General features: G+C 42.4%; 1 protein-coding gene and 1 pseudogene across 1 annotated transcript; both read left to right on the top strand.

The window, feature by feature from the left end:
• Nucleotides 1-31445: 31445 nt before the first annotated feature.
• On the top strand, nt 31446-120883 carry LOC142185433 (kinesin-like protein KIF14). Its single transcript, XM_075260864.1, has 29 exons — nt 31446-32254; nt 34370-34624; nt 35064-35151; nt 35238-35333; nt 36853-36905; nt 48540-48570; nt 64462-64569; nt 64650-64766; nt 84396-84514; nt 85476-85648; nt 85728-85875; nt 92619-92682; nt 92814-92998; nt 93462-93564; nt 94719-94879; nt 96446-96593; nt 97974-98072; nt 98145-98265; nt 98713-98806; nt 100475-100610; nt 100681-100766; nt 108893-108942; nt 110374-110556; nt 113649-113836; nt 114288-114446; nt 115505-115639; nt 116713-116793; nt 118458-118605; nt 120480-120883. The coding sequence occupies exons 1-29, from the start codon at nt 31446-31448 to the stop codon at nt 120881-120883; spliced, it is 4542 nt and encodes a 1513-aa protein (XP_075116965.1).
• On the top strand, nt 50624-54792 carry LOC142184692 (integrase/recombinase xerD homolog; annotated as a pseudogene).
• Nucleotides 120884-144179: the final 23296 nt, after the last annotated feature.

Genomic DNA, 144179 nt, shown 5'->3' with positions numbered 1-144179 from the left:
TTAAGTTAGATGGTCGCCGAGCATGGACAGCCCGCTTCAAATCATCCCACAGATGTTCAATGATATTCAGGTCTGGGGACTGGGATGGCCATTCCAGAACATTGTAATTGTTCCTCTGCATGAATGCCTGAGGATCTGGAGCGGTGTTTTGGATCATTGTCTTGCTGAAATATCCATCCCCGGCGTAACTTCAACTTCGTCACTGATTCTTGAACATTATTCTCAAGAATCTGCTGATACTGAGTGGAATCCATGTGACCCTCAACTTTAACAAGATTCCCGGTGCCGGCATTGGCCACACAGCCCCAAAGCATGATGGAACCTCCACCAAATTTTACAGTGGGTAGCAAGTGTTTTTCTTGGAATGCTGTTTCTTTTTGGACGCCATGCATAACGCCTTTTTTTATAACCAAACAACTCAATCTTTGTTTCCAAAATGAAGTTGGCTTCTCCAAATGTGCTTTTTCATACCTCAGGCAACTCTATTTGTGGCGTACGTGCAGAAACGGCTTCTTTCTCATCACTCTCCCATACAGCTTCTATTTGTGCAAAGTGCGCTGTATTGTTACCGATGCACAGTGACACCATCTGCAGCAAGATGATGCTGCAGCTCTTTGGAGGTGGTCTGTGGATTGTCCTTGACTGTTCTCACCATTCTTCTTCTCTGCCTTTCTGATATTTTTCTTGGCCTGCCACTTCTGGGCTTAACAAGAACTGTCCCTGTGGTCTTCCATTTCCTTACTATGTTCCTCACAGTGGAAACTGACAGGTTAAATCTCTGAGACAACGTTTTGTATCCTTCCCCTGAACAACTATGTTGAACAATCTTTGTTTTCAGATCATTTGAGAGCGGGCTGTCCATGTTCGGCGACCATCAAACTTAACTGAACTTGAATTGTTTTGTAGAAAGAAATGGTCCAAAATACCTTCATCCAGGATCCAGGAACTGATTAACCCCATAGAGACACAGCTCAAAAGTGACTTGAGGACCAGGCCTCTTTTTTCAAAACTGACATGTGTCACTTTAAATGGCAATAACTTTGAGACGCTTTAACTTACACAAGTGATTCTGAGATTGTTTTTTCATAGCACATTGTACTTCATGTCAGTAGTAAATTTTAGTCGATATGTTTTGTCTTTAATTATGAAAAAATAGGAAATTTGGTGAAAATTTTGAAAAAAATGCCGTTTTCAAACTTTGAAATTGCAAGCCTTTTAAATAGAAATCCATACTACCCAAATTTTTTCATAAATATAATTAACCATATCTCTGATTTATGTAGCAATCAAATTTTAATCACCCTTTCATTTTTTTCAGATATTATAAGGCTTACAAGTCAAGCAGTAATTTTCCAAATTTTCAAGAAAATTTCCAAAGCACATTTTTCAAGGGACCAGTTCAGTTCTGAAGGGTACTTGAAAAGCCTCTCTAATAAAACCCCCCATAAGTCACCCCATTCTAAAAACTGCATTCCTGAAAGAATCCAAAACAGCAGTTAGAAAGTTTCTTAACCCTTTCAGCATTTCACAGCAATTACAACAAAATGGAGGTCAAATTTACATTTTTCAATTTCTGTCACTAATATATTTATTTAGCCCTAGAATTTACACATTTACTAAGGGTTAAAGGAGAAACTGCACCACACATTTTGTTACACAATTTCTCCCGAACATGATAATACCCCATATGTGCTGGTACCCTAATGTATGGGCACACGGTTGCTCTCAGAGCGGATGGAGCGCTAATTGGATTTTGTAGGCCAGATTTTGCTACAATACTTTTCAGGCACCATGTCCCGTTTGCAGAGCCCCCAATGTGCCAAAACAGTGGAAACCCCCAAAATGTGACCCCATTTTGGAAACTAGACCCCTCAAGGAATTTATCAAGGGGTATAGTGAGCCCTTGGACCCTACAGGTATTTCACAGATTTTTTTACCGTTGAGATGTGAAAATGAAAAATTACTTTTTTTATAATAAAATGTCACTGTAGCCCCAAATTTTTCATCTTCACAAGGGGTTAAAGGAAAAACTGCACCCCACATTTTGTTACACAATTTCTCCCGAATATGATAATACCCCATATGTGCTGGTACCCTAATGTACGGGCACACGGTTGCTCTCAGAGCGGATGGAGCGCTAATTGGATTTTGTAGGCCAGATTTTGCTACAATACTTTTCAGGCACCATGTCCCGTTTGCAGAGCCCCCAATGTGCCAAAACAGTGGAAACCCCCAAAATGTGACCCCATTTTGGAAACTAGACCCCTCAAGGAATTTATCAAGGGGTATAGTGAGCCCTTGGACCCTACAGGTGTTTCACAGATTTTTTTACCGTTGAGATGTGAAAATGAAAAATTACTTTTTTTATAATAAAATGTCACTGTAGCCCCAAATTTTTCATCTTCACAAGGGGTTAAAGGAAAAATTGCACCCCACATTTTGTTACAAAATTTCTCCCGAACACGACAATACCCAATATGTGCTGGTACCCTAATGTACGGGCACACGGTCGCTCTCAGAGCGGACGGAGCACTAATTGGATTTTGTAGGCCAGATTTTGCTAGAATACTTTTCAGGCACCATGTCCCGTTTGCAGAGCCCCCAAGGTGCCAAAACAGTGGAAACCCCCAAAATGTATACCCCTCAAGGAATTTACCAAGGGGTATAGTGAGCCCTTTGACCCTACAGGAGTGTAACAGAATTGGCCCGATAAATGGAAAAGTGACATTTTTTGTTATAAAATGTTGCTTTAACCCCAAATTTTGCATTTCCACAAGGGATAAAAGAGAAAATGTACTCCAAAAATTGTTACGCATTTTGTCCCAACTACAGAAATGCCCCATATGTGAATGTAAAGTGATGTATGGGCACGCTGTGAGGTCCAGAGCTGAAGGATCGCTATTGGGATTTTGGAGGGAAAATTTAGCTGAAATCTGTTTCAGGCACCATGTTGCATTTGGACAGCCCCTGAAGTGCTAGAACAGTGGAAACCCCCTCAAAATGACCCCATTTTGAAAACTAGACCCCTCAAAGAATTTATCAAGGGGTTTAGTGAGCACTTGGACCCTACAGGTGTTTCACAGATTTTTTTACCATTGAGATGTGAAAATGAAAAATTACTTTTTTTCCAATAAATTGTCCATTTAGCGCCATATTTTAAATTTTTGAAGTAGTTAGAGAATTAAAAGCCCCCCAGAGTTTGTTACACAATTTCTCCTGAACATGGTAATACCCCATATGTGGCCATAATCTGCTGTATGGGTACATGGCGGGACTCAGAATGGAAAGAGCGCTATTTGGCTTTTGAGGGCAGTTTTCTGGTGCCATGTCGCATTTGCTGAGCCCCTAAAGTACCAATACAATGGAAACCCCTCAAAAGTGACCCCATTTTAGAAACTACACCCATCAAGGAATGAATCAAGGGGTATTATCATTTTGAGCCTAAAAATGCTTCCCAAAAATTAATGTACAAAATGAAAATTTTAATTTTTCAAGAAATATGCCATTTTGGTGTCCACTACATTGCACCCACTTTGTGTTGTCAGAGACCTGCACTCCTAAAACTATTAAGTGGGCCATCCTGAGGGGCAAAAAATTATATATGTGGGTGTAAACTGCTGCTTGGGCACACAGCAGGGCTCAGAAGGGAAGGAGCACTACGCTTTTTGGGGTACAGATTTAGAGGGACTTTCTGGGCGCCATGTTTTTGCAGAGCCCTGGAGGTGCCAGTGAACTGGAATTCCCCAAGAAGTGACCCCATTTTGTAAGGGCAATTTTAGGCTCTCTGCAAAAGTGTCATGGCATCCAAAAAAAACAAACCGTCTAAGTCTGTGCTCCAAAAACCAAATAACCCTTCTTTCCTTCTGTATCCGGCTGTGCCCCAATATCAGTTTATACCCACATATCACATTACATATGTTATCCCGGGTACACCAGTGTCATATATGTGCCCTTATATCAGTTTATACCACATATGACATTACGTACATTATCCCGGTTACACCAGTGTCATACATGTGTCATACATGTGGCATAAACTGCAGTTTGGGCACACAGCAGGGCGCAGAAGGGAAGGAGCGCGATGAGGCTTTTGGAGTACAGATTCAGATGTTTGGTATCTGGACGCCATGTCATGTTTGTAGAGCCTGTAAGGTACCGGAAAAGTGGATTCCCCAAAGGAGTGACCCCAGTTTGAAAACTGCACCCCTCAAAAAATTTCTCAGGGGGTGTAGTGAGTATTAGTATCCTGGACGTGACTGCACAGCAGATGGCGAAGAGGGAATATATAAGCGGTGCGGAGGACATTGGGAACACCACATTCCCTACTATGTCCCAGTAGCTCCTATAATTGGGGGAGTCACTCTGGGGGTCACTTTGGGGGTCACTTCTGGTGTCTTTTCGCTCATAAGCTATAAACATGGGGTGTCCCCTGATATCCGCTCGCACCGCTTATATATTCCCTTCCTGCCGCAGCCAGTTGTGTTCTAATAATTTGGCGATTTTTACGGGCTTTTGTTCTTGCATTATTAGATGCTATATTTTCTTTATTTTTCTGGTGACGTGGACATATAAGGGCTTGTTGTTTGCGGGATGCGATGTATTTTGTAATGACACCATTTTTGGGTGCCTACAACTTACTGAATACATTTTATTAACTCTTTTTTTGCTGGATTAAAAAAAAAAATCAATTCTGGTATTGCGTTTTACCTTTTAAATTTTTCGCTATGCAGCGTACAGTATAAGTAACATATTATCTTTATTCTGTGGGTTGGTACGGTTACGGCGATACCTCATTTATATTATTTTTTTATGCAATACTAATTCTGCAGAATAAAAACACATTTGGGGACATAAATCAATGTTTTTTGCATCGCCATCTTCTGAGAGGCGTAACATTTTTATTTTTTGGTTGACAGTGTTGGTTGGGGGCTTATTTTTTGCGGGACAATGTGTGCTTTTTATTGGTACTGTTGTTAGGTGCATTTGACTTTTTGATCACTTTTTATAGCACATTCTGTAAGGTGAGATAGCAAAAAAATCACTACTTCCAAACTTCAAACTGAAATGGCTGTTGCAAACACCAAAATATTTAGAACTAAAAATGATTAAGATTAATAGGGGTGCCCAAACTTTTTCATAGGACTGTATATATATATATATATATATATATATATATATATATATATATTTATTATATATATATATATACTTTATTAGGTACACCATGCTAGTAACGGGTTGGACCCCCTTTTGCCTTCAGAACTGCCTCAATTCTTCGTGGCATAGATTCAACAAGGTGCTGGAAGCATTCCTCAGAGATTTTGGTCCATATTGACATGATGGCATCACACAGTTGCCGCAGATTTGTCGGCTGCACATCCATGATGCGAATCTCCGGTTCCACCACATCCCAAAGATGCTCTATTGGATTGAGATCTGGTGACTGTGGAGGCCATTGGAGTACAGTGAACTCATTGTCATGTTCAAGAAACCAGTCTGAGATGATTCCAGCTTTATGACATGGCGCATTATCCTGCTGAAAGTAGCCACCAGATGTTGGGTACATTGTGGTCATAAAGGGATGGACATGGTCAGCAACAATACTCAGGTAGGCTTTGGCGTTGCAACGATGCTCAATTGGTACCAAGGGGCCCAAAGAGTGCCAAGAAAATATTCCCCACACCATGACACCACCACCACCAGCCTGAACCGTTGATACAAGGCAGGATGGATCCATGCTTTCATGTTGTTGACGCCAAATTCTGACCCTACCATCCGAATGTCGCAGCAGAAATCGAGACTCATCAGACCAGGCAACGTTTTTCCAATCTTCAATTGTCCAATTTCGATGAACTTGTGCAAATTGTAGCCTCAGTTTCCTGTTCTTAGCTGAAAGGAGTGGCACCCGGTGTGGTCTTCTGCTGCTGTAGCCCATCTGCCTCAAAGTTCGACGTACTGTGCGTTCAGAGATGCTCTTCTGGCTACCTTGGTTGTAACGGGTGGCTATTTGAGTCACTGTTGCCTTTCTATCAGCTCGAACCAGTCTGGCCATTCTCCTCTGACCTCTGGCATCAACAACGCATTTCCGCCCACAAAACTGCCGCTCACTGGATGTTTTTTCTTTTTCGGACCATTCTCTGTAAACCCTAGAGATGGTTGTGCGTGAAAATCCCAGTAGATCAGCAGTTTCTGAAATACTCAGACCAGCCCTTCTGGCACCAACAACCATGCCACGTTCAAAGGCACTCAAATCACCTTTCTTCCCCATACTGATGCTCGGTTTGAACTGCAGGAGATTGTCTTGACCATGTCTACATGCCTAAATGCACTGAGTTGCCACCATGTGATTGGCTGATTAGAAATTAAGTGTTAACGAGCAGTTGGACAGGTGTACCTAATAAAGTGGCCGGTGAGTGTGCGTATATATATATATATATATATATATATATATATATATATATATATATATATATATACACACACACACACACACCTTTTTGTATATAAGACCATAAAAAGTATTTAAAACATACAAACTGATAGTTGTAACATAATAAGGGTGACCCACCTGCTAGTACACCCTGGAGGGAATTTATCAATCCCTCTACACATATAAAATTGTGGCACACATTTGGCGCAAGACCATTCTCCCACCAAACATACGCTACGACCCCCATTCTGCATCACATTACCCTTCCCCAGCCTGATATATTTTGTTTGTTTGTTTTTCATGATTCCATAATTTTTTCATCAGAATTGAGTAACTCCATAATTTATTCTCTGTGGTTGTTCTAAATATCTAACTGTTACTGGCTACAACAATTATTTTTCTTGATTTATTTTAGTGTTTCTTAAAGCCAGAAAGTTGCCATTTGAAATGGCTTTAGTTTTTTGTCATGTCTGTGATCTGCTTTTTTTCTACAAAAACTGAAGGAACATCCTCAGGGACTGGTGAATCCATAATTTTTGCCAGGGGTTGTAGTAAAGTTTTAGATTTTTTTTAAGGTGTTAAAGCATAATTTAACTATACAAATTATAGGTAGGTATCCTTGGAATCTTACTGACCCATTGATGACATGTCAGTTTGGCTGCACAATGGACGCCATAAAAACAAAGTCCATATAACAGTTGCACAAATGCAGTTTTTCTCCAATTCTGCCCCATCTGATTTTTTTCCAGCTTCCCAGTACATCATAGAGAATATTAAATGGTACCATTACAAAGTATAATTAGTATTGTAAACATTAAGCCATCATATGCCTCTGTGAGTGGAAAAATAACAAAATAATGGAGTTTAGAAGGCGGGTGTTTGGAGCAGGACCAGAGCCTTTGTGGTGTTGTGTGGAGGTTGCCGGCCCTTTCTTCATGTGGTTCTGGCCTGCAGCTTCTAGTTGCCTCCGGGGGAAGACTGGAAGAACCTCCACAGTAGCGTGTGGGGGTTGCCGGTCTCCTCCTGAACCGGACCGTGGAATTCCGGGACATGCGGTGGGCCGAAACCTATTTAAGTTAGGTTCTTGCTCCGGCTCGCCGCTGGCTATTCAGTCCTTTTGAGTCCAGCTCAGAAGGACTCTTTTGTTCTGCTGTTTGACTGTCTACTTTGTTTTCCTGACTCCAATTCTGCCTGCTGACTTTGTACCTCCATCTGCCTCCCGTTGTGAACTTGCTTGTCTACTAGACCACTTCTCCTTGACCTGCGTTTCTGTGCTGCGTGACCTCCAGATACTGACCGAGCTTGTCTGACTTTGCTTACATCTCATCCATTGGTGCTGCATGACCTCCTGGTACCGACACGGCCTGTACAACGATTCTGCTGTACTGCTGCCATCTTCTGTGGAATTCCTTCTACTGCATCCTTTTCTACTGTTTGATTCCACCTGCTTCCACACCTGCCCAGGTGAGTGGTGTTCGAATTTCTGGATCCTACTGTCACTTGTGGTGCGTTGTGCGTTTGATGCTCTTTGGGCAGCTGCGGTTCTGGCCTACAGAAGCATCCAAGTCCATCTCCACCATCAGCGGCTCTGGTAAACACCTCTGGGGCATGGTTCCACTTTGGCTTGGGGGGCATTGGATGCTCAGCATTGTTTTACCTCAGTGTGCAGGGGAGTCCAGTTTCCCAGGACTAACTATACATTTTGTACTGAATTTGGTTCATAAGACAGTGGGAGTCAAAAACAAAAATCTAAAAATGCCTGCGATGAGAAGGGGTTAAAGTATATATATATATACATTCTCTACTAAATGAGACTAAGTTGACTGAGGGCTAGTGACCATTTAAGTCATCTATCTACAGCTTCTCCATATGGCCTTGTTAAGAGGCCAAAAAAGATGGAGGTTTACATAAACAGTGTACACTAAATATAGAGAAGACCCAAGCAAGTTGGTTATGCAACAGCAAAGGGCATGGGATTATATTGGTTGTACTACAGGTTTAGAACCACCACCATGAAGAACATAGCAACTAAGGGGAACTATAAAAAGTGATTCCTACTTACTGCCAAGGAAAGAGTTAATTAAATCCCCGCTACATGCTCTGCATCTTACCCCTCCTGAGATCCCTGTAGCTTCTTATTTCCTGTATTCCTGTCTCCCTGATGGTAGAGATGCCATTTCCTCTCCTGCCTGAACTTTTTAACCCTTCGTTGCCAGTGGATTTTAAACATTTTGTACTTCTGATAACCAAAACAAAGATGCCAACTCAACTTTGATACACTTACTATAAAAAAGCTAAAAAAAATTTAAATTAATTCATAAAACTGTGACCAAATAAGAAAGACGTAAATTTTGAAAAATTAAAAACCTTTCCATCTTCATGTAACTTTGTGACAAACAGAAATTATTTTAGCCACTTTGAAGCTGAGGTTTACAAACAAAAATTATGTCAAATTAATCGATCAAACTGTGCAATAAACGACATTAACAAGAGTCTGGTCTATCAAAAATGGTGAATATTTGTCTATCATCATCAAATGTGCTAAAACAGCTACTATGATATTAAAATCTAGAGAAGGTAGGGTCGATTCCTTATGAGCCGGGTTTGACCCGAATATTCCAAACTGTTTGGTTTTTAACTAAAACAAAAACTTTGCAACTCGTCTCTTACTAACTAAAATGTACACCACGAGATACAGATATGTAGAAAATACATATGTGTCTGTGACATCCTGGCATCACCTACCATGACCTGACAACTTCTCAGCCAGACTCAGTGGTAGGTGGACGAGTTACAGTACTGATGTCACATACAGAATATAAGATGATGTGGGCAGAAACATGGGACATTTCAGTGATGGTGAAACTATGGGATGGATCACTGCATGATCCTAAACAATTACCGGAATTTAAGTTTCTTCTGCAATACACAGCACAGACTGCATCAAAACTTGCAATAGAGTTAGAGAATCTTAAGAGTAGGAAAATTAGAACAAAATAGAGTCAGAATTTATAAATTTCAGGCAGATAATGATAGAAATCACGGACAGGAGTGAGAGAAAGTATTTGTGCAGTGTAAGCCTGACTGCTGCAGTAATACAGATAATTGACAGTTAACCTTGCCAATAATCTAAGTTTGTTTTGCAAAGGAACAATTTGATCTGTGACTATATACATTGTTCTTACTGACAGTAGTCCAGTAAAGTCAAATATAAATATACGCAAATTACTATTCTAATGGAAAAAAACACTGACTCCACCTGTGCTAATCTGAAAAAAAAATAAAAATTGCTCACCATTTTTTAAAGGGTTATGATTATCCAATAAACAGTGTGACACAGCCTATTTGTTAAGGTTTTTTTTATTACTTGCTTACCCAATAAACAATGACCACTCTGCTAATCTGAATAATCTCTGTTATTTTAAGAGGTTTTTTTTCGACTCACTTGATAAACAGTGATGCAAGGGTAATTTTTGGAGGCTTTTTTTCTACACTCAGTTTCTTTATTATTTTTCAACTAGGAGACACATTGATGAATGTGCCACAACTTTTTCCTGAAATTCTGAAAATTGTTTCTCCATCAATGAGATGTTGCTGTACTCCTACAGAGGAATAACCCGAAGGAATCCTTTTCAATTTCAGAGTATAGTCTAGCTTTTTCAGCTGGAAGGTTGTGTAAGGTTTTTCTTCATATTCTGTAATTGTCACTCATTGGTGCTGTATCTTCTCCCATAAAGGGATAAATTTTGGCTGTTTTTTTATAATAACAAGAAAATAAAACAAAGAACCCTACCATTGCTTATTCCCATAAAGGGATAATTTTTTGGTGGCTTTATTCAAAACAAGAGAATGAAGAATTGGTCTAAGGCTCATAAAAGCAGTTTAGTAGACCCATTTGTCCTGGGTGACAAATACCTTACCACATAATGGAGGGTCCATTTTGGTTTTTGCTATGGGAACTCTCATTCCAATATATGCCATTGAACTATTAACTGAGGTCAAAGTGAATCTCGGATCAAAATAAAAAGAAAATTGCAGCTAATGTATGGATAAAATATCTGATGTCCTTCTGGGAACATGTCAGTATGTCTTTATGTTCTAATGATTTAGTGTGGTTTAATATACACATATGATACCTCTCCACCCTGGCCATGTTCACAATGAAGCTTGTATTGGTCCATCTTTAATGAGGAAATGAGAACATGCCAGGACAGAAGCACCAGCGTCCAATAAGAACATCAGACTCATCTTTAGGTAGGACGTTTTCTTTTTTACACATCCCCAGAATGGACAGGATTACTATAAGAATATTTGGCAAACTAAACCAACAGATCTATAAGGAGATGGTTGTGGATTCTGGTGCGGTTCCTCCAAGTCCCTGTACCTATTTAATTTTTGTAAAATGGCCCCTAGCATCTCAGACTACGCTATAGACACCGTACTTTGGGTAGACTTTCTTACTACCCTAGTATTGGATGAAGCAGTTGAGAGCATTGGGAGTTTCTCAGAGTACATAAGCACAAAGGGAGCATTTATTAAACTGAATATGGCAATTTTCAGTCTAGAATTGGTGCATTTGTTGGTGCATAGGTTATTGTGGCATATAATACGCCACTTTGTTGTTTTTACATCACATATCAAAAAGTGAATGAAGCGGTACGGGGATAATTTTTCATATAAAGGATGCCTCAGTCTGACTGATATACTGCAACTTTCACATGTTTAAAACTATGCTGGTCTTTATAATAGACTAATTCTGCCATGCGGGATCTCCCAAGATTCGACAGATTTATTAACCCCTTCCCGCCGATGGCATTTTTTGATTTTCGTTTTTCGTTTTTGACTCCCCTCCTTGAAAACCCCATAACTTTTTTATTTCTCCGCTCCCAGAGTCATATGAGGTCTTAATTTTTGCGGGACAAATTTTTCTTCATGATACTACCATTAATTATTCTATATAATGTACTGGGAAGCAGGAAAAAAATTCAGAATGGGGTGGATTTGAAGAAAAAATGCATTTCTGCGACTTTCTTACGGGCTTTGGTTTTACGGCGTTCACTGTGCAGCCAAAATTACATGTCCCCTATATTCTGTGTTTCGGTACAATTCCGGGGATACCAAATTTATATGGTTTTATTTACATTTTGACCCCTAAAAAAAATTCCAAAACGGTGTTAAAATTTTTTTTTTCTAAAAGTCGCCATATTCCGACGGCCGTAACTTTTTATACGTAAGTGTACGGGGATGCATAGGGCGTCTTTTTTTGCGGGGCTGGGTGTACTTTTTAGTTCTACCATTTTCAGGAAATGTTATTGCTTTGATCACTTTTTATTCAAATTTTTATCAGAATCAAAACAGTGAAAAAATGGCGGTTTGGCACTTTCGACTATTTTTCCCACTACGGTGTTTACCGAACAGGAAAAATATTTTTATAGATTAGTAGAGCGGGCGATTTCGGACGCGGGGATACCTAACATGTTTATGTTTCACAGTTTTTAACTACTTTTATATGCGTTCTAGGGAAAGGGGGGTGATTTGAACTTTTAATTCTTTTTAATAACTTTTTTTTTTTTTTTTTTTTTTTTTGCATTTATTAGACCCCCTAGGGGTGTTGAACCCCAGGGGGTCTGATCACTGCATAGACCAGCCTGCAAAAGAAAGGATTTGCAGACAAGCCTGGGAGCCTGTACAAGGCTCCCGGCTGTCATGGCAACGGGACGTCAGCCCAGGAGCCGGCGATCCCGGCCAAAATGGCGGCGCCCATGCGCCGCCGGGAAAATGGCGCCTCCGGCGCCTTTGATCGCGGCGCCGGAGGGGTTAATGCCTACTGCTTAAAGCAGTAGACACCCGGCGGCTATGGGTTAAGAGGCTGGAGACCCTTATAAGCCATGACTGTATTGAGAAATGGTCTGTAATTGTGAACCCTGAACACAATGGCTAATCTGCTCCTTATTTGTTTTCCAGTTTCTTTCTGTTAATGGCGCTGCAACCACCCCAAATTCTTCTTCTTTGATTTCCTCCCTATACTTTGCCTTCACTTGCACTCCTCTTTCCCTGAACTTCTATCCGTTTTCTATTACTGCCCCTAGCTCCTGCTGATGTCTATCCCTGCAGTATGAGCGATGTGAAATGACTAACTAAAATGGCTGCTGTTTTTTATAGGGCTGTGACATCACAGGGGCAGCTGGATGATGATTAGCTGCACGCTTGGCATTGTGGGTGATCCCATGTTCACAAAGTTCCCTGCCCTTTGTCCTAACTTGTGCAGCGGACATTTTATTAAAAAATGCAATTCGATGCATTGAAGCATGAATAAACCCGGATTCTTGGTGAATCAAAGATTTCCTGAAATTCAGATCGAATTCCACTTCTGTAGAATCGATTCACTCATCTCTACAAACAATAAGTACTAACTGTACAGGTGGCTTACTATCAGCCACACAAATCAACAAAAAGAGTACAGTATGGTCTCACCAGACCCAGGCGCCTCCTCTCGCTCCCAGGATCTGCCCTGAAGTGCAGGCTCTGCAGACTTTTATGGCTTGCTAACAAGCCTGGAACCTACACCTGGGCTGAGGCCTACACAAGAGGTGCACTAGACCACACGTATATCAGAAATCTGGGGGAGATATACCGGGACTCCAGCACTCTGCCTGTCTCCTTCTCACAGTACATGAAAGAATGCTGCCTGGTGACCGGCTCATACAGGGTTATTTATTTGTGCTATCTTATCTCATAGAAATAGCCGTACCACTGCATGAGCATTTTTACCTTTGTGTCATCCTTTTACCTTACAGATTGTAAACTCCTGTGACTAGGGCCCTATTGTGTGAACTGATTTATTACTCTGTTATGTCTCATTTGGTCTATATATGAGCCCTACGATTTGTAAAGTGCTGTGGAAAATGAATCTAAATAGTATAAAAATAAAATCAAAAATATTATTCTAAATGTATTTTTATTAGGGTGTCATATCTATGTAGTATGTGTTTATTGTGAAATTTTTATTGTGAACTGCAGTTTCACTTTAAGTGGTTATGTCGACGCTGCCCATATAACAAGTTCAATGCAAATCAGTCCATCATATGATAGGGTAGATATAGATTTCTTTGTATTTTTGGCTCCGAATTTTGCATTACCTACAGTAGTTGCAGGAGGTTTCACTCCCCATTAACCAGTACACAAAAAATGGATAGTAATTTCTATTCAGGAATCACGTAATTAACACATCGCATTCCCCTAATAATTCCAGCTCTTCTATCACACCCCTTCTGTCTGTAACAAGTTATCCACATTGCATTATCACCTTTGCATTACTCATAACCTAGAAGATACGAATGAGGAACCTGAATGTATCTTGTCTATTTTCAATGACATATCACTGAAACCTCACATTGATCAGACTGTAGAGACTGCAAATTGCATTTCAAGAATCTCGCTATTGTCAAGCCACTATTGTGTACTACATGTCATGGCCGTTATATGACAGTATAAAGGGAGGGAGACACATCAAAGACTTCTGGACTACTTTGTAACAGCTACTTGGCAGCTGGCAAATAGGTAGCCCTGATTTCTATAGTAGATATGGCCTAGTTTTTACACTTCTATAAAATCATCAGGGGCTTATTTTTCTTACGAGCTATTAAGTAGTTGTAATAGGTGTAATGGCGGTTATAATTCTACCTATATTATGTTATTTAAGCATGAAAGGCTGTTTTTAAATTTAGGTATGAGACCACCCAGTGGCGTAACTAGGAATGGCGGGGCCCCGTGGCGAACTTTTGACATGGCCCCCCCCCGACCGACACCGACACCGAAGACCTCAACCGACCCCCTCCTATGCATTTCTGCGCGTTCTATTATACCCCATAGTGGCCCCTGCACACAGTATTATCTCCCATAGTGGCCCCTCCATACAGTATTATGTCCCTTAGTGGCCCCTGCACATAGTATTATCCCCAATAGTGGCCCCTGCACACAGTATTATGTCCCACTGTGGACACCCATAAACAATTATTATACTGAAAAGACCCCAGAGTATAACAATCAGAGACCCGGGGGAATAAAAACATAAAAAACTACTGTTACTTACCTGTCCCCCGGCTCCTACACTGTCTTCTCCGCTGCCTTCTGCGCTGCTGTCCTTGTTCAATGACGTCAGACATCACATGACCCAGGACGCAGGCCGGGTTCATGTGACGTCAGGAAGGAGGCCTGGCAGGATCGTGGAGAGGTAAGTAACATGTTTTTTATGTTTCTTACCTCTCCCGGTCCACCAATCATTATATTCGGGGGTCCCCGAGTATAATGATAGCAGCAGTAGCGGCTGTCACCAGGCCCCTAATGTCCCGGGCCCTGTGGCAGCTGCCTCCGCTGCTATGGCGGTAGTTACGCCACTGAGACCACCTTTACCCACTGTGACATGTAATGGCAGGATGACGTCTCCTGATAGTGCTGTCCCTTTAAATAGTAACTAAACTTTTATTTTTTCTAAGTTCATAGTATAGGTGACTTTGTAATATACTTTATTAAAGCAAAAGGCCTGTTGCTACACTTATTTGTCTAGCTTCTTCTACTGACCAAATCATTCATGTAGAAGTCTATGGAGAAGGGAGGGTGAAGGACAAAGCACTACAGAAAAACAGTTGTATTTCACAAAACAACTTGGTTATCAGGGATTACTATTCAGCCTCGTGCATATAGAAATGAATCATTTAATGGTATAGACGGCCTCATATCTCTATCTCTTACCTTCCACTCCTCCTCTCTCCATAGACTTCATTGTAAGCGGACACTGCTTGTGTATGGAGTACAAAATGAAATCTGAGTTATAGTTCAAGACACAGGCACAACCATAATGCTACTGCCAAGTGCGAGGCTTTGATCCGAGCACGGGTCGTTTATTTCCATCCTAAATAATACCTACTTCTTTTACTGAGGATACAGCAGAAGCTGTACTGTATTCTCCTGGATATGCGTGACCAGCAGAGTCTCACTAGACTGACACCAGGGGGCGCTATTACAAGCTGATCAGTGCAATATTTTGGCCAGGAAACATTTTACTCTAAAATGTTTATTCAGTTTTCTTATTGTTATTTGTAATAATGTTATAAAACTTTTCAATAGTGGAAGACATTCAACTGTGGAGGAAACAAGGTGGGGAGGTTGCTATACAGGCATTCACTATGTGTTGCAAAGCATATCCCAAAAAACAAATGTTGTAATTTTATTAAACACCTGCATGACATAGCATATATACTGTATATACACATACAGAGCACAGTAAGGAAGTGTATGGTGTGCTGTATGGAAGAGCATCATATGCAGTATAAGGGTATATGGACTAATATACAATAGAATACATGGAGTCCAATGGAGCGTGCCAATTGTTGGAAAATTCAGAACAGAAGCAATAGCGCGCCTGTATAGGAATGCACAAGTGTGTAAAGCTCTATTAAATAGCGTTATCTTTGTAGTTTTGATCTAATCACCACAGACAGAATCCAGAGCCACAATATGCAAGTGTAAATTAGGACTTAAGGGTACTTGAACACCATGACAGCATGTGAAACTATGGAAAAATATGTGTAAATATGAAAAAAGTTTGTCACAGTTTTGCTGCCATCGCAAAACAAGTTCCTAGGGCTGTCTCTGTTGTAAATGTCATGGCACTTCTGGTGTAGGCCATGAAGAGGAGAGAAAGTGTACAAGATACAAGACAGATTTTCTTTTTTAGAATATATTTCTGGTTTTAGCTTTGAAAATTGTATCAAAAAACTTGAACAAAAACTGACCATGTGAATATACCCATAAAGATGCAACCGCTGTTTTTATATGTATTGTTAGGCAGCAAGCACACAATCATGTTTGAACGCAACTCATGATAGAGCGGGCGTCCTCCGACGCATGGATGAGTTCACTCGCGGAGGGCTGTATGGACCTTACTGAGCATGCGCAGTACACTCTGTCCGGCAAATACTTTGCGGAGCGTACTGCGCATGCGCGCAATTGCGGCCTCGCAAATATGGCCGTCGGCCGGTATGCGCAGTCAGCTCTAACAGGGTCTGGCTGCCAGAGCCGACTGCGCATGCGTCACCCATGACGACGAAAGAAGAGGACCCAGAAGGGGAGGAGGCAGATCAGGAAGAAGGCGTGGCTGGATTGCCCAGTTCCAGCAGCAATGGGGATGCCTCCATTGGCATATGAGCGCTGGGGCCCGCCCTCATTGCTGCCGGACACTCATTAGCATACTGGGAAAAACTGGTATTTCAGATGACCAGTGCGGCGGAGACCACATCAAAAGGTAGGAGACGAATAGCCTTTCTTAAGGCTATTCCGACGGGGTCATTAGAAAAAAACATGTTTTAATGGTAGAATCCCTTTAAGACCGCTGTTGCACCCGTTGTGATTTATTCCTTGACAGCCGTGAGATGCACTATAATTTGTAAGGGGCTCCGACCTCTGACCCCATGGGCCAGAACTATAATCCACATCAGCCTAAAGAAAATTTCAGCTACAACTTGCACTAGTTTTCTGCCACAGGTAATAGTAAATGAGTCAAATCAACATATCCTGGCCTTGGCCCAAGTTGATTTCTGCCCTGCTTGCAAATAATTTGCACAATTTTTGCACAAAAAAATTGTGAATTTTTGGTCTCTGTTCGCATGTAGCCACCAATGAATGCATGATTATGCAGTATTATCACACTCTCATTGGCAGTCGCATGCAAGCAATGTTTCAACTGCATACAACTACTGCTCTGTGAGCATATACTCTAGATGTGAGACCAGATGTATTGGCCGTTATGAGTCACGCATCTGTGCATGGTGCCTCAGTTTTCCAGTAGATTGGTAAAATTGAATTGTTTAAATTCAGGCTTTCAGTTGCAATTTTTGAAGCCAAAATTGGTGTGGGTCATAAAGGGAGTGAATGTTTAGAACGGTTTATCTGAATATGCCCTTAGTGCAGGAGCCGCCTCCTAGCCTAATTAAGGCAATAATGGGACACATATGGCTACTAAGTTCATTTGTAGTGGAGCTGCAGATCTGTCACTTGCTTTGATACTTTGGTCTTCGGAATGATATTTGTTTTATTCTGAGGGTTTTGTATGAATCGTAAGTTTTAAGGTAAGTTTCAGTGATTTTATCCGTTGTACATAAAAGGTTAATAATGTAAGAACATCAGTCCCCCAAAATAAACTGTATTGGCAAAAATAACAAAAAATTCAGGAACTAGATGTTTATCGTCTGGCTCTGTTACCATCCTGCTTCTTTTGTGATGTTGTAGTTCTTCACATTTGCGTTGTGTCTCTCTGTACGCCGCTGAATTGCCGCATTGGGCGAAGTATAGGTAATTCGTTGTGTTTGTACCTCAAGTATTGTAGGTCTAGTTTGTGTCTGTGTACAATGGTTGATATGGTTGGAGGTATACAGGGATTAAGGTCCTGGTTACTTATGATTATCTATTCTACTACATTTTCTTTGAGCAGGTTTACACACGGTAGTTTGATGTTTCATGCCATAAATAACTGTACTCTGTGAGTGTGGATTAGCGTGTATTCACATTATACAGTAATGTGCAGTTGGGGGCAACACAGTGGCTCGGTGGTTAGCATTGCAGCCTTGCAGCACTTGAGTTCTGGGTTCAAATCCCGCTAGGAGCAACATCTGCAAGGAGTTTGTATTTTCACCCCGTGTTTGTGTGAATTTCCTCCCATTCTACAAAGACCTACTTAAAAGGAAAAAAAAAGTCCATTGTGATCTATATATGGGGATCACAACATTTAAAACAAAAAACAAAACCCCCACAGTAATGTCCAGTTAAAACATCAATAAAATGCATTGGGAAAAAAAAATGAATTATCGCATCAAACAATAGAAGAGAGGACCCTGCGCTCAAGAGCTTAAAATCTATTTCATGCTTGCACGTCTTAAAATCACTGACACCCCCTTTGTGTATTTTAAGGCTGGGGCCAGGCACGGAGTAATCGTAGCTGGTGCTGCGGCAATACTTTGTGGCTTTGTGTGACTTTTGTCATGGCGACTTTCAAGAGAACACTCTGCTTATTTTCCTTGAATTCAGTAGCATGTCTTTTGTGGCCCCGGTTTAGGAGTGGTTTCATACACTTTTTTATTTTTTATTTTTTTTGAAAAAACAGTACTGCAGGTTTTTTTGTTTTTGTGTTTTTTTTTATTAGTCAAAACCAGACCTAGATCCAGCAGGAAGTAGTAGAAATCCTCTTGAATCCACTTCTGATTTTAACTAAAAAGTCCATATGGACATCTATGGTAACTAGGATGTGACTCTTGTTGAAATATCATTGCAGACTTTTCAGTTGTTGTGAAGAGTCTTTGAAGTTTTTTTTTCTTTAGTTTTGATCCTTTGTATAACCCACCACTATATAGTTTGTATGGGAAGTAAGCAGTCTGACCTCCAGCATGTACGTAATACCAGGAGCTGCACTGTCCTGGAGCAGCAGATCTGCAGGGGGCCTGGGCATTAGATCCAATATAGATGACCTATCTTTAGGATAGGCTATCAGTAGCAGAAACTAGATACATGCATTTTTACAGTGCAGTTATTTTTGATGCAGCTTTCAGTGGGGAGGACATTATTTTAAAAGTTAAAAAAACAGTTTTTGCATTGAAAACTGTCACAATAACCCATATGATTTGTTTTAGGTACTTCTAGCAACACGGTCTGAATACATCCTAATATTTATACAGTTTTCATGTATGTGCCCTTTCCAAAGAAAACAGTTCTATTGGGTTTTTTTTTTTTTTTTTGGGGGGGGGGTTGGAGGTGGCATGGACATCAATTAAAAAGTAATAACTTTTTCTTTTTCTTTTTCTTCTTTTTTTTTTTTTTTTATTAAACAAAATTGCTCCCTTTTGCAAAATCTATTGGCCTCTGAGAAACTACATCCATTCTGACTGTGTTCTTAATAGGTCCATAAAGTGACCGACTTTTTTTTTTTTTTAATTTTATAAAATTCTGCCAATGCCCATAAGGTATGAGCTGTTTGTGGTCAACATGAACAGCACACAACCATGTAAAACAGAACTGTGAATAAACTCTGTAGGTTTACATAAGTTCAGGTCAGGTTCACGCTTCCGCCTGCTCACCGTTCGGGGTTTCTGTTACAGAATCCGCTTGAAAAATCAGAGAGAAAAGGACTGTTCCCTCTGCATTTTTTGGGCATCTCTGTGTGCCTCGGATCTATTCCACACCACACATCTGCAAGAATAGTACAAGAGATCTGAAGAAGAGCTGAAAATCACATTCATACTGAAATATTCAACATATTTACTTTTTTTTAACTGTAGATTTTTTTTTTTTATTGAAAGTTTTCATTTTTAACATAACAGCAGGGAAAGGCCGAACTGCCAGTTCCCAAATAAAATACAACCAAAATATGCAATCAACATAACCTTTAGGGAAACACAAAACAGGCACTGATGCACTTTTTAGTGCTAAAAAGGAGGGGAAATAACAGACACACAGAAACAGGAGGGAGAGAGGGAAGGTGGGGTAGGAAGGTCTACGATCAGAGACCACATAACATACAGTGAGTGTTCCAAGCAGACCAAATAGAATGGAACGTATCTAGGATGTTATTGAGGCTGGCAATCAAGAATTTAAGGCTCCTCACATCCTTGATGCGAGCCAGGAGTTTACCACCTGAGGGAGGGTTCACGCTCCTCCAATGCTTAGCAATGAGGGTTTTTGCTGCCGTACAAAGATGGAGAAATACCCTTTAAGTCTTGTTACTTAGGTGTCTGGGAGGGAGGTTCAACAGGTACATGAGGGGATCCAAGGGGACCCCTTGTATAAAAAGGGCATCCGTCAAGGCTTTTACCTCCCTCCAGAAGCCCAGAACAAGAGGACAAGACCAGAAAATGATATAAAGTACCCTCTGCAGTGTTGCAACGCAAACACCCCAATGGGAGCACAGGGTTCAAGGAATGAAGAAGAACTAGAGTGTGATACCAGTGCATCAGTGCTTGTATTGTGTTTCCCTAAAGGTTATTCACTGAGAGGATTTCTGAACACGAGACCAGACAATCTGCCATCATCCCTGGGTAATGGGCGCATCCAACACCTCCTTCCATTTGGCCATATATCGATGCCGAATTGGATAACCAGTCGCCTGAGAGGCAAGATATTCAACATATTTTTATGGAACGTTATAAAATTGCATCGAAACCGCACTGAAAACCCACAACAAAAGTGTTGTGTGAACATGGCCTAACATCAGATCTAAGTAATTTTTTTTGTCTTGTCCTGAATTACTGAATGTGTAAGGAATATTTAGTCATTGAAAGAAGCGTGTAACCTCTCGTACATGTAGAACATTTCTGCAAAAATAATTATGTATGTCAGTAGGTTAAAATCTGTTCCTCTTTCAAGGGATTCACAAACATCTAAAGTCGACACAGAACGTTCTCCTGTAATTATATGTATTTTTTGTGGTGTGATGGGGTTTGTTTTAACACATTCTTTGCCTCAGGGCTATTGTTAAATATTATTCTGCAGCACAATACAGCTAACCCGGTGGGACTAGAAGAAGGTTAAAGGGACAGTGTATTTCTAACTCTGTATTCCAGCGAGGGTTCAGGTGCAATAGTTATTTCCCAGGATTCTCACCATCACAAAGGTTGGGGGAGTAGAAAGCCAATACACAGTAGTGATGTCAGCGCAGCAAGATAGACATGTCTGGTGTGTGGCCACAGAGAGATTTGCAAAGGAATTGCCCTGAGCTGGGATGTGGCAAGTAGCATGCTGGTCTATAATTAGAGGCGAGAGGCTTTCTTCATTGGACCTGAACAACTGAGGACCCTCCCTAGGCGATAACCCTCAGAGCACCTAGAACACTGCCTTCAGCGGATGAGAGATTCATCCCACATGTTGTCTGACAACACAAACAATCAATCTTCTCCCCAAGAAATCTATTAAAAGTGACAAACGGACAGGAGAGAAGTCAAAGAGGAAACAGAGCTTTTCCTGTAATGTATTTTGTATAAGAAATTGCTATATATATGGTCATGCGTTTGCTTTTTCTTGTGCGTTTGCTCACTGTGTAAGGCTCCCTTCCTCCACTGCAGAAATCTGGAACTTAGCTACTTTAAGAATAGCAAAATGTTGGAAATTGTGATAGTCAAGTGTGCAGAAGAGGCATATAAGGGTAGTGGAGCAATTCCAAGGAGACCGTACTGTTAGGAGTTAGGTATATTAATATAATGTGTGCGTGTATTACCAATCGAAAAATATATCGCCATTCAGCCAGAACGTAAAAGTCTAATACTCTGTAGGTCTCTTTTGCCACCAAAATGGCATGGACTCCACAAGATCTTCTTTGGTAAGGTCTTAGCAGCAGATCCTTTCAGTGCTGTAAGTTTCAAGATCAGATTCATTATGGACTGAACTTATTCCACAAATTCTCAGCTGTATTGAGTTCTTGGGAATTTTGAGCCAATATATGGTGGTATGTCTCAAAGAAACAGAAACCTGAATGCCAGGATGCAAGGTTTCCCAGTAGAGTATCACACTGTCTCCACCAGCTTGTCGTCTTCTTCTGGTGCTATCTTTTCCCACAGTAAGTGGCACAAGAAAAATGTGATTCATCAGGCCAGACCTTTATTCTGTTGCTCCATCATAAATCTGATGCTCACTAGAGATGAGCGAACACTAAAATGTTCGAGGTTCGAAATTCGATTCGAACAGCCGCTAAATGTTCGTGTGTTTGAACGGGTTTCGAACCCCATTATAGTCTATGGGGAACAGATACTCGTTAAGGGGGAAACCCAAATCCGTGTCTGGAGGGTCACCAAGTCCACTATGACAACCCAGGAAATGATGCCAACACCTCTGGAATGACACTGGGACAGCAGGGGAAGCATGTCTGGGGGCATCTAACACACCAAAGACCCTCTATTACCCCAACATCACTGCCTAACAACTACACACTTTCCACATTCAAAAAAACCTCTATCAAAGTGGGAAAATACCTGGAAACCTTCTTTACTCCCCAAATGGATGGACACAAACCCCAATTTAAGCTCAACAAACAGTAACAACCACCCCTTTAAATCACGTTCCCCATGACAACCACAAATGGAATAGGCAATGGGAATTCCAAAAGCCCTCACCCTTAACTGTCATTTTGAGTGTGTGTGTGTGTGTGTGATGTGGTAAGACCTTCCAAAATTCACTTTTCTAGCCCTTAACATGAGCCCTTCCAAACAAAGTTACAGGACCTTAAGCTGAGCTACCAGAAGAGATTGAGGCCCTTGGCATGAGTAGAGCCTTGCACCAGCAGTGTTTTTGGCACTTAGGGTGAGTTGAGCCTTGTACCAGCGTGTGTCCCTTAACATCAGGCGGGCCCTAAGTTCTGCGCTTTGCACAAAAGTTCCACATTAACTAGGCTGAATGGTACAAAGATTAGTAGGCCCGAGAACCAGGAACAGGTCTTGCAATGGCTGTCGGATAACGCTTAAAGCACATTGTCCACCAGCCAGGCAGCCTCTACCTCCTCTTACCCAACAGTCTTGTCCTCCTTCCACCCAAAATTCCCAATCTTCCCAGAACAATAACCCCAACTGTCCCTGCTCCCCAGAGCTGTTCTCCCTTCCTTTGACTGTACCGCAACCTGCCCCTCCATTTCGCGATTCCACGGACCTAACAGACGAGTATCTGTGTCCAGATGCTCAAACACTAGAGTCTCCTCCATTCCATCTCCGGTCGATTTGGTGGCGGATGACCAGCAACCCACCCTCATCGACGACGATGAGACGCAGTTGCTGTCAGGGCAGCCAGTTGACATGCGCATTGTGCAGGAGGAGGAGGCGAGACAGGAGTTGGAAGAGGAGGTGGTGGACGACGAGGACACCGACCCCACCTGGACAAGGCAGATGTCAAGCTGGGAAAGTAGTGTGGATGTTGAGGCAGGTGCAGCACCAAAAAGGGTAGCTAGAGGCAGAGACATGTCCAGAGGCAGAGGTCAGCTGCTTTGCCGAAGCCAGGCCAGACCCGGAATGTCCGAAGATGTTCCCTTTTGTACCCAGCCCAGAAAAACTCCCCCATCGAGGGCACGTTTCTTGAAGGTGTAGAGTTTTTTCAAGGAATGCGCCGAGGACAGATAGTGTCGTCTACACAATTTGCCTCTCGAAATCGAGTAGGGGCCCTGAGAAGAGCAACCTGTCCACCACTTCAATGCACCATCATTTGGAATCCAAGCAATGGAATCAGTGGCAGGCAGCAACGGCAGGACAAACGTCGCCCGCCGTTCATGCCACTGCCTCTGCTCACAGTGCTGGCGATGCACTCCAGAGGACGAGCCAGGACATCACTTCATCTGCCTCCGCCACTTTGTTGACTTCTCCCTCATCCTCCCCTGTTTCTGTCTTATCTCCTTCTCCTGCACCATCAAAGGCACCATCAGGCGCTTCTTTACAACAACCCACCATCTCTCAGACATTGGAGCGCCGGCAGAAATACACCGCTAACCACCCACCCACGCAAGCCTAGAACGCCAACATCGCTAAACTGCTGGCCCAGGAGAGGTTGGCGTTCCGGCTTGTTGAAACTCCCGCCTTCCCGGACCTGATGGCAACTGTGGCACCTCACTATGCCGTCCCTAGCCGTCTCAACTTCTCCCGGTGTGGCGTCCCCGCCTTGCACCAGCACGTGTCACTCAACATCAGGTGGGCCCTTAGTTCCGCGCTTTGCCGCAAGGTCCACTTGACCACCGACACATGGACAAGCGCCTGTGGTCAGGGATGCTGCAGTGCTTATCTTTAATGACAGGCAGGGTGAATGTGGTGGAGTCTGTTCCCCGGGTGCAAACTGGGGTGGCCTATCTCCTCTCCCTGGCCAAAATTCATGGCAGGAGTAGACTGAAACCCTACGAAGCTGCAACCTCCACCCCAGCTACTAGCGGAAAACACTGTAACACTGGCATGGGGAGATGTCAGCAGGCCGTGCTGAAACTGACCAGCTTGGGGGACAGACAGCACAGTGCCTCCGAGGTCAGGGATGCCATCCTGGCTGAGATGGCATTTTTTTTTCCCTGCTACACCTGGGGCCTGGCATTTTTACGCCTGTGATAATGGCTGGAACCTGGTAGCGGCTCTGGAGCTTGCCAGCCTCCAACACGTTCCATGTTTGGCCCACGTCTAACCTAGTGGTGCAAAGTTTTTTAAAAACATACCCAAATGTACCGAAGCTACTGTTGAAAATGCGGCGCTTGTGCGCCCACTTTTGCAAGTGCACAGGAGTCGCTGCTAGCCTAAAAACACTCTAGCAAGGCCTACATCTGTCCAAACACAGGCTGTTGTCCGTCATTCACACACGCTGAAACCCTACAATACCATATCTTGAGCAGGGTGTGTGAGCTGCACAGACCTTTGATGGAGTTCCATCTACAAAACCCAAGGGTTCCTCAAAGTCAGCAACCAAAGTTTCTGCACCATGAGTTTCCAGGGGTGGCAGAGTTATGGCTAGGGGCAGAGGCATGGATAGGGATGATGTCTAGGGGCAAAAGCAGTGTGGATGTGGAGGCAAGCTAAGCAGGAAAAACTGGGGGTACAAGCTAAGGCATGGACTGGGGTGATGTCTAGGGACAAAAGCAGTGTGGATGTGGAGGCAAGCTAAGCAGGAAAAACTGGGGGTACAAGCTAAGGCATGGACTGGGGTGATGTCTAGGGGCAAAAGCAGTGTGGATGTGGAGGCAAGCAAAGCAGGGAAAATGGTGGCTAGAGGCAAAGGGATGTCCATAGGCAGCAAGGGCAAAGATGCAAAACTCTCCCGTTTCAAGAATTTTCCTGACTTGTCTCCCCACAAAACATTCCTGGGAGGAGGGCTGAAACACCACCCTCCTCCGCTGTTAAATTGACCCCAGCTACGAGCTGGAAACGCTGCAACACTGGTGTGGGGAGACGTCAGCGGGCCGTGCTGAAGCTCATCAGTTTGGGGGCCAGACAGCACACTGCCTACAAAGTGAGTCATGCCATCCTCGATGAGACGGCAATGTGGTTTTTGCCACTGCACCTGGGCCCAGGCATGTTGTCATGTGTGATAATGGCCGTAACCTGGGATTGGCTCTGTAGCTTGGCAGCCTGCAACATATTCCATGCCTGGGCCACGTTTTTAACTCATTGCTGCTAATCTTTTGAAAAAGGTACCCCAATGTTCCTGAGCTACTGGTGAAAGTGTGGCGCTTGTGCGGATAGTTTTTAAAGTCTATAGTTGCCGCTGCTAGCCTCTATGCACTCCTACAACGCCTGTACCTGCTGGAACAACGGCTGTTGTGCGACGTCTCCACACTGCTGGCACTAAACATATCATGTGTTGAGCAGAGTGTGTGAGCAGCACAGACCTTTGATGTAGTTCCAACTCCAAAACCCTCGGGTTCGTCAAAGTCAACTCCCTCAGTTGCTCAACCATGAGTGGCCATGGGTGGCAGACTTATGTGAAATCCCATCCCATCCATTGCACTGGACACGAAACATTAGCATGCGCTCAGCACAACTTCGGATATGGCAGCTGCGTTAAGCAGGGTGCAGGGTACAACACAGACCAGGCCCGAGCACCAGGAACAGGTGTTAGAAATACTGCAGCATCTGCCATTTCCTTCCAATTTTGGGGTTTTGGACCCGCCACCGACTTGTCTGGACCTAAGTGGGGATCATGAGACACAGTTGCCATCAAGGCAAGCTGTGGTCATGTGCGGTTTGCAGTAAGGGGGCAGTGCGCAATTGGAAGAGGAGTTGGTGGATGACGAGGCCACCGACCCCACATGGACAGGGGTGATGTCTAGGGGCTAAAGCAGTGTAGATGTAGAGGGAAGCTAAATCAACAAAAATCCTGGGTAGAAGCAAAGGCATAAACTGGGGTGATGTTTAGGGGCTAAAGCAGTGTAGATGTGGAGGGAAGCTAATTCAACAGAAAAAAAAGGGTAGAAGCAAAGGCATAAACTGGGGTGATGTTTAGGGGCTAAAGCAGTGTAGATGTGAAGGGAAGCGAATTCAACAAAAAAAAAGGGTAGAAGCAAAGGCATAAACTGGGGTGATGTTTAGGGGTGAAAGCAGTGTAGATGTGGAGGGAAGCTAAGCAGCAAAAACAGTGGGTAGAAGCAAAGGCATGCAAAACTCTACCCTGTTGGAAGACTTATTCCTAGGTCTGGAACACGTTAATGGCCCCCCTGGACAAATTACTGCCACTCAGGGGCCTAGTGTCACCAGGAGGGACAAGTATAGGCGCATGTTGTGGGAATACCTGGCCGACACCAGCTCTGTCCTCTCTGATCCCTCTGTGCTCTACAGCCTACACTTATTTTCTCATCTTTTTTTCTGAACTGCACATCTCTTGCCTGCTTCCTTTGGGATCTTAGAAATGGTGGTCCACTTCCACAGATGGTAACTTCAATAGACAGTGTAACGGGAGTAGCTGAGGGATCGCTGTCTTAACCACTTTTTGGCACAAAATTAACTTCCAAAGCCAAATATGGTGCAAGTATATGATGCAAGGACACCTACACACCTATCTCTGACACATTGGGGAGTTCACCCTCATGCGCCCTTTTGGCCTGCACCATCATGCGCCTCTTCCCAGCCACTCCACATTTCCCAAGCTTTTCATTGCAGGCAGAAGTACAACACAACCCACCCCCATGCCCAAGCCTTTAACAGCCTCATCGATAAACTGCTGGCCCTGGAGATGTTGGTGTTTGTTTATGCTTCTGGAGACCCAGGCCTTCCGTCAGCAGATGGCAGCTGGGGCACCTCCCTATGCTGGGCCTAGCCGTTACTACTTCTCTTGGTGTGCTGTCTCTGCCTTGCGCCTGCATGTGTCCCATAACATCAGTCGGGCCCAGAGCTCTACGCTTTGCTGCAAGGTCCACTTGACCACCGACACATGGACAAGCGCCTGTGGTCAGGGATGCTGCAGTGCTTATCTTTAATGACAGGCAGGGTGAATGTGGTGGAGTCTGTTCCCCGGGTGCAAACTGGGGTGGCCTATCTCCTCTCCCTGGCCAAAATTCATGGCAGGAGTAGACTGAAACCCTACGAAGCTGCAACCTCCACCCCAGCTACTAGCGGAAAACACTGTAACACTGGCATGGGGAGATGTCAGCAGGCGGTGCTGAAACTGATCAGCTTGGGGGACAGACAGCACAGTGCCTCCGAGGTCAGGGATGCCATCCTGGCTGAGATGGCATTTTTTTTCCCTGCTACACCTGGGGCCTGGCATTTTTGCGCCTGTGATAATGGCTGGAACCTGGTAGCAGATCTGGAGCTTGCCAGACTCAAACACGGTCCACGCATGGCCCACGTTTTCCAACTTGTTGGTGCCATGTTTCTTTGAAACCTACACCATTGTGCCTGATATACAGGTCAAAGTGGGGCCATTTTCGTAAGTGAGAACTAGCCTCTGCTAGGCAGAAAACATTCAGAGCACACTCCTCTCATCTTCGCACCGTTGGCTGACGGAGGAAGACGAGGGGGTTGGAGTGGCATCTGATGTCCCTATCCCACACGAGGCTAGAGGGTGCACTTCAGTGCATCCCATTGCTTCACCACAAATGGTGTGAAGGGGAGTGGAAAATGGAGGAAATGGAGAGTGACCCTTACAGTTGGGGCCAGCAAAGGCATGCCAAGTAACACACTGGCACACATGGCTGACTTCATCTTGGGTTGCTTTTCAACACATATTTCACATCATGAAGAACAAATAATACTGGATTTTTACAAGCCTCGAACCCCGGTCTAGGTCTAATGTCTGTTCCTTTCTTATATTAGGGGAGAGGGAAAAAAAATTACTTCAGTGATACGTTTAGCGTACATAGACTGACTATTAATGTGTATCCCACTTAGTGTTGTTAGGGTTACACACCGTCACAACCTGGCTAAAGCTTCTATAGCTGTTAATAAAGTCAACATAACTTTACGGTATCCAAAAAGACAGCTGGTACCGACAGAGAGCAAGACAAATGTCACCCAAAGCTGTGAGCTCTGAACACCCACAGTGACTTTGGCGTCATCATCATTATTAGGGAGCGGGTGGTAATAAATAACTTGGCAGTGCCTAAAACCCAAAAAGCTTATACAACTATATTTACATTAAGATACACAAATGACACTTTTCAGTAGCATGTCATGAGACAAGCTGATAAGCTCTTCCTTTGTGCAGTGCTATTTGAAAGTTAAACGCTGCCTTTATTTTAATTCTGGAGAAGGTGCAGACATTAGATTTAGAACATGTTGTCTTCATTGTCCAAATCCTCTATATAGGTAACGTGTTTTTCGGGCCGAGCTGTCTGGGAACGAGCTGGTGCAGCACTGACAACCTGGGTGAATATGGCAAGAGCCTGAGATGTAGGGTGAATGAATCCCCAAATTATTTGTGGAATTCCCAGTGAGACAATGGCACTATCTACCAGTAGCAAAAATTGTGGGTGCACGTAACCCCAATATATTCTTTGAATTCCCAGTGAGACAATGGCACTGTATAGCAGTAGCAAAAATTGTGGGTGCACGTAACCCCCATATATTCTTTGAATTCCCAGTCAGACAATGGCACTATATACCAGTAGTAAAAATTGTGGGTGCACATAACCCCAATATATTCTTTGAATTCCCAGTCAGACAATGGCACTGTATAGCAGTAGCAAAAATTGTGGGTGCACGTAACCCCCATATATTCTTTGAATTCCCAGTCAGACAATGGCACTGTATACCAGTAGTAAAAATTGTGGGTGCACATAACCCCAATATATTCTTTGAATTCCCAGTCAGACAATGGCACTATATACCAGTAGCAAAAATTGTGGGTGCACATAACCCCAATATATTCTTTGAATTCCCAGTGAGACAATGGCACTGTATAGCAGTAGTAAAAATTGTGGGTGCACGTAACCCCCATATATTCTTTGAATTCCCAGTCAGACAATGGCACTATATACCAGTAGCAAAAATTGTGGGTGCACATAACCCCAATATATTCTTTGAATTACCAGTGAGACAATGGCACTGTATACCAGTAGTAAAAATTGTGGGTGCACATAACCCCAATATATTCTTTGAATTCCCAGTCAGACAATGGCACTATATACCAGTAGCAAAAATTGTGGGTGCACATAACCCCAATATATTCTTTGAATTACCAGTGAGACAATGGCACTGTATACCAGTAGTAAAAATTGTGGGTGCACCTAACCCCAATATATTCTTTGAATTCCCAGTCAGACAATGGCACTGTATACCAGTAGTAAAAATTGTGGGTGCACGTAACCCCAATATATTCTTTGAATTCCCAGTGAGACAATGGCACTGTATAGCAGTAGCAAAAATTGTGGGTGCACGTAACCCCCATATATTCTTTGAATTCCCAGTGAGACAATGGCACTGTATAGCAGTAGCAAAAATTGTGGGTGCACGTAACCCCAATATATTCTTTGAATTCCCAGTCAGACAATGGCACTATATACCAGTAGCAAAAATTGTGGGTGTATATAGCCCCAATTCTATTGCTAGGGGACTTGCAGGGTATTTCTGAGGTGAAGGTGGGGGGGCACACCGTTGGAACGGTGATTTGGGGTGTATATATGGGGTATACGGGAATATACTGTCAGTGTGTTCCATTCAGGATCCTGGGAAAGCTGGGTTGCGGCGATTGAGCCCGTCAGTGCCACGTTACACTGACAAGCTTCTCCCTGGAATTGAAGTTATATGTAAGCCCAATATATTCTTTGAATTCCCAGTGAGACAATGGCACTATATGGCAGTAGCAAAAATAGTGGGTGTATATAGCCCCAATTCTATTGCTAGGGGACTTGCAGGGTATTTCTGGGGTGAAGGTGGGGGGGCACACCGTTGGAACGGGTATCGGGGGTATATATCGGGTATACGGGAATACACTGACAGTGTATTCCATTCAGGATCCTGGGAAAGCTGGGTTGCGGCGATTGAGCCCGTCAGTGCCACGTTACACTGACAAGCTTCTCCCTGGAATTTAGCTCTTACAAGAGCTGTTGTGGTTGTCTTCTCCTTCCTATCCTAGCCTGTCCCTGCCTACCCAGAATCTAAGCCCTAGCTAGCTGGACGGAAACCTCCGTCCTCGGTGAATTGCAAGCTCAGAATGACGCGAACCTGGGCGGCGCTGTTCTTTTAAATTAGAGGTCACATGTTTTCGGCAGCCAATGGGTTTTGCCTACTTTTTTCAACGTCACCGGTGTCGTAGTTCCTGTCCCACCTACCCTGCGCTGTTATTGGAGCAAAAAAGGCGCCAGGGAAGGTGGGAGGGGAATCGAGTAATGGCGCACTTTACCACGCGGTGTTCGATTCGATTCGAACATGCCGAACAGCCTAATATCCGATCGAACATGAGTTCGATAGAACACTGTTCGCTCATCTCTAATGCTCACATGTCCATTGTAGACTTTCTGTAGAGGGCAAGGGCAATGAATGGGCATTCTCACTGGTCCCCAGCTGTGCAGCAAATTTTGATGGACTGCTCTGACACCTTCCCATCATAGCCAACATTAAATGGGTTTTGTGGAAGTTAAATTTGGATGATCTATTCATAGAATACCTGGGACCATCACAAATCTTGACTCTTCTGTGTCATAGGTCAGCAATGTCACATTCATGCGCCACATGGCCTGTTTCAAGCGCTGTTACATACAAGTGAATGAGTTTGAGCATAAACCATACAATGTACAACTCTGTGCTTGGTATTGAAGAGGATGCACTTCAATGTTGTGATTTCTTCAAACAGCTGATTTGTGGGGGTGTTGGATGTTCAACAATCTGATATTGATGAACTATCGATTACCAGTTGTCTTTCCTTGAGCCATTTTTGTAAGTTCTGGCCACTGCCTACTGGGAACGATTCACAAGACCAGCAGCTCTTGAGAGATGATTAGTGCCTGTTTACTTGCTGTCTAACATTTGCTCACATTTGGCTGTATTCTATAGGTCGTGTATTTTATTTATTTTATTTTATTCTTTTTAAGACCATGTGTGACCTTCCCTCTCCGATCTATGATGACACGGACCGCACCATACATTTCACTCCAAAACCAAGAAAGACCCCTTCGGTGTACTCCGTTTCACATTTAATGATTCCCCTGCATAACTCGACAACTTATGAAAAAGTCTTAGAACCAGCCAATGTTGCCTCAGAGGAATATACAACAAGTAAGTTTCAGGCACTCAGTACAATGGTTTCAAAGGCATTTTATCCTGGAAAATGGAAAGCAGCCGATACTAGTCAGGTGAATGAAAGTGATAAAGCTTCAAGTGTCCAGACAGGGAAACGTTTGGCTCAAAAAAGAAATCCGGGTTCTGATATTGATATGGCATGTCCTGTGTCCAGCAAACAAGAAAGGTCACATCAAAGACAGCTGTTCTACTCAACGGATGCGTCAAAGTCAGGAAAAAGCAAACTACCACTACTTATAAAACGTGCTGCCAATCCTAACACCCAAGAGGACAAGCATGGAGAAACCAGAAAAAGCCTTAAAGAGGCCAGCAGTGGTACATCTTCCATGGGTTGTGAACCTGGTACACAAGAAACCGGCGCAAAAGATTTTGAAAATGTTGGACAGCAAAAATCCCGAGCTAGTGAGATGTTGGACAAATTTACTGTTCCCCGATACAGCTCTGGGACAACCAATCGCATTTCTCCTAACTATTCCGAAATTGTGCCAGAAGCAAACCCATGTTCAGCGAAGAAAGTCCAAGTGATTGTTGGGCAGTCAGAAGAGTCTGTCCCGGAGAATGTAGCAGTTACAGTGGCTGTACGTGTCAGACCCATGAATGATCGGTAGGTGGGCTCTGCTTTTGCTTAAGTTTGAATTTGTCCGAAATATGAAAATTGTGCACCTCCATGTACAATGTACGTTACAAAAGGAGGTACGCCAAATTGGGGGGGGACAGATTGAGTCATAATGTACAAAACCAGTCTTAATAGATTCCTACAATGTATCTATTTAAAAAAAAAACAAAAAAAAAAAAAAAAACCCAATTTTCACTGAAGTCTATATGGCAAATAGATGGTTTCAAAAGAAACCTTGGATTATAATGGGGTCCTGCCAGGTGTTCATCGGGTTTCTGCTGGTTTTATACTGAGACCGGCAGATAGAAAAGTCCTCCATGCAGCTCACAGAGGCGTCATTTTTTTCGGGGACCACCAGCACCTGGAGTAAGCTGCCGAATTTTTGCAATGCATTAGTGTTAAATATCTCTGAAGTTGGGGGACAGACTTGTGCCACGTGTTGTAGGCCTTATCCACGATAGGAGGAGTCAGCTTGTTATAAATCAGTGTAGAGGTTTATTAATATCTTGAAGGAAAACACAGGAACAGGGAAAGTGTCCAAAAAACACAAATATCAATGTCAATAGCTTACATCTTCAGATAAGTTAAATCATCTGGATATCTTGTAGTTACAGCTTGGTTCATGCTTGATCATCTGGTCTGGTTATCTGGGATATTCAAGACATCTTGTCCAGGATGACAGAGAGGGATAGCCGACAGACCTGCCATAGATTCCCCATGGATCCCCCTCATGGATGACGACCTGCCAGGGTCACCCACCCTGGTCATCCCAACGACCGTCCTCCTGGTCTTCCCAAAGACAGACCCAGACATGTGTATTTCTTACTCATTTATATTCATGAGAGGGGGGTGTTACCTTCCATCTTGTTGCTATGTAAGGAGATTTCTACTAGGGTGTACTCTAACCGCACCCATGTTCCCAAAATATAGCAGATATGATGTCAGTAGGCTGTTAACCCCATGTCTGCTAGAGAATATTGTAAACATAATATTTAACAATTAGCTTTATGCATTATGATCAGACCCTCTCGGATTCAAGACCCCTAGGGAGTCTAATAATTGCAAAAAAGTAAGAAAATTAAATAAATAAATAGTATTAAAAGTTCAAATCGCCCCCCCTTTCCCTAGAAGACATATAAAAGTATTTAAATACTGTGAAACACCTACACATTAGGTATCCCTGTGTCTGAAAACACCCACTCTACAAATCTATATAAAAAAAATTCCTGTACAGTAAACGCAATAGCCGTAAAAAAGTCAAAAGTGCCAAACAGCTGTTTTTTCACTATATTGCCGCTGATAAAAATTTGAACAAAAAGTGATCAAAGCAAAAGTAATTCTCCAAAATGGTATAACGGGTGTCGTATATGGTGACCTTTAGGGGAAAAAAAAAGAATTTGGCACAGTTTTGGATTTTTAAGGGGTTAAACTGAAATATAAATACAATTCATATATATTTTGTATTCATGAAATCCCACTGAAACATAGGATACAGGTGACATGTCATCTTGAAAGCACAGTGACCGCTGTAAAAACGAAGCCAGTAAGAAAGGCACACAAATGCACTTTCTTTCAAATCCAAACCATTCTGATTTTATTTTTTATTCTCCCCCCCCCCAGGCAGTAGTATATTTAAGACCTAATGTGTATTGTACATATCCTTATGTAGGTTTAACTCAATATTTCATAGACAAGTGTTTAGCATTTTATCCTAGTCACCCAGAATTTTCTGAGATATCCAGATTCTGGAATCTTCTTCCCTACTCCTTCATTATTTTCTCAGTATAGTTTTAAGTGCAGTATTGAGAAGGTCTGCAGGTACAGTATCTCAACATATCTCAGACCATCAAAGGGATTTTTGGAGACTTCACTCTTTGTGAGCTTAACTCACAGAAGAGCTTTCATTGACCACATCCTGGGAAGACTGCAAATTTATTTCTGTCAAGGGGAACAAATAATTCTGAATCTTCATGTAAAAGTTGTTGTTTTTTTAATGTGAGGGATAGAACTGTACTATGCATTTTGGGTTTTTACTTGAATGTCTCAAATTTTTCATTAAAAAAACTTCTTTTCTTTTGTGTTTGTTTTTTCTTTTTTCCTCAGAGAAATATCAAGTGGAAGTAAAAGTGTGGTGTCTGTTACTGGACAAAATGTATTTGTTAACCATCCTCAGAGCAATCAAAAGATTTCCTTCCAGTATGACTTCTGCTTTTCCTTCCCACAACCTGGAGATGCCGTGCCCTGTACTCAGGAGGAGGTTTACAGACAAGTAGCCCAGCCTTTGTTGGGGAGGGTCTTCCAAGGGTATAACACATGCCTATTTGCATATGGTCAAACCGGATCTGGGAAGTCTTACACGTAAGAGAGGCTACTGTTCTGTACAAAAAAATAATTCATATGTTGTATTTAACCTTATATATTCCTAATAAATTAGTGTGGCTTACCTGATGAGGATGTAAAACACTGTAGTATAACATGCCGCTTGCATATAGGACTTGATAGGAACTCTGTTAGCAGCCTCCATAGCAGATTCTGGCAAAAAATACTACTCGGAATAGGGCAGAATACTATGTTATTTTGCTTATGATTTTATAGTGAACAGGTTGTCTGATGTAGAATCTGTACTGCACCAATAGGCTGTGTTCTTGTACATGTGTATGTATATAAATATATGTAGCATGTAGTTTGTATTTTTCTATGTGTATTACAGATGCCATATTCATATTGGCTGTCACTGATGCATTTACATACTAGCCAATACTTAAAATCATGGATCCTATTTGTGCCCTGTCTTTAGGATGATGGGGTATGATGCAGATATCGGTATAATTCCAAGATTCTGCCAGGAGCTTTTCCATAATATAAATGTCCCACATCAGGAGGAGGTGAGAACTCCAATACTCTACATAACTATTACAGGTAGAGTGACCTTCAATGCAGCGGACTACTTACAGGATGTTTTACTTTACAGGTGAACTATCATGTAGAAATGAGTTACTTTGAAATCTACAATGAGAAAATTCATGATCTGCTGACCTCTCCCAGAGACTCGGAACCTAAGAAAGCTGTAAGTGGAGTATTAAAGGGAATGGATCACCCATATAGATGGATATAGATTTTATTTTTTTTCACTTTTATTGCCTGCATATGTTTGACAACTAGGGAAACGCACAGATATTATAGGGCTCCATATTCTATTTTCAGATACTATTTTTCAATAAAATAAAAATTGTAAATCACCAAAGTGCTTTATTAATATGGCGGTCATTCCAAGCACCATGGCACTGATTTATTAAAACTGGAATATAGTACACTAGTCTTAAGGAACAGCTATGTTAGAGACTAGCACACCAGAGTTAAGTGGTTTCCATCTCTAATTTTGGTATATCTTGTGGTCCATGCAGTACATAGGGGTGTACCAGTTATTGAAGATTTTGAAAAAAATTCTTAAATGAAAATTTAAAACAATAGATCATGAAGGAATCCTTGATGCCAGGGTGAATAGTGCCTTATACTCTATATACAGTTATTACAAGAAATACAATGCAGACTCCAGGTTTTTTGTTTTTTTGTTTTTTTTTTGTAAGGCTGAATTGATACTTGAGTTGGAGTCTTTGCCACAGAATCTGCTTAAAGGGGCTCTAGCAGCAAAATCATGCTGATAGAGCCCCACATATGCGTGAATAGCCTTTAAAAAGGCTATTCAGACACCGCTAAATTTATATTAAACTACCCCCCAGTTTTAAAATAAAACCCTAAAACAGAATGTGATCAACTTGCCCATCGTGCATGGTGGGCGGGCATTCAGGGTCCGCAGTCTTCTTCAGCCACGCCTCCTCTTCCAGCGATGTCCTCAGGTCCCGTCTAACTCGCAAACTGACATTGATAAAAAATGGCGTGGGCGCAAGCGCAGTAGCCATAGTAAAAGCAGCATGCTACTGCGCATGCACCCACGCCATTTTTTAACAATGTCAGTTAGCTAGTTAGACGGGACCTGAGGACATCGCTGGAAGAGGAGGCATGGCTGAAGAAGACGGCCGACCCTGAATGCCCACCCACCATGCATGATGGGTAAGTTGATCACATTCTGTTTTAGGGTTTTATTTTAAAACTGGGGGGGTAGTTTAATATAACTTTAGCAGTGCCTGAATAGCCTTTTTAAAGGCTATTCACGCATATGTGGGGCTCCATAAGCATAATTTTGCTGATAGAGCCCCTTTAAAATCATCAGAAAGAAAAGTTCTGCAAGGAGGACTTTATTCTCTGCTGATTTCAGTATAAAACTGTCGGAAACCCAGAGGACCCCATTACAGTCTATGGGTTCAGTGGGTTTCCATATGTAAATGCTACTTAAGTGGACAGGATCATTGTCTTTCAGATCCCCATGTGGAGGACCCAAACGACGGAAACCGAAACACTAGTGTCAACTTGGCATTAGATACATTTCTTCATAAGATTTATTATGGGATGTCATGGCTGATAGATGACGGCTTTATCTATTGTCCCATAATTTTATACTGCTGGCAATATAAAAAACAAAAACCATGTACATTGTATAATTTAATGTAACTTTTGTTTTGTTGTAGCTGAAAGTACGTGAACACCAAACATATGGCCCATATGTAGATGGACTTTCTACGTAAGTCAACTTTTTATTGAATCTTTTTCCTTTATTTAGTTCAATATCTCACCTTTTCTAATGCTTGATATATTCTAAAGGACAGGATGACACGCAGAGGCGGTTTTAGACAAAATGGGGCACTGAACAAAGTTAAAAGTGGGGCCCCACTTGTATATACAACATAGTAGTACAACGTTCTGGTAATTCAATGTGCTGCAGGCCTATCACTGGTACTTACAGGGGGTTCCTAATGTCTTGTAAGTGGTTGTAAATTTGTATGTGTGTTTTTTTTTTTTTTTGCCTAGTGAAACTAGTTGCTTGTTGAGCCTCATCTTTAAAGATCAGGTGCAGAAGCAACAAGGCACATGCCTTTCCCTACACTAAAAAATATTTATATGTATACAGAATTATCAAATAGAACCATGATACCAAGACTGATAAAAACTGTCACAACACCCGCTGACAGCTATACACAGTATACAAATACTGCTATACACAGTATATAAATACTTTCACAAAACCCAATGACTGCTATACCAGGACTAAATACTGTCCTATCACCTACTGACCACTATACCAGAACTAAATATGATCCCGTCAGCCACTGACCGCTATACCAGGACTAAATACTGTCATGTCATCCACTTACTACCAGATTCCTCTCTGCCATCATAATAAATCCATAAATAGCTGTTTTTACTGTATAATGTTCTCAGCACCAAACACTTCATGACTTCATGACACCAAACACATCAGAGTTGCCTCCATTCCCCATATGAAGAACCTAACCAGATCCTTTTTATTTGCAGATGCCCCCTCATAATGTCAGCCAGCAATTAACCTCTTCCTGCCCTGTAATAGTACACTGCAGTAAGCAGGTTCTTCCTAGGAGCCATGTACTCCTCACTTGTGAATGCTGGTTGGACGATTGTCCTAGACAACCAGAGAACTGATGCAGATGCAGTTAGTTTTGGCACCGATATCTCTCTACTGTTGGAAAGGTGGGCCTTCTAGCCTAGCGGCATCACTGGGTGGTAGAAAACTCCCCTCTGACAGTACAAGGCTATGGAAGAGTACAGTCAGGAGGGCGTTCCTCACAGCCCTGTAATGATGCTGAGCTATAAGACCCGTTCTTCTGACAGTGGAGAGATATTGCTGCTGAAATTAATGGCACCGATAGCTCCAGCACAGGGGCATATATGCCATGAAAGCTGGCAGTGCAATGTATTCACTGCACTGCATCTCTCTATTGGTATATAATACCACCTATCTCTGAGGACATGAAAGGTCTAGGTATAGGACAGCTATAGGACCTGCTCCATAATTTGCAGCTCTTTAATTTAGCCTGGACACACGGCCGCAAAAACAACGGCCTTGTGTACGGGACCGTTGAATTAAAATAGTCCATACTTTTATCCACAATTGAGGATAAAAGGTCTGGTCATGTGCATTGTAATGTACATGAACAGACTTTTTAGTAACTCCATGTGCCTTATATTATTAGCAGTTAACGCCATCGTGTCCCTCACATTAACCCCTGCGTACTTCACATAAGAGTTACTGATATGTGAGGTAATAAGTATCTTCATTATTAGTATCACCATATATCTCACATAATGTGAGGGACATTATGGGGGTTAATAGCTATTAATGTGAGGCACATGGAGTTACTAAAACTAAATTAATCACCCCAAATGCCTGACATTAATAGGTATAGTAACTCCAGCAGGTACCTGTTATTTTTTTTTTTTTTACTTTCACTTTGCTGAGCTCTCCTCTGTTCCTTCTCTTCTGTGCAGGATGGCAGGAACTGAGCAGGGTCCTTGTGCTGTATAGAGATAAGCTCCGCCTCCTGAGCTCTCCTCATCCCTCTCATTGGTTAGCAGAGGGCACCCAAAGAAGGTGGCGGGGGAGTGTCCTGAGAGCACTGAATGGAGCTTCCTCTATCAATACCCGCAGCTCCTGCGCTGACTGCTGTGTATTAGCTGTTGCTGCAGCTACACATGGTGTCCTTTTGACATATACGTTCCCTATATTAATAGAGAAAGTATTCCACCACCAGGTGGCCCCTGCAAGTTCTGGGGCCCTGGGCAATTGCCCAGTTTGCCGCCGGCCCCAATGACACGAATAGTACTTGCGACAGGCTAACAAACTCATTGATCTACACTAGCAGCAAAATGGGTTAGATTTAACAGATTTTATCTATATCATACAACTAAAACCTTCAGTGCAAAGTGTTTTGTGGTACAGTCTATACTGATTCGCACATCATATTGCTGTGGGGTTTTTTTGCAGCTGTGGTTTGCACACTGCAACGTTACCTGGAAAATGTTGCAGCATATTAATGTCCATATCAGTGTTGGACTCGCTCACAAGAGAACCAGAAAATCCTTCGGTGGCCCCAACTGTAAAACCATAATGATTCGCCAGAAGACATCCAAATTTTAAGGAGCACTATGGTCTATTTCCTAGTGGTTGTTGGAGTGGGCCCCTGGATCATTTTAGCTCTGCATTGAAATTAACAGCAAGAAAGAGCAAGACGTGTGTGGTGTGCAGCGCCGCTACTATACAAGTTAGGCTCCATTCAGATCATGTTGTGAGTTTCTTGCTTTTTTACATTGTTTATGTAAATGGATGTTACCATTTATTTCTGGGTTTTGGGTTTTGTTTTTTTTTTATTTATTTTTTTTGCATCTATTAAATGGATGTACTAAATGGATCTAAAAAAGTGATCTAAATAGAGACTAACGAGTGGAGCAGCAGCCCCATCCACTGCATAGTGGTGGTATTGGGGAATTGCAGCTCTGCTGCTACTACTTCAATAGGAGTATTGATGTACGTGGTCTCTGTCCACAAGATGCTTCTAGTATAATCTGGATCAGTCAGCAGAGTATCCGACACACATCGGAACATAGAGCAGTCTTTTTTTGCTATGAAGTATTACACCTGCCTTTGTATTCAGTACTGAAAACAAAGTATGCAATGGCTACAGCACTGACATACACTTGGCATATACTCAAACATATATATGTTTGGCATATACTCTGTGCATACCTCATGAATACATTTGGCAAATGCGCAAACAACTTTCTCAGAATATATCCCACATGTGAACAGAGCCTTGCTGCTAGTTGTCAGTAGAAAAACTGTAGACTCTGTTGTCGCCTCTGTGCTGTCTATTTTCGGTTGAATCCTGTACTAATTTATCTCTATTGCGAGGTTTTGTTTTATACACAATGGATTCAGGGTGAATTCACACCTCACGGATTTGTCCACTTGCATTACACTATAGGCTAGGCTTACGTGACCTATTGTGGGACAAAATTTCAATGTCTTATTGTGACAAGTGACACTTGTATTTTGGTCACAAGTTGCACGCCTTGTTAAAAAAAAAAACTCCACAGCTTCCACACTGACAATGCATGTTTGCGTACACCGAGCCTTAGAGTGGTGTTTAATATGTTGGTCTTAGGTCAAACTGATCTCCACCGGAGAAAGATGCAACAAGTCCATTATTAAATTTATTGCATCTTTCCCTGTCCCTGCACCAAAAAAATCAAGTCTATGCCTGCTATGAGCTCTAGGACTGTGTAAGTAAAAGTGAATTTGTCAGTGTGCAGGAGGCCATGTGACACCAACCTAAAGTGATACAGACTTGATTTTTGCACACATGAGGCTTACAAAATTGTTTTATCTCATAAATATAAGGATACATTTCTCCACTGATCCTGGGGCAGTGAGACCCCCACTCTAATTGCGATGTGCAGCTCTTGTAGTCACAGAATATCAAGGCTGGTATTACACTGATAACCTCACTTATCGTAATATTGAAACCGTGCAGATCTAGATAATCTATATGATATCACCCTGGCCATAAGCTAGAACATATCTTCTATAAGGCTTGATATCACTTGATTTCATTATTTTGGTACTACATCTGTACTTTGACCTGTCTTCCGGGATCCGGCCAGTGTATATAGTTATAGGCTATGACTGTTCCTCACCTGAGATGTGCAGCAGCATCTCCTCATCAGTATGAGCCTCTTCAAATTTGTCAGTGTAACTTCATCTGATAATGGGTGAGATCACAGAGCCGAAGGTGTGATAATTGTACGGGTGGAAGACTCCATCAATCTCCTATCACAACCCCTCCCTCCTGTCTTGCCAGGCCCTAGGCAGTGACTCGCAAAGTTGGTTTCCTTTCTTCTTGTCTTTCTGCTTGGGAGCAGCACAGTGTGAATGACCAAACAAATCTTAGGACATGGCTTCCTTGGGCTTTGCTTATATCTATATCCAAGGCTCTGTTATAGATTTGATCATGCAGCAGAAAGACTGACATCTTGGCAAAAGTTGTGCAACTGATCTGACCAAACAGTATGGAACAAAGCCTTATCTTGTTTTAGACCCTTGGCTTCTATCAGCAAGCACAACTAAAAACTTAAGGAGTTTAACGCAACCTCAAATTATAATTGTCAATTTAAATAAATAATTTGCTGTGTGGTGATCAAGTCTGATGATCTCTTAAAGTGTTTTTGACTAGCACTGTTTGGTGCAAGAACAGTACATGGTCCCTTTACTCCCCAGTACGTCATTCCAAATGATCCCTTCCACCATCTTTCTGCAGATCTATTTTGTAAGCTCTGTCCCTGATCTGACAGGCAGATTGGGTTCTGTTACCTTTTGATCCTCTGCTGGTTCACAGGTCACACATATGGCATGTCCACAACCATGCAAGCTACCTCTGATTTGTTGTCAGGAGCCTTGTAAGGCTAAGGCTGCACCTTGCGAAAATACAGTCTTTTGTTGCAAACTTTGTTGTGTTTTTTGAGCCAAAGCCAGGAGTGGCTTGAGAAAGAATAGAAAATATAAAGGAAGTTCTTCAATATTTCCCTTCTGTTAAAGGGATTCTATCATTAAAATCACATTTTTTTTGTCGCTCACACGTAGGAATAGCCATAAGAGAGGCTGTTTTCCGCCTCCATCTTCAGGAACTGCCTTTTCTGTGTGTCGTCTTCCAGAGCAGAGTTCAAACTTCTAGGCCTTGGGCAGGGCCGACTGCGCAAGCCCACGGCCACAAGAAAAATGGCTGCTTATGTAACACTCAGGAGGGCCAGGGCTGGTATCATGGGTAATATATCAGATGTGGCCGGCTTTCAGGGGGTCCCTGGGTCCCAAATGTGCACAAAATCTCCTTTTTGATGTCCCAAACTACCCACCCCCACGTGATATCTGACAATGACAACAGACAACCAGGTCTCGGAGGTAGCCGTTGCTCTTTTACTAGCAGGACAAGGTAATACAAATGTACATATGGAGTAATTCGTCACATACAATACAGCGATCTTTGTAGGTAGTGTCCAATTGAGCAGGTGATAGAGTTTGGAGCAGGAATGCTTTGGATAGTTTAATTAGCAGTTGCTTGGGTAGTTAAACTTGTATATACTTGTAAAGATGGCCTGTATCCAAGGGGTTAGTCCTCAACAAACTGGGTACACGTATGTAGAAGAGCAACTAGAATTGTCAGGAGCGGGAGACCCTCAAATCCTGCCAGACTAGCTATGGGCTTCTTAAATATAGATTTGTCCCAAAGACTTACTTGAATAGAGAGATACGTGTAGAAGTCCCAGATGTATGGATAAGACAGGTCCATCAACTTTAGTGCTTGTAGGCTTGGAGCTTCAGAGGGAAACACTCTTTGAGGAGGATCTTGAGTACAGAGGAAAAGACATCTCTGCTTGGAGTGCCCTGAGACTTGGCTGCCATTTTCAGCTCCACATCTCTGTGTCTACAGCTAGCTCCACACAAAGGACAAGACAAAAGGTCCCCAACCCCCCTCGAGGGGGCTGTAACTCCTCCTCCAGGCCAGTCAAGGGAGCTTGATTGGTCCTGAAGGTCACCTGATCATACTGGACATTCCTATACACCAGGGGTAGGGAACCTTCGGCTCTCCAGCTGCTGTGAATCTACAACTCCCAACATGCTCCATTCACTTCCATGGGAGTTCCAACAACAGCAGAGCAAGTATGCATGCTGGGAGTTGTAGTTTTGCAACAGCTGGAGAGCCGTACGTTCCCTACCCCTGCTATACACTGTCAACTCAAATTACAATGGCAAGTATAGGCAGGTGTAGTTCACAAAAACATCCACAAGATGGCGCATTAATAGACCCCCTGTGTGCTGGCTCTGGTAAAATAGAAACACTGGTAAAGGAATGAAGGGGGAGTAAACTCTTTACCTTATATGCAAATGTCCATACCATCTCGGTCTGCAAGGACTATTAAAGGGAATGGGACGAGCAGTACCGTGACATTACACTTAAACAGTAAGTAAGGCCATTTTCTTGTGGCCTGTAGGCATGCGCAGTTGGTTTTGCCTGAGGTCTAGAAGTTTGAACCCGGCTCCAGAAGAAGACCTACAAAAACACTGTTTCTACAATGTGGGACCTTAGCCTAAACGGGTTTTGACACCTGGGACTCCACAGAAAAACGTATCAAAATTGCACACCTGTGTCGTCACATTCAGCTTGCACATGTCCTGTTTGTAGCTCAGTCACATTTAAGTAAATGGGGAGGTCTGAGCTGCAATACAAACACAGCCCCTATACTGTGTGTTTGCTACTTACTGATGAAGCCATGGCCTCATTTTCAGATGGTCAGCAGGGGTGTCTGGTGTGAGTGCTTTCCCCCCCAACAAGCACGCACACACACATATATATATATATATATATATATATATATATATATATATATTTATTTATAAATGCACAAAACTGATACTGATTTCTTGTTTTAGGCTAAGGCACCACGGGATAACCCACAGCTATAAACGAAGCAACACATCACTGTTTTTCTCGCAGCACTTTAAACAGAAAGTTTGCAGAGTTTTCGTACGTGAACTTTCTGTTAGAATTATATCTCTGGGGAAGTCTCCGGCGTTTCTGTAGATATAAATGACATGCTGCAATTTCCAAAAGCGTGCTGACTTTGGAAATCTCAGCGTGTCCATGCTGTCTTTTTATACTTAAAGTGGGCATGGGATTTGCAAGAATCCCATCCACTTTGCAGTTACTGTAAAACGCCACAAATCGTGGCATTTCCGACCTGTGGGTCCCCAGCCTCAAGGATAGAAATCTGCAAATAAATTCTTATTGATTAAAAAAAGAGAAACCTTTCTCTAGCACCATCCTTTGGAAGGTAGCTCCCTATAGATCAATGTGTTTTTCCTTTTTTTTTTTTTTTTTTTTTTATGTCTAGGATTAAAACTAAAGTAGAACATATTTTGTTTTGTGGTTATTGCTCTTCATTTGTGTGAAGGGTACCAGTTTGGCTAGGTGAGAGACCTTTACGGTGTGTAGTCCTACAGACCATGCTTCCTTTTGGAGGAAATATTCTGGTCTACTGGTAGCTTATGTAAATTGAAGACTTTTCCTAAATATATTGCTTTAGAAGTGCTGCTTTGTTTTCCTGGTATGTGAACTTATTCTTTCCATTGTTTACATATTGCTATAACCAGAGACAGTGGCGTAACTAGGAATGGCGGGGCCCTGTGGTGAAATGGGGGGGCCCTGCCAACCGACACGGACGCAGAAGACCTCGACCGATTTCCCCCTCCTCCGCACTCTATTATGTCCCTTAGTAAGCCCTGCACACAGTATTATCCCCCATAGTGGCCCCTGCACACAGTATTATGTCCCCATAGTGGCCCCTGCACACAGTATTGTGTCCAGGATCGGCAAGTAAATAGGGCCCGTAATGGCCAATTTAAATAGGGGCCTGTGGCAGCCGCCTCCGCTGCCTCTATGGTACTTACGCCACTGACCAGAGACCTATAGGACTGGTGGCATCACTTACTCGGTGCAGGCAGGACAATCAGCTCAGCTAATTGCTGATAAAGCCAAATCTGTTCTCTCTCCATGTAAACACACTGATAACACTGAGGCCATTCTGTACAAGCATCTGCATAAAATTGTGATACCTCATAGTGTCGTTTAGCAAGAGGGAGGGGGAATGGAGAAATACAGGAAGTTAAAGGAGCAAACTGCAGGCAAAGCTGAAACAGTGAGATGGGAATACTGCTTTAATACTAGGCAATGTTCATGGGCGCACCTTCTATGAGGTGACCTGTGGCGATGGCTCCTCAGGGAATAAGCTCGGGGGCAGCATTTTTTTTTCTCTAATCGGCCACTAATTATTGTATTATTGCAAGTAGCAGCCGATACTTTCTTTTTTTTTTTTTTTTACGCGACTATCCATGCTCCTGTTCAGGCTGGTTCTGCTGCTCCTTCTAGTCGGCGCTGCCTTTCTGTCATGCTGCTGAAGGACGTCATGAGACTACGCCCAGCGTCTTGGCGTTCAACGTAAGTTACAGCAGACCCTGGAGGTGGCAAAGGCAATAAAACGAGGCCTAAATGGATTAGAAAAATAAATGCTGCCACCCAGTCATGTACTTGGCAGGGAGGTATAAAAAAGGAGTCGTACTGTTGAGGGGCCATAAAAAAAATGATGGTCTTATACTGTGGGCGGGAGCAAGAAATGAGCTATACTGTGTGGGTGCCAAGAAAAGGAAGTCTTAGGGTGCATTCACACTGAGTAAACGCTAGCTTATTCTGAACGTAAAACACGTTCAGAATAAGCGGCGTCTAAAGCAGCTCCATTCATTTCTATGGGAGCGGGGATACGAGCGCTCCCCATAGAAATGAATGGGCTGCTTCTTTCACTCCGTGCAGTCCCATTGAAGTGAATGGGGAGTGCCGGCGTATACGGCTAGCTCTGCTCATGCCGGAGCGTACACGCCGGCACTCCCCATTCACTTCAATGGGACTGCACAGAGTGAAAGAAGCAGCCCATTCATTTCTATGGGGAGCGCTCGTATCCCCGCTCCCATAGAAATGAATGGAGCTGCTTTAGACGCCGCTTATTCTGAACGTGTTTTACGTTCAGAATAAGCTAGCGTTTACTCAGTGTGAATGCACCCTTACACTGGGTGGGGGGGTGGGGTGGGGGGCAAAAATGTCATTGCGTACTGTGTAGTGCCCTCCCCCCTACCAAAAAGGGGGGGGGGCATATACTGAGTGAGCTGAAGAGTATACTATGTGTGTTCTTTATTTAATTTTTTTTTTTTTTTTTGGTGGTGCAGTGTGCTTTTCTATAATTTGCTTCAGGCAGAAAGTTGCACCAGACGAAATGAAGAATTATATGAACAGGTGACTATAGTTGCGTTTCACCTGCCAAAGTGAGAGAAGGTCCTCGGACTAAAATACTCCTTTAGGCCCGGGACCCCACGTTGTGAAAATGCTCTGTTTTACACTACCTACAAAGAGTATAGGATTCTGGCTAATCTCATCCACTCATTGCAGAAAAGAATCCATTTCAGCATGTTAATTATACCTACGGAAATGCTGGCGCTTTCCATATAGGGGGCAGAAAGTCCACAGAGGGAAAATTCTGCTAACTTTCTAAGAAAAATGCAATGTTTCTGCCGTGGCCTTTTCTTCATGGGTTTTATTTATTTTGCAGCAATTTGCTATGTGGGGCCTTGGCTTCAAAGAGGCTTTTTTTGGATTTAAATATTAGTATTGGTTTTCAGGATCAGTTTAGTGGGGATCCAACTACAGATGCAGCCTCCTTTTTAAGGGGTATATCCATGAACATAATATCTATATAAAATTCTTCAGAGCTTTAAAGATTTTCTCTATTTATCTTAGTGGTGACATCTGTTGTCTGGATTGCCCATGAATGCGGGAACTCTCTATGGTCTGGGACTTGTCAGGAACCCAGCCATGATTTTCTTATTATAGACAGGTTATCCTAGCCACAACAAGGAAATCATGGCTGATTTTCTGACCTTAGAAAGGTGCTGCATTCATGGTTGTATCCATTGGCAACTGATCAAGACAACAAAGCTGTGACCACAAGATATCTAGAGAAAATCTTTAAAACTCTGCAAAATGTTTAATTTTATAATATATATACCACTGTGTGTGTGTGTATGTGTGTGTGTATATATATATATATATATATATATATATATATATATATATATATATATATATATATATATATATATATATATATATATATAAACTCTAAATCTGTAGTAGCCCTCTCTATTCAAATCCACAGTTCAATCCCGATTTGGGTGAAATTTGGCACGTCCCCTCTCCACCCACAGGAGCAGGATACTGCACACGTTAAATCTCACTAGCGTCCCCGGTCATGAGATTGGAGCCCTTGAAGTTGGGCCCTATACATATAATCGGGAAATGTGGAGGTGAAAGTGCTGAGGGGAAAACAACTGATGTGACTGACAGGGATGGATTATAATGACGGCGCCAAGTAGTTGCTGCTAAAGGGGCTGCACCACCACACACAACACACAAACCTTTCACAAACACCATATAAACATCATACAGACAGCACACATACACCAACCCACAAGCACAACACAAACACCAGACCACTCTAGACACAACACAAATTCCACCCCATAAATGCCCCATATACACCACGCTCACACTGTCAAAACACATCTGGTATCCTTAATGGCTGCTTGCACACTTCAGTATTTTTCACGGGCCTCCGGGCCATGGATTTGGCGGCTCCATAGAAGACTACACAGAAAGCTGTGAATTTTGCAGGCTCCATAGAAGTCTATGAAGCTGTTGAATCGACGGCCTGGAGACCCGTGAAAAATAATGCAGTGTGCAGACAGCCTTACTGAGCAGCAATATTGGCCAGGCGAAAACTGCCTGATAGTAAGATTGTCATTATTGCTTACTACACCGTGAGGCGGTTTCATTACTGAGATATGATGGTAATACTGTGAGGGCTGCTCTGTATTTACTATTCATCCTATTACATCTTCTTATCAGTGTTTGGTGAATACTAAAGGCTCATAATACTAAGGACTGTTTTTTTTTTTGTCTTTTTATTTCAAATGCCGTCCACAAAAACAACCATCTATTGGGCAAGTTCATCCAAAAGCTAAGAACGCAAAATTGTGTCAAAGAGCTGAGACGAGTGAACAACGTGACTCGCAGCGTAACCAACAGTTTAACATATTTTTCGCGAGCGAAGCCATGGGTATTCTACTAGTTATCTATAAATTTAAAAAATGATTCATGGGAAAATCCCTTCAATGTATACCAGGCATATTAGCATTGTTTTTATTATCCTGGAAACCCCTTTAAGTCCAATAAAACTCCTTTTAAATAAAAAAGCAAAAAAATCAATTCATTAATAAAAGTATCTTTATTTTTTATTTTTCCCATTACAATCGGCTCCTTGCTGTGTTTCTGTATCACAGAAGCTTTGCGCTCTTCCTCTGGCTGACTATACCTGCTCAATCAGCTTCTTCTGCCTGATAAATGTGATGACTTCTTAACAGATGCTTCTTTTTCTCCCTTTAACACAGTTGTTTCTCTACACTTGATAAAGTTTAAAATAAACAGATCCCGGGGTGAATAGCAGGCATTACAATTGGATTGGCATCTAAACTGTGGAGCAGTTGGTGCCTTGGCGCCCAGGGACAGAAAACAGCAGGTTTTTGCTGGAGGGGACATCTACGTTATTTCCCTCTTGGTCCTCTACAACTAAGCAGATGTCCTAGAATTATTATTTTACCTTCTAGTAATTTTGCCTCTTATCCTCACAGGTATGTGGTTGCCTCATTCACAGATGTGCAGGTATGTGTGCTTCATCCTGTGTCTCTTGTGCCATCTGCTGCTCATTTACCATGTTGCAATATGTTAGTGTGTAAGCAATTTTATATTGAAAGATTGTTCTGTAATATTTTTTTGATGTGTAAAAAGTGTGAAATGTTTATGCTGTATCATAACTACATATAGATGCCATTATCTGTATTGTGTGCTTTTTTAGCAATGCAAACCTAAAGTAAGTTTAATGCAAAAGTAAAATATGTAATTTAGTACATTATAGGCGCTAAAGTTGGGTTTTTACAAAATTTTTATTTCTTTCAGTATACTAGTTATGGTAATAATAACACAAGGTTTTGAATATTATTATTCTTATTGTTGTTGTTCCTCAATATTCGAACGAATATCGAACCCCATTAGTCTATGGGGGAAAAAAATGCTAGTTTCAGGGGATCCCACTCTTTGACTCAGGAGAGTCACCAAGTCCACTATGACACCCCAGGAAATGATGCCAACACCCTGGAATGCAACTGGGACAGCAGGGGAAGCATGTCTGGGGGCATCTGACATGCCCAAGTCACTGTATTACGTTGGGATCCCTGTCAGCTTGCGGGAGCTGACTTTTTCCCATAGGAATGAATTGACCAGTGTTGATTGGCCGAATGCCATACAGAATACAGCATTCGGCCAATCAACGCTGGTTCTGCCGGAGGTTCGTCTGTGAGGAGGCGGAGTCTAAGATCGGACCAGAATGGAGACTGCTGTGGACCAATCTTAGACTTCGCCTCCTCCGGCAGAACCAGCGTTGATTGGCTAAATGTTGTACTCTGGCATTTGGCCATTCAATGCTGGTCAATGCATTCCTATGAGAAAAAGTCAGCTCCCGCATAAGATAATCCTTCAATAGTCCGACAGTGGGGAAAACAATGGAGATGCAGCCGAGCGCAGCGCACGACCAGCTCTGCTACATCGGAGATTAAGCAGAGTTGGCCATGCGCTGAGCTCTGCTACACTGGAGATGTAGCAGGGCTGAGTGTGCGCTGAGCTCTGCTACACTGGAGATGTAGCAGAGCTGAGTGTGTGCTGAGCTCTGCTGTACACTCAGCTCTGCTACATCTGAGATGCAGCAGGGTTCAGTGCACACTCAACACTGCTATATCTCTGGTGTGTGTGCTGAGCTCTGCTGCTTCTCTGGTGTAGCAAAGCTGTGTCAGCTCTGCTACATCTGAGATCGGACCACAATGGAAACTGCTGTGGACCGATCTTAGACTCCGCTTCCTCCGGCAGAACCAGCGTTGATTGGCCGAATGCTGTACTCTGTATGGCATTCGGCCAATAAACGCTGGTCAATGCATTGCTATGGGAAAAAGCCAGCTCGCGCATATCACAAACTGACAGGGATCCCGACCAGATAGAGTCCCAAAGAGCTGTGTGTGCAATGGCGAAAATGGACCGGACAAACAGAGGATCCCCGCGCTCAATCCGTCGTCTTTCAAAATCTCACTTTATTTAGGAAAAGTACACACAACGCGTTTCGGGCTAACTGCCCTTTTTCAAGTGCATAAACTAAACAAAAATAAGAACAATAGCCCCAAAAAGGGGAAAAGCAGCAATAAGCAAACCAGTAAAAAATAACAAAAGATACATATATACCTAAGTGTCTAGAAAGGCATCCAAATGTACTTTGGCAAAAAGATGTGTTACAAGACATATTGCTACTACAGCATGAAACTGACAGAACATCCATCTTTTACATATGTACTAAAACATGTATGGAATTCACAGTAAAGATGGTAAATGTGAAAATGACTGACGGGTACATAGAATCATTCTACAACCATCCTCATATCAGGTCCAATTTGAGTAAAGTCTGTGCATGATAAAATACAAATGCCAATAGAATAGTTACTGAATTGGAAAAGGTCTTACCTTATGACTAACGTCGGGCTGGATGATTGATCCAGCCGACCAGGTCTAGACCTTTAAATAACATTGGTGGCAGTGAGTGCTCGGGCGCCTTTTCCAGACGCATGCCACCAATGAGAGAGAGAGTTCTGTGGGGCTGGCGTCCACGAGTGCTGCGATGGTCCCTGGGGACAGGGATGAGGACGGCGCTTACAGTGCTGGTAGTGCTGGGAGGCGGTCGACAACTGCTGATGAAGATGGAAGAGGTGCTGCAACGTCATCGGCGGCGGGAGGATCGACGAGTCGTCTGGATCCGGACATTTCGGTTGCTGGGGACACAGCACCCAGGCAACCAGGTGAGGCACCATTTTCTATGTCTGGGGCCCTGTTAGCTTCTACTGGGGGTGAGCAGGGAAGGGAGAGTTCTGTGGGGCTAGGTAGGGGGTTGGATAACTTGATGGGGGCTTTGGCTGATATGGCTAGAGGGACGGGTAACACTTTGGCGTCTTCTCCGGTGGCTGCTTGGGGGGTGGCTAATGTAAGTAATGAGTCTGTGATGGGGTCAATGGAGGGTACAGGTGTTTCGGTGTCTGTGCAGACGCAGGGAGAGGATAGGGAGGCGCCGCGTCTTGATGATGCCGCGAAGGGGGAGGTATATGTCTGTTTTGAGGGGCCCCTTGGGGCCCATTTAAAACAGGAAGTTAGGGAACACATATGGAAAGGGGAATATGTAGACATATTTTCCTTATTGCCTTTGGAGAGGTTTAATTTAGATAGACCGAGGAAGGAGGAAAAGAAGGAGGAAGAGGAAAAGAGGCGTTACCGCCTCATTCCTAGAACATTTTCTAACTGGCTCCAGGCATTTGCTATCTTAGCAAGTGTCATTGGTGAAAAGGAGCCGGAACATTGTTCCGCCCTTTTTTGTTATTTGGACGCTATAGGGGAAGCTTATAGGACATACGGGGGCCAAGCTTGGCTCCGGTATGATGAACAATTTCGGCAACGGAAGGCAGTGCGGTCCAGCATTCGCTGGGACCACAAAGACATTAGTCTTTGGTTGCGGACGATGGCGCAGGCGAAAACGGGGCAGTCCTTTCCAGGGGGTCCCGGGGGTGGAGAGTCCTCGGGAAGGTCAATCGCTTCACAAAAAGGGCTCTGCTTTGCCTTTAATGAGGGAAGCTGCAAATTCGGAGCTAAATGTAAATTTAAGCACGAATGCTCTTCCTGCAATGGCAATCATGGAGCCAATAAGTGTTACAAAAGCAAATCCAAAGGAGGGGATTCTGGAAAAGGGGGTGACGCCGGTGCGGCTAACAAAGATGTTGGGGTTTCTAAATAGATACCCCAACAGGGAAGCAGCGAGGTTGTTAGAAAACGGTTTTCGGGACGGTTTTATTATTCCGAGCGTGGGGGTTCAAGGGCGGTTAGGGGGTAGGAATTTAAAGTCAGCAAGATTGCATCCGGAGGTGGTGGGGGACAAGCTTCAAAAAGAGGTGGAATTGGGTAGGATGGCGGGTCCGTTTGATGACCCACCACTGCCTGATTTGGTGGTTTCCCCCTTGGGAGTAGTCCCCAAGAAGGAACCCAATAAATTCAGAATGATACACCATTTGTCTTTTCCGGAAGGAGCATCGGTGAATGACGGTATCAATCCGGATCTATGTTCGGTGGTTTACACCTCTTTTGATGTTGCGGTTTCATGGGTTCGGAAATGTGGGAGAGGGGCGTTATTGGCGAAAACAGATGTGGAAGCGGCGTTTCGGTTGTTGCCGGTACATCCAGAAAGTCAGAGGTTGTTGGGTTGTGTTTGGGAAGGGCGGTTCTATGTGGATCGTTGTCTCCCCATGGGCTGTTCCTTATCATGTTCGTATTTTGAAGTTTTTAGCTCTTTTTTGGAATGGGTGGTTAGGGATGTTTCGGGATGCGCGTCCATAATTCATTATTTGGACGATTTTTTGTGCGTGGGGCCAGGTGATTCATCGGTTTGTTCGTTATTGTTGAGAACTATGGAACGGGTAGCGGCCGAATTTGGGGTGCCAAAAGAGGATAAGCTGACGGATTTGAAAGGGGTGGTAAAACGGGCGTGTCGGCTAAAAAAGCTGCAGTTACGTGAACTGCAGTCTCTTTTAGGCAAATTGAACTTCGCCTGTCGTATCCTGCCAATGGGGTGGGTTTTTTCCCGCCGGTTGGTGGCTGCGACGGCGGGAGTATCAGCGCAGTCTCACTACGTTAGATTGGGGTGGGAATTACGGGGGGACTTGCGGGTATGGGATTCCTTTTTAGATAGGTATAATGGGAGATCTCTATTGCTAGGGGAAGTGGTGAATTCGTTCGACTGTGAATTGTTTACAGACGCCGCGGGTAGTGTCGGTTTTGGGGCCTATTATCAAGGGGAATGGTGTGTGGGGTCGTGGCCAAGGGACTGGGTGGAGGAAGGGTTGGTTCGCAATTTAGCACTGTTGGAATTATTTCCTATTTTGGTATCTGTGGTAGTATGGGGGGATGTTTTTAGGAACAAAAAGATTAGATTTCATTGCGACAATTTGGGGGTGGTTCAGGCGATTAATGGCCTATCTGCTTCATCGCCTCCAGTAATTACAGTTTTGCAGAGATTAGTCTTGGAATGTTTGAATTTAAATGCATGCGTTGTGGCGGTTCATGTGCCTGGAGTCCATAATGATATTGCCGATGCACTTTCTCGCCTGCAGTGGGATCGCTTTCGGGAATTGGCGCCGAACGCAGCGGAGGCGGGGCTTCCATGGCCGTCGGAGCTATGGCGTCTGCCGGTAGGGTTGCGGAAGCATTGATTAGATCATCATTAGTGGCGGGTACGTGGAAGGCATATGAAGGGGCGTGGAAAAGTTGGGAAGACTGGTTGGAAAGGTTGGATAATGGGGGGGAAGATAAGGAAATGGCTATGCTTTTGTTTGTGGGACATTGTAATGAATTGGGGTGGTCGGTAGCACAATTGAATAAATGTATGGCAGGGTTGGCGTTTGGATTTAAGCGGCGAGGGATGACGGATTATACAAAAAGTTTTTTGGTGCGGTTAGCTTTAAAAGGTTGGAGGAGGGGAATTCAGACGCGGGATTGTAGAAAACCGGTTTCCTTTGGTTTACTGGTTGAGTTGGGGAATATGTTAAGTACGGTGTGCTTGTCCAATTGGGAGTTTGTTCTATTTAAAGTTGCGTTTTCTCTGGCGTTTTTTGGGGCTCTCCGATTGGGCGAACTGGTTAGTAGATCAAAAAATAGTCCTGGGGGAATTTTATTTGAGGATGTGAATTTATATGAGGATAGAGTGGAATTCCGTATTAGGAAATCTAAAACGGATCAGGAAGGCAGAGGGTCAGTCGTTAGGTTATTTAAGGTTCAGGGATGTATTATGTGCCCGGTTTTGAGTGTTGGGGAGTTTTTAAATCTTAGGGGTAGGGGGTTTGGTCCGTTGTTGGTACATTCCACGGGATTATTTTTGTCTCGTTTTCAATTTATCAGTGTATTCAAAAAATTGTTTGAAAAAATTGGGTATGGATGAGGAAGGATTTAGCGGACATTCTTTCCGCATTGGGGCGGCCACTGAAGCGGCTAAGCGAGGTTTGGGAGATGTCGTCATGAGGATTGGCCGCTGGGAATCGAGACGTTTCCGGTCTTATGTTCGGTTGGGTCATGAGGTTGTTTTGTAGGGTAATAGTGTTTGTCTCCTAATTGGGGGGTTGGTGTGTTAACGGGTCTGTTGTTGTTTATTCTTTTACAGGTCCGGAACCGTGTTTGATTTGGTTGATGGGACATTCCTATATATTCTGGGGGGCACTTCGGGCACAAGTGAGACCTGATGGTAGGCAGCTTGGAATAGCGCGTGAAGTTGCTACGGTGCGCTGGATAGGACAGAGAGGTATGGTGTGGGGGAGGCTTTTACCGGAATTTCATCATTGCGTATGCCTAGATCGCCCTCCTGATATTTTATTAATTCACCTAGGGGGCAATGATCTGGGGGTTCGCCCATTCCGGGAGTTAATTTCTGACATAAAATTTGATTTATTACGGTTGTGGTCTTTATTCCCAGGTTTAATTATGGTGTGGTCGGACATTGTCCCGAGAAAGTATTGGAGAGATGCCCGGTCAGTGGATCGTTTAAATAAGGCACGGGTCAAAGTGAATAGAGTAATTGGAAAATTTATGGCCAGAAACGGGGCGGTAGTGGTTCGTCATGTAGACTTGGAATCGGGAGAAGGGGCATTTTGGCGGCGGGATGGAGTGCACCTCAATGCCATAGGCATTGACATGTGGAGCTTGGGGTTGAGAACCAGTTTAGAAACTGCTTTGGGGATGTGGCGGGACACCCGCCGGTAAGGAGTCACCAGCGGGTGTAGTGGCGGGGGAGGGTCCTCGAAGTGGGAGGTGGATGGAAAATGGATGGGATAGGGGGGGCCCCGTGGGAGGGGCTGGACTCCCTATAACCATTAAGAAATTGGGACAGATTGGAAAATTAGTAGCGGCTAAGCATCAAAGAGATAACGAATAGTGCACCCGAGCTAGTGGAACGGCTGGGGGTAATACTCAATGGTGCTATGGAATTGGATGTTTGGTCATTGGGACCACAAGGATGCGCAGGCTTCGAGGACCTCCTTCGTCAGATAGGTTAAAAGGGTATCTGGTTAAAGGGATAAACGCGGGTGGCGTTTTGGGGAATATTATGGTTTGGTGTTGTTGTTAAAGTGGGATAAGTTGAGGTTACAAAGGTTTATTTGTTATTTAATAAAACGGCTGCTGTGGCCGATTTCAACCGCTTTCTGTCTCCTGTCATCATTATAAAGAAAGGGAATTAAATAGGCATGCCCTTGTCAAGACACTTAGGTATATATGTATCTTTTGTTATTTTTTACTGGTTTGCTTATTGCTGCTTTTCCCCTTTTTGGGGCTATTGTTCTTATTTTTGTTTAGTTTATGCACTTGAAAAAGGGCAGTTAGCCCGAAACGCGTTGTGTGTACTTTTCCTAAATAAAGTGAGATTTTGAAAGACGACGGATTGAGCGCGGGGATCCTCTGTTTGTCCGGTCCATTTTCGCCATTGCCTACACCCAGGGTGACGTGGATTCTGCTGGCTCTCCTCCAGGGGTATAAGACCTCCCCTCCTTAAGTGGCCTATAAACTAATAAAAAGGTTGTTATCACAACCTTCTAAGGTGAGAAGCTTTCTTGTCATATTGACCCCCGTATTGTACGGTACTTCACTATGTGCAGCTCGGTGCTGTTCTCTGTCTGTCTGTAAAGAGCTGTGTGTGACATTCCTACCTAAATAAAGGTAATCCCTAGCTAACCCTGCCTGTACATCTATCCCTGTCTCAGTCACATAGTTCAGTCTCAAATTAACCGAATGTTAAATCCACCATTCGTATAAATTGGAAGTCACCTGATTTAGCCAGCCAATCACTTTTTCCGATTTTATTTTTATTTTTTTCCCCCGATGCCTCCATAGTCACAGTTCCTGTCCCACCTCCCCTGAAGTTATTGGTGCAAGAAAAAAAAAAAAAAGCACTAGGGAAGGTGGGAGGGATACAAATTTTTAGTGCGTTTGCCTCGCGGTATTCGATTGTAATCGAATACCTCGAACGGCCTGATACTCGATGGAATATCTATTCGATCGAACGGTGTTTGCGCTTCTCTAATAATAATAATAATAATATTTATTATTATTATTATTAAACCCCTAGTCCTCTGACATGTCTGTTTTAGTAACTGTTCCTATAGTAGATTTTCTTTAAAAAGAAAAACAAAAACCTGAAAATGGCTCTTCTTCTGCTATTCCTGGAAATGTAAGTATGAATTTGCTACTATATCATTCCCCTTGTTAAAGGGATGTGTCCCTCCACTTTAACTATGTCCATTTGCTGCAGACCTTACCACTACTAGGTTTATCAGACATGGGCATAATCCATGCACCAACCGTTACATCAGCCTACCCAAGAGGTTAAAGGGATCCTATCATTAAAACTGAAAATTAAATTTTTTTTTCTCACGAACACATTGGAATAGCCTTAAGGGTATTCTCCTACCTTTTAGATGTCTTCTCTGCACCACCGTTCAGTATAAATGCCGGTCTTCATCAGTATGCAAATGAGTTCTCTCCCAGCACTGGGGACGGGCCCCAGCGCTCAAACAGCACTGGGAGCATTCCCAATGCTGCGAGAGAACTCTCCAGCGCCACCTCCATCTTCTTATGGAACGTTCTCTTCACGCGTCGTCTTCCTGTGCAGGCTTCAAACTTTTAGGCCTTGAGCAAAGCCGACTGCGCATGTCCGCCGTCCACAAGAAAATGGCCGCTTACACTGCGGCCATTTTCTTGTGGCTGGCGGGCATGCGCAATCTTCTCTGCCCGAGGCCTAGAAGTTTAACCATCAGCACAGGAAGAAGACGCGTGAAGAGAACGTTCCAGAAGAAGATGGAGGGGGCGCTGGAGAGTTCTCTCGCAGCATTGGGGACGCCCCCAGTGCTGTTTGAGCGCTGGGAGCCGCACCCAGTTTTGCGAGAGAACTCATTTGCATACTGATGAAAACCGGGATTTCTACCGAACGGCGGCGGAAAAGACATCTAAAGGTAGGAGAAGAATAGCCTTTCTTAAGGCTATTCCGACGTGTTAGTGAGAAAAAAATAGTTTTAACAATAGGATTCCTTTAACAGGACTGCTGGCTCCCTGCTCATCAAATGCTTGCAGTTGGGCTGAAGAACTGGGCACTCTTCTTAGGTAGTTGCTGGTTACAATGGTTCATCAAAGTATTTCAAGGCAGTACAAGACATATTTCTTCAGGTAGTAACTGGAGACTCTTCCCCATGGCAGTTCTCGGCAGAATTCCCATTTGCACAGGGAAATTGTTCACGTTTACATGTGTCCCAATAGCCTGGGGTGGTATATCGCTCCATAAACTTTTTGGTAAACGTTCCTACCTTAAGACCACAAAAACCTGCAGCCAATATGATGTACTAAAATCCTGGATAAGATTGTTGCAACTCCCCTAAAAAGCCCCTTGTAAAAGGGAGCCTTTTCTATCCCAGTGTGACAGAAGTGTCCCACCATGTTGTGTGATGGATGTATCACCATAAGTGCGAAAGGTACATTTTGAGGATAAATCATGGTCCACCCTCTATCCATAAAATGCCAGAACTGAAAGTGATGTGACGACTCAGAATACATAATAAGTGAGTCACACCAACATATTGGCCTCGTTGGTTAGGCCTGGTTTCACACCTGCGTTCGGGGAGTCTGCTTGGGGACCACCTGAAGGGAATACCAAACGCATTGACAAGTGGTGAGCTTATGAAAACACATGGACCCCATAGACTACAAAGGGTCCCTGTGTTTTCCGCATGAGTGATGCAGAAAGAAGAGTACTTAACAAACTACTTTCCCCTCCGCATCACTCGTGCGGAAAACACGGACCCCATTGTACTCTACCCCACTTGTTAATGCATTCGGTATTCTGTTCGGGGGGTCCCCAAGTAGACTCCCTGAAAGGAAGAACTAACTCGGATGTGAACCAGACATTACGCACTTAAAGCTTACTTTGTGGAAGGGGATGGCATCTACCACCTTAGAATATGTTCATATCTGCAATTAAATCTCTCTTGGGAGACTCCTTCAAATAACACCCAACTGACCTCATTATACTCTGTGGTTCATCAGTGGTTCACCCAACTGACCTCATTATACTCTGTGGTCCATCAGACTCTGTGTGTTACCCCTATTTTGGCAGTCCGTTGGAGGATCAGAACAATGGAGATAAAACGCTACTGTGAACCCAGTAATACCTAGGAGCATGCCCTATTTTATGCTGCGTGCAGTTATTTCAGAAAACAGACTTGCCATGAGCTGCTACTGAAATTTTCAGAAACCAAAGCAGCTATAGTAATAGAGACTTGTTAAATAAAATTAAAAAAAATAAAATCCTATAAGGTAGGATTCTGTACTATTCCACCCCTTTACTGACAATTATGAATTGATAGGATTCATATCAATTAAAGGAAATTTACCACAAAGACAACTTATTCCCTATCTACAGGTTTCGCCAGGTTCACGCTGGCATTCAGGTTTCCGTTCTTCGAGTCTGTTTGAGGGCCTGAAATATGGAAAACTTATTTGCTTAAAAAGGGGTTACCTGCGGAAACCCACAGACCCCATAGACTATAGTGGGGTCTGCTGGATTTCCGTCTGAAATCGTCGAGAGAAAAGACCTCTCTGCATATTTTAAGCGGAATGGGGTATGGAGTCCCCAAATATTCATAGTTTGGGGGCCCTACTGATCATGTACAACCCCCATTCTTATGATTGTCACTCCCATCAGCTGGGTCTCTGCCGAATTATAATTTAAAGGGGCTCTATCATTGGGAAAAGTCGTGGTGGTTTTTTTTTTTTTTTTTTTTTTTTTTACTAAGCACATATATGCATAGCCTTTAAAAAATGCTATTCCACACATACCTTTTGCATGTAAATCGCCTCAGTGGTTTTTGAATTAGCCCGTTTTTATTCATATGCTAGTTAGCCTCCAACCAGCAAAGGAAGTTGCCAGCAGCCTCCTCTCTATTTTCTCCTATCTGTGTGTGCAAACAGGAAGCTGGAAGTCATCAGCAGTAGCCTGTGCTGTTACATAGGAAAGAATAGCAGAGGGTGCACGATGAGACTTCCGGGGTGTACCAAGAGGCTAATTAGCATATGAATAAAAATGAGCTCATTCAAAAACCACTGAGGCAATTTACATACAAAAGGTACGTGTGGAATAGCCTTTCTAAAGGCTATGCAAGTATGTGCTTAGTTAAAAATGACTTTTCCCAATGATAGAGCCCCATTAAGGAAAATTTTATAAGGCCTATTAATTTACTATTACTAGCTTGAGATCTATTATGAGTCCTTTTGCTTACTGCACAAGTACCGTGATCTCATGGAGAGCTTGCGGATAAACACTATCCGTTTCCTGCCTGTCTTTCATAGTGACGGATATGTATGTGCAATATTCCTGGTGACTAAGCCAGTCTCCATAACTACACTTCACCTGGAGGGAATATTGCCAGCAGAATCTGGATTTTTGCTACACAAACTAGGGGCCTATAATTTATCATATTTCTGTATAAAAACGAGAAGTAAGGGTCTGTTCATACCTGCGTTGGGTGACCATTCAGGAACTCCTCTCCCTTTCTGCTTAAAATATGCAGAGGGAAAACTCCTGCAAGCACAGTCCTGGGGGGTCACCACAGCACCATCAACCACAAAATCCACAAGTGTTGTGGTGTTTTTTTGTTTTATTTTTTTCCCCAGATTATGCCACCCGTAAGGCAATAATAGATCTTTGGGGTGGAATTTTAACACGTTAAGAGTGGTCCGGAAACGGAAAAACCCTAAATTGGAAAATCAGACTAGACTGGATTGTAGAATTGACCACCATGGTTTTTGCCCCATTAAAACCAATATTACAATTCACTGAGGGACATGCCACGCTAGGAATGGCAATTTTGGTAAAGGTGGAAGAGTGTACTGTAATTTCATTGTGTTTTTCCAGTAAATACAGCATCACCCAACACCCGTTCACATTGATACTTTGTCCCTGTAGTTGAGATATAGTGTGTGTACCGTTGAGCAAATTATGGCTTTAATTCATATCCAAAGAATTTTTCTCTTTATTGCATCTATTGAGTTTCAGACTCTGCACTTGGCAGTGCTAAACTTAATAAAACCAAGCGCCTAATTTTCTGATCGTAGCTTCCATTTAATTACGGATTAATTTTCTTTTGAGCTATGAAAAAGGTGTGCTAAAAGTATGCAAGACTGAACTGCAGTGATCATTCCAAGATAAACATTAGATGATTGTTGGCAGAACCTAAACCATTATTGTGTGTGTGTGTGTGTGTGTGTGTGTGTGTGTGTGTGTGTATACCTTATTGGTGTACCCTGCCCCCATTTATGAAGGAAATGTTTTTGATCTATATTAGAAGAGGGGAGGGGGGGGGGGGGTCACACTTAGCAGACAAAGATATTGCCATGATCCCGTCAAAATCAGGTTACCTATACTCCTCACAGGATTTAAAAGGATTGTCCAGTTCAGGCAAATACAGGTTATTTTCTATAATGAAAAGTTCTACAATTTTACAATATATTTTGGCATCAATTCCTCAGTTATCTAGATTTGTTGTTGAGTCATTAATTGCATCTGTGTAATCACATGACCACGGACTGTACTTCACATGACCATGATTGGTCATGTGAAGTAATGATTTTTATCCACTGGAAGTAAGAAGGACTCAAGCAGAGATCTAGAAAATTGCAAAGAATTGATACAGAAAGTATATTAGGAAATCGTACAACTTTTCAGTATACAAACAATACCTATACTGATCAAAGTATTTAAAGGGGTTTCAGCATCTATGCGTTAACTGTTTTTTTGACCAGGTAAGGGCTTGTTCACATCTGCGCCGGCACTCCGTACTTCAGGTTTCCGTTTCCTGCATAAAACAGAGGCAGGAGACGGAAACCTGCAGGAGTCTTTCTCACCCATTCATTTGAATGGGTGAAAAAGCTGTCCGGCCGTGAGCGGCGGTGAGCGTTTTAGGCTCTCCGCCGCGAAACTGGGTTTTATAATCCGGACACAGTGTCGGACATTCAGTACTCTGTGTCCGGTTAAAAAAATCCGATTTCACAGCGGAGAGCCTAAAACGCTCACCGTCGCTCACGGCCAGACCCGGTCTATGGTAGAAACCATAGAACGGAGACCCTGAACGCAGGTGTGAACCTAGCGTAAGTGTCATCTTGGCCATGTCCTCCGGTCCCGTCTTCCTCCGGTGCTTGCAAACGGACTTTGATTAAAAAAAAAAAAAAAAAAAAAACCTGGGCGCATGCGCAGTAGCCGTAGTAGAAGCCACGTGCTACTGCGCATGCGCCCAGGTCATTTTTTTTTTTTTTATCAATGTCCGTTCGTGAGCGCCGGAGGAGGATGGGACCGGAGGACATCGAAGGAAGAAGAGGCGTGGATGAAGATGAAGACACACCCTGAATGCCCGCCCAGTGTGCACGTTCGGTAAGTAGATCACATTCTTTTTTAGGGTATTATTTTAAAATGGGGGGGGGGGGGTAGTTTAATATAACATTTACGGTGCCTGAATAGCTGATAGAGCCCCTTTAATCCCATCCACACACCGCCTCTATTTCTCCCATGGCACTTTTTGGTTGTGGCTTGCTACATAGGGCCTTAGCCGTAAGTAATTAGAAGGGGAGGAGTCCTTAACTCTTCCCGATCATGGGGAGATTGCGGGGTTCTGAGGGGCTGATAGCAGCTGGGAGGTCTAACAACTGTTAGAAACAGGATCTAATAGTAATCTGTATATAAAATACAATATACTGCAGTATAAAAGTAAAAGTAGCAGTAAGGCTAAACCCCCATTTAGCAGGCTGCAGCAAAAAAGTGCTGCAGGAAAAACCATTGTGGCAATGCGTCATGGTTTTTTTTTCCCACTGCGATTTTCAGAGTCCGCAGAGTTTTCCTCTATGGACTTTCTGCTTCCATTATACCTATAAGGAAACCCCCAGCGTTTCTGCAAGTACAACTGATGTGCTGAGATTTCCAAAACTGCAACAGTTTTGGAAATCTCAACGTGTCCTCTGCACATATTTTTCTGCAAGGTATGGATGGGATTCACTAGAACCCCAGTGACTGTAAAACGCTGCTTATAAGAAGAGTGCAAATGCCAGTGCAACTCTTTTGTCACCTTGCATCCATCCAAAATATCAAGTGATCACAAAGTTGTGTATGCAAGATAATGAGACCAATAAAAACTACAACTTAACCTGCAAAACAGTGAATATTCATCATCGGAAAAACATTTTGGCAATATTGCTTAACCAATTTTTCGCCAAACCCTGTTTGTGCAGCGACTTCCATCTGTGACACACCCCATAGACTAATGGACAGTTTACTTGACTAGATATTAACTCTTTCCTCCCGTTGATTGAAATGGCTTTCTTTACTCCATGGTCCCTTTACATGGGATATATTCTTGTAATTAATTTGTCCTATAATTAACGGGTTTACTCTGTTATCAATCCTAAATCCCTTTGCTCTTCAGCTGAACTTCATACTGTTCACGTTATGCTGAATGACGGACACGAACGATGACACCTATGTTACTAAAAAATGTAGCCACAGGCAGCCTTAAAGCAGCACCCCATAATGCATTGGACTGGCCGTCACATACAGCTGGAGGGAAATGAGGAGGGTGAACGCTTTAAAAAGTTTCATAGCTAGGAGGAAAAGGCTGTGTGACAGATCCCTGCGGCAATAGTTTTAACAGTCTGTGTGCCAAGAAAAGCAGGTGTCCTTTGTATGGAGTCAGTGGGTTTCAATATGTTATACCTAGTGCCATCTTATAAACTTTATCTTTTTCTCTAAACGGCGAAGGTTAAAGGAAGAAGCTATTTATTTATTTTTTATTTTTTTTTCCATCTAATTTTATTTTTTGCAGCTGGCATGTGTGACTTGGGCTCCATGCACATGACTGTTTTTATCGTGTGTTTTTTTTTTTTTTTTTTTTTTTACTATGTCCACTGCTATAGCACTGACCTCAAATCTAGCCAACAGAAATGGACACTAAAATGTAACTTTTAATAGAATATCAATTAATTCATTGTTACTTCTACTGGATATAACTCTGACCATGGTCATGTGATTTACGGTCCATGGTCATGTGATGAGGACACGGGCACAGCTCGTTAGTCACAGGACAATAATCAGACGTCTGCCTGGTAATCAGCTGTGCACCTGTGTCCTCATCACATGACCATGGACCGTAAATCACATGACCATGGTCAGTTATATCCACTAGAAGTAACAGAATGAATGACAGCAAGCAGAGATCTAGAAAAATGTGAGGAATTGATATGGAAAGTAAATTGGAAAATTGTATATCTTTTTATTGTACAAATAATCTTTCTCAATATTGTTCTGAAAGTGGCCAACAGCTTTAACATTGTGTGAGTAAGGTAGTACAGAGCAACAAGATGGAAACCCCCTCCACTAATAAACCTTGTATCCCTGTGGCCAAGGAGCAATAGATAAGCGCCACTCTAGAGTGATATGTGCTCAACTTCTAAAGCTGTGCTGTTGTATAAGCTGGGGCAAGTGACTAACCAAGTATTGGCTATTCTAAAATGTCTGGTTGGTTTCTGCTTAGAGAGGACTTTTCACGTCCACGGGCACATGCGGGTACATTCAGCTTTCCCGTTCTGTGCCCCCGCTGAAGCGCTATTGGTGCCGTTACCATAGATCTTCAGTGTCAGAAGGGCATTCTGTCTGTGAGGAACACCCCTCCTGACAGTATCATCTATTGTGCTGTACTGTGAGACATGGCGTTCCTTACTGCCCAGCCATGACGCCTCCCCTACTCCTGATATAACTTGTCCATAGACTAGTACTGGAGGGTGTTCCTCACCGCTCAGCATCATCCCTGGGCGGTCAGAAACGTTCCTCCTCTCACAGTACATCGCAATAGACGCTACTATGAGGTGGGGGTGTTCCTCACAGGCTGTCTGAAATGCCCTTCTGACACTGAAGAGCTACAGTAATGGCACCGATAGCTCTTCAGCGGGGGCACTCGGTGTCTCAGTGGTTAGCACTGCAGCATTGCAGCGTTGGAGTCCTGGGTTTGAATCCATCCAGGAACAACATCTGCAAGGAGTTTGTATGTTCTCCCCGTCTTTGAGCGGATTTCCATTTGCATTTCACAGCTTCAGTATTTTGAGATGTAGCAGAAGACTGGATCTCTGGATCTCATTTTACTTTTGATTAGTGCAGGGAGTAAATGGAGAACTGTGCAGTAGTAACTGTAGAGCTGCACAGTTCTCTCTCTGATTAGTCAGAGCAATTGAGAAGCTCTGCGTGATCATTTAGGGGAGAGTCTGGAGCAGACTGAGCAGTAGTAGTTTGAATTGTCTGTGTTCCTATTGACTGTAACAGTAGAAAGTTCTATTTTCTCTCCTGATGATTAGACTTGGTTGGATTTGGGCAACAAGCAGAGGGCTACAGCAGCTACAGGAATGAATGACAAAAGCTCCCGGTCACATTCTGTGTTCACTCTTTCGGTGACACAGACGATGGTAAGACCACTCGTATATACATAAATGTAGGGAATCGTGAGCAACAGTGTTCTTTAATGTTGTGATGACTTCTATTCTAGAGAGAACTTTTGGAAGGTGAAATTCACGACCATACAAGAGCAAGTAGAGTCAACCTGATAGATCTAGCAGGAAGTGAACGCTGCTACTCTGCACAAACCAGTGGCATCAGGCTAAAGGTAGGAGACAGGTGGGGAATTTGCAGATATGAACTGATTTATGGATATAGTTGAGCTGGGATTTTTAGGCATAAAGGAAAATTCATGAGAGCAATTCAATTCTGAGAGCTTAAACTCAATCTATGCAAAACCTGTGCAGGCTCTTCAATTTCGTTGTAAATTTTGCTATTGTCATGTATACAGAATATATCAGTAAATCTGCCCATAAGGTTACATTCACATATAGCTGATACACTATAAACGTTCAGCTGCAGAATTACATGCTCTTAATAGACTGAGCGCATACGCGTACTGTAAACCCCCTGAAAGGAGGGGGGGGGGGATAAGCCCCTCCCAGATACTAACAACCAAAACTTACCCCCCCTTAAGAAATAAGGCATAGACACATCAGTTTGGGTTAAGTGGGGGTCGGCCACAGCTTTATTATTGAAAATAGACATGTCAGCAGAAACCTGTTGCCCCAACTTAAAGGGAAGCGCGCCACAAGGAATGCCCAGGCACCGCTAGCGGTGTGCATGCCTGTTGTATCCAGCGGTGGCGCGCCTTATCCGGAATGACGTAAGGGGAGGGGACAAGGTCTTGCCGATCATGCCAGCTGTGACACCTACGGGAACAAATAAATAAATAAATAACCAAGAAACAAACAAGAAATACAACCAAACCAAATCAGATACAAGGAAAAACACAGAAGGCAAACAAATGGAAACAAAAACCAACTAGAAAAACACAAACAAAACCCGGTGTAGTGCAAAGGAGCAAAGGGAGGGTGGGAGGGAAAAACTTCTTTCTTCGACGCTGGCGGGGATCCGAAAGGAAGTCCCCGCCCAGCGCCGAAGAATATGAAGGGGACGGAGCGTGGCTCCGCCCCCCACCCGCCCGCGTCATCACGGCGACGTCAAACGCCGGGAGGGGAGCGGAAGGGAGGGGGGAGGAGGACGCATGCGCGAAAACGTGCCCAGTCAAAGCCCGGGCCGCTTATGCAACGGCCCGGTCCTAAAGTTACCAGCAGACGAGTGGAGAAGACTTGCACATCTGCAGAAAACTCACAACCATAATGCTACAAATTTTTCATTAAAAAACCTGCTCTCTCATGTCCAGCTCTTTCTACTGTGCAACTTCTACAGCATATCAGTCCCATGTGAACACGTGTTATTACACATGTGCCCCTACCACAGAAATGCCATGTATAAGTATATGTGTCACAAAGTCGGCCCATGTTTAGTGGTACTAAAATTACATGATGGGGCTTTTGACCACTGCGTCCCAGTAGAGGGACTCCCAGTGACCAAGGAAATGGTTCCAGGTTCCCCAGCTTGAATTAAGAGGCAATCTTACAATGTGCACTGCCACTCCATTTAAAGTTTTTTGGACTGATGACTGAAGTGCTGTTCTCTCTCCACTAGCGCTACAGAAAGTAAATGCAATAATGCAAATGTGAACACTGATTAATTCTAGTGAGGGGTATTGGAGTCATGTCCTTGTGTCTAATTCACCCCCAGCCTTCAGACACTTATAAACTTTACTGTAGATAGGTGATAATTTGTAATTGTGGGACATTATGTTCAACATCTAACACCATTACAGCTTCTCCTTGTCCCTCTTTGACTTTTACATACACCTGATTTGCATATCACTTTACAGCTTTAGTGCACTTTTATGCAAATTTTACCTTCAACAGGAGCCTTTCTCTAGGGTGGTTTAATGGTAATTGTGACCTTTGTTGGTCTGGGTAACTATTATATGCATGTATAGCTATATAATTTTGAAATAATTTTTTATGTCTTGTATGTATTTTGGGTTAAAGAAAAATCACTTCCGTAATTGGGTTAGTATAAAGATCTTGCTTTATTTGGCTTCTATGACTCAACAAGCGCTACAATACAAGCTGTACAATGCCATTTCCTGGCTAATCCATCAGACTGAGTAACCTTCTGGATCTCTCTGCTCTTCTGGACAAATTTCTATGCTGAGACCACACATTGCAGAAATAATATGGTAGCATGAAAAAGCATCTTTTTACAGGTTCTGGAAAGTTAAATAAGATTTAATTAAATTGGGCTTCCATGGGGGAGACAAAGTAATATGCTGCAGAAAATATATTTTTCATTTCAATGGGTTTTTAACCCCTTCCCGCCAACGGCATTTTTAATTTTTGGTTTGTTTTTTAGTTTTGGACTCCCCTCCTTCCAAACCCCATAACTTTTTTAATTTCTCTGCTCTGAACCATATGAGCTCTTCATGTTTGCGGGACAAATTTTTCTTCATGATGCTACCATTATTTATTCTGTACAATGTACTGGGAAGCTGGAAAAAAAATCAGAATGGGTGGGATATGAAGAAAAAGTGCATTTGTGCGATTTTCTTATGGGCTTTGTTTTTACGGCATTCACTGTGCAGCCAAAATGACGTCACCTGTATTCTAGGTTTCGGTATGATTCTGGAGATACCAAATTTATATAGTTTTATTTACATTTTAACCCCTTAACAAAAGTCCAAAACTGTGCCAAATTTTTTTTTTTTCTAAGTGTCGCCATATTCTGACACCCGTAACTTTTTTTTATACTTCTGTGTACAGGGATGTATAGGGTGTCTTTTTTTGCGGGGATGGGTGTACTTTAGTTATATCCTTTTGGGGAATTGGTATCAGTTTGATTTTTTTATTTAAGATTTTATCAGAATCAAAACAGTGAAAAAACGGCGGTTTGGCACTTCTGAATATTTTTCCCGCTACGGCGTTTACCGTACAAAGTATTTTTATAGATTTGTAGAGCGGGCAATTTCGGAGACAGGGATACCTAACATGTATGTGTATCACAGTATTTAACTACTTTTATATGTGTTCTAGGGAAAAGGGGGTTGATGTGAATTTTAATTTTTTTTTTTTATTTTATTTTGCATTTATTAGACCCCCTAGGGGTCTTGAACCCCAGGGGTTCTGATCACTAACGCAATGCATTGCAATGCTAATGCATGCGTTACATTGCAAAAAATCGTCATTTCTTTTGCAGGCTGCATAAAGCAGCCTGCAAAAGAAAATCACTGCAGATTGGACGGGGAGACTTTCCAAGGCTCCTGGCTGTCATGCCAACATGTCGGCCCTGGAGCATGTTCCAGATACCAACAATCACCGGCAAAATGGTGGCACCCATGTGCCGCCGGGAAAATGGCTTCTCGGTCAGTTTTGACCGAGGCGCTGAAGGGGTTAATGACTTCGATCAGTAAAACAGTAGACACAAGGAAGCTATGGTGGCCGCCCAACTCCCGGGCGGTGGCCATAGTTAAACACCCAGCATTCGCCGTGGTATTACGGCGGATGTGGGGAAGGGGTTAAAACAATCCGTAGGTGTTTTGAGCCTTTCCGTCGTGTATCCACTTTTTTTTACACAACGGAGCGCCTCAAAACTTTTTTTTTTCTTTTTACATTGGGGTCTATGGAAGGTGGATTACAACAGATAGTCTTCTGTCTTTGTCCATTTTGCAATGTGTTTTTCCCTCTTATCATGCTCAGAATTATGAAGGAAAAAAAAGAAAAAACTGGTCCAAAACTGACAGCAAACTGACAGTTTTTGACACACTAATTGACCGTCTAAGGGAGCGTTCACAATTGTGCCTGGTTTCCGTCCATCATGAATCTGCCCTAATATCAGAAAGACGGGATGGGAACGATTTGCAAACGGTTCATTTGAAAACCCATTCACTTCAATTTTTCAATCTTTTTTTGGACTTGCACAGTCGGACATTCAGAACTTTCTGTCCAAAAAAAGCAGAGTCACAGCGGAGAGACTGCAAACAGACACCTGCGGATTGCTTTAAAAACCCATTGAAGTGAATGTGTTTTTAAATGGACCTTTTGCAAACTGCTCCCAATATGTTTTTCTGCTATTTTGGCGGAGTCAATTCAGGCGGAAGTGTGAATGAGCCATAAAAAAACACATTTGGGTATCTGCTGTGTAACCGTTTGGAATCCTTTTTGTACCAAACGTTTTTTTTTTTTATTTATAAACAGTTAGCAAGCGGAAGCATACAAAGTGCAAGTGTGAATGAAGCATTAGACTGATGTGTGACCAAATCAAAGTTACTTTCATCTAATCATAAATCTGTTTAAAGGGATTCTATTATTTAGAAACCCTTTTTACAATAAATACACGTAGCCTTAAGAAAGGCTATTCTTCTCTTACCTTTATTATTCTGACCCGCGCCACTGTTCCTGAGAAATTTCTTTTCTTCCTTAAGCAAATAAGTTTTCTTGTAGCACTGGGGGCACCCCCAGTGCTGCTTGAACACTCTCCAGTGAAGGCCTCTGTCTTCTCTGGGTCCAAAAGCGCCAACTTTGCCTGTTCGGCCGACAGATATGCGCAGTTGGCGCTTTTAGACACAGAGAAGGAGCGCGAGAGAAGGAGGCGGTGAAGAAGACTGAGGCTGTCGCTGAATAGTTTTCAAGCAGCTACAAGAAAACTGATTTGCATAATGAAGAAAGAAGAAATTCCTCAGGAACGGTGGCGTGGGTCAGAATAATAAAGGTATGAGAAGAATTTCATAAGGCTATTTCTATGTGTATTTATTGAAAAAGAAAAGTTTCTAAATGATAGAAACCCTTTAAGGCTAAAGGCACACATTGAGTTTTTTGCGTGAGATATATATTTATTTATTTTTATAAGCCAAAGCCAGAACTGGTTTCAGCAGTAAGTGCATAAGTTTACCATTCATTTTAGGTCCATTCCTGACTTTGGCTTAAAAGGTCATAGCAAAAACTAAGTCTGTTTAGCCTAAAAGATCTGTCATGAGAGTTCGGAGATGGTCTCTAGAAGGAGCCATTGGGCAAGCCATCTGGTCGATAATAAACTTTATTCTATAGGTTATACTGTACTGCTTATACATAAAGCAATAGAAGCTACACAATTGAAATAGGGGTATTCTCATCTCAAGGGTCCTGTCTCTAAATTCAAGAGTTATTCTAAATACATTGCTTTAGCAATGCTGCTTTGTTTGCCTGCTATTTGAAATTATTCCTCCAATTGTTGACACATAATTTCCATGGAGCACAGCCTATGTGATAAGCAGTACAGATGATGTGATTCACTGCTCCCTGGCATGGCTGCGTGCAATTTTGATAAAGACTGTGTCTGATAACCCAAAGATAAGTCAGTTCTCTTTTCAAGCATAAGTGTTCTATACAAACCTGTGTAATGTAATACACATTTACTGTGCATATTATTTGATCAGCATTTATATTGGACTAGTACATTACCCGCGGCTTCGCTCGCGAAAAATATGTTAAATTGTTGGTTATGCTAAAGTAAAATTTTTAGTGTCACACTGAAATTGACATTCTCAGAGCTACAGTAAATCTTTTTTTCCACTTTAAATTTTTATTTTGGCATTTCATTAATTTTGTTTTTTTTTACTAATTTGACATTTTTATTGATTTTAAATGTTGAATACATATTATGTAGTATAAACTATTACATCTTTTTCTTGAACTATTTTTTTAATCAAAAATTAAAACTTATATCCCTTACAAAAACAATTTTAACCCCTTCCCGCCGATGGCACTTCTTGACTTCCTGACCAAGCTCGATTTTTCAAAACGGACATGTCACTTTATGTGGCAATAACTTTTGAACGCTTTAACTTACCAAAGTGATTTTGAGATTTTTTCATAACACATTATACTTCATGTTAGTGGTAAATTTTGGTTGATATGTTTTGTAAAAAAATAGGAAATTTGGTGTAAATTTTGAAAAATATGCATTTTATTAAGTTTGAAATGATGTGCATTGCATACAGATAGTCAGACCACCAAAATTATATCATAAATCTCATGTCCCAGATCTCTGTTTTATGTCGGCATCAAACTTTAGGCGCCCTTTTAATTTTTACGGACATTATAAGGTTTACAAGTGAAACAACAATATTCAAAATTTTCAAGAAATTTCCCAAACCCATTTTTTTAAGGGACTAATCCAGTTATGAAGGGGGTTTTGAAAGACCCTTGTATTAAAGTCCACCATAAATCACCCCATTTTCAAAACTGCACCCCTTAAATAAGCCAAAACAACATATACCTAGTAATTTAACCCTATAAGTGCTTAACAGGAATTAATACAAAATGGAGGTGAAATTTTCAAATTTGATTTTATTTTACTAATATTTTTGTTTAGCCCTAGAATTTAAACATTCACAAGGGGTTAAAGGAGAAAACGCATCCCACAATTTGTTAGGCAAGTTCTCCCGACTACCATAGTACCCCACTTGTAAACAAATATATAGACGCACAGCGAGACGCAAAAGGGAAGGCGCGCCAAAGAGCTTTTAGAGGGCAGATCTGGCTGTGATCAGTTTCAGGAACCATTCGCATTTACAAAGCCCTTGAGGAGTCAAAACAGTGGAAACCTCTAGAAAATGACCCCATTTTGAAAACCGCACCCCTCAAAGAATTTATCAAGTGATGTTGTGAGCATTAGTAACCCCGAAGTGAATATTTAAGCTGTGCAGTGTAAATTGGGTACACCAAATCCCATTCTATTTTCCCAATAGCTCCTATGACACGGATGGGGAAGAGGGGCATTCTGGGGGATCAGCGCTGGTGTATTATCTCTCATAAGCTCTAAATCTGGGGTGTCCCCTGAAAACGCTCGCACAGCTTACATATTTCCTTCTAGTCGCAGCCACTTATGTCCTAATGATTTGGCGACTTTTGGGGTTTTTGTCTTCACATTGTACAAGCTAGATTTTTATTTTTATTTTCTGGCAATGTGGCCATATGAGGGCTTGGTGTTTGCGGTATTAGATGTGCTTTTCAATGCCACCATTTTGGGGCCTGTAACTTATTGACTACATTTTATTAACTCTTTCTGGGTGGGATGTAAAAGGAAACATCAATTCTGACATTGCTTTTTAGCATTTTTTTTTTTTCCCGTGCAGCGTACAGCATAAGTAACATGTTACCTTAATTCTGCGGGTCCGTACGGTTACGTTGTGCAGTGTACAGCATAAGTAACGTGTTACTTTTATTCTGCGGGTTGGTACGGTTACGGCCATACCTCATTTATATGATTTTTTTAATGCGTTGCTATTTGTGCAGAATAAAATTCAATGTAGGGAAAAAAATCAATTATTTTTGCATCGCCATCTTCTGAAAGGCATAACGTTTTTATTTTTCGCTAGACAGAGCTGGTTGAGGACTCATTTTTTTGCGGGAAGACCTCTTCTTTTTATTGGTACCATTTTGGTTTTCATCTGACCATTTGATTACTTTTTATTGAACATTTTGTAAGGGAAAAGTGGTGAATAATCATTATTTTGTGCGGTTTTCTACGTTTTTTTTTTTTTTTTTTTTTTTTAATGACGTTTGCTGTTCGGGTTAAATAATGTTTTAATTTTATTGTTCAGGTTATTACGGACGCGGCGATACCAAATATGTAATGTTTTTTTCTATTTTTCTTTATTTTACATAATAAAACATTTTATATGGGGGAAAAAGGGATTTTGGGGTCTTTATTTATTTATTTATTTCTAATTTATTTTAAACTTATTTAAACTTTTTTATTTTTACTTTTTTTCCAACTTTTTTCTTTCCCCGTGGGGGATTGAAGCAGTGATCGGCTGATCACCGCTTCACTACATATATGCTGCAATACACGTGGTAAAATACACGTATAAAAATAAGACTCCCATTGACTTCAATGACATTTTTTTTTCAAATGTCAAAATACTCATCAAAATACACGTGTAAAATGTCATTAAAGTCAATGGGAGTCTTATTTTCACACGTGTATTTTTTACACGTGTATTTTGCCAAAATACATGCATGTTTACTCCGTGTGAACGGGCCGTTACATTTAGCCTGTCTCATCCGTTTCTTTTCAAGCTTTGAGTCACTTTGTTCACTTGTCTCAGCTCTCTGACACAATTTTGCGCTCTTAGCTTTTGGATGAACTTGCCCAATAGATGGTCGTTTTTTGGGCGGCATTTTAACCGGTTAAGGACCAGGCCTAGAAGTACATTAAGGACCGGGCCTCTTTTTTCAAAACTGACATGTGTCACTTTAAATGGCAATAACTTTGAGACGCTTTAACTTACACAAGTGATTTTGAGATTGTTTTTTCGTAACACATTATACTTCATGTTAGTGGTAAACACTAATCAATATTTTTGTATTTATTTATAAAAAAAACTAGCAAATTTGATGGAAATTTGGAAAAAATTGCAATTTTCAAAATGTGAAATTCTCTGCTTTTCAGGCAGATAGTCATACCATTCAAATACATGAATAAATATTATCTCCCATATCTCTGCTTTATATTGGCATCATCTTTTGATTGTCTTTTAATTCATTTTGGATGTTACAAGGCTTACAAGTGTAACAGCGATTTTTCAGATTTACAAGAAAATTCCTCAAACTAATTTTTTAGGGAACACTTCAGTTCTGAAAGGAATTATAAAGGCCTATGTAATAGAAACCCCCATAAATCACCCCATTTTCAAAACTGCACCCCTCAAATTATTCAAAACAGCATTTGGGATGTTTGTTAACCCTTTAAGCATTTCATAAGAATAAAAATAATATGGAGGTCAAATTTAGACATTTCATTTTTTTTCACTAATACATTCATTTTGACCTAAAATTATCACATTCACAAAGGGTTAAAGGAGAAAATGCATCTCACATTTTGTTATGCAATTTCTCCCATGCACAGAAATACCCCACATGTGGGTGTAAACTGATTTTTGCGCACACGGCAGTGCACGAAAGGGAAGGAGCGACACTGGGTGTTTGAACAGCATATTTTGCTGGAATAATTTTCAGGCACCATGTCGCATTTGCAGAGCCCTTAGCGTACCAAAACAATGGAAACCCCCCAAAAGTGACCCCATTTTAGAATCTACACCCCTCACAGAATTCATCAAGGGGTATAGTGAGTATTTAGACCCTACAGTTGTTTCACAGATTTTACTAACATTGGGATGTGTAAAAGAAAAATTACTAAAATGTCACTTTATCCCCAAAGTTTTCATTTTCACAAGGGGTTAAAGGAGTAAAAGCCCCCCAAAGTTTGTTAAACAATTTATCCTGAATACGGCAATACCCCATATGTGGCCATAATCTGCTGTATGGGTACATGGCGGGGCTCAGAATGGAAGGAGCGCTATTTTGCTTTTGGATGGCAGATTTTGCTGGAATAATTTTTAGGTGCCATGTCGCATTAGCAGAGCCCCTAGAGAACCAATACAGTGGAAACCCCCTAAAAGTGACCCCATTTTGGAAACTACACCCCCCACAGAACATATCAAAGGGTAGAGTGAGCATTTCAACCCTACAGCTGTTTCACAGATTTTATTAACATTGGGACATGAAAATGAAAATTTACTTTTTTTCCAACAAACTGTCAATTTAGCCCCAAATTTTTCATTTTCACAAGAGGATAAAGGAGAAAAAGCTCACTACAGTTCGTTACACAATTTCTCCTGAACACAGAAATGCCCCATATGTGGCCATAATCTATTGTATGGGAACATGGCGGGGCTCAGAATGGAAAGAGCGCTGTTCGGCTTTTGAAGGGCAGATTTTGCTGGAATATTTTTCAGGTGCCATGTCGCATTTGCAGAGCCCCTAGTGTACCAATAAAGTGGAAACCCCCTAAAAGTGACCCCATTTTGGAAACTACACCCCTCATAGAATTTATCTAGGGGTTTGGTGAGCATTTTGGCCTCACAGCTGATTCACAGATTTTATTAACAATGGGACGTAAAAATGAAAAATTACTTTTTTTCCAATTAATCGTCCATTTAGCGCCATATTTTTAATTTTTCAAGTAGCTGAAGAATTAAAAAAAACCCCCAGAGTTTGTTACACAATTTCTTCTTAACACGGCAATACCCCATATGTGGCCATAATCTGCTGTATGGGTACATGGTGGGGCTCAGAATGGAAAGAGCGCTATTTGGCTTTTAGAAAGCAGATGTGGCTGGAATAGTTCTCAGGTGCCATGTCGCATTAGCTGAGCCCCTAAAGTATCAATACAATGGAAACCCCCCATTGTGACCCCATTTTAGAAACTACACAGGTGACAGTAAACTGGAATTCACCAAGAAGTGACCCCATTTTGTAGGGACAATTTTAGGGCCTCTGCAAATGTGACGTGGTGTCCAAAAACAAAGAATCTAAATCTGCACTCCAAAAGCACATATCGCTCCTTCACATCTCCGTCCTGCTGGGTACCCAAATAGCGGTGTATACCCACATGTATGACACTGGTGTACCCCGGATAACGTACTTAATGCCATATGTGGGTATAAATGGCTGTTTGGGCACAACCGGGCACAGAAGGGAAGGAGCGCTTTTGGTTTTTGGACGTCATGCCACTTTTGCAAAGCCCCTGAATTGCCAATAAAGTGGAATCTGCAGACATGTCACCCCATTTTGGACACTACCCCACTCATGGGATTTATCAAGTGGTGTAGCGAGCACTTTTAACCCGAGTGTTGCATTTATTTAGTTTCCAGAAATGAAATCACAACTGATAATGAGAAGTTAAAAATGAAAATTTTCCAGAGATTCGCCATTTTAGTGCCCGATATGTTGTGCCCAACTTATGTCAGCAGAGACACTCCAAAAACTGGTAAGCGGGTATCCTGGGCACAACAGCTTTTAGAGCGTTCATCTCTGATACAAGATGGGCACAACATGTTACGCACTGAAATGACGTATTCCTGGAAAAATTGTCATTTTCACCTCTCACAATCAGCTTCGTATTCATTTATGGATAATAAGTTATAGCAACACTTGGGGGTTAAAAATGCTCTCTGTACCCCTGGAGAAATCCTTCAGGGGTGTAGTTTCCAAAATAAGGTCACATATCAGGGGATTCCACTTTACTGGCGTTTCAGCTCTGCAAAAGTGTCATGGCATCCAAAAACCAAACCGTCTGTGCTCCAAAAACCCAATAACCCTTCTTCCCTTTTGCGTCCAGCTGTGCCCTAATATCAGTTTATACCCACATATGACATTACGTCCGATATAACGGGTACACCAGTGTCATACATGTGTCATAAACTGCAGTTTGGGCGCACAGCAGGGCGCAGAAGCGAAGGAGCGCTATGCGGCTTTTGGAGCACAGATTTGGATGTTTGGTATTTGAACGCCATGTCATGTTTGTAGAGCTTGTAAGGTACCAGGAAAGCGGATTCCCCAAAGGAGTGACCCCATTTTGAAAACTGCACCCCTCAAAGAATTTATCAGGGGGAGTAGTGAGTATTAGTATTGCAGGCGTGACTGCACAGCGGATGGCGAAGAGGGAATATATAAGCTGTGCGGAGAACATTGCAAACACCAAATTCCCTACTATGTCCCAGTAGCTCCTATGATTGGGGGAGTCACTCTGGGGGTCACTTCTGGTGTCTTCTCCCTCATAAGCTGTAAATCTGGGGTGTCCCCTGATATTCGCTCGCACAGCTTATATATTCCCTACCTGCCGCAGCCAGTTGTGTTCTAATAATTTGGCGATTTTTGGGGGGTTTTGCCTTGACATTGCTAGATGCTATAATTTCTTTATTTTTCTGGTGACACGGCCATATAAGGGCTTGTTGTTTGCGGGATGAAATGCATTTTGTAATGACACCATTTTTGGGTGCCTACAACTTATAGAATACATTTTATTAACTCTTTCTTGCTGGATTAAAAAAAAAAAAATCAATCCTGCATTGAGTTTTACATTTTAAATTTTTCACCATGCAGCGTACAGTATAAGTGACATGTGTCCTTTATTCTGCGGGTCAGTACGGTTACGGCGATACCTCATTTATGTTATTTTTTTATGCAATACTAAGTCTGCTGAACAAAAACACATATGGGGACATAAATCAATGTTTTTTGCATCGCCATCTTCTGAGAGGCGTAACATTTTTATTTTTCGGTTGACAGTGTTGGTTGAGGGCTTATTTTTTGCGGGAAAATGTGTGCTTTTTATTGGCACTGTTGTGGGGTGAATATGACTTTTTGATCACTTTTTATAGCATATTTTGTAGGATGAGATGACAAAAAATCATTACTTCCGGCGAGTTTTTTCCGGGTTTTTTTTCCGACGTTCACCGTGTACATTAAATATTATTTCAGTTTTATTGTACAGGTTGTTACGGATGCGGCGATACCAAATATGCATTGCTTTTTTTAATTTTTAGTGCTTTTTTTTATTAATTCATTTTGTATAGAAAAAAGGGATTTTTGGACTTTAGAACTTTATTACTTTTTTCATACACTTTATTTTTTTTTAACTTTTTTTTTAACTTTTTCATCTGTCCCTTTAGGACACTTGAATCAGTTGATGCTTTGATGAAAGCATCAGCTGATTCTACACAGTAGCAGACAGGACACGAGCAGGACATGAACCTGCTCGTGTCCTGTAAGCTGCAGAGGAAGTGAGCTGCATCGCTCACTTCCTCCATCGGTCGGCAGGATCAACCAGGTATGTGGGGGCTCCGGTAGTCTGGGGTCACTGGCCAGACCCCAGACTACCTTTTACTGACATCAGCACCCCCCGATCTCGCCGCGGGGGGTGCCGATCCCTTTCAATTGTCGGCGGATCCCTTTCGATCGCGCCGTGATGTTTGACGGCGCGATCGAAAGGGTTAACACGTCCAGTCGGACTCAGTTCCGACTGGACGTTATGGAGGAAGGGGTTAGGTGTTAGTAACACCTAACCCCTGTCCCCCCCGCGCCCCTCCCCCCGCCAGAAAGGTACCTAAAGGCCGGACGTATTTCGGCAATAGTCCGGTCTTTAGGTACCAGCACATGAGGCCGTAAATTTACGTACGGCGGTCCTCATGTGGTTAAAAAAACAGTCCTTAGTATTCTGAGCCTTTAGTATTCACCTGACACTGATAAGAGATGTAATAGGATGAATAGTAATACAGAGCAGCCCTCACAGTATTACTAGGACCTGAGACTGATAAGAGATGTAATAGGATGAATAGTAATACAGAGCGGCCATCACAGTATTACTAGGACCTGACACTGATAAGAGATGTAATAGGATGAATAGTAATACAGAGCGGCCATCACAGTATTACTAGGACCTGACACTGATAAGAGATGTAATAGGATGAATAGTAATACAGAGCGGCCATCACAGTATTACTAGGACCTGACACTGATAAGAGATGTAATAGGATGAATAGTAATACAGAGCGGCCATCACAGTATTACTAGGACCTGAAGGAGCCGCCTCACAGGCAGACTTGTGGAGTTGCCCATAGCAACCAATCAGAGCTCAGCTTTCACTTTACCTCAGCAACTTCAGTGATTAAAGGGGTTGGCCACTTTCAGACCAATATTGACAAACAAATGTACAATAAAAACATATACAATTTTCCAATATACTTTCTGTATCATTTCCTCACGGTTTTCTAGATTTCAGCTTGCTTTCATTCATTCTGTTACTTTTAGAGGATAAAACTCTGACCATGGTCATGTGACTTACGGTCCATGGTCATGTGATGTGCACACAGGTTCACAGCTGATTACCAGGCTGATGTCTGATTACTGTGCTGTGACTGTAATGAGCGGCACCTGTGTCCTCATCACATGACCATGGACCGTAAATCACATGACCATGGTCAGAGTTTTATCCTCTAGAAGTAACAGAATGAAGGACAGCAAGCTGAAATCTAGAAAACTGTGAGGAATTGATACAGAAAGTATATTGGAAAATTGTATATATTCTTATTGTACATTTGTTTGTCAATATTGGTCTGAAAGTGGCCAACCCCTTTAAAGCTCCTGTATAGTACAGATTTCACATTTACCCATTATATGTATAGGGCCTAACTTCGGGGGCCCAAATTTCATGATGGGGGGGGGGGGGATGCTAGAAAGATGTAATGTGCGCAGTGTTCTGCTCCTGTGCGTGGAGAGGGGGCGTGTCAAATTACACCCAAATCGGGCAAGAATTGTGGATTTGTATAGAGCAGACTACTACAGGCTTTGAGACATATATATATATATATATATATATATATATATATATATATATATATATATATATATATATATTCTAGTAATAACTAGAGATGAGTGAACAGTAAAATGTTCGATATTCGAGTAGCCCCTCAATATTCGACTACTCGAAACGAATATCGAATCCTATTATTCTCTATGGGGGAAAAAATGCTCGTTTCAGGGGTAGGCAACATTCGATCAAATAGAACTTACCAAGTCCACGAGTGAGGGTCGGGCTGGATTCTCCGAGAAGTCTTCTCCGTGCAGCGTCCCCATGGCGTCTTCCGGCTCTGAATTCACACTGCCAGGCACCAGGCCTGGGCAGAGCCGACTGCACATGTCCGCACTACAAGAAAATGGCCACTTAGTCAAGGCAGCCATTTTCTTGTAGCGCGGGCATGCGCAGTCGGCTCTGCCCAGGCCCGATGCCTGACAGAGTGAATTCAGAGCCGGAAGACACTGTGGGTACACTGCGCGGAGACGACTTCTAGAGGTAGAAGAACCAGTGTTGATTGGCCAACTGTATAGCATTCGGCCAATCAACGCTGGTTCTGCATCGAGTTTTTCCATTCGAATAGCGAGTAGTATTTGATCGAGTACGAGTATTTTGAATACCGTAGTATTCAATCAAATACCTACTCGATCGAATACTACTCGCTTATCTCTAATAATAATCTGTCATGCTAAAGGCAAAGTCTATATCTATTGTGATACTTCATAGTGTCCTTGTCAGCAAACAGTTGAAGTCGCCTACCCGTAGCTTATGGAAAAATACAGGAAGTGAGAAGTAGAGACAGCGGACAAAGTTGCGGAGGAAGGGGGATGGGAAAACCCCTTTAATTCCAACCAATTACAAGTGTTTTTATCCCAAAATACATACATAAATATCAAGATTTTACCAATTACATTTATTAACAGAATAAGCAGAAAAATGTTTACGGTGATCAAACTAAATCCTGTATATTGCGGTACATGCCTAATAATGTGCAACCCAGACAGTCTATTGTTTGCATCCGATTCATGTGGTGACAGGTAGTCTGTAAATTAGACCTTAAACTTGTTGTTCTTGGGGACCTCAGGAAAATGTAATTAAGATTTTGGTGCAATAAAGTCATATAGACAGCTCCCGATACAGAACTTTACCCAGAGAGGCGGCTGGCGCGCACTGAGCCTTCCATGGTTGTTTACCTAATAAAGCAAGTTTTCCCTGTTGCCCAATTTTCAATGTTCTCTCTAATTTAGTGAAAGGGAAACATCTGTTTGTGTCAAAAACAGACATATTTTTACTGGTATGTTAATCTGTAATTATGTTCATTTACATATTTCTCAGTATTGGCCTACATTGTAGTCGTCTGAGCCTGCAATTTGTACAAAATGCTTGATTTGTTAAATTTTCTGATATAGGAACTGTTGTATAGATGTGGATGATAGAGTTGATTTCTGAGTGACCCTTTAAGCTTGTCCTATTGGAAATATCTGACCAAAGCAGCTTTCAAGTGGTGACTCAATCTACTTGGAAGCTGAGTCAATGGTCTATTGCTCCATTACAGTGGCACAATTAAAGTCTTGTAGGTCCGGGTACAAACTTTTTTCTGGGCCCCCTACCCCCTTCCTAGAGCGAATTTGTGATGGTGGTGGTTATGAGCGCTGAAGCAATATCTCAGATACTTTAAAGGGGCATAATTTGACCCCACACAGTATTATGTACTCCACAGTGGCCTCCACACAGTATTATGTACTCATAGTGCCCACCTCCTCTACAGCCTGAATCCGCCTTCTTACTCACACAGAGCCTACACCCCAATATCCCCATCTTGCTCACACATTCTCTTCTCTCCATTACCTTCCATCAGTCTCCATTCCCAGCAGCTTCCTCTTCCTGTGTAACACCATTTTTATACACACCTTCATTAGCAATATATATAGCGGTCAGGGAACATGGCTTTCTCCAACTACTATCATGGTGGTCCAGGACCCCAGCCATTTCCAGCTGACCATGGGCCCCGTACCCCTCTGGCCCAGTTGTGGCCCCTGCGACCATGATTGTTACGCCACTGCTCCATGGTCTGGGCTCCAGGTCTGAAGATGGGGAGTAATGTCATTTATCCTAGTTGTTAGTGGCGTGAAGTCTGACTTACATTCTTTAATAGACTCCCCATTACAACAGATATAATTTATGCACCTTATTGTAAAAGATATACTTCTGTTCCTATGGTCAATTAAGGCTTCTTAAGAGTATCTTTCACCACTTCCAACAATGTCAACTCTTTAGGCACTGCAATAGGAACCACTGTACTGACTTTAGCTAGCTAGCTGAAATTTGTCTCCTTCCATTCCTATGCATTAATTTCTGTTAATATCTGCATTGGATATGCTAAATAGACTCCCTACTGTTACATGGGTGGGTCCCAGACTTTAAGCCCAGGACTGCCCACCTGATAGTAGAGTCTAGTTAGTATATTGGATGTTGAAACTAAAAGCACTAATTGCTTAGGAATGGTGGGGGCTAGAAAAAAATCCAATCGGTGGAAAAGCAGCTATTAAAGGATGGAAAGAGTTGTAGTAAATGGAGGTGGTAGCATGTAATCTTAAGAATTCAAGGTTATGCAACTAGCTACCATCTACTAGAGTATGCAAATCCCCTCCAGAAGGAGGAAAACTACTGTATATTAGATGATACAGGCGCTCTTCTGTTTGCTAGAGAGCAAATTTTGCATACTTTCTCCACATATAGTACTGCCTGTAGATAAATTACTATATACCAGCTGAATCTCTTGAATGACAGCCAAGGTTCTATCCACACACTATACAAGAAATCAGAAGTCCTAGCATACCCGGTTTCCCTGAAAATAAGACCCCCCCCCCTTATATTCACCTACTGGACCACCGACAACCGCTAAGGAAGCGCCGGCATGACTGCCAATTGTCCCCTGCTCCAGCCGCTGCATAAGACATCCCCCGAAAATAAGACAGGTCATATATTTTGGAAGATAATTTAATATAAGACACGGTCTTATTTTCTGGGAAACTGGGGTATGTGGGCATCAATTGGATTTTTAAATTTTTACTTTTTATTTTATTTTTATAGTGTTAAGAATTTGCTCACTTCAGTTTATTTGGATTTACAATATGGGTATCTTAGTTTTTCTGCCAATCTCACGGTCTTGCATGCACGTGTGTGTGTGTAAATATATATAATAATAGAATCCGTCAGAACCTTTAGGGTGAATTCACACTGAGTAAACGCTAGCTTATTCTGAACGTAAAACACGTTCAGAATAAGCGGCGTCTAAAGCAGCTCCATTCATTTCTATGGGAGCGGGGATACGAGCGCTCCCCATAGAAATGAATGGGCTGCTTCTTTCACTCCGTGCAGTCCCATTGAAGTGAATGGGGAGTGCCGGCGTGTACGCTCCGGCATGAGCAGAGCTTGCCGTATACGCCGGCACTCCCCATTCACTTCAATGGGACTGCACGGAGTGAAAGAAGCAGCCCATTCATTTCTATGGGGAGCGCTCGTATCCCCGCTCCCATAGAAATGAATGGAGCTGCTTTAGACGCCGCTTATTCTGAACGTGTTTTACGTTCAGAATAAGCTAGCGTTTACTCAGTGTGAATGCACCCTTAAAGGGGTATTCCCATTGACATAATTATTTTTAAATTTGTAGATAATTAAGTTAAATGTTTTTGCAAATATAAGTAATTAAAAATTCTGCAGAGTTTTAAAGATTTTCTCTAACTTTCTTAGGGCTCGTTCACATCTGCGCCCAGCACTCCGTTATGCAGGTTTCCGTTTCCTGCATAAAACAGAGCAGGATATGGAAACCTGCAGGAGTCTTTCTCACCCACTCAATTGAATGGGTGAGAAAGCTGTCCAGCCGTGAGCGGCGGTGAGCGTTTTATGCTCTCCACTGCTAAACCGGGTTTTTTAATCCGGACACAGTCGGACATGCAGTACTCTGTGTCCAGATTAAAAAAAAAAAAACGGTTTCGCGGCGGAGAGCATAAAACGCTCTCCGCCACTCACGGCCGGACCCGGTCTGTGCTTTCCGTCTTCTTGCATATAGAAGACGGAAAGCACAGAACAGAGTGCTGAACGCAGGTGTGAACCTAGTGTTAGTGGTGACAGTCTGTTATCTTGATCGGTTGCCATGGATACGACCACCAATGCAGAAACTTTCTAAGGTCAGAAAATAAGCCATGATTTCTTTATTGTGGCCGGGATATCTTCTGATACATGTAGTGTCCCTGTCTGATGATCCTGCTACAATAAGAAAATCATAGCTGGGTTCCTGACAAGTCCCAGACCATAGAAAGATTCTATATTCTGTACATGGGAATGCCCCTTTAAAAATTATGCACACACTGTATATAGCAGGCCTTAGTGGTCTAATAATTGAACTATATCCATTTAGAGGGAGTCTCTCCTCAACCAAGCATATTGATTCAGCCCCACTAACCCCAGGTTATTGTCAACTGAATTGGACAGTGTTTTTCCACTGTGAATTGTTGCCTTCCTTGCCTACATACTTGTGTTTTTTTGTAAAAAAAAAAAAAAAAAATTAAACCCTTTAGAGCAATAAGTGTGTCGAGCAATGGTAACACCCTCATTGCTCCAAAGACCTAATTGAATAATGGCAAAACAGTGAAATCTCTGCAATGCAGGCATCAATTCAGTTTGATTCAGGGGACTATAGTCTATTTGTCAGTAGAGTTAGTTTGATATGCTGATTTCTGGTGATAGACTCCCTTTAAAGGGGCATTCCCATTTCTAGGATCCTACCTATACTGGTAGCTTATGTAAATTGAAGATTTTTCCTAAATACATTGCTTTTGCAATAATACTTTTTTTTAATGTGAAATTATTCCTCTCATTTCCATAACACTGGACCTGTGTGACAGGACAAGTGATGTCACCCACTGTTCTCACTGCACATGCTCTCACCCACTGTTCTCACTGCACATGCTCTCACCCACTGTTCTCACTGCACATGATCTCGCTCACTGTTATCTACAGCTCTGCAGGACAACCAGTTCAGCTAATTGCAGTTTGCTGATTAAAACCCTGTCTGTTAGCTCTCTATGTAAATACACAAATAACACGGAGTTCATTCTCTACAATCAGCTGCATATCATCTGATCTGCATTTATATTAGATTTCTATTTATTGTGATTCTTCATAGTGTCCTGTTCAGCAAGCTGGGGGAGGAGTAAGAAGAGACAGCAGGAAATACTGCTGAATAGGGTAGATGGGAATACCCCTTTAATTAAAATGGCCATTTCCATGAGTGCATCATCAAAACTTATATTATGTAAACAATGTTCAATGTTTTTTTTTTCCTGCACAATAGAAGTAATACCAACACTATAATCGCTTTACACAGTCAAAAACATAATGGTAGGCACAGGGATGCTTCCCCCCCCCCCCCCAACTCTATGGCCAGCACAGTTCTGTAACAACTAGCCTTAGTCTATACACAGTTCCATAGTACAAATCAAAAATAAAAATGCAAAAATGGAAGCCCAAAAATGTAAGTTAATATGTGAGTAATATAGTTTTATAAGTTCTTACCTAAAAATTATGACGCCTTCCCTTCTAGGCTATTGACTTTCTTATATTCTCTGTCCTTCAGGAAGGTGCCAGTATCAATAAATCACTGCATACTTTGAGCAAAGTGATATCTGCACTTGCAGAGTTGTCAGATGTTCACAAGAGAAGTTTTATACCCTACAGAGAATCTCTACTCACTTGGTAAGTCCTATATCGCACTATTATAAGATCAAGTAATAAACTATTTATAAATCACTTAATTTACTTACTGGTATCGCCTGCATTTGTTTATATGGTTTAGCTTCCACTATGTACCTTCCACACTAAGGCTTGGTTCACATATGTAATTAGATTTCCGTTCAGGGAGTTCCCAAGCGGACCCTCCAAATGGAAACCTAATCTGCATAAAAAAGCAGTTACCTTAGGAAACCCATGGTTTCCGATCAGTTTCCACCTGAAAAGGGCAAAAAATGTCCCCCCCCCCTCCTTCTTCACCCCCCTTCCATAATTATACTGCCCATAGCATAAAAGTAACCTATAAGGGTTATAATACTGAATGACGGTTGTACACAAGAGGGCAGGCGTTGATGGTTAAAACTGCCCTCTTTCTGACCCTGGCTGACAACTGATAAGTTACCTGAAGTTTCAGTGTAGTAGAGCGGCGGGTTTTGATCTCCTAGAAGCACAACCACCCTTATGCATAGGGACATCTGGAGGGCTGAGGAAAAGATTACAATAGGGGTAACGTAAAATCACTGAAAAAGGACGACTATTTTCGACAGTCAGAGTGGGGACCAGTGTATTCCACCCCCCCACCCCCCATCCCCTTCGTAATGAAAATCCTGCGTATTCCCCCAATGAGCGGTGGTGGTATTGCTGTGTGTGTTTTGTTTGTTCTCCATTCACTCAACCCCTTAATAAATCATACCATAATACAATAATCCCTAAAATATCTTGTTCGGCAAAGGATCAATTTTATGTATGTATAATATATATATGCACACACAGTTATATTGACTATAATACAGCACTTCAAAACTGTACACTTGAGGTTTTTCACAGAACTGCTGTGTAACACTATAACCAAAAAGCTGAACTCCTTATTTTAAATGGTTGGTAGAAACACTTTTATTTTATTTTTTTTCACCCTTTATTTCCAAAGGCTTTTAAAGGAGAGTTTAGGGGGAAATTCCAAGACTGCCATGATTGCTACAGTCAGTCCTGCATCTGTGAACCTAGAGGAGAGTCTTGGTACTCTACGTTATGCAACTAAAGCCAAGAACATCATCAATGTAGCCCGGATAAATGAAGACTCTAATGCTGCTCTTATTAGAGGTAAATAGTTGCTATTTATGTGAAAGCAAATGCTTATCTGTTGTATTATTGTATTGTTGTTGTTTTTTGTCCTTTTTAGAGCTGAAATCTGAGATTGAGAAGCTCAGGGCTGCCCAGCAGTGTGTACAAGGGGTTGACCAGTCTGTATATGAGGCCAGCTTACAGGAGATCTGTTCTCTAAGAGAACGTTTGTCCTCCCAAGAGAGACAACTGACAGAGACTCAGAAGTAAGTAGGACAAAAAGCTAAACTTTAAAATTCCAAACCATTTCTCTTTATTTTTTAAGCCCCCTATGAATAATGGTCATAACTATTTTTGAGAATAAAGTGAATTGCTTGGATTATATTTGGGGAAGGGGGTCTTCTCAAATATTGTACATGCTTAGCCTGCTAGTGCGGTTACACAGACCAGAGGCGAACACGAGGTGGCAATTTCATGGTTAAACTTGAGTCTGTCACCTGGGTGAAACATATTAACCGGTTAAGGACCAGGCCCAGAAGTACATTAAGGACCGGGCCTCTTTTTTCAAAACTGACATGTGTCACTTTAAATGGCAATAACTTTGAGACGCTTTAACTTACACAAGTGATTTTGAAATTGTTTTTTCGTAACACATTATACTTCATGTTAGTGGTAAACACTAATCAATATTTTTGTATTTATTTATAAAAAAAACTAGCAAATTTGATGGAAATTTGGAAAAAATTGCAATTTTCAAAATGTGAAATGCTCTGCTTTTCAGGCAGATAGTCATACCATCCAAATACATGAATAAAATCTCCCATATCTCTGCTTTATATCGGCATCATCTTTTGATCGTCTTTTAATTCATTTTGGATGTTACAAGGCTTACAAGTGTAACAGCGATTTTCCAGATTTACAAGAAAATTCCTCAAACTAATTTTTTAGGGAACACTTCAGTTCTGAAAGGAATTATAAAGGCCTATGTAATAGAAACCCCCATAAATCACCCCATTTTCAAAACTACACCCCTCAAATTATTCAAAACAGCATTTGGGATGTTTGTTAACCCTTTAAGCATTTCATAAGAATAAAAATAATATGGAGGTCAAATTTAGACATTTCATTTTTTTTCACTAATACATTCATTTAGACCTAAAATTATCACATTCACAAAGGGTTAAAGGAGAAAATGCATCTCACATTTTGTTATGCAATTTCTCTCGTGCACAGAAATACCCCACATGTGGGTGTAAACTGATTTTTGGGCACACTGCAGTGCACGAAAGGGAAGGAGTGACACTGGGTGTTTGAACAGCATATTTTGCTGGAATAATTTTCAGGCACCATGTCACATTTGCAGAGCCCTTAGCGTACCAAAACAATGGAAACCCCCAAAAGTGACCCCATTTTAGAATCTACACCCCTCACGGAATTCATCAAGGGGTATAGTGAGCATTTAGACCGTACAGTTGTTTCACAGATTTTACTAACATTGGAATGTGTAAAAGAAAAATTACTAAAATGTCACTTTATCCCCAAAGTTTTCATTTTTCACAAGGGGTTAAAGGAGTAAAAGCCCCCCAAAGTTTGTTAAACAATTTATCCTGAACACGGCAATACCCCATATGTGGCCATATTCTGCTGTATGGGAACATGGCGGGGCTCAGAATGGAAGGAGCGCTATTTTGCTTTTGGATGGCAGATTTTGCTGGAATAATTTTTAGGTGCCATGTCGCATTTGCAGAGCCCCTAGAGAACCAATACAGTGGAAACCCCCTAAAAGTGACCCCATTTTGGAAACTACACCCCCCCAAAACATATCAAAGGGTAGAGTGAGCATTTTGACCCTACAGCTGTTTCACAGATTTTATTAACATTGGGACATGAAAATGAAAATTTACTTTTTTTCCAACAAACTGTCAATTTAGCCCCAAATTTTTCATTTTCACAAGAGGATAAAGGAAAAAAAGCTCCCTAAAGTTCGTTACACAATTTCTCCTGAACACAGAAATGCCCCATATGTGGTCATAATCTACTGTATGGGAACATGGCGGGGCTCAGAATGGAAAGAGTGCTATTTGGCTTTTGAAGGGCAGATTTTGCTGGAATATTTTTCAGGTGCCATGTCGCATTTGCAGAGCCCCTAGTGTACCAATAAAGTGGAAACCCCCTAAAAGTGACCCCATTTTGGAAACTACACCCCTCATAGAATTTATCTAGGGGTTTGGTGAGCATTTTGGCCTCACAGCTGATTCACAGATTTTATTAACAATTGGACATAAAAATGAAAAATTACTTTTTTTTTTTCCAATAATCGTCCATTTAGCGCCATATTTTTAATTTTGCAAGTAGCTGAAGAATTAAAAGCCCCCCAGAGTTTGTTACACAATTTCTTCTTAACACGGCAATACCCCATATGTGGCCATAATCTGCTGTATGGGTATACGGTGGGGCTCAGAATGGAAAGAGCGCTATTTGGCTTTTAGAAAGCAGATGTGGCTGGAATAGTTCTCAGGTGTCATGTCGCATTAGCTGAGCCCCTAAAGTATCAATACAATGGAAACCCCCCATTGTGACCCCATTTTAGAAACTACACAGGTGACAGTAAACTGGAATTCACCAAGAAGTGACCCCATTTTGTAGGGACACTTTTAGGGCCTCTGCAAATGTGACGTGGTGTCCAAAAACAAAGAATATAAATCTGCACTCCAAAAGCACATATCGCTCCTTCACATCTGCGCCCTGCTGGGTACCCAAATAGCGGTGTATGCCCACATGTATGACACTGGTGTACCCCGGATAACGGACTTAATGCCATATGTGGGTATAAATGGCTGTTTGGGCACAGGCGGGCACAGAAGGGAAGGAGCGCTATTTTGGTTTTTGGAGCACAGTTTGGTTTTAGGACACCATGCCACTTTTGCAAAGCCCCTGAATTGTCAATGAATTGGAATCCGCAGACATGTCACCCCATTTTGGACACTAGCCCACTCATGGGATTTATCAAGTGGTGTAGCGAGCATTTTTCACCCTTGAGTGTTGCATTTATTTAGTTTCCAGAAATGAAATCACAGCTGATAATGAGAAGTTAAAAATGAAAAATTTCCAGAGATTCGCCATTTTAGTGCCCGATATGTTGTGCCCAACTTATGTCAGCAGAGACACTCCATAAACTGGTAAGCGGGTATCCCGGGCACAACAGCTTTTAGAGCGTTCATCTCTGATACAAGGCGGGCACAACATATTACGCACTGAAATGACGTATTCCTGGAAAAATTGTCATTTTCACCTCTCACAATCAGCTTCGTATTCATTTATGGATAATAAGTTATAGCAACACTTGGGGGTTAAAAATGCTCTCTGTACCCCTGGAGAAATCCTTCAGGGGTGTAGTTTCCAAAATAAGGTCACATATCAGGGGATTCCACTTTACTGGCGTTTCAGATCTACAAAAGTGTCATGGCATCCAAAAACCAAACCGTCTGTGCTCCAAAAACCCAATAACCCTTCTTCCCTTTTGCGTCCAGCTGTGCCCTAATATCAGTTTATACCCACATATGACATTACGTCCGATATAACGGGTACACCAGTGTCATACATGTGTCATAAACTGCAGTTTGGGCGCACAGCAGGGCGCAGAAGCGAAGGAGCGCGATGCGGCTTTTGGAGTACAGATTTTGATGTTTGGTATCTGGACGCCATGTCATGTTTGTAGAGCCTGTAAGGTACCAGAAAAGTGGATTCCCCAAAGGAGTGACCCCATTTTGAAAACTGCACCCCTCAAAGAATGTATCAGGGGGTGTAGTGAGGATTAGTGTGCCAGATGTGACTGCACAGCGGATGGCGAAGAGGGAACATATAAGCGGTGCGGAGGACATTGCAGACACCAAATTCCCTACTATGTCCCAGTAGCTCCTATGATTGGGGGAGTCACTCTGGGGGTCACTTCTGGTGTTTTTTCGCTCATAAGCTGTAAATCTGGGGTGTCCCCTGATATCCGCTCACACAGCTTATATATTCCCTACCTGCCGCAGCCAGTTGTGTTCTAATAATTTGGCGATTTTTGGGGGGTTTTGCCTTGACATTGCTAGATGCTATATTTTCTTTATTTTTCTGGTGACGCAGCCATATAAGGGCTTGTTGTTTGCAGGATGAGATGTATTTTGTAATGACACCATCTTTGGGTGCCTACAACTTACTGATTACATTTTATTAACTCTTTCTTGCTGGATTAAAAAAAAAATAAATCAATCCTGCATTGAGTTTTAAATTTTAAATTTTTCGCCATGCAGCGTACAGCATAAGTAACATGTGTCCTTTATTCTGCGGGTCGGTACAGTTACGGCGATACCTCATTTATGTTATTTTTTTATGCGATACTAAGTCTGCAGAACAAAAACACATATGGGGACATAAATCAATGTTTTTTGCATCGCCATCTTCTGAGAGACGTAACATTTTTATTTTTCGGTTGACAGTGTTGGTTGAGGGCTTATTTTTTGCGGGAAAATGTGCGCTTTTTATTGGCACTGTTGTGGGGTGAATATGACTTTTTGATCACTTTTTATAGCATATTTTGTAGGATGAGATGGCAAAAAATCATTATTTCCGGCGAGTTTTTTCCGGTTTTTTTTTCCGACGTTCACCGTGTACATTAAATATTATTTCAGTTTTATTGTATAGGTTGTTACGGACGCGGCGATACCAAATATGCATTGCTTTTTTTAATTTTTAGTGCTTTTTTTATATAATTCATTTTGTATAGATAAAAGGGATTTTTGGACTTTAGAACTTTATTACTTTTTTCATACTTTATTTTTTTTAACTTTTTTTTTTACTTTTTCATGTGTCCCTTTAGGACACTTGAATCAGTTGATGCTTTGATGAAAGCATCAGCTGATTCAGCACAGTAGCAGACAGGACACGAGCAGGACATGAGCCTGCTTGTGTCCTGTAAGCTGCAGAGGAAGTGAGACACATTGCTCACTTCCTCCACCGCCTGGCAGGATCACCAGGTATGTGGGGCTCCGGTAGTCTGGGGTCACTGGCCAGACCCCAGACTACCTTCTACTGACATCGGCACCCCCCAATCTCGCCGCGGGGGGTGCCGATCGGGTTAACCTGTCGGCGGATCCCTTTCGATCGCGCCGTGATGTTTGACGGCGCGATCGAAAGGGTTAACACGTCCAGTCGGACTCAGTTCCGACTGGACGTTATGGAGGAAGGGGTTAGGTGTTAGTAACACCTAACCCCTCCCCCCCCCCGCACCCCTCCCCCCGCCAGAAAGGTACCTAAAGGCCGGACGTATTTCGGCAATAGTCCGGTCTTTAGGTACCTGCACATGAGGCCGTAAATTTACGTACGGCGGTCCTCATGTGGTTAAACAAGCTACACAGACTCACCTGATTTGTAAAAAAAAAAAAAAAAAAAAAATTTCCCCCATGAAAATTTGTTCCACTGCTACAGAGAGACTCAATTACTTCAGAATATGCAAAGGGGTAGCGCAATTGCTCCAAACTGCTACAACCTACACTGCCCAGGATCTCCCTCCTTCCCTCCTTCCTTTTGAGTGACAGGACCAGGAAACATTTCTGGCCTTGTCAGCCAAACACGATTCGGAGGGGGGTGGGGGGTTTTGGTCGGGAGGGTATTGCTGGGCAGTGTGGGGCAGAGCAGTTTGGAGCAATGGAGCTACCCTCCGTGTTCTTGACTACTCATTTTGCCTATTCTAAAATAATTGCATTTCTTTTCAACACAGGTTAGAAATTTTCATGGAGGGGAAAAAAACTTTCCTTTGGGTAAGCCTGACCTATCTGTGTTGCTGATTTTTTTTTTTTTTTTTTTTTTTTTTTTTTATTTAAATGTAGATTGTGAGCCCCCCATAGAGCTCACAATGTACATTTTTTCCCTATCAATATGTCTTTGGAATATGGGATGGAAATCCATGCAAACACGGGGAGAACATACAAACTCCATGCAGATGGTTTTTTTGGCCTTGGCGGGATTTGAACACCAGGACTCCAGTGCTGCAAGGCTGCAGTGCTAACCACTGAGCCACCGTGTGGCCCCTAATGTGTTGCTGATTTTTAATATGCTAGGCCCCAAAAGCCGCTTGTTAACTGTAGCTGGCCACAGCTTTCCATCATCATGAGAATGGCACTACCGGTGGTAATGGGAGTTTCCACTTCTAATTCTCCCCTACATCTCATCTGCTCCTCCACTTCTGGACTTCTGCCATTGCTTTCCTGAGCTCCTGATACCACAGAGGGGGTTGTGCTGATCTCTTACTAGCACCAACACACTCCTGCATGAAGTAGAGAGAAACTGGAGATTGCAAAGAGAGAAGGGATTCAGCAGTTCTGTGGTGGTGTTTGGGGGCCATCTATGTAATGGTCTTCAGCAGATCTAGGAGATGAGGAAGTTTCAGCAGGCACCAAGGCAGATATTGGATGCACATAGGAGTATAGGCTAATGGCTGCATTCTACTACCAGACACTTGTATTAACTAAATGTATTCCATTTAATACCTGTTTTAACTATACCAGGTAAAAATCGAGCACAGTGTGTATGAGTGGGATGGGGGATGAAGGTAAACAATGGATTGGCCCAATGAGTGCTTTGACCAGGCTGGGCAGTACAGCTTAGATACCTTCTGTTCAGATACTTGTTTGACTGATCGCTATGTTGTCCAACTTACATACACATGCATGTCTCCTGAGAGCAGAAAGCTTCTGCCAGACACTTGAAAACTTTTTTTTTTTTTTTCCAAACAAAATCTGTTGTCTAGGGAGAGTCGGGAGGACCTCATACACCTTAGATAGTCAGTTGGTCCTGTAGAAATATACAGCTTCACGGGACAGACTTCTAATAGTTTCCATGAATAGTTACCACCTCGATTAAATTTTTGAACCGTAATCCCATTAAAAAAAAAAAAAAAAAAGTAAAAAAAGTTGGAGACTGATGGTTTTCAGATTTTACTAACCGTGGTGATCATATCTGGTTTCAGATCTTGGGAAGAAAAACTTAATCTTGCCAAACAGCAAAAAATAGAAGAAGCGAAAGAGCTTCAGGTATATCCATACTTTTTCTCTGTAAAGTTCATTGTTTAATCTGTAGCTTTTTTTAAAAAAAAAATTCTTATAACCTCTTTTTTTTTTTTTTTTTTTTTTTTTTTTTTCCTTTTTAATTCAACTTAAAACAGAAAGCTGGCGTTTGCTTTAAAGTTGATAACCGATATCCCAACCTAGTCAATCTTAGTGAGGATCCTCAACTATCTGAAGTGCTTCTATACTTAATAAAAGAGGGTCAAACAAGAGTGGGCAAGCAGCATCCAAGTTCTGACCATGAGATACAGCTAGCAGGAGCCCTCATAGCCAGCGACCACTGGTATGTATGGGTCACAGCAATATAATGCCATGTTTTGTTTTTTGTATTCCACAAATCAGCTATCCTCCACCAGGGTGAAAATTATCCCACTAGTGCCACTTGTTGGAAGTAGATGCCCAATGTCTGGCCCAACAAACAACTTAGGCAGTGTTCCTTATGAAGGAGTCTCTGAAACAACAAATGATTTTCGCCAAACCAAAGTGCAAGAACCCGATCTATAGATGGTTATCTGTTCCTTTTGGAAGAGGCTCTGGTTTGGCTGAAATCCCTAGTCATGTTTCCAGGTCCTTTAATGGGTCAGAAACTGATACACAGTAGGTGCTACCTCCAGTAGGTGACACTAGAGATAACTTTCATTCTTTCTGGGTGAAAGCTAATTGTATAGCCATTCATTGGATAGTAAAGTATACAAGACTTCCTTTTTACTGAAAACTCCATTAACCTCTCCATTCTTAATCTACAGCATCATCAATTATGAACAAGGCAAAGTGACTCTAATTCCGATGCCCGGAGCAAAGACTTTTGTTAATGGAAACTTGGTTCTAGACTTGGTGGTTTTACATCATGTAAGGCATAGAATCATGTCCACACGAACATGTGATGTCATCTTCTGGAGATTTTGATGTTGATTCCATAGCCTGTCTCTTTTCTGTATTTAGTACTATTAAAAGTAATACAATGCAAATGTACTGTATATCCCAACAGTGTACCCCAGCAATCTGTTTATTCTGCAAAGAACATGAATGATTTCATACAGATAATGTAATGTAAAAATCTTAAAGTTAAATGGAGTCCTTCACTAGAACCCACATATCAACCTAGCCCCACAAATAGGTTAAGGTCTTGAATCAAACGGTTTCCCCTTGTGAATTGGGAGGCTTACCTCCATAGGAGCAATGGTAACACCCTTGTTGATCCAAAGAGCTCATTTGTAAATTGACAAAGAGTGATATATAATCGGCAACAGATGCAGCGATTCACAAGAAGGAAGCACCTTTGACCCTAACCTATCTAACTGTAGGCCTGGGGACACTGCCTTTAAAGGGGCTCTATCAGCAAAATCATGCTGATAGAGCCCCACATATATGTGAATAGCCTTTAAAAAGGCTATTCAGGCACCGCTAAAGTTATATTAAACTACCCCCCCCCCAGTTTTAAAATAATACCCTAAAAATGAATGTGATCAACTTACCCATTGTGCACGGTGGGTGGGCATTCAGGATCCGCCGTCTTCTTCTGAATGCCCACCCACCGTGCACGATGGGTAAGTTGATCACATTCTTTTTTTAGGGTATTATTTTAAAACTGGGGGGTAGTTTAATAATAACTTTAGCGGTGTCTGAATAGCCTTTTTAAAGACTATTCACGCATATGTGGGGCTCTATCAGCACGATTTTGCTAAGGAATGAAATGAAAGATGGCAAAAAAGAAAAATTAAGTTCCCAAGAACAAATCTAGCAGCCACATTTTTGGAGATGGTGTTCGTGGTAATATTTTTGTTCAGTATGTAGATTTGGAGATGGTTGTAGTCGCCTCCTTTTGCCCTGTCACCAATGAAGGACACAAGGTGGTTGGGTGCTTCTTGTGTACAGTGTTTTATGTTGGTCAAACCACCACCATATATATTCTATTCCATGTAAAAGTGAGTGCTAGAATCCTTATAATGTTGGTGAATTTGTAACTTATATCTCTTTTTGGTCTAAAATTCTTTGTATGTTAGGGTGACAGAGTGATTCTTGGAGGAAATCATTACTTCCGGTTCAACCATCCCACCGAGGTTCAAAATAGTCGCCGAACTGTGCTTTTAGGAAGTGCAGGTCAAGAACGACTCAAGGACTTTGAATTTGCAAAAAATGAACTTATTGATGCCCAGAAGCAGAGGTAAGATGAGGTGGTGGTAGTAGTAGTAGTAGAAGCAGCACCACTGTAGTTAGAGATGTATTTGACTAGTCGCTTACTAATGTTCTGTCTGTACCACAGTGGAGATTCTTTTTTAATACCAGATGAAAATGATCCCACTAGTGCCACTTGTTTTTAGAAAACCAGTCATTGACCTATAGGGATCTACCTTCCAAAAGGTGGAGCTAGAAATACTTTTCCTTTTCCTACCAAAGAGTACGTTGTATGCCTATGCTTTTTCTAGCCCCTCCTGTGATCACATGAATATTCTTTTGGTGGTTCTCCTGCTTTTTTTTACATATGGTGCTCTGAACATGTCTGATCTTTCCTTTCCTTATGTACAGAATGTCTCGTGTTAAGCTCTGTTACTCTCTGGTTCTGCATTTCTCCCCAGTTCTCTGCTTTGTCTGCAGAGGGATGATATTTCTCGCACTGGGCGGTAAAGGTTTTTCAGTAGCAAAGCTGTGGTTTGCTGAGTTATTAGAGTACAGTCTTGCGATAGAGTACAGAACTTGTGATAGAGGAAAACACAGGTAGCTGTCAATAGATGCAATATATGTAAGAGGAGAGCGATCATGGGAAAAGTAGTCCTTTCGAATGGATATATTGAACCATACACACCTTGCAATGGAGGAACATGAAGGCAGCTATCAATAGAGGCAATCTCTGTGACAGGAGAGAAGTGTCATGGAAACTGCTGTCCATTTCATGTTGATCCTACTCATTGCAAGCCCCAGCAGCATCGCTACAAAGGTGCAGCACAGAACTGGCTCAGATGAAGGAAAAAAACACTACTTCTGATCCATGGTGTCATCACCCAGTGAGGAGTCTGGAAAAAAGCATAGACATTTTTTTTTATATTTGGTCTTAGAAACTCCTTTGGTGGGTGTACAGTATAAGCTATTTAAAAAAAAAAAAAAAAAAAGAAAAAGTAATGTTTTCCATCAATGAAACTTGGTTTTGCTGTGTTGTAAATCTATAAACTGGTGGTATTAGATTGCTTCTTAGAACATAATTGAGCCTCAACCAAACATTGGTCTGCTACAAAACTTGTATATAGGATATTTCTGGAATGCAATAAGCAGTCAGTCCGTATGTAATATGGTAATATCTGTGAATTACTCAGTATTTTGTGGCAGTGGACGTGAAATATGCATGCCTTACATGTCTGGGCAACTTTTTAGTCCTGAGTCTAGAAATGAGTGAGTAGTATTCAAAACGGCAGTTTCGAATAGCACGCACCCATAAAACAATGAATGGAGCCGGCCGGCATGCAGACTGGGCCGGCGTCCTGCTTAACACCATGCGTGCCTGCTGCGTCCATTCATTCCTATGGGTGCGTGCTATTCGAAACTGCCGTTTCGAATAGTACTCGCTCATCTCTGTCCTGACTTATCATAAAACTTGGAATTACATTGTACTATGCACTATAATATATATATGAAATCCATTTCCTTCTGCTTAGTGGGTGTGCAGAGTTTCATTTCTATATTTAGATTTTGTTCTTGCATATGGCTGTTGCCATATTTTTGTAATTTTTCTTTGCAGGATTGAAAATGAGATTGAAGATGCAAGGCTGCAGGCGCAAACGGAAATGATGCAAGAACTTCAGGCAGCAAAAGCGCTGGCTCAGATGGAGCTGACTGAGCAGAAAAAGCTTTATGAGAATCACATCAAACAACTAGAGAAACAGCTGGTTTGTGAATGTTAAAAAATACATAATGGATAAAGATAATTGGCAAGTTTTTTTGCAGGTGACAAAGACCATTGCGGGGAAAGTACGGTAGCTCAGTAGAAACAGTGGTGTGAACACAAACAGTCAAGAAAGGGACACAACATATGCAGCAAACTGGTTTATTTAGAAAAAAAAACAGGAAAATAAATAAACCTTGACTTCAGGCGCAAAATGAGCAAAACAAAATACTGCCTTAACTTCAGGCAAAAACAAAATAAAAACCTGCTTGTCTAAGCGACTCAACAGTAATGTTACCCTAACTATCCGTGTGGCTTACTACCAGCCACATGAACAAAACAAGCACAACTTTGTCTCCCTGATCCCAGGGTTACAGGACAGACCCAGCTGCCTCCTCTCACTTCATAGATCTGCATTGGAGTGCAGAATCTGCAGCCTTTTCCTGGCCTAGTAATGGGCCAAGAGATCACACCTGGAGCTGAGGCCTACTCAAGACCCACACTGGACCACACATAATTTAATATATATATAGCGAGATTCCAGCACTCTGCTTGTCACCTTCTCACACCATGCACATTAAAGTTGAAAGACCATTTGACAGCCATGTGTACCGAATGTTTGTGACTAAGGCTGTATTCATACCAGTGCTCGCTTTACATTTGGGCATTTCATCCTCTAATCTTCTTGAAAAATGCAGAGCGGTGCAGAAAAGCAGGACTTTATCTGCATTTTTTTCAGGCGGAAAGTGGGTGGGTCCCAAACTGGACCCAAAGAACAGAAACCGTAGATGTGAACCTAGAGTAACATAGAAAAGTGTGGAGAATATATATATATATATATATATATATATATATATATATATATATATATATATATATATATATATATATATATATATATAATATATATTTATTAAACCCAAATCACTTCCTCATATCTACCAAACACACTTTTTTTTTTTTTTTTTTTTTTTTTTATTTCTAAACTGAGCTTGTGTCTTTTGGTATGTGAGAAGAAACCTGAGTACCTGGAGGAAACCCAAGCAAACTCTGGGAGAACATACAAACTCCAGTTGTTTCAGAATGTCAGATGCACAATTAAAGCCCCTCCTTCTGTAGTGATATACTAGCAGATACATATAGATGATGTCAAGGGTGTAGCTATAGGAGTTGCAGGAGTAGCAATCATATCTCAGCACTGTTGCCTAAGAAGACCCTAAGAACTACGACCTGCTAAAGTTCTCTGGGGGTTACACGTCTGAATAGTCTAATGAACTCAACTGAACCCGTGCAACGTCAACAAATATTTTACATGCTTTTAGTATAGCCTCTACGGCAGTAGTGTGAAGCCTATACAGTCACAATGTATAGTTTGTCTACGCAGGAAGAAGAACAGAATAGGAGAAACAGCCTCAAAAGAAACCAGAAGGATAAGGCCATGAGCAATAGAGACCTCCTCCCTCCATCCGGCTCGTCCATCCAGGTAATGCTTCCCAAAGTAAGCATACATTTCCTCATCCAATTAGAATGGCTTAGAATTTCTTGCTTTTTTTAGGTTGGTGAAATAGCCATACAGCAAAGCAAGCTCATACAGGAGTTAGAGCTGGAGAAGGAGAGTCTCGCTAAACAGATGGAAAAAATGCAGTACAGAGTGAAAAAAAGTATATCTGCCGAAAGTAAGTGGCAGCTACAGATGAAACGGCTAACTTGAAATTCTGCAGTTGGTTAAAATGCTGCAACATCACACCTTATAATAGAGGACAACTAAAACCAATGATAAGTTATTGGGAAAAAAAAATTCAATAACTTTTCCATTGGCTTTTTCTGTCTTTTGTGAAGAGATTTCCTATGGTGGCACTGCAAAAGAAATGAACACTTGATACAGGACTGCTTCCTAGATCACTGCTGATTGTTCAATTCCCAGTAATCTGATCAAAATTTCAGTAACGCTTATTTATTTAAAAAAAAAAAAAAAAAAAGATTGCAAGCACAGAGCCCCCTAAAGAGAGAAAACTAAACTCTCATGTAGTGAAATTCAAACTATTTAGTAAAGTTGGATGTTTTGTTGAGCTTTGTTCCATTGTGCATTTCAGTTGTTCTGTTAAGCCATTTTTGTTTTTCAGAACAGGAACAGTGGACGGCCCTGCAGCTTTCCATCACTCTTCAAGAAGCAAATACTATCAGCAAAAGCCTGAATAAACAGACTATCTTCTCCAGGTGATGGCCCAATTCTAAAAATATAAGGCTAAGGTCCCACTTAACAAGACGCAGCAATACAAAACAAATTTGCATCGGAACACATCTCATTTTTTTCCCACTGCATTTTTCATAGAAATTAGAGTTTTTGCAATGTATGGCCCCAGCCATAAAGGGGTTTCCCAGAGGTTTTCTTCTTTTTTTTTAATTTTTTTATTATTAAAGGGGCTCTATCATTGGGAAAAGAACTGATAACCTAACTATACGTGTGGCTTACTTCCAGCCACATGAACAAAACGAGCACCATATTGTCTTACCGAACTCAGGGTTACAGGACAGAACCATACACCTCCTTTTCACTCCATTGAGCTGTACTACAATGCAGAATCTGCAGCCTTTTTCTGACCCTGTAATGAGCCAAGGATCTACACCTGGGCTGAGGCCTACTCCAGATCTGCCCTGGACCACACATACAGTATGTCAGAAACCTGGGCCTGATATAGCTGGACTCCAGCACTCTGCCTGTGACCTTCTCACAGTATATAATAAACCTGTTCCTACCCATGAAATATATATGTAATGTACATGGCCTGAATGCCAGGAAGAAAAGAATACTAGTAGGGAAAGGGAGGTGTCCCCCAAAACAAACAATTAAAATTTAACTTTTATTGGCATCTTTAAAACTTATGTCCCTCAAAAACATCAGCCACACTTACAATACTGTGTGACCCCTCCAGTAGATATGATTGGGGAAACAACAAATAAATATCAAGGAATCAATATCATCATGCGGTGCACCTATATCATCTAAATCTCAAAGGATGTGGTGGAATTCACTCTGTATGTTTAAGGCCGGAGCCCCACGGGACATAAACGGAAAGATCACGGCGTTTTACAGTGCAGGTAAAGTGGATGGGATTCATGTGAATCCCATGCTCACTTTGCGGAAGAAATCGCAGCATGGATACGCTGCGACTTGCAAAGTCGTTGCGGCTTTCCAAATCGCAGCATGTCAATTATATCTACGGAAACGCCGGTGGCTTTCCCGTAGATATGTTAAGCGAAAGTCCGCAAAGGAAAACTGTGAACTTTCTCTTAAAAGCGGTGCGGAGAGAACTGCAGTGCGTTCACGCCGCAGTTCTTTCTGCAGCGCTTTAGCGCTGCGATTACGGCCCGTGGGTCCTTAGCCTAAATCCATACTACATCACACCCATAGGTAACAAAAGTGGGCCCAAAAGAAAACTTTTCTATGGGAAAAATGTTTTCTGAATGCATTTTCTTTGTAGCTTGGTCCAACATTTCAAGACCACTAAGTTATCGATTATATACAGCTAAAAGTACAAATGGGTCTTGTCCTTTCCTTGGTTTATGGGATTGGTAAACACAAAGCAAATGCCCTTCCACAGTTTTGGCGATTGGCTATGGAATTCATGTGACAGTTTGACTGTTTCCATTATTAACCATTCTTCATAGAGACAGAACATACTTAGATTCTTGGAAGTGGTGGAGGTCAATAAAATGGGCTCTTAGGACTTGACTCTCTTATGTAACATGTAAGAGGATTTGTTGCAGTGTGCCTTTTAATAGTCTTAATTCAATTCCTAGACCTTCGTCGACATATACTACTGGGATTTCAGATTCCAATTGTTTCGCCATTTTGTATCCCCATTATACTATGTTAATTCACAGGTATGATCCACCTGCTCTGAATGGAGAAGAAAAGGTTGTGTACATTAAAGTTTCCAACACAAACTTGGGTATATCAACTTTGTGGGACCTCGAAAAGTTTGAAGAAAAGCTGGCTGGCATGAGAGAGCTGTACCATGTAAGTTTGCTGGACGGGGGTACTTGTTTCCATTATATCCACGTATAAAACGATACCTTTATTTTTGTAGGGGCTTTTGGACTGTAGTGGTGATGACCTTTTTTATGACCCCGCTGATACATGGGAGGTAGAACTCAAACAGCCATCACCAAAAAGGCAAGTATAATGTTCCGCTCACGTGCATTATGGTCTGATTTATTACAGAATGGGAACTGGGCTATCTTGACTTGTTGTTGCAACTAGAGATGAGCGAGTAGTATTTGATCGAATACGACTATTCGATCCAATACTCGTATCAGTCGGTGGAATACCACGTGGGGAAATTCCATTGAATTCAATGCAAAAACCTCCTCGTGCTCCTCGTCCTGCAACTTCTGGAACTTGGAGGATCCAATGTGTCGAACTTGGGTTTCCATGGAAACTGGGACAACATTCCTGTTTTTTCCTATAGACTATAATGTTGTTTGATATTCGATCGAATACTACTCGTCTCTAGTTGCAACCTCTACATCTACAAATGATGGCCGTGACTTATTGGTGCATCATAACATCCAGTGCCTAGTGCATTTGCGACTCTTCATAACACATCCCTAGCTGTGCTACTGATTGTGTCACTTACTCTGTGTTCACATCACCATTGTGTAGTCCATTGTTCTCGTCCATCATTGGACAGACAGACTTTAATGGTGCTCCCACTGACTATAATGGCTCACTCAGGTGTCCGTTGTTTTAACTGAAAGTTGTACTTGCAGGACTTTTTTTTTTTTTTTGTCTTGAAATTTTCAGTGGTCGCTGCATCGGAATCTTAAAATGGAGACTCCAACACAGATGTGAACTCATCACTGCCTGGTGTTATTTACTTTTAGTGTGTTGTACGTGTAAAACAGAGTGGTGACAATAAAAGGGTTTTCATAGCAAGAAATAAAATTAGTGTAACAAAGAGGCCAATGTTGTTGTTTGAATAATGAACAATTCTACAATTTCCCAATATACTTTCTGTATCAATTCCTCATGGTTTTCTAGATCTCTGCTAAAAACATTACAATCTTACCATAGAGAAAAATTATATCTTCTTGCTGTCATTGTCATGAAAATCAGTCCATGGTCATCTGCCTGGTAACAAGCTGTGCCCTCTCTGTGCTCATCACATGACCGTGGATTGATTTTTATCCACTGGGAGCAAGCGGAATGAATGGCAGCAAGCAGAGATCTAGAAAACCATGAGGAATTGATACAGAAAGTATATTGGAAAATTTTGCATCTTGTTATTAAGAATAACATTGGTTTCACAATATTGGTCAGAAAGTGGCCAAACCCTTTAAAATATACAAGAAGCGCTATAAAGTGACTAATATTCTAATATAGTTAGGATTTGCTAATTGCTGTGGAATATGTTGGCACTGTGTAGAAATATAATTCAGTGCGTTTTTAAATACCCGGTTCTGATCTGCAGATGGCAGTGTTGTCATTTTAGTGGTGAATACATCTAGACTCAGAAATTGCGATCTCTTAAGGTTCTTCTAAGTGGTGTGTTTTTGGGGTTTTTTGGGTTTTTTTTTCTCCTATTTTATAATTTTTCTGATGCTTATCAAGTTAACGTGAACAGCAAATATACAAGCTTGTATGCTATAGATTAAAATTGAAGGTTTTTTGACTATTAGAATTTATAATTTTAAAGTCTTTTTAAAAATTTTGAAGAATTAACACCAGGTATTTTTGGATGCAACTTGGAATATATTCTAAGTGCAAGGATTTGGATACGGCATTGTTTTTCTTTGTAGCTTTATTTTTTTACATACCAGTTTGTGGTGTGTGTATGCTGTGGATTACTGATACTGCTCACACAATACACCTGTCACAGAAAGCTATTTACCAGTGATTTGGGCATATTTGGGCAGTGCATAGTGGGCACAGTGAGGACAGTCTGTGAAGGTGAGATTAGAGCTTCAGTTATATCAGCAACAAGAGGGAAAAAAAAAACCCCTGTCAATTCACTTTGGTAGTGATGAAACTCCAGGAATGTTTTCTCCACCATTACCTTATTTACCTCTGGGGAAAAACAACCCTCTTATGACTGTTAGCATTGTGATGTGTGAAAATCCAACTCTTGTAATGAATTATCTGTGTATCAGGCAGGCTACATATGAATGAATTTTCTTTCTAGCACTCAGAATTGAGAAAAATCTGCACATTTTTATTTATATTTTTTTTCTTCACTGTTTGCTCTGAAAAAAAAAATGGAGCAGTGACACAAAAGGTTTACAAATGCCACAAACTGGTTTGAATTAAAAGACCTTAACCCCTTAACGACCCAAGACGTACTATTACTTCATGGGCACTAGGTACTTCTCGCACCATGAAGTAATACTATGTCATGGAGCGCTCACTAGCTGAGCGGGCATAATTGGAAGCGGGTGAGAGCTGTTACCGATGGCTCTCACCCTTTTTCATAACCTTCGGTCGGTGCTTTCATCGATCGAAGGTGTTAATCCTTTGATTGCGATGGTCAAACATGACCACTGCAAACAAAGGGTTCCGCGATCTTCCCCCACTCCCCGACACCCTCTGTGGCGAAATTGGAGGGGTGCCGGTATGTCTACTATGCAGTCTGAGGTCTGGTTAGTGACCCCAGGCTGCCCTGAGCCCCCGTTACCTGGTTGATCCTGCTGGGTCTTCTGGAAGTGAGTCTGTGCTGTTTGTGAGACACGAGCAGCCTGTGTCTCACAGCGCATAATACAGGATTAGTGATGAAATCATCACTGATCCAAGTGTCCCATAGGGACACACAAAAAAGTGGAAAAAAAAGTGTTTTAAAACAATAAAGTTCTAAAGCCCCCCAAATTCCCTTTTTTCTATAGAAAACGAATATTATTAAAAAAAAAAAAACTAAAAATTAATAAAAACAATGCGTATTTGGTATCGCCGCGTCCGTAACAATCTATACAATAAAACTAAAACAATATTTACACGGTGAATGACGGAAAAAAAAAATGGAAAGAACCCGCCGGACGTAGCGATTTTTTTCGCCATCTCACCTTACAAAATATGCTATGAAAAGTGATCAAAAAAGTCATATGCACCCCACAACAGTACCAATAAAAAAAGCATAAGTTGTCCCGCAAAAAATAAGACCTCAACCTGTCAACTGAAAAATAAAAATGTTACACCTCTCAGAAGATGGCGATGCAAAAAACATTGATTTATGTCCCCAAATGTTTTTTTTGTTCCGCAGAACTAGTAACATATATATATAAAAAAAATAATATAAATGAGGTATCGTCGTAATTGTACCGACCTGCAGAATAAAGGTCACATTTTACTTATACTGTATGCTGCATGGCGAAAAATTTAAAAGGTAAAACAATGCTAGAAAAAAAAGTTAATAAAATGTATTCAATAAGTTGTAGGCACCCAAAAATGGTGTCATTACAAAATGCATCTCATTCCGCAAACAAGCCTTTATATGAGCCTTTATATGGCGACGTCACCAGAAAAATAAAGAAAATATAGCATCTAGTAATGTGAAGACAAAAAAATCCCCCAAATTATTAGAACACAACTAGCTGCATTAGGAAGGGAATATATAAGCTGTGCGAGCGGATATCGGGGACACCCCAGATTTACAGTTTATGAGCGAAAAAATATATCAGAAGTGACCTCCAAAGTGACTCCCCCAATCATAGGAGCTAGTGGGACATAGTAGGAAATTTGGTGTTCCCAATGTAATCCGCACCGCTTATATATTCCCTCTTCACCATCCGCTGTGCAGTCACGTCTGGGATACTAATACTGACTACACCCCCTGAAATTCTTTGATGGGTGCAGTTTTCAAATTGGGGTCACTCCTTTGGGGAATCCACTTTTCTGATACCTTACAGGCTCTACAAATATGACATGGCGTTCATTTGAATCTGTACTCAAAAAGCCGCATAGCGCGCGCCTTCCCTTCTGCGCCCTGCTATGTGCCCAAACTGTACTTTATGCCTCATGTATGGTGTACCCAGGATAACGGACGTAATGTCATACGTGAGTATAAACTGATATTGGGGCACAGCCGGATACAGAAGGAAAGAAGGCTTATTTGGTTTTTGGAGCACAAACTTAGATGATTTGATTATTGGATGCCATGACACTTTTGCAGTGACCCTAAAATTGCCCTTACAAAATGGGGTCACTTTTTGGGGAATTCCAGTTTACTGGCACCTCCAGGGCTCTGCATAAACATGGCACCCAGAAAGTCCCTCTAAATCTGTACCCCAAAAGCTAAAAAGCGCAGTGCTCCTTCCCTTCTGAGCCCTGCTTTGTGCCCAAGCAGCAGTTCATACCCACATACATATATAATTTTTTTGCCCCTCAGGACGGCCCACTTAATAGTTTTAGGAGTGCAGGTCTCTGACAACACAAAGTGGGTGCAACGTATTGGGCACCGAAATGGCATATTTCTTTAAAGATTTCATTTTTCAATTTTTGGGAAGCATTTTTAGTCTCAAAATCATAATACCCCTTGATACATTCCTTTATGGGTGTAGTTTCTAAAATGGCATCACTTTTGAGGGGTTTCCATTGTATTGATACTTTAGGGGCTTAGCAAATGCGACATGGCACCAGAAAACTCTTCCAGCAAAATCTGCCCTCCAAAAGACAAATGGCGCTCTTTCCATTCTGAGCCCTACCATGTTCCCATACAGCAGATTATGATTAGAGATGAGCGAGTAGTATTCGATCGAGTAGGTATTCGATCGAATACTACGGTATTCGAAATACTCATACTCGATCGAGTACCACTATTCGAATGTAAAAGTTCGATGCAGAATCAGCATTGATTGGTCGAATGCTATACAGTCGGCCAATCAACGCTGGTTCTTCTCCTACCTTTAGAAGTCTTCTCCGTGCAGCTTCCCTGCGGCGTCTTCCGGCTCTGAATTCACTCTGCCAGGCATCGGGCCTGGGCAGAGCCAACTGCGCATGTCGGCTTGTAGTGCGGGCATGCGCAGTTGGCTCTGCCCAGGCCCGATGCCTGGCAGAGTGAATTCAGAGCCGGAAGACGCCGCGGGGACGCTGCACGGAAAAGACTTCACGGAGGATCCAGCCCGACCCTCACTCGTGGACTTGGTAAGTATAATTTGATCGAATGTTGCCTACCCCTGAAACGAGAATTTTCCCTCCATAGACTATAATAGGGTTCGATATTCGATTCGAGTAGTCGAATATTGAGGGGCTACTCGAAACGAATATCGAACCTCGAACATTTTACTGTTCGATCATCTCTAATTATGATCACATGTGGTATTGCCGTGTTCAGGAGAAATTGTGTAACAAACTATGTGGGACTTTTAATTCTTTAACTTGCAAAAATTTTAAATATGGCGCTAAATGGACAATTTATTGGGAAAAAAAAAGTAATTTTTCGTTATTACGTCCCAATGTTAATAAAATCTGTGAAACAGCTGTGAGGTCAAAATGCTCACTCTTCCCCTAGATAAATTCTATGAGGGGTGTAGTTTCCAAAATGGGGTCACTTTAAGGGGGTTTCCATGGTATTGGTACTCTAGGGGCTCTGCAAAGGCGACATGGGACCTGAAAAATATTCCAGCAAAATCCACCCTCCAAAAGCCAAACGGTGCTTTTTTCCATTCTGAGCCCCGCCATGTTCCCTTACAGCAGATTAGGACCACATATGGGGTATTGCCATGTTCAGGAGAAATTGTTTAACAAACTGGGGGGCTTTTACGCCTTTAACCCCTTGTGAAAATGAAAACTTTGGGGATAAAGTGATATTTTAGTCATTTTTCATTTACACATTCCAATGTTAGTAAAATCTGTGAAACGGTTGTAGGGTCGAAAATGCTCACTATCCCCCTTGATGAATTCTGTGAGGTGTGTAGTTTCTAAAATGGGGTCACTTTTGGGGGGTTCCATTGTTTTGGTACTCTAAGGGCTCTGCAAATGAGACATGGCGTATTAAAACTATTCCAGTAAAATCTGCTGTTCAAACATCCAGTGTCGCTCCTTCCCTTCCATGTGCTGCCGTCTGCCGAAAAATCAGTTTACACTCACATGTGGGGTATTTCTGTGCACTGGAGAAATTGCACAATAAACTGCCAGATGCGTTTTCTCCTTTAACCCTTTGTGAATGTGTTAATTTTAGGTCTAAATGAATGTATGTAAGTGAAACACAGTTAAATGTCTAAGCATTTCATAAGAATAAAAATATGGAGGTGAAATTTAAAGGGTTAACAAACATCCCAAATGCTGTTTTGCATTATTTGAGGGGTTCAGTTTTGAAAATGGGGTGATTTACGGAGGTTTCTATTATATAGGCCTTTACAATCCCTTTCAGAACTGAAGTGGTCCCTAAAAAATTGGTTTGGGGAATTTTCCTGGAAATCTGGAAAATCGCTGTTTCACTTGTAAGCCTTCTAACGTCCAAAATAAATTAAAAGCTAATCAAAAGATGATGCCAATATAAAGCACAGATATGGTAGATAATATTTATTCATGTATTTGGGTGGTATGACTATCTGCCTGAAAAGCAGAGAATTTCAGATTTTGATATTTTTTTTTCCAAATTTCCATCAAATTTCCTATTTTTTTTTTTTATAAATAAATACAAAATATTGATTAGTGTTTACCACTTACATAAAGTGTCTCAAAATCACTTGTGTAAGTTAAAGCATCTCAAAGTTATTGCCATTTAAAGTGACATGTCAGTTTTCAAAAAAGAGGCCTGGTCCTTAACGCACTTTTGGGCTGGGTCTCTAAGGGGTTAAAGGGGTTATTGAAGAATTATTATAGAAAACTCAGGGAGTGTCTAGGTTGCATGTACTATAAAACTGTATGATTGTCGATCTCTGGTGCTTTGTTGTACAATCCTGGTCCCCTTTCCCTCCAGAGTTAAGAATCACTGGACCCAAAGCAGAAAAGCTCATATGCTGGTAAAGAAGGCAGATGAAACTTGAAAATCCTGGGCCCTAATGAAAAATCTGTAATGGGCCTCCTACCCATTTTGCCCATTTTGTGCCATTTAGAATAGTGGTATATTTTATGTGATAAAGGGATTTTTGGGGTCCCCTCGGGTTCCAAGGCTTGATATTGATTGTGACCGGAGAACCCGCTTATAGCTCATGACTGCTATGTGCAAGTGATGTCGTCATTTTTTTCATACCAGTATTATTATATGGGAGAGCTGAGGAGAATAGCTGATTGGTCAAACAATTGTTAGGCTGGCAGCTATTGAATGTGTTTGGGCACCTTAGAGGGTTTGTGTTAAGTCAATCCAAGGGGATCAGATTGCTGTGACCCCCAAAGTGATCATGAGAATGGGGTCCCTTGTACCCCCTTCTAAATAGAAACTGTGGTTGTACAGGCAGACTGACTCTACATTAATCTTCATGGGGCTGCAGAAAAGAGGCCACGTGCAATGCTCATCTTTGGCAGTCCCATAGGGTTGGGTTTCGGTGCACCTGTGCAATTGAGGTTCATTTAGACAGGGTTACAAGGGACCCTCATTCTCATAACACTGGGGAACAATTAGTAACACAATCTCTGTTGAGTTTGATTTCAGAGCTGTTTTATAGTTACCGCATGCTGGTTTCAAAACTGTAGGTAGTTTTCTTCTACCATGTCGAGTTTTTTTTTTTCTCTACACCTTATGAGAATGTGACCACTCTCCGCGGAATCGAGCATGGATCATGGGTATCCTGTAGCTTAAAAAGTTGACGTGATAGACAAAAACTGTGATTATTTTTAGATCCAGAGGCCAAAAGTTAGTTGAAAACAAGTCACAGATTTAAGACTACACTGGGGAACAGCAATATTGTTATCAATGGGCTCCCAGTGGTCAGTCTTCCACTGATCAGCAGCTCATCCTGTATCCTTTGTACCTCCACCAATTCTGAGTGCACATACTTGAATTGAGTGACAGTGGAACAGGTGCACTACCACTCTATTCATTCTATGGTGAGAAACGGCAAACTTTTTTTTTTTTTTCTCCAAATCTACAAGTGTGACCTACATAACACAGGTATGATGTTTATCATGTGCTTAATAATATTTTAATGACAGTTGATTATACTTTGGGGTGGGTTGGGGAGGTGATAGCCTACCTTTAAACCCTATGACGTACATGCACCCTATAACAAAGTTGAAAATTGGGATCTGGTTGACCAGCCTAGAAATGGTCCAATATCTACTGCATGATCTACCTACTGTATATAATACATACACCCTTGTATTTGATATTGTTTTGTTTTATTTTTTATTTTATGTTTAAAATCCATCAGAGGAAGAACTTCACTTTCTAGACAGACTTCTGGCATACTAATTGGAAAAGGTAATATTGGATGATGTATGTGAATGATGTACAGTATGTCAATACATAGAATTTCTTTATGAAAGTTCCCCCCCCCCCCCATTCTCGTCAGTGGGTGGGTGTGGTTGGACTTATCTGTAAGTCATCCCCTATATTATGGAATATGAAAACCCCCTTTAAAAATGTTTAGAAACTTGGATTAATGGGGTTTTCCAGGCTAAAAATATTAATGATCTATCCTAAGGATATGTCATCAATACCAATTTGGTCGGGGTCTGGTATTGACTGGTATTGAGCTGAAGAGTCTCATTTCTGCCACTATACAAAGAACAGTGCAATCTGCTTCCTGCTCCATTCTCTGTCCATCAGCTATTGAGAAGCGCTAATTGATGGAGGCGGCAGCTATGACCACACAGATTTGTTACTGGTAACTTATCTTTCAGATAGGTTTAACAATATATTTAGCCTGGAAAGTCCCTTTAACAAACGGAGGTGTACATCATATGAAGAACGTGGCTACTTTATGACCAGGCCATTTTTACTGGTTCATGATTGGACAAATGTTGAGTTTGTTGGTATGTGTTTTCCATGACTTGTTTTTTCAGGTTATTCAAATTTTTTCTGTGATACAAAGGGCATTATTTTTGTGACTGAAGAGGACTGGCAAGTGCAATTCATAAAGTTATAAAACAGGATGGCTGAATGTTTTTGAATGACAACTGTTATTTTTACCATTCCACTATACACATGCATATCTGCTTTGGATGTGTTATCAATAGGGAAATGATGTGAACTTGACATGGGGGTATTCGGTAGGTGAAATATTGATTGCATGTCAGATAGATATATTTCTCAGACCAAACATGGAGTCTGGACTTGTACTCCTAGCATCACAGTCATCTACGGAGTGTCTGCCTCCGTATGGGACTACTGTATTTCAGTGCAGAATAGTATTCCTGCAAGGGAGATAGCTGTGATACTACGAGTCCAGGTCCCGGCTCAGTGTTTGGTCCAGGAAATGCGACCAACATACAGTGTGTATTTTATGTGCCGAATAGGACTGTGAAGTCGGCTTAAGACACCCGATTATATGGCAGAAAGTGATGGTAACTTCCTGTTAGTACTTATGGAGGAGGAGAGGTCTGCAGAACGAACCTTTTTCTTTGAAGGGTGCTGGAAGGCTGTGTATCATAACTCTTCTTATCCTAGTACACAGACTACTAACCATCAAAGGAGATAACTTTTAACCATTCCTAGTGTTGATGCTTCTGGTCCTGGTCGCAGCCCCAACCACTCTAAACCTCCACGATTACACCACTAGTACTATACATGAAGAGATGTGAATGCTGTGAAGGTTTGTTTTTCAATGGTGGTATATTTAACTGTATAAATTGCCATAACCCTTTTTAGTGATTTATGACCAGAAATGTAAATACATTCTATGTCTTACAGTGCACACAGATACATTTGTTCCCAGTACTATTTTCTCTGCAGTCTGCAAGCAACTGGTGACCTCTGAAGTTGAAATACTGGGCAAGGATGACCATTGTCTAGGCTTATTCCTTCAACTACTTGCTGACCTTCATGATATCTTAACATCAAGTAATGATGTTATACAAGCATATGAGCAATTTGGTGAGCAAATACCAGGGCCCAGTGGTATTCGTACTGAGTGATGTTTATAATTTGGGGAATAATGGAATATATGTGAGACAGGCTTGCCTGAGGGGGAAAAAAGTTTCCTAATGATTAGCTTTTTGCAATATAAACACTTTTTTTTTCTTTAAACACTTATAAACAGATGGGAAGTACTGCTATATACAGGTATATATCTGAACGACCTTAGAAGTGTCCACCCTTCCCCCCTTCTATTCTGGCCATTTGTCCCTGGCACTTCTGGGCATCCCTTCCCTCACTACTCTCGAGTTCTCTCCCATGGGGGGGGGGGGGGGTGTTTATCACTGTAGCCTACCTCTCCCTTGGCCCCCATTTAGTAAATAAGCTCCTCCTTTGGCACCCTCAAGAAACACCAAGGTCCTGACGTCATCCTGCGGGTGAGGGAGGCTCCCGTTTATCAGGGGTGGGGGATGGGTTTTTATCGGTATCCCCCACCCCAGGCCACTGGTAATGCCCTCCAGCATCTGTGGGTCCCTCAACTAGGCCTGCTCCCTCCCTAGTCTCCCTGGCCCTTCTCAGCCCTTCCATTTGGTTGGGGGGCTGTCCTGGGTGGTCCCCTCTGGATTTTCTGCTCAGAAGGAGTTTGGATTGCAGGAAGTGAAAGAGACCGAGTTTTTTTTTTTTTGTTTTTTTTTCCCCCTGTTCTGCACTACTCTTCTCATTCTCTCATGGAGACACAGTATGTGGGATCCTTCTTGGTGCAGCCTGCCTGCAGCAGTTGGTCATCCTTTCCAGTGGACTGGTAGGCTACCCTTCTGCATTCCCCTTTTTTTTTTTTTTTTTTTTTTTCTGGACCCTCTGCCATGTCCTCCTGCGAAGAGACATTCCCCCCCCCCCTCGGTTCCCTCTGGTGATACCACGTTTTATGCATGCTCCCACTGTAAGAAAAAGTTACCATGTGGACAGCCAGTCTGAGCCTATCTGCTCACTCTGCAGCTCATTTCAGCCAGCCCAGGAGCCTCTTGGCCCTTCTCCAGTTCTCCTTTCACCAGCTTGGGCGGTCTCCCTTACCCAGGCCATTGGTAACCTAGCCAGACTTAACCAGTCTGTGGTGGAGACCTTGGAATGGCTGCCTTCCCAGATCACTGTTCAGTCGGCAGCTTCTAGGGAAGCCACTGGGTGCCATCCCAATTCCCGTTCCAGTAGTCCTCCCAGCAAGAGGACCAGGAAGTCTTCCTACAGGTCTGGGTCTACCACTACTTCTCCTGGACAATTCCCAGATGGGGCCTCAGCTCGTGGCTCCTCTTCAACAAGTGGAACTCTGTATCCGCCTGCTCACTCAGTTTCTACTGAGGACGCTTCTGCCTCTGGCACATCCATATCCGCTGCTACGCGGGAGCTCATCCATGCGGTCCGAGACACTCTTCAGATATCTGAGGACCCTGATACCACTGCTCAAGAGAACATGTTCTTCCGCTGCCCGCCTCTGGTCTCCCCCAATTACAGGGCGTTTGACCACATCTTGAAGGAACAATGACTTCACCCAATAGTCCTCTATCTTCTACTAGGAAGTCAGATGTTTTTTCCCTTCCCTGAGTAGTGTCTCCCCAAGTGGGCTAAGCCTCCCGCAGTTTACCCTGCGATAGCTAGGTTCTCCAAGGCTACCATTCTGCTCTTGGCGTACTCCGCTTCTCTCAGTGATTCCTCGGATAAGAGGGTGGACTCTCTTGCCAAGGCGGCTTTCTCCATGGCTGGCTTTTCTCTGCGCCCCTCCTTTGTTGCCCATTGGGTCAGCAAAGCTTGCGTCTCCTGGGTCAAACCGCTCCAGGCAAGCCTCTCTAATGAGGCGTCCCTCCGGGACAACCAGCTGCTTGTCAATCAGATTCTGAATGATTCCAAGTATCTCTGTGTTGCCTCCATTGAAGCGGCTCACCGTTCTACCAAGGCTGTTGCCAACACTGTGACTATGTCGCATGGTGTGGATTCGTTCATGGAATGCTGACGCCACCTCCAAGAAGTCAGTTGTTGCCCTTCCTTTTTCCTGGGGCAAATCGGACCCAGCACTTCTGCTCCTTTCGGGGCTCTACTTCTCGCTTGGTAGGACAGTCGTTCCAGCATCCCCCAGAACTCCCTCTTCAAGAAGCCCTCTTTCAATTCCAGACCTGCCTGGGGGAAGGGGAAGGTAGAAGTGTGTTTTAAGAGGCCAGATCTTCTTAATGCAGGCTCAGTTTTTAGTACTAAAAGGAAAATGGATTGACTTGCGGTATAGAATGCCAGTCTAATAAATTCCCCTCAGAGATTTCATATAGCTGATGATGGAATGGCAATTCACCACCAATCTCAGATCAGACTAGGTTATCGCTCTGTGAATGCTTTCCGTAACTCGGCTGGGTGAATTTTCTTGTGCAGTGACCAATCTAATCGTCTCTATTAATTTCAATTTTTGAAGACTGACATTAGAATGCCTAAATAGAATGGAGCATAAACAAAGGGAGTGTAAATATATCCATTCAGACTAGAGGAAATTTTGTCCCAACCTACAGATTTCGGCAAGACCAGGGTCTTCTTCCCCCAATATGTTTGTGCAAGGGAAAGAAGGCTTCTAGCATGTTGAATTTCATCATATCCAATCCTTTGTTCTCAGGATAGATAAAACACTGCCAACGGTGTCTGGCAGCATCATGCTCCTCTCTTAAAATTGAGAAGCACACTCAGTTGATGTAACGTTCATAGAGGAGACAGAAGAAATAACTGAGCCCAACAGCTACTGATGGTGTGTGGCCATCTAAAGCTCACACTGTTGGAAAGGAGACGTAAAACTCTGAAGTAGGAGACCTTACAATTCAGGCAGAAGAATTTGCATCACTTGAGTTGACCTTATTGTAGTACCTTGCTGGCATCCGTTGGAAAGAAAATGACCCTGTGCTATTGGAAGTTTAATGTGAGAGAAGCTTGACGTTGGTGTTACTCTATAGAATGGACGTGCTTCCTGCTTTCATTGTGTCTTTCAGATCTCCCTTTTGTGTGTGTGTTTTTGTTCAATCCGAATAGTGGTCGATTTCTGTTCCAGCAAGCGGTATGCTAATGTTTTTGTGATTCTTGTATTCAAGAACTAGGTGGTGACGTGAGCATCCAGAGACATCTGATAAGGGTCTCATCTGCTTTTAACCACATGAGTGTTTCTGTCCGATTGATTGATGGCTTACTCAGCAACCCTGACACCCAGGCCGTGTACCCCAAACAGGACTTAATTGCAGAAGTGAAAAAGCTGGGGGGCAGCGTGGCATTTCTCCTTCATGTAAGTCTCAGCCAATTCCCCCCCTCCCTGTTTTGTACACGTATTGAGTCACATCCCTGGGCAAAGTATTTTTGGTTTCCATGGCTCTGAAAGGAGTTGTTTGATAGCCAGCAATAAAACAACAAAAAGGACATTATAAGAGTGGCTCATAAATTTGACACGCTGTGAGTAACAAAGAAGATGGCAAGGTTTAGTTATAACAAGCTTCACGGGTTGCTGTACAAGCAACACTTGGATCTCTTATTCTAAGATAAAAAGATACAACTTCTGAACACATTTCCCTGAATTTATTATCTTAATATTGACTTGAATCTAATATAAAGTTTTATTTCACAGTCACATAGCATGGTATTCATACAAATTGACCTTCATTTTGAACTCGGTAGATAGTTACTGTGTGGATCGGCCACAGATGTCTTGTTTAATGCCAGTTGTCCTTTTATTTACACAGGGCTGTGAATGTGACATCACTTCAATGTTGAAAAAGTCCAAGAAACAGATTAACCAATCTGTCACCGTCATTGCCAGTTTGCTTGGCCAGCTCTCTCTCACTAGGCAACCCAACGTCAGTCAGAGGGTGGATGAAAAATGTGTCCTGGAGCAGGCAGAGGTACTGGAAATATGCCAAATATAATTTATGTGCCATATTGTAAAAGATATAGTTCAATTTCTATGGTCAAATGAAGGCTTCTTCAAAGGAACCTTCTACTATCTCCGCCAATGTCAACCGCTTCATGGTTTCTGGATCAGTTGAAGGGTTTTGTTTTGTTTTGTTTTTTCCCTCCTCTGGTCCTCACCATACTATAGAATTTGGTTTCATCACCCCATTTGTTGCACTCTCTACTGTCACATGGGCTGAAGCAGTTGGGTGGGTCCTCTGAGTGCAAAATCTGTAAAGGGGCCCCTACCTACCTTGTGCCATTTAGAATAGAGGTATATTTTATGTGTCTGAAGGACCTTTTGGGCCCGTACAGGGTCCATGTCCCTGTAGCAAACACTATCAATGCATCCCCTATTGCTACACCCCTGAGTCCTCCCACTTGACAGTAGGAAGCCTAATTAGTGTATTAAATGCTGAAAATAAATGAGCACTCACAGATGATGGGGACTTCTTTCCTATGTCATGGTGTGCAATATGTTTATACATTTTGGCTTTCAAATTTCTAATTTTGCATAAACCTTGTTATTGGAAATTTAGCCAAGTCCATTCATGTTGTCTTTCTTCTTCCTGAAGGATAAACTATTTCTAATGGAAGGGAGACCCAGTTTTTTGAGTGAATTTGCATGTTTTCACCCTTTGTCAGTAAATAAGTTTTCATGCACAGCTGTGTCTCTTCAATGAGAAGCAGTATTTCCTTACTCCAAAAAATAACTGTTCTTTATTTTTTAATAAATAAATTCTTCCATATTGGATGCAATTCAATAATAATTTTTAAAAATTCTCCAAAGATGTATATAATTTATATACATCTGGTGAATTGTTGTTGTCGTCTTGGTGCTCTGAGATATTTATGGCTTATTCTAAGGATAGGTCCTAAATAAAATGAAATTAAATTCTGTAGCCTAAAAAAAAAAAAAAAAAAAAAAAAAAAAAAAAAAAAAAAAATTGTGCATGGTGTTCAGATTTTTTTTTTCTCTTCAGAGTAATATGTATTTGTTTTTCACCAGTTCATCTCTCCTAGCATAAAAGAGAATTTCCTAAGTGGAAGTGAAAATTCCCTCCTAGAACAGATTGATTTCCTGGTCCACGAGGTTCTCTCTTTAGAAGGGCAGTACCAAAAAGCCTGGTTGGAAAGCCATAAGGTATTAACCCAGCTGTCACCCCAAACTATTAAGTGTTGATGACGTATAGAGTTGGGATTCAGTTTAGCAGGTTCACTACTATCGGATATTAAGTCATGCCTCTAACCCTGCCCAGATTCCTTTGCACTACCCAATCTTGTCTGGTGCACCAAAAAGTAAAATTGCATGTTACACAGAAGGAACTAATGGCACCCCATTAGTGCCCCTATATTTTCAGTGTACTCTTTGTGGGGCACAGACTTTTCACATGATAATGATCCCTCTTGCTTGCTCCTTCACAATAATGAAACTCTCTAGTGTCCCCCACACAATATATACTTTAATTGGTTCCTATTACACAGTATCTTGTCCCCTTAGTGCTCATCTCACATTATAATGCCCGCTTGGTATCCCAAACACAGTAGAATACCCCCTTAGTGTCGTCCAGACTAAAGTACTGGATTCAAAAATACTCTCCTAGCTACGTAGACCACTGAAGCACCGTACTTCCCCATCTGCTCCTGGCTCTGTTCTCTGTATAGTGGCTGCTGAAAAATGTCTGATGTTTCCTTATTTGCCTGTAATCGGTATGGTTGGTTGCAGTGCTTAATAATGGTGAGCTGTCACATAGGTGATTTCCACTGCTTATAGTGTTGATGTTCCATTGACACTGAACACTATTATCGGGTGCTGAAACAGATACCAGACGAAGGAGGCTAGAGGGAAATGGCACCTGTAAAGGTTTGCAGATTGTTTCACTTCGCTTATATGCCAGATCCTCTTTAATGGCGGCACAGCCTATTTGAATGTCAAACTATGTCCAATTCATGTACGAAGAGCACATCCAGTGACTCTGCTTGTACTGTGGGGTGTCCTAGTGATTGGACACTCATGCAAAATAACATACAGTGCAGTAGTGTCTTAATGTGAACCTGATAACTTGCTGCAGAAGAATGTTTATTGAAAATGGAAAGATGAAGGTTATTGGTTGCAGACATATCCTTTTAAGTGACTGAGGAATAATATCTAATGAGTTATTATGAAGGAGTTACTATTTTACGGCATGCATATGTGTCTCACTACTGTTTCATTAGTTGGCAGAGGATGTAAGGAAATGTTTGTTGCCCCTTGGACTATCTTTGAAAGGTTACCTGAAGAAATGCAGACAATTTTGGGTAAGCAATTTTATACAGTGTATATAGTTTGTACAGACAAAACAAATATCTGAAACCTACATCATGCATGCAGTTGAAAGAAACTGTGATCCCAGTAGATTTGCCAGAATTCCTGTATTAATAGAGTGCTCTAAGACACAATAGCTCACCACAACCTAACTAAACCAATAACTCGCAAACTGCTACACACCACGTCTTTTCTTAAGGACAAGGTATAAATATTCACATTGCAGGAAGAAAAAGTGAATCCTCAAATTTTAATAACCTATAGATCCTTACTCCCTGCACAATTGGGATGTGTTTTTTTTTTTTTTTTTTTTGTTTTTTTTTTATGTGGGCATCAGTACCATTCTTTCACCTTTTAGAGTTTTTTTGCAGCTGGTAGACTCTTTAGTAGGTCTCATACTTTTATGCTTGGGCTCTTTCTAACCTCTTTCAGGACTGCCTAGAATAGTTTTAAGTTGCCCACTCCTAGGAAGAGCTGCACAGTTCTCAATTCTTCTGAATGTTTCCTTATTTATAGGCAGCAGTTCTTTATGCATATAACACCTATTGAAGTTTTTGCTTTGAAGCATGGTTTGCACAAACTGTTTTTTGAGAAGTACAGATTTGTCAGTAACAAGGCATTGTGTGCCTACATTTATTGGGCAAAGCACATTTGAAAACCACACTTATAATCTACTCTTTAAGGCTAAGACCCCATGTTGCAGAAACAGCTTTTTTATTGCAGATTTTGTTGCATTTGCTAGAACAGGTTCTGTAGACATCTGTGTGGAATCAGCAGATGAGGGTGTCAAAGGAGTGTGCTCTTTGATGCTACAGTAAGATCTTGAGCCTCTGCTCGGTTGTTTATACATGGCAATAACATTGACGTATAAAGCTGAGTTCCCACCTTATTTGGTCAGTTTTGGCCCCGTAACTGGCCAAATAAGTGAAGTGTGCAGCGGTTTTAAGAGTGAAGACTGTCATGCGCGTGCTAAACTCACTCACTGTATTTGACTACCACAGCAGTCTCCCCATGTGTGTTACTGCGAGGCACAGTGTCCTCCAGCACTATACAGACTCACTGCAGCCAGGAAATGGCTGGTTTTTTTAACGCTATTTGCTACAAATTAGTTTGGAAAGAATAGAATATTTTTGGGAAATCCAGAGAAGCGGCCGAATCTAATTTTTCAAACTTCGCTCCTCTCTAATATGTTCACGCTCTTACCCAACCCTCCCCCCCCCCCAAAAAAAAAAAAAAAGAAATGTAGGTGGCAACTTTATTACCCAACCTGCTATAGCTCATTTCTTCTATACACTTTTCTGTAGAAGCGGAAGCTGACAAACACTCAGAAAACTTTACTGTGTTTTGTAAAATTTGACAGGAAACCTGCAGAGCAGAGAGTAAATTATTTTGGTATAATGTGTGAAGATTCTCTTTGCAGCACAGGCATTCCCGCTGTAGAGTAGTGTTATATGTAGTAATATACTCCAGAACACAGTGCCGTAGTCTCCATGTAACGCTGCATAGATCCTCACCAAGCATAATATTACTATGGTCCTTTTTTTTTTTTTTTTTTTTTTTTTTTTAATGGGATATTACTTGCTGCTGAAAATGTGAAACAGAATTGTTCTCCTATATTACATATCAATTGGTTTTTTTTTTTAATTCTCTCTTATAGATCCAATTCCAATCTATGAAGAGTCATAACAAAGATTACACACAGTATCTATCCTTCCATTACTTTTATAACGTAATTGCTCACCATCTCAGAAGCTTTGTTCTAGATTGGAAAGAGGTTACTGCCAAATGTATGCAATATATGACAGGTATAAGACTGATTCACCTATTAAGAGTGATTAATGGGGTTTTCTGAGATTGAAATCCTGATGACTTATCCTTTATGGTAGATCATAAATATCAGTTCTGTGTGGGGTCCCGGATGTTGGCATTCTGACAGATTTTAATGTTTCAAGAGACTAAGGGTGTGCTCATACATAGGAATTTGTTGCTCATTCTTAGGGCCCGTGCACACGGAGTTTACTCGAGTGCATTTTAGCATAATACACATGTATAGAATACACATGTTAAAATAACATTCCTATTGACTTCAATGAAATTTTTTACACGTGTAAAAAACGCATCACATTTTTTTGGAGCGTTTTTTACACGTGTAAAAGATTTCATTGAAGTCAATGGGAGTGTTTTAACACGTGTATTCTATACACTTGTATTATGCTTTAACTGCGCTCGTGTAAACTCCGTGTAAACTCCGCTGTGTAGTGATTAAAAAAAAATCAGCCAGCTACTTGGTTCCCCCTGCTGTCCGGTTTCCTGCACAGAACCGCTGCTGCTCCCTGGAGCTCCTGGCCATTGTTCTCTGTCTTCTCCTCTGTCATTCACATGCCGGCAGAGCGTCGTACGCTCCCCCGCCTCCCTAGGCTAGTGTTACTGATACTGGGAGAAGGCAGGGCTTGTTGTTGCTTAGGAGAGTTGTAGGTGGATACAGGGCAGGGCGACGTCGGTGCATCACTCACTTCTCCCCTCCCAGTACCCACCCACACTCTAAGCCACAGCAAGCCCCGCCTTCTCCAAGCATCTGTAACACTAGCCTAGGGAGGCGGGGGCACGTACGGCGCTCTGCGGGCATGTGAATGACAGACGAGAAGACTGAGAACAGAGGCTCCGGGGAGCGGCAGCGGTTCTGCACAGGTAAGGTTGAGCGGTCGGGATTGGAATTCCGTTCCTGTTCTTTTTTTTTTTTTTTTTTTAGGCGGGATCGGAACCCGATCGTGAAATTTACTTGATCGGGATCCGATCTTTTCCGATCCTGATCGCTCAACCCTAGTGACAAGTTTTTCCAACAGTTTTGTGTTCTGTCAAACCTAAAATTTTGGGTAGGTGAGAGTAAACTAACTCTTTTGCTTTGCTCTTCTGGACTCCTCTGCACCCATTTCAGGCCTCTCAATTTATGTAAATGGATCACAGGGACTACTGAGACCTTTGGTTGGGGGCTCAGTGGTCATGTGGGGTATGCTGATGTCATGACACTTGCGTCTAAGGGTCATGAGGCTGACTTTCCCCCCACATGATTGCTGAGGCCCAATTACAATCCCCAGCTATCTCTGGCGGCCACTGGATGCTATATTATAAAGACGATATGGTTTGGACCAAACACATTTGCCTGAAATGAGTGGGAGGACTCATGAATATTCAGCAAAAGAATCATGTAAGGTTTTGCCATCTATAGGATAACTTACTGCATATCCTGTCATATGAAAGGATCATGCATGTTATCATTTGTCAAGAGAGCTGACGCACATCCTTTTGTCCTCCAACCACAGTTGGCTGTATTATTAACATCACTTCACACAGAGAACTAAATGATCCTGCAGTGTGTCTGTTTCTTTCTTTTTAGTTGCTATGATTCCTAGTATTTCTCTATCTGCCATGAGCTTGTATGCGTTTCTCTCTTGTTATATACTACTGTACCATCTATGAAACTGTATCACTGAAATTTCCCCATTGTGGGAATATTAAAGGACTATCGGTCTCTCTTGATCTGTTATTGAATCCAGTTTGTTCAGACTACACTAACCTTGTGTTTATGACCACCCATAGGCTCTTACATCATTAGTTAACTTTTAACATGATGCCTACAGAGGTAACTACATAATGTGAACCAGTGTTTTTTGGTTTACAGATGGATCCATGGACTTTTTAACAATGAAGCAGGACTTGGAGGGCTTTTTCAAAAGTGCTTCTCTGTCTGCCAAAGGGTTCTCCTCTTTGTGCAATGAGACTGCTGACCACCAAGAAGATTCTGGCCTGTCATCGGTGATGAAGGAGATTGAGGCAGCTGTCCCTGAACTGCATTCTTCAGGAGGAGATTTATTACGGCTAATTAAGGTGCTGGGAGGTGTTAATTGTCTTAATTCTGGGATGTTACTCCCAAACAACAATAGGCAATTGCCTGGAGGTCCTAGAGCTGACCTCGGCATTCATATGTGGGGAAGCCGAGAGTCTGTTAGAGTGGCTATAGCAAAATGGAACTATGAAGCCCTTCTAAGGGAAAACATGAGTCATGAAAGAAAAAGAACTCTGTAACATGACCATCTCAATTACTGTAATAATCTGTAGACACTTAGAAGCCTACATATTGATATGGATAACCCATACCTTGTTCATATGGACACTCGCACACTTTGGAGACATTTCAGCCTCTAGACTTTCAATGAAAAATTCCTAGTTTAAATTATTAAAATATTTTAAATAAAGTAGACGATCTATTAAAAAAACAAAACTGAAAATCCTTCACCCAAATTATTGTAGTTCTCCAGATTCTTGCATTAAATTGGGTATTGAATATATACATATTGCTTATGTGGTATTGTATTTATATACTGTATATTGTCACTTGCATGTGATTTCCTCTATTCTATATCTCTTTGTTACTATTTAATTAGCTTTACCGCTCATTGTTCTTCATGATCCACTTCTCAATTTGTACTTCTACAGAATTTATCTCAATAATAAAGATTATATTCGTGTCGTGATCTGCAAGGCCTCATTGACGTTGCTATGCACTGATTTATTTCTATATATAGGAGTGTCACGGAGCAAAGATATACGTCTTCCTCCGGATGGTCTTTTGAATCAACACGGACGCAAGAGGTCGGGAGACAACAGCAATTTATTGTAATCCACAAAGTTAGTAGCCGGCGGCGGTCACATCAACCGTAATAACAATAAGTCCACAGAAGTCACAATCCAATGATAGCTTTGGCTCCTTGGTCCTGTAACTAAATCCTGGCTCTTTGCAGAGCTGTGCACAGGCCGGCTAACACATACTAACTCCAGCTACAACTATATACTAAGACTGTTACACCTATATCTGTGGGTGGGAAGGGCTGAGTCACAGATCCTTCCCCCCTCACCTATACCAAGGAGAGCAGACTCCCTGTCTACTATGGACAATGCACCATCCAACATCTTCTTGGAGACACTGATCAGATTATCTCCACCCATTGTCCTCACTGGTCCTCACTAGTTAGAGGTATTTGCATACAATGTGCTAACACACTAGACCCTAATCAGCCAACTACACATTGATGTATATAACAGGTTAGAGAATACATTCCACATGAAATATATATTACACATTGCCTATAGTATAGACTCTAACCATCCCGTGACAACCCCTCCCCCTCTCAAAACATGTGCATGACACAATTGGCCTACACAGGTAAATTGGGGAATGCACATCAGTCTCTATAGATCATATGTCCTCCTGCCGGGATAACCCATCCGCGTTCTGGTGTTGGTTCCCTCGGCGGTACTGAATGGTAAAGTTGTAGGGTTGAAGGGCTGGCATCTGGCAGAAAATCCGGTCGATCCATGTTGGCGTCTCTCTGAGCTTGGCTTTGGGTCACTGCTCCCACAAAGTGGCACTGTAGATTTCCAACATCGTTGCCTAACAGAACATCGGCCGGAAGCCCGCTCATCACACCAATTGTGCATCGTTTTGGTCCATAACCATAGTCGAGTTCCACGGTAGCTTTAGGAATACGTTTCCGAGTACCTCCTGCCAACTCGATAGAAAGGCCAGGGCCCTCCTCTAGGGCCTCGGGTCGAACTACTCGGGGGTCCGCTACCGTTAGGAAAGCTCCCGAGTCCCGGAATCCAACAACTGTTCGGCCATCCAGTAGGACCTCCTGCAAGTGCTTCCGCTGAAGGTTTGCGGGATGTGTGGCGGAAGGCTGGATCCCATAGACCCCTGGAGGTGGAACAGATGGGTCATTCATGGAGTCATCTGGAAATGGGGCCAAACTTTCTGTCCTAGGGGTGGTTCCCAGGTAGTGAATAGGCCGGGATGCCACGGTGGCCCGTGCCCCCATGTTAACAGGGCAACTAGCTTGCAAATGTCCAGGCCGCCCGCACCCAAAACATCTGCGCTCTAGCATTCTTCCAGTAGGTCGTTGTCTAGGGACAGGGTTGTTCATAGCTGGAGGCCGATGGGCTGGGGCAGGGGTAGAGGGGGAATTGTAATCCTGAGGCCGGGCACGAAAGGTGGGTGGCTGGATGAAGGGTGTCTGGCGGACTGTGGTAGTTTTCCGCTCCTCTGCAAACAACCTCTTCCACTGCGGCTTGATGGTCAGGCCCTCATCTGCAAGGGAAGCAGCTTGCTCAACTGTGGCTGGGTTCCGTTCCAGCACCCACTCACGGATCTCAGCGGGGCACTGGGAAAAGAACTGTTCCTTAAGTATGACTTGGAGGATCTTATCGACTGTGACAGCCTCCTCTCCTTCTAGCCAGCGCTTGCATGCTTGCTTCAACTTGTGGGCGAACATGTGGAAGGAGCTTCCCCCATTGTAAGACAAAGAGCGGAACTGAACTCGGTAGGTCTCTGGAGTGACTGCATAATACTTCTGCACCGCTCTTTTAATGGCCTCATAGTCCCGCTGATCACTAGGGTCCATGGCTCTGAGAGCTTCCGCAGCCCCATCTCGTAGGTGCCCCACCAGATACCGGACCCAATCCTTCTCTGGGACTTCCATCAGGTGGCACTGGTGTTCGAAGTCCTGAAAATATCCATCAACATCCCCAGCCGCTTCATCAAAGGTCTTGAAGTGTTTATGGGAGACATATGGTGGTTCTCTCACTGTTGGGCTGGGGGTCGACGTTTGATTATAATTCCGTGTAGTTATCTCAGCCATTCGCATTTCATGCGCCATTCTTTCCTTTTCATGCGCCATTCTCTGTTCCTCCTTCTCCGTTTCCTGAGCCCTCTGTAATGCTCTACCCCTTTGCTCTGCAGTTGCTCCTAGCCCCAGCACTGCCAATTCCTCCTCATACAAAACAACCCATCTGCTCTTTTGGGTCTGTACCTGCCACTCCCGTTTCTCTACTGTCTCCTGGGGGCAGCCCTCCTCATGGTCGCTTTGCAGGGTCATCTCCTCCAGTGCCTCGATCAGTTGATCTTTCGTTCTTCCCTGGTAACTCAGGTTTAGTTCCCGGGCCCTTACTTGTAGACTTGCCATAGTCCAGTTCCTGTATTCTGAGGTTGTGGCTCCATTAATCGCTGAGCTGCTGTAGTCCATCTCGCTGTCCGCTGTTGATCCCACCGCTGCCAACCAGTTGTCACGGAGCAAAGATATACGTCTTCCTCCGGATGGTCTTTTGAATCAACACGGACGCAAGAGGTCGGGAGACAACAGCAATTTATTGTAATCCACAAAGTTAGTAGCCGGCGGCGGTCACATCAACCGTAATAACAATAAGTCCACAGAAGTCACAATCCAATGATAGCTTTGGCTCCTTGGTCCTGTAACTAAATCCTGGCTCTCTGCAGAGCTGTGCACAGGCCGGCTAACACATACTAACTCCAGCTACAACTATATACTAAGACTGTTACATCTATATCTGTGGGTGGGAAGGGCTGAGTCACAGATCCTTCCCCCCTCACCTATACCAAGGAGAGCAGACTCCCTGTCTACTATGGACAATGCACCATCCAACATCTTCTTGGAGACACTGATCAGATTATCTCCACCCATTGTCCTCACTGGTCCTCACTAGTTAGAGGTATTTGCATACAATGTGCTAACACACTAGACCCTAATCAGCCAACTACACATTGATGTATATAACAGGTTAGAGAATACATTCCACATGAAATATATATTACACATTGCCTATAGTATAGACTCTAACCATCCCGTGACAAGGAGATTTTGCACATTTTATGCAGATTTAATGCACAAACTAAGAGCTTTGGTAATAAATGGGTCTTGGTACATTTTTATTGGCAAATTGGCATTTTTTTTCTTTCTTGTGATCAGAGGTTGTCAAATATGCCCCACCCCACATCTGCATGTTTTCTGTACTATAAATCTGAATGCAGTTTTTGCATGCAAATTCAGGAAGTTTCTAGCACAATACGTGACAGTAAAGGCATGTGTACATTGCCCACAGCATAACACTGGCTTAGTGGTATACCTGGCTTAACCATAATTAAATTTTTAGACCATTTAAAAGTTAAACATTGTTACAAGTATAAGTAATTTTTTAAATTTTTTTTATTTTTTTTATTTTTGTCTAACCAGTTTTTTTTTTGTCTTGGGTTGCCAGTGAATCTGACCATGAACCGGAACTTTCTATGATCTGGCACATGTGAAAAACCCAGCCATGTTTTTCTTATTGTGGATAATTTAGAAGGCTACATATACACTTCATATCTGACCACAATACGGAAATCATGGCTGACCATAGAAGGTTCCCAAGTTTCATAGTCAAATCTATTGACAATTGACCAAGATAAGACTGTCAGCGAAGAGCTGGGTGGTTTGTAATAAGCTAAATGTAGTACAAATTATCCAAAAACTTTCATTTGACCATAACTTTTGGGGTTTGATGCCCATGAGTCACTATTATACTCTATGATCTCTTCAGACCACGCAGTATAATATACAGAGGCCCAGGGAAGATGCGTAAATGTAATAAACACTGATAATCCCCTTAAGTCAACTCTCCTGGGCTCCTTCATGGCGTTCTGCGTCAGTGTCATGATGTCAGTGCACCCCATGCGACCAATGAGGACCAATGACCAGCCTCAGAAGGTGACCAAAGAGGACCTAGAGGGAGCACCGATCACTCTGATGGATCCCAGGAGAGGTGACAATAGGTGAGCATCAGAGTTTAGTATCCTGTATGTTTCTGCACCTCTGCTTATTCTCTGTGGTCTGAAGAGACCCTAGACTATGATACTACTTCAAGTTTGGAACTGAAAGTTTGTTCTGAAAAAAAAAAAAAAAATGGATGGACCTTGAAAAATGAATCTCTCAAGGAAACCTTAAACTCTGTAAAAAAAAATACTTTATAGTTGCAAAAATATTTAACCTTTGTTGACAGAATTAAATATGTTCACAGGGAAAACCCTTTTAAATGGTTAATTCTGATAAATGATTATAGTCAGGAGATGATGTGAACATGTCTGTATTTGTGATTAGTTTTTTTCTGGTCATAAACCAGGCTGGATTGTAGCAGACAAAAAGTTTTCAGATGTAGTTGTATAACAGTCTGGGTTCTATCAAACCTATAAAGCACAGTACACATTATATCTAGAAATGAGCGAACAGTAAAATATTTGATATTCGTTACTCGTTTCGAATAGCCGCTCAATATTCGAATATTCGATTGAATATTGAACCCCATTATAGTCTATGGGGAAAAATGCTTCGTTTCAGGGGAACCCACCATTCGACTCAGGAGAGTCATCAAGTCCACTATGCCACCTCAGCAAATGATGCCAACACCTCTGCAATGCAACTGGGACAGCAGGGGAAGCATGTCTGGGGGCATCTAACAAGCCCAAGTCACAGTTTTACCCCACCATCACAGCCTATCAACTACACACTTTCCACACTCAAAAAAACCTCTATCAAAGTGGGAAAATACCTGGAAACCTTCTTTCTTCCCGAAATGGATGGACAGAAACCCAAATTTAAGCTAAAGAAACATTAACAAGCACCCTTTAAATCACGTTGCCCATGACAACCACAGATGGCATAGGCAATGGGAAATCCAAAAGCCCCCACTCTTAACTGTCAGTGTGTGATGAGGTAAGACCTTCCAAAATTAACTTTTCTGGCCCTTAACGTGAGCCCTTCCAAATTAAGTTAGAGGCCCTTAAGCTGAGCTACCAAAAGAGATTGAGGCCTTTTAGGTGACTTCAGCCTCTTACCAACAGTTTTAGGCCCTTTAACTTAGTTCAGCCTTGCACCAGCAGAGTTTTTTGCCCTTTGGGGTGAGTTGAGCCTTGCATCAGCAGAGTGTTAGCTCCTTTAAAACTCTTAGCCCCTAAAACGGTGGTTCCAGAACAATCACTCTCATTGTGTTGGATTGATGCAGTGGATTGGACTGAGGACCTTGATTTTGATTGTAAAATTGATAACATTTTGGAATCAAGTCCTGGGGGTAACTTTTATTTAGAGGACCGCAAAGGTGGCAAATTGGCTGCAACTACTACTACTGGTAATGGTCCTCTAATATTGGACTCTACATTACCTCTACAGGGTTCTGATCAGGTGTTAATAGTCCAAACAACATGCTCCAGTACTTTTAGATGTACTGTAGATGAGAAATCTCTTTCCCTTCTGACACCAAGTTTCACCATCATCATCCTGCTGAGATGGAGCCACTAATGGAAACCTTGCCTTCAAAGGCATGTTCTGGAGCTGCGACTGAGACAAATCTAAACACAGAGTCCTTTGGAACTGAACAAAATTCACCAGCAGTGTTTTTGGCCCTTAGGGTGAGTTGAGCCTTGCACCAGCACATGTCCCGTAACATCAGGCGGGCCCTAAGTTCTGCGCTAAGTTCCACAAAGTTCCACTTGACCACCGACGTGTGGACAAGTGCATGCAGCCAAGGACACTGCATCTCAATTACGGCACACTGGCTTAATGTAGTTGAGGCTGGGACCGGGATGCAGACTATGGTGGCCTGCCTTGTCTCCCCGCCCAATATTCCTGGCAGGAGTTCTCGAACACCACCCTCCTCCTCCTCCGCCGTGAAATCGACCCCATCTATGAGCTGGAAACTCTTTACCACTGGCGTGGAAAGATGCCAGCAGGCCTTGCTGAAGCTCATGAAGCTTGGGGGACAGACATCACACTGCCTCCGAGGTGAGGGATGCCATTCAGGATGATATGGCAATATGGTTTTCCCCACTGCACCTGGGCCCACGCATGTTTGCGTATGTGATAATGGCTGGAACCTGGTAGCAGATCTGGAGCTTACCAGACTCGTACACTGTCCACACATGGCCTACGTTTTCAACTTGTTGGTGCAAAGGTTCTTTGAAACCTACATCATTGAGCCTGATATACTGGTCAAAGTGCGGCCAATTTCGTAAGTGAAAAGTAGCCTCTGCTAGGCTGAAAACATTCAGAGCACACTCCTGTCATCTTCGCACCGTTGGCTGCCGGAGGAAGACTAGGGGGATGAAGTGGCATTTCATGTCACTGTCTCACACGAGGCTTGAGGGTGAAGTTCAGTTCATCCCATTGCTTCAGCATGGATGGTGTGAAGGGAGTGTAAAATGGAGGATATGGAATGTGTCCCTTACAGTTGGGGGCAGCGAAGTCATGCCAAGTAACACTCTGGCACACGTGGCTGACTTCATGTTGGGTTGCTGTTAAAGAGACAAAGGCATAGTTCACATCATGGAGAGCAAACAATACTGCATTGAACAAAAAATTACACACTTAGCTTTTGGGGGGTAGACCCTTAAAAATTGGATTGACCATACATGGCCTGACTGAATGAATGGCTGTCTTCCCACTTAGCTTCGGGGGGTAGACCCTTAAAAATTGGATTCAGCGTACATAGACTGACTGAATTTCTGTGTCTCCCAGGTAGGTTTTGGGGTTACACATCGTGAAAAACTGGATTTGAGCGTACATAGCCTAACTGAATTTCTGTCTCTCCCACCTAGGTTTTGGGGGTACACACCCTGGATATCTGGATTGAGCATACATAGCCAGACCTAATTGCTCTGTATCCCTGTTTTGGGGTTACACACTGCCTGAAAAGCTGGTTTGCACGTATATAGCAAGAAGTAACTGCTGTGGATTCCTGCTATTTTGTGGGAGACACCCCTAACAAAAGTTGGTGTGCACGTATATAGCAACAAATAACTGTTCTGTATCCCTGTTTTCCACCGTCTGTGGAAAGCTGGACTCCTGTCCCTGCAGCGTATAGCTCTGAGAAGAGCTGTTGTTGTTCTTCGGTTTTTCCCTGCCTATCTCAAGCTAATGCCTACCTAGCCCTAAGCAGATATGTCTCTCTCCCTATCTCTCACCGCAAAATGACACAAATATGGCGGCGGCCGTTCTTATGAATGGGAGGTCGCATGTTTTCGGCAGCCAATGGGTTTTTAAAATTTTTTTCACTGCCTCCGTTGTCGTAGTTCCTGTCCCACCTCCCCTGCACAGTTATTGGTGCAAAAAATGCGCCAGGGAAGGTGGGAGGGGATACGAATTTTTACTGCATATGCCGTGTGATATTCGATTGGGAACAAATACATCGAACGGCCTGATATTCGATTGATTACCTATTTGAACGGTGTTTGCTCATCTCTAATTATATCCCTTGTAGGATTATTTGTCTTTTTACTACACAGAAAATATAACCTATTGGAAACTCTGTACAACCTCCTCTTATTGTCTGCTTGAGTGATGTCAGTTTTACAAGGGCAGGGTCCTTGATGTGAACCAGACTGCTGGTCTTTTTGCTGTCTCTTTGCTCACACACCGCTCTACAGAATAACATGACATTTGTATCTGAAGGAAGTTGTGTCGGAGACTTAAGGAACTAAATCATGCAGATGACTTTCTGGAGCACCCCATGCTGGGCACATGGCAGATAAACAAGACACTTGCACAACTATTTTGAGCTGAAAGAAGTGGTTGTTTCCTTATTTCACAAATTCTAAGGTAAGAATTCTTTCCTTCATATGCTAGAAGGTTAACAGTGGCTCTCTCCAGTCCTAGAATTATATTTGGTTGGAATCACACATGCACACGTTGACTCGTTTTATTAATTTTTACTTTTTAACCCAAACCATGAAAGGGTCCAAATAAAAGGAACAGTACGAAGAAAAGACCGACAAGTCTCCTCTTGGTTGAAAATACTGCCAAAGAAACTGCATGTGTGAGAACAGCTTTAAGTGAGAGATTGTTTAGGGACTGTTCACATTATATCGTTAAGTGTTATACATCGTAATTTTACCTTTTTCTGAACTGAAAAAAATGTACTTCAGGTATCTAATATATAGTACTGTGAAGAAGTTTTAGGCAGGTGTGGAACAATGTTGCAAAGCAAGAATGTCTTCAGAAATAGAATATGAAATTAACTTGATGATGATGATGAGATCAGGGTTATAACTGTGGGGGCAATATCATCACTTCCAGGACTCCTCTACTTCCAAATTTTTATTTATTTTTATGTAGATTGTGAGCCACATATAGGACTCACAATGTACATTTTTCCCTATCAGTATGTCTTTGTAGAATGGGAGGAAATCCATGCAAACACAGGGAGAACATACAAACTTCTTGCAGATGTTGTTCCTGGCAGGATTCGAACCCAGGATTCTGGGATTGCAAAGCTGCGGTGCTAACCACTGAGCCATCGTGTTGCCCCTTACACCAAATATTGATGAGATTTAGACTTCCCTTTTTCTTTCTTTCTCTTTCTTTCTTTCTTTCTTTCTTTCTTTCTTTCTTTCTTTCTTTCTTTCTTTCTTTCTTTCTTTCTTTCTCTTCTACTTTTGATAGAATTCTTGCTTTGAAGCATTTTTCACACATTTTTTTCTAAAACTTTTGCACAGCACTGTAGATTTTCATGTGCATTACATCCAAACCGCAGGTCATTATCCAGAACTAAGAAGAACAAAGATAAAAATATAAGGCGTAATAGCCAAAGATATTAAGAGATTCTGTATTCTCCCCACCCACCATTCTGGGTAACCTCTGAAAGCTACCCACATCACTAGGATGAGCTAGACTCACAAGATGAGCGCTCTCCTGATGTGATACCACGCAGGGTGGTAACAGAAAAGTACATAAATGTAGAAGCCTTTTAACCACTTCATGACCAGGCCAATTTCCCGTTTCATGACTGGACACTTCAAAGAATTTTAACTCAGGCCGTGTGAAAGCTTTAACATTCTTTTCATTTGGGTTATTCAGGTAATATTGCATCTTTATGCAGTGATACAGAGGACTTTATTTTTATGGCATTGTATGCCTGTGCGCTTATTTTTATGAATTCAGTGCATACTATTGGTTCTCTGGGTGCAGGGTTACAATATGTGGATGTTGGAATGGTGGTTTTATTTCTTTGTTGTCAGTGTGCTATTTGGGGTTTTTCTGGATCGCACAATGACCCATTCATTTCTGTAGGCCCATGCACATGATTGTGTACTACAGTTTAAGCTACAAAACTCAGGACAGGCCCTATTCCTGTCCGGTTTTGCGACTTTGCTTCTGTGGCCCCCATTTGTTGAATGAATGGAGCTGTGGAAGCACAGGCAGCACAGAGAAAACATCGGCCATGCCATTAAATCATACTCAGCAGCGTGCATGTGGTCGTGTGCAATTAACATTATAGTTCTTATTTCTTAATTTTGTTAATTGACAAAAAATGACTTGTATATATGTGTGTGTGTGTATATACATATATATATATATATATATATATATATATATATTGCCAACTATCCTACTGTATTTACAAACTCTTAAGACTAACCATTTGGCATCACAGACTTGAAAGAAACCTTATAAACCCTGTTCATTTCATTCTGTTTAGACTTTTTGTTCTAGTGTTCTGTGTTTTATGAATATTTCATCTGCAGTAAACCCATCGGGTGACCCTCTCTAGATGACGGGCAGGTTACAGACCACACATTTCTGAATCTGAACCTATCTCATATTTACAGAAAACGTGTCATTTTGTTCCATGACGTTGCAATGTGATTCTGATCACCTCTATTGTAAGGGAAGTGCTTTTGCTGTTTACTAGATCTCCTCTTTTGTTGCGCTAGAAAGAAGGCGGCATCTGGTTGCTGGGAGATAGGGACTGTCCAGTACAGCAGCAAGCAAGATTTATTAGGCATCAGTGGATTTTTTTTTTTTTCTTCCTCTTTTAACATGGACGAGTTAACTTTCTATATCCTGCACATGTGTCTGTATGTAAGTAATGTGTGGCATCATATGCATTGGCCTAGATTTACTGTTGTAAACATGCAACATTTAGTTTGAGCTAAAAAAAATTTCAACATGCTAGACATGAATTTGTGGTATCTTGAAGAAGCTGGCACGGCTAAAATCTGCCAAAATAGTGCTGAAAATTTCTGTCTCAAAGTAAGCCAACTGAAAGCTTGGGCTTGATTCACACTTGAGCTGGGCTCTGCTTCCTTGAGGTCTGCTCAGGGACATGAATGATGGAGAACTTCTTCACTAAAACAGCGGTTCCCTGTGTACTTCATAGACTATAATGGGGACTGGCGGGTGTCTATTTCTCATCCTTTTTAAATACCGAAATCATTGGAGAGAAAAGCCTTCCATGCAGAAGACTGACACAGATGTGAACCTAGCCTTAGACAAAACCATGTAACGATACACCAGATTTTTCAGCCAGTATAACCCTCTGTGATCAATCTGGCATATTTACAGCATTGTTTACTAATCTATCATTAATCCAAAGGTTTAAAATCAATGGAAGCTGGACGGTGGTGAAGACACTGGGCCACTATAAAGTGGATGGAGTCTTCTGCAGCTGCTTCAATACCAAGTACAGCCAATGGACCTTCAATACCAAGTACAACCACCAGGGCTGCCGATAGGCCAGTATTACTGCTACTGGCGTCAGGGGCCTGGCCAAACTGAAAAATGGGGGGGCCCGGTTTTGGACCGCCACCATGTGCCGGCCCCCTGGCGCCCGCAGCAGTCATGTGTCCGATTTCAACTCAGATCTGAGTCCAGAGGTATCTGAGGTATCTGAGTTGGACACATACGCGGCTACAGCAAGGAGCTGACACAGGTCAGCTCCTCGCTGCGCGCCTCTCTCGCTGACACATATGCGGCTGAAGCGAGGAGCTGACCTGTGTCAGCTCCTCGCTTCGCTGCTGCCGCCGGCTACTGGCTTGTAGACGCGATGTGATGATCGAGTCTACAAGCCAGTAGCCGGCGGCAGCATGCAGAAGACAGAAACCCGACAGACTGAGACCAGGCGCAGATGTGAACGAGCCGTCAACCTCAAAAGGGCAGATTAGTTATGCCTCGTATGTCAGTGATCATCCGACCTCGTCCTACATCCTTAGCAACCCTGATCAATTTTATACCTTTTTTGATTCATCTTCCTAGTTTGTTTCTGTGTCAATCAATGGTGTCTAAAATGGGTCTGCTTGGTGTCAAATGTAGCCAGGGCTGCAACTTTTATTTTAGTTTGGCGCAGCAACTTCTTCTGCTTTCAATTCCTTTTTTATATATTTTTTCCAAAACCCATCTTGACAGGTTGGTTCCTGTTATTACCTAGAACTCCCCATACAACTTAGACTTGAAACTTTATTTGAGACTTCCATAAATAAGTATGTGGTAGAAACCACGCGGCTAAGAACCATCCTAACAAGTCACATCCATGATAGTCCTTGCTAAAGCCAGTCATATACATTAGCTTTTGCTTCTTTTGAACCCAAATGGGGAGGGAAAGAGCCAATTGATAGGAACATTTTGCATGGTAAAATCCAACATGGTCAATATTTTTATCTCAGACATTTGCTATCGGGAGAATGTCCGGTTATCCACTATCTCAGTATCAGAAATATTGCCTGCAACCTATCATCTTTGTCTAATAGCCAACTTAATAGGGTTGTGCCACTATGGACATGTATTCCCTACATGATAGGGAATGAGTATTATATTAATGGGGATCCCTATATCCGTTGCAGTCCATTTGGGTCTATGGGACTGCCAGAGATAGACTGACATGGGGGGGGGGGGGGAAACTGGAAGAAATAATTGACATGCTGTGGGATTAAAACCTGTGCAGCAAATCACCTTGAGCTTCAGGTTTTAGTTGCAGCATGTGAAAAACCTGCTGTTTATGATATATAAAAGAAAAAAACTTGAGTCTTCAGTAGTTGATACCTTTTTTAATGACTAACTAATAATGATGACAGATTACAAGCTTTTGAGGCTCTAGGCCTCTTCCTCAGGTATAGTTTGAAAACAATTTCTGAAGGATGCATATTTATGCAAAAAGAAACACATATGAATAGAATGTTAGGTGGGAAGGTGGATGGTAATTGGTACAATTCATCAGTTCACAAGGCCCTTATCAGTTCAATGAGTGGTCTTTATGGCTGCTTTTGATCAGTGATGTGCCAGCTTGTTCCTGTAGAAGGACATAAATCCGTGTGACAGATTCAACCCCCCCTGGAGTGTGTTGAACAAGGTCATCAACTTTTATTTATAAATAGAGATGAGCGAACACTAAAATGTTCGAGGTTCGAAATTCGATTCGAACAGCCGCTCACTGTTCGAGTGTTCGAATGGGTTTCGAACCCCATTATAGTCTATGGGGAACATAAACTCGTTAAGGGGGAAACCCAAATTCGTGTCTGGAGGGTCACCAAGTCCACTATGACACCCCAGGAAATGATACCAACACCCTGGAATGACACTGGGACAGCAGGGGAAGCATGTCTGGGGGCATAAAAGTCACTTTATTTCATGGAAATCCCTGTCAGTTTGCGATTTTCGCAAGCTAACTTTTCCCCATAGAAATGCATTGGCCAGTGCTGATTGGCCAGAGTACGGAACTCGACCAATCAGCGCTGGCTCTGCTGGAGGAGGCGGAGTCTAAGATAGCTCCACACCAGTCTCCATTCAGGTCCGACCTTAGACTCCGCCTCCTCCGGCAGAGCCAGCGCTGATTGGCCGAAGGCTGGCCAATGCATTCCTATGCGAATGCAGACTTAGCAGTGCTGAGTCAGTTTTGCTCAACTACACATCTGATGCACACTCGGCACTGCTACATCAGATGTAGCAATCTGATGTAGCAGAGCCGAGGGTGCACTAGAACCCCTGTGCAAACTCAGTTCACGCTAATAGAATGCATTGGCCAGCGCTGATTGGCCAATGCATTCTATTAGCCCGATGAAGTGGAGCTGAATGTGTGTGCTAAGCACACACATTCAGCACTGCTTCATCAAGCCAATACAATGCATTAGCCAGTGCTGATTGGCCAGAGTACGGAATTCGGCCAATCAGCGCTGGCTCTGCTGGAGGAGGCGGAGTCTAAGATCGCTCCACACCAGTCTCCATTCAGGTCCGACCTTAGACTCCGCCTCCTCCGGCAGAGCCAGCGCTGATTGGCCGAAGGCTGGCCAATGCATTCCTATGCGAATGCAGACTTAGCAGTGCTGAGTCAGTTTTGCTCAACTACACATCTGATGCACACTCGGCACTGCTACATCAGATGTAGCAATCTGATGTAGCAGAGCCGAGGGTGCACTAGAACCCCTGTGCAAACTCAGTTCACGCTAATAGAATGCATTGGCCAGCGCTGATTGGCCAATGCATTCTATTAGCCCGATGAAGTAGAGCTGAATGTGTGTGCTAAGCACACACATTCAGCACTGCTTCATCAAGCCAATACAATGCATTAGCCAGTGCTGATTGGCCAGAGTACGGAATTCGGCCAATCAGCGCTGGCTCTGCTGGAGGAGGCGGAGTCTAAGGTCGGACCTGAATGGAGACTGGTGTGGAGCGATCTTAGACTCCGCCTCCTCCAGCAGAGCCAGCGCTGATTGGCCGAATTCCGTACTCTGGCCAATCAGCGCTGGCCAATGCATTCTATTAGCCCGATGAAGTAGAGCTGAATGTGTGTGCTAAGCACACACATTCAGCACTGCTTCATCACGCCAATACAATGCATTAGCCAGTGCTGATTGGCCAGAGTACGGAATTCGGCCAATCAGCGCTGGCTCTGCTGGAGGAGGCGGAGTCTAAGATCGCTCCACACCAGTCTCCATTCAGGTCCGACCTTAGACTCCGCCTCCTCCGGCAGAGCCAGCGCTGATTGGCCGAAGGCTGGCCAATGCATTCCTATGCGAATGCAGACTTAGCAGTGCTGAGTCAGTTTTGCTCAACTACACATCTGATGCACACTCGGCACTGCTACATCAGATGTAGCAATCTGATGTAGCAGAGCTGAGGGTGCACTAGAACCCCTGTGCAAACTCAGTTCACGCTAATAGAATGCATTGGCCAGCGCTGATTGGCCAATGCATTCTATTAGCCCGATGAAGTAGAGCTGAATGTGTGTGCTAAGCACACACATTCAGCACTGCTTCATCAAGCCAATACAATGCATTAGCCAGTGCTGATTGGCCAGAGTACGGAATTCGGCCAATCAGCGCTGGCTCTGCTGGAGGAGGCGGAGTCTAAGATCGCTCCACACCAGTCTCCATTCAGGTCCGACCTTAGACTCCGCCTCCTCCGGCAGAGCCAGCGCTGATTGGCCGAAGGCTGGCCAATGCATTCCTATGCGAATGCAGACTTAGCAGTGCTGAGTCAGTTTTGCTCAACTACACATCTGATGCACACTCGGCACTGCTACATCAGATGTAGCAATCTGATGTAGCAGAGCCGAGGGTGCACTAGAACCCCTGTGCAAACTCAGTTCACGCTAATAGAATGCATTGGCCAGCGCTGATTGGCCAATGCATTCTATTAGCCCGATGAAGTAGAGCTGAATGTGTGTGCTAAGCACACACATTCAGCACTGCTTCATCAAGCCAATACAATGCATTAGCCAGTGCTGATTGGCCAGAGTACGGAATTCGGCCAATCAGCGCTGGCCAATGCATTCTATTAGCCCGATGAAGTAGAGCTGAATGTGTGTGCTAAGCACACACATTCAGCACTGCTTCATCAAGCCAATACAATGCATTAGCCAGTGCTGATTGGCCAGAGTACGGAATTCGGCCAATCAGCGCTGGCTCTGCTGGAGGAGGCGGAGTCTAAGGTCGGACCTGAATGGAGACTGGTGTGGAGCGATCTTAGACTCCGCCTCCTCCAGCAGAGCCAGCGCTGATTGGCCGAATTCCGTACTCTGGCCAATCAGCACTGGCTAATGCATTGTATTGGCGTGATGAAGCAGTGCTGAATGTGTGTGCTTAGCACACACATTCAGCTCTACTTCATCGGGCTAATAGAATGCATTGGCCAGCGCTGATTGGCCGAATTCCGTACTCTGGCCAATCAGTGCTGGCCAATGCATTCTATTAGCTTGATGAAGCAGAGTGTGCACAAGGGTTCAAGCGCACCCTCGGCTCTGATGTAGCAGAGCCGAGGCTGCACAAGGGTTCAAGCGCACCCTCGGCTCTGATGTAGGAGAGCCGAGGGTGCACTTGAACCCTTGTGCACCCTCAGCTCTGCTACATCAGAGCCGAGGGTGCGCTTGAACCCTCGTGCACACTCTGCTTCATCAAGCTAATAGAATGCATTGGCCAGCGCTGATTGGCCAGAGTACGGAACTCGACCAATCAGCGCTGGCTCTGCTGGAGGAGGCGGAGTCTAAGATCGCTCCACACCAGTCTCCATTCAGGTCCGACCTTAGACTCCGCCTCCTCCAGCAGAGCCAGCGCTGATTGGCCGAATTCCGTACTCTGGCCAATCAGCACTGGCTAATGCATTGTATTGGCGTGATGAAGCAGTGCTGAATGTGTGTGCTTAGCACACACATTCAGCTCTACTTCATCGGGCTAATAGAATGCATTGGCCAATCAGCGCTGGCCAATGCATTCTATTAGCGTGAACTGAGTTTGCACAGGGGTTCTAGTGCACCCTCGGCTCTGCTACATCAGATTGCTACATCTGATGTAGCAGTGCCAAGTGTGCATCAGATGTGTAGTTGAGCAAAACTGACTCAGCACTGCTAAGTCTCTGCATTCGCATAGGAATGCATTGGCCAGCCTTCGGCCAATCAGCGCTGGCTCTGCCGGAGGAGGCGGAGTCTAAGGTCGGACCTGAATGGAGACTGGTGTGGAGCGATCTTAGACTCCGCCTCCTCCAGCAGAGCCAGCGCTGATTGGTCGAGTTCCGTACTCTGGCCAATCAGCGCTGGCCAATGCATTCTATTAGCCCGATGAAGTAGAGCTGAATGTGTGTGCTTAGCACACACATTCAGCTCTACTTCATCAGGCTAATAGAATACATTGGCCAATCAGCGCTGGCCAATGCATTCTATTAGCTTGATGAAGCAGAGTGTGCACAAGGGTTCAAGCGCACCCTCGGCTCTGATGTAGCAGAGCTGAGGGTGCACAAGGGTTCAAGTGCACCCTCGGCTCTCCTACATCAGAGCCGAGGGTGCGCTTGAACCCTTGTGCAGCCTCGGCTCTGCTACATCAGAGCCGAGGGTGCGCTTGAACCCTTGTGCACACTCTGCTTCATCAAGCTAATAGAATGCATTGGCCAGCACTGATTGGCCAGAGTACGGAATTCGGCCAATCAGCGCTGGCCAATGCATCCCTATGGGAAAAAGTTTATCTCACAAAAATCACAATTACACACCCGATAGAGCCCCAAAAAGTTATTTTTAATAACATTCCCCCCTAAATAAAGGTTATCCCTAGCTATCCCTGCCTGTACAGCTATCCCTGTCTCATAGTCACAAAGTTCACATTCTCATATGACCCGGATTTGAAATCCACTATTCGTCTAAAATGGAGGTCACCTGATTTCGGCAGCCAATGACTTTTTCCAATTTTTTTCAATGCCCCCAGTGTCGTAGTTCCTGTCCCACCTCCCCTGCGCTGTTATTGGTGCAAAAAAGGCGCCAGGGAAGGTGGGAGGGGAATCGAATTTTGGCGCACTTTACCACGTGGTGTTCGATTCGATTCGAACATGGCGAACACCCTGATATCCGATCGAACATGTGTTCGATAGAACACTGTTCGCTCATCTCTATTTATAAATTCTTCTCTCTTTCTTGGGATTGAAGTTTCCCATTAAAACCAAAACTTTCATGTCATTGATGATATTATGATCTTGATTGCAAAAGTGTTTTGTCACGGGGTGGTCCATTCTTTGCTCTGTAATTGTGTGGCAGTGTGAATTCATCTGCATTATAAGTTTCTGACCAGTTTTGCCAGCATACAGGCCTCCAGTGGAGCATTTGGTGCATAATATTTAATACACCACATTGGGTGTGGTGTAGGTACCTGGGATCTTGTAATTATTGTTTGAGTTGGGGATCTTTTATCTTGTCGGTGGTCAGTATGTGAGGGCATGTTTTGCACCTTTTCTGTCTGCATGGAAACGTACCTGTTGTGGTAGGTGGTGACAGTGAGCTGTTGCTAACCAAATTTCTGAGATTTGGTGGCTGTCTATAGCACAGGAGAGGGAGAGCTAGAAATATGGGTTTTAACCGGTCGTCTTTTTGCAGAACTTGATGTAATTTGCATGTGATTCCTCTCAGTATCTCCAGATGTGGGTTGTACGTGATGACCAGGGTCACCCGATTTTTTTTTTTCCTGTTTGGTATTGTATTTTAATAACACCAATCTTGGTATTCTGGTGGCCCTAGTAATTTGGTTATCAACTGTTCTTGGATGGTAACCCTGCCTCAAGAATGTGTTTTTGAGGCCACCAAGGTGTTTGCCTATCCACAGGGTCTGAACATATGTGATGGTATCTGATAGCCTGGCTGTAGACAATGGAGTTCTTTATGTGTTTGGGATGAAAACGATCCCATCTTAGGTAGGTTGGGCGGTCAATTGGCTTCCAATACAGCGGATGTCTCAGTCTTATTGGTCTGTATCTTGATGACTGTGTCCAGGATGTTTATTTCAGAAAAAGGAGTAATTGAGTGTCAGGTTGATGGTGGGATAGAACTGGTTGAAATGTTCATGGAAGGTTTTCAGACCCAGTTCAAATGATTAGGATATCGTCAATAAAGCAATAGTAGGCCAGAGGGCTGGTGGTGCAGGTGGATAGGAAGTCACTCTTAAGCTTAGCCATGAAAAGATTAGCGTACTGTGGTGCAATTTTACTCCCCATTGCGGTGCTGGTCTGCTGTAAATAGATGGATTCACCAAAAGAAAAGTAATTGTGGGTAAGGATGAATTTTGTGAGCTTCACCACAGATTCAGCGTTCATACCTCGCTTTTCCATGAAAAACTGGCAGGCATTTACACCCTCCTGGTGTGGGATGTTGGGGTACAAGGATTCTACATCCATGGTGGCCAGAATGGTTCCATCTGGAAGGGGACCTATAGTGGATAGTTTATTTAATAGGTCTGTTGTATCCTGAAGGTAGCTGGCTGTATCCTTCACTAAGGGTTTAAGAGTACCCTCCACTCATCCAGAGATCTGTTCAGTGAGGGTGCCAACACATGAAATGATCAGTCTCCCTGGATTACCACATTTGTGCAGTTGTGGAAGCATATAAAAGGTCCCCGTCCTTGGACTTGCTGGTATGAGGCGCTTAGGCTTTTATATTTCATATTCACTGGCTAACACGGTACAAAAACATTTTTTTTCCTGCTGTTATTATGGAATATGTGATCTTTTAGGCCGGGGCCCCACGGGAAGTAAACGCCACAATTTGCCCGCAGTGGAGACTCTGCAGGAAAAATCCTGGTGTTTTACAGTGCAAGCAAAGGGGATGGGATTCATGTGAATCCCATGTCCACTTTGCGGAAGAAATCGCAGCATGGACACCCTGCGATTTGCAAAGCTGTTGCGGCTTTGCAAATCGCAGCATGTCAATTATATCTATGGAAATGCCGGCGGCTTTCCCATAGATATAATTGTAACAGTCCGCAGAGGAAAACGCTGCGAACTTTCTGTTGAAAGTGTGGGCTTTAGCCTTAATGTATCTTTTATTGTGAAGTTTTAAAGTCTGTGTCTATATTTTGACTTGTTTTATTTTTTCCAAGCATGAAATCACAAGGCTTAATTTCCGCAATTGTTGACTTCTTGAAAATTCTGCTCAATGTCTTAACGGTAAGTTGGACATGTAAACTGACTTCTGTGGTGGTATCATATTACTGTTTTCCCCACCTGTAACATATTACATCTGCTGCAACATTCTTAGGGCTAGTTCACACGTTAGTATAAGGGGAGGTTTTTGACAGCGGATTTCGCGTCCAAAACCTCCCCTTATAATGGTGGTCTATGGAGACCGCCGGGCTTCTGTTCTCCGCTAGCGGAGAAAAGAAAGGACATGTCCTTTCTTCAGGCGGAAGCCGCGCAGGCTCAGCCGCGCGGCTTCCGCCCCCGGCAGCTCCCTCCTATGTCGGCTCATTCATTTGAGCGGACAGCAGAGGGTTAAGCCGCGACAGCGATGGTCGCGGCGGGCGGGTTTTGACAGGAGAGAGACGCGGCTCGCCGCGTCTCTCTCTGTGTCAAAACCCGCGCGGGCAGTTCACGTGTGAGCTAGCACTTAGGGTGTATTCACACTTCAGATACGCTACTGATTCTGAACGTTAAAACACGTTCAGAATCAGCGCGTATAAAGCAGATCCCTTTCATTTCAATGGGAGCCGGCTTACGAGCGCTCCCCATTGAAATGAATGGGCTGATTTTTTTCCCTACGAGCGCTCCCATTGAAGTGAATGGGAAGTTAGAAGCGCTCGCGAGTACAGCTCGGAATGAGCCGAGCGCTTACGCCGTGTGAAGGGGCCCATAGAGAAAAAAATCAGCCTATTCATTTCAATGGGGAGCGCTCGTATGCCGGCTCCCATTGAAATGAATGGGATCTGCTTTATACGCGCTGATTCTGAACGTGTTTTATGTTCAGAATCAGTAGCGTATCCGAAGTGTGAATGCACCCTTAGGTTGCTTATACATTTTTGCAAAAAACTTGAAAACCACGTTGGTACAAACACAAATATTTTTTAAACTGAGTCTATGACCACCGTCACCACAAAGTTACAGAGCATATTACTATGTTAAACATAGCTTTTTATGTCACTTTTGTAGATTTGGAGAAAATTAACTTTGAAGCTATATACAAATCAGGCAGCTGGGGGTGGGCCTTTGCTCCAGGAGCACTACTGTTCCTGGTTCTACCCCTCCCCTCTCCTGCCTGTTCAGTGGGAGTTGACACTCAAGGAGAAGAGGGTAGTGGCCTGAGTGGCAAGAGCAGTGGTTTGGGAGATGAAAGGCCTGCATTTACATGAGTCTTTAAAGGGACTCTATCATTAAAATCACATTTTTTGTCAATCACACGTAGGAATAGCCTTAAGAAAGGCTATTCTTCTCATCCCTTTAGATGTCTTCTCTGCGCCACTGTTCGGTAGAAATGTATGCAAATTAGTTCTTTTGCAGCACTGGGGGAAGTCCCCAGAGCTCAAACAGCACTGGGGGCGTCCCCAATGCTGCGAGAGAAATGTCCAGTGCCGCCTCCATCTTCATCAGGAATGGCCTCTCTGTGAGTCTTCTTCCAGAGCTGGGTTCAAACTTCTAGGCCTCAGGCAGAGCTGACTGCGCATGCCCACAGGCCACAAGAAAATGGCTGCTTACTTGGCTACAATATGATAATAGTTAGAATAATAGGTAGCTATAAAATAGACTGATACCTATTAGTGAATATTAGACCAAATAGGCTATCCTCTAATTTGCTACCTTTCAGAATAGAAAGGATATGCACAAGTGGAATAGCGATCAATGTAATTCCTTCAGATCACTAATATACTCTATGCTGCAATATCCTCTCCTTTAGTATTCTCCAATCTCCCAATGTTTTTCCCCTGGTGGATAAGAGTTGCCAGGTCCAACATAGGAGTTCAAAGAGAGAACGAGAAAACCTAATCAAAATAATAAAAATGTTACAGTCAAAAATGCAGTTCCTGGTGCCCTAATGGTGGGCACCGATACTTAGTATTGTCAAGTGGGTTGCAGAAATCCCATCAAAGGCACCACTACTACCAGAGTGTGTAGTACTGTTGACACACATATTACTATATAAAAAAACAAAAAAACTTGCAAGTCTTCAGTAGGTGGGTAGTGTCATATCATTTACTGAATGTGGCTATAGCACTGACAGCCAGAGGACTTGTTGTAATTTTAGCCACATCCAGTGCATAGTGTGGATTCAGACTAAGGATACATTCACATGACCAAGTTTCACTGTGAAACTGGGTCCATGTGTTCACCAGATTTACTGGCTTGACCTTCAAGCCAAGAGAACATTATAGTTATCTATGATGCTAGGAATCTCTGCCTCCCAGCCACATACTCTCTCTACTTTAATCTATACGTGATCTCCCAGTATGTTGCTGGGAGGCAGAGATAACTAAAACAGAAGTCCCTTTACCGGCATGATGGTCAGCCCGGTAAACCCGACTGGAACACAGACCAAATTTCATGGGTGTGAATCTACTGAAGTGAAATAATGCATGGTCCTGATCTAGACCTAAGCCAGACAGACAGCTGTAATATTTAAAGCCTTAGTCACAAAAACCTGAAAAATGGCCGTGAGGAGATCTATCTTTGAGTCACAAGTCTTTTTAAAAACAATGATCGTGAATGGGTCTAGTCTTACATACTTCTATCAAAATAACGGACAAACTTTTATGGGTTTCAAAATAACCTTCTAGCAAATCCCATACACACATTGCAGAAAAATACAATTATACCTATGGAAACGCTGATGGTTTCCATATATGTATAATTAATTGAAGTAGAAAGTCCATAGTGGAAAACTTTAAAAAGAACAAAAAAAAGGCACTAAAAAAAAACAGCTGGAAAAACCACAATGCGTTTCCACCATGACTTTTTCCCCCATCATTTTTTGGCTGTGGCTCACCATGTGGGGCCTTAGCATAAGAGTGCATGCTCACAAAGTCAACCATGACTACATTTTTTTAATTTTGCAGTCATTGTGGCTGCAGCTGAACAGGATTTTTTTTTAATGTAGATTGTGAGCCCCATATAGAGCTCACAATGTACATTTTCCCCTATCAAGTATGTCTTTGGAGTATGGGAGGAAATCGGGGAGAACATACAGACTCCTGGCAAATGTTGTTCGTGACAGGATTCAAACCCAGGACTCCAGTGCTGCAAGGCTACAGTGCTAACCACAGAGCCACCGTCTTGCCCCCAGCTGAACATTTTGTCCATATGCAGCTACTCCAATGTGAGTATGTGCCTGAAAAGAAACTAAGTTATGTACTAAGTAGTATAGGGATGCAAGGCTCAACGTAATGGGTGGGTGTGAGCGTAGGATCCCAACCCCAAATATATAATAAAGATGGAACGTCACACTTCTTGATGTGCAAAAAGTGATTGTTTATTCTGTATATCGCATACCTTCATCAGACTCTACATGTGTTACCAGAAATAAAAAAACAAGAAAACAAAAAAACAAAACACGTCAATGTGTTGTATAAACAAGTAATACGCACAAAATATATACATATATATACAGAATATCAGGGCCAGTCAGAGTAGTGCAGGTATGAACGTAATTTCCATAGAAATTGAATTCGGATGTTGATATCAAGTAGAGGTGAGGTGATGAGATCGAAAATAAGTTGAAAGCAGGTGGACTAGGTAGGATCCATTAAAGGTAATATACCAAAAATAAGGAAATATAATGAAATATAAACACCAGAATAAAGTTCAAAATCAAAGTAAAAAAATTAGGGAAATACAAACCAAGTAAGGGAGATAAAAATGTAGAAGGAACAGAAACAATCACTTTTTGCACATCAAGAAGTGTGACGTTCCATCTTTATTATATTAAGATTATTAAGTTATGTACTAAGTTACATTTGAGAGTGTCTTTCAATTCTATCCGTCTCGTGACAGGTGTGCAGTGT

This window comes from Leptodactylus fuscus, chromosome 11, assembly GCF_031893055.1.
Source record: "Leptodactylus fuscus isolate aLepFus1 chromosome 11, aLepFus1.hap2, whole genome shotgun sequence".
NCBI classification, from domain to species: Eukaryota; Metazoa; Chordata; class Amphibia; order Anura; family Leptodactylidae; genus Leptodactylus; species Leptodactylus fuscus.
The sequence above is the reverse complement of the archived record's forward strand: the minus strand, read 5'-3'. Positions and strand labels throughout refer to the sequence as shown.

What these genes read in the sequence shown, in the direction of transcription:
- LOC142185433 (XM_075260864.1), top strand. Translation starts at nt 31,446, where the DNA reads ATGTGTGACCTTCCCTCTCCGATCTATGATGACACGGACCGCACCATA. An exon ending in CCTCATTCACAGATGTGCAG is followed by an intron (nt 48,571 to 64,461) that starts GTATGTGTGCTT and finishes CCTGATGATTAG; the next exon opens with ACTTGGTTGGATTTGGGCAA. An exon ending in GCGTGGCATTTCTCCTTCAT is followed by an intron (nt 113,837 to 114,287) that starts GTAAGTCTCAGC and finishes TTATTTACACAG; the next exon opens with GGCTGTGAATGTGACATCAC.